Source organism: Megascapheus bottae, chromosome 2 (genome assembly GCF_031878675.1).
Source record: "Megascapheus bottae isolate mThoBot1 chromosome 2, mThoBot2.hap1, whole genome shotgun sequence".
NCBI classification, from domain to species: domain Eukaryota; kingdom Metazoa; phylum Chordata; class Mammalia; order Rodentia; family Geomyidae; genus Megascapheus; species Megascapheus bottae.
In genome coordinates this window covers 92,492,547-92,600,419 of record NC_143510.1, presented here as the reverse complement: position 1 = coordinate 92,600,419, position 107,873 = coordinate 92,492,547, and the positions used below count along the sequence as shown (strand labels likewise).

Below are 107,873 nucleotides of genomic sequence, written 5' to 3'. Positions count from 1 at the left end.
GCTTTAAACAACTTTCAGGAGGCTGGTCTAGCTCCCCTGAGGTCTTTCTGGTCTAGGGCTAGAGTATTCTACTGCCTGTAATCTCTTGTTCCCCCTGGTGCCAGTCTGTGGGACTGCAGCTCCAAAGACTCCAGCCTGGCATCCACACAAGCCAGATCATGGCACCCTCCCTTCTGTTCCTCCGGAGGAGCTGGGAAATGGGTGCTTCCTTCCAGTGCTACAGCTGTGCAGGCAAGGAGTAGGACAGAGGCTCAAAAGGTTCTAGAATCTGCTTGATCCTTCTGGTCCTGTGCTTCATAAATGGTTCTAGAATTCTCACAAAGGTGTTGGAGTCAAGTGCCAGTGGCTTACATGTATCATTTTAGCTACTCTGAAAGCAGAGATTTGAAAATTAGACCCAGCATAAACAAATAATCCAAGAGACACAGCTAATTAGCCATTGTGTAGAAAGCCTTTGTTGGTCTATGTAGAGTACTAGTTGTGAGTAAAATAACAGAAAGAGTACACGGTCCAGAGTTCAAGCCCTTGTGCCACTATACACATACACTACAATACACACAGAGTATTCAGGTTCCATAGGGCCCTTTAAGGAAGAAGGACCGATAGTTCCTAGAGTACTCCTTGCCAAAAAAACTGTGAAGTGCTATGCCTCACGTGACAACATCCAAAAGGCCCACCTGTGTGCAGGTCGCTCTACCCCATGACACAGGAAGTCCAGGGTAGGGGAAGGCAGCCCAGGTGTGGCTAAATGAAATAATCGATCCCGGGATCTTTAGCAGTGGCCATTTCTAGACTACCTTGTGCAGAGCTGTGTTTCAAACATGGACCCTGCTGCAGTGCGATGAGTCTGACCTCACTAATGTGCTTTCTTCTATGCCCTGGGGACCCAAGGCCACCTGTCCTGATGGCTGTGGGGACGGTTAACCAGTTGGCACAGCAGTGTGATGGACAGTGTTGTCATGAGTGTTGATCTTGGCTACTTCAGATGGCTTTCCTCATGACTACCACACCCTAAGCACAGGCCCCTGACACAAGCAGGACTTTTCCCGGATGCCCATCTCCCTGCAAGCACTGCTGGCCTGGCCACTGTCTGGGGTTTTTGTTTGTTTGGTACTAGTATTAGGGCTGGAATTCAGGGCCTGAACACTGCCCTTCAGCTTTTTTGCTCAAGACCAACACACCACCATTTATTGTATGCCTCCATTTCTAGCTTTTTGGTGATCAATTGAAGATAAGAGTCTTATGGACATGTTCCCATCCTTACTTCAAACCATGATCTTCACATCTCAGCCTCCAGAGAAGCTAGGATTATAGGTGTGAGCCATCAGCACCCAGCTTAGCAGTGAATGTTTTTTACACACCTCCTCAGGATCATGCACCTTGAGACAGGTATCTGCCTGTCCTCTGCACCAATTCTGCTAATGCTCAATGCAGCACAACCAGTATGTCTAGTTTTTGTGAAACTCAGCTCCCAGTGTCCCCGCCCCTCACTTGTCCAAGTCCCTAGAGAGTAGAGCTGCAGGGAATTCAGAATCTGCGCCTGAGATGCCATGCTGCCCCCTCTCTCTGGCTCACAATCCACACAACATGGCTGACACCAGAAGAAAAAGGGCAGCTTCAGCTCCTGTCTGAGGCAACAGCCCAGTGTGGCCCAATGCCCAGGATATAATAAAAAAATATCCTGCCTGGTCCTGGGTGCCAGGGCCAGTGAGGGGCAGCGAGGCAGCCATGGGGCTGCTGACAGGGGAAGCGCTGTGGCCTGTGGCCCTGGCCCTGGCCATCTTCCTGCTCCTGCTGGACCTGATGCACCGGCGCCAGCGCTGGGCTGCTCGCTACCCACCAGGCCCTATGCCCCTGCCAGGGCTGGGAAACCTGCTACAGGTGGATTTCCAGAATCTGCCAGATTGCTTCTACAAGGTGAGGAGCTGAAAGTGGGCTAGAACACACAGGAACAGATGGCGGTGAAGCCACAGGCTGAACAAGACTCTCCATGGCCCAGGTAGAACTGGATGCCGGGGACTTTATGCTTCAGGTAGCGAAGGGCCAGGGCATTGGGCAGTGTTCCACCTGGACATCTGGTGAAGAGAGATGCAGTGACCACTTAAATCTGCTGCTATGGGGTCTTGGGTCTCATGCTCCCATCTGTGAATCTGTCCCTTCCGTTGTAGAAGGGGATGTTGTGGGTCTTGGGACAGTCTTGCAACTCTGTCAGGTGGTAGGTAGCTATACAATCACATCTGAATTGATTCCTCTGCCCTACCCCAACACTAAGACAGCAGATCTTAGGCTGGGTATATAGCATATTGGTAAAGTAATTACCTGGCACACAGAGGGCCTGGATTTGATCACCAGCACAGCAAAACTGAGAAAGAAGGAAGTGGGTGAATAAAACTGGGAGGTAAGGGAAGAAAAGACTCCAGACTGGAACTATGCCATGATCAAACCTGAGTCAATGTGCATTGAGCCTGAGTCCTGTAGGCTGGCAATGTCCCCCACTGACCACAGCCCTGTTCCTTTGCCCACAGCTATGGTACTACTTTAGAGATGGTTTAAGCTCTGGCAAGCACAAGGCCTGGCTTCAATTTCTACTACCACAAAAATAAGAAGAAAAACAACTGATAGCTCTTATAACATGGATGAACCTTGAGGACCCACCCTTCAGTGAGATAAACCACTCAAAAAGACCAGTATTTGATGCACTCGTGTGTGATGTCAGATCCATGAAGCTGCATGGAGCATGGGCACTGGTAGCAGTTGGGCAGAGGAGGGAAGAGGGGCTCTTGTCTGAGGGATACAGGCATCAGTGTTCCCAGATCTGAGCTGGGTGGTAGTGATGGTGACACATTGTGAATGCACTTGAGAACACTGAATTTTACACTTGAAGATGAGTAGATGGACTGGGTGCCAGTAGCTCACACCTATAATTCTAGCTATTCAGGGGGCTGAGATCTGAAAAATCTTAATTTAAAGCCAGCCCAGGTAGAAAAGTCCATGCGACTCTTACCTCCAGTTATCCACAAAAAGCTGGAACTGAAGCTGTGGCTCAAGTTGGAAAATGCTAGCCTTGAGCCAGCACCCAGACCCTGATCAAGGCCCATGAGCAGAGGTGGGGGACGGGGGATGGGGAGGTTATATCTGTGAGGATCAGTGCTCAGTGACGACCTGTTGCACATTCGAGCTTACAGATATAAGGCTTAAGCGCTAGCACCAGAACAAAAGAGGAGGAAAGATAGTAAATGTTAGGAAACACTCCCCCCACACACACACGCACACACTATCCTCAAACATGTAGGCACTATTTGGCCAGACTATACAGCAGAACTTTCTTAGCTTAGGGAATCAGGCCTAACTTTCTAGAACAAATGTCTAAGTTCTGATGGGCTATAGAAAGGCCTTCTATAAAGCCTGGCATCATTGTGGTATCCTTCCTGATAGGAGTGGCTCTCTGTACCTGGGGCTTTAACCACACCTGGAGGATTACGCCAGCAGTGTGCAGGAGGGCGGGGGAGGGAACGGGAGGGGAGAGCAGGGACCTTTCAGTATGCCTCCAGAGGAGAGGGGCACAGAGACTGGCTGAGCCTCTCTGGTGAACAACAGCTCCACCTTGTGATGGGATTCCTGAAGGGCTCGTTTTCCTGTCCTTTCCTCTGCATCCACATGACATTGACTAAGGTTTCATGGGAGAGAAAGGGCAACTGAGCAGCAGAACCCCGGGCCTTGCACTCTTGCTCAGCTTTTTTTTTTTTTAATGATCCCTAGGTTGTCAGAGGCTTTCTTCTAGTTAATTGGCTATAAGAGTCTCTCTTATCTGCCTAGGCTGGGTTTGAACTTCAATTCTCAGATGAGAACTACTGCCACTTGACTCCCCAACACTGTGAGAATTCTAGAACCATTTATGAAGCACAGGACCAGAAGGATCAAGCAGGTTCTAGAACCTTGTGAGCCTCTGTCCTACGCCTTGCCTGGCACCACTGGAAGGAAGCACCCATTTCTCAGCAGCTCCGGAGGAACAGAAAGGAGAGTGAGAGCTGTGTGCCATGATCTGGCTTGTGTGGAAACCAGGCTGGAGTCTTTGGAGCTGCAGTCCCACAGGCTGGCACCAAGGGGAACAAGAGATTACAAGCAGCAGAATACTCTAGCCCTAGACCAGAAAGACCTCAGGGGAGCAAGACCAGCCTCCTGGCTAGTCAGTTTTAGACATCAGTGAGCACCTCAGAACATCCACCCATAGGTGGTAGGGAAGGCTCTTGCCCTTGGTTTGTCCTGGACACCTCGTGTTGTCTCCATATCTCAGCCAATGGAACAATGTTGTTGTGACCTGGGGGTACCGCCCTCTCTTTATTGTTTTAAATTTTATTTTATTGTCAGGGTGATATATAGAGGGGTTACAGTTACATTCATAAGATAGCAAGTGCATTACTTCTTGACCATCTTCTATTTAAGACCATCCTTCAATTATTTTTTCATCATTACTGTTGTATTTTTATTTAAAATGCTGGGAACAGAGGCTTACAGTTATATAAGGAAAGACTTTCTTTTTGGACAGTGTTAACCCTGCCCTTAGTCCGTCCCAGTTTTTCCCTATCATTTCCCCACACATCCAAGTTGTGTAGTTGATTTTCTACTTTGTATCCACTGCTGCATTTGTTTACTCTTTGTCCCTCCATTTCTGTGCCTACCCTTACATCCCCAAAGACATACAGACAAATAGGACAAAAAGAAAACAAAAGCAGCAAAAATGTCGTCGTACAAAGGGATTTTTACATGTGTGTGCCAGCCCGAGACTTGAACTCAGAGTCTAGGCATTGTCTCTGAACTTCGGTGCTCAAGGCTAGCATGCTACCACTTGATGTCCAGCTTTAGGGTATTTGATTGGAGGTAGTGTTATGGAGCATCAGATTTCAGCCTCCGGAGTAGCTAGGATTGCAGGTGTGAGCACTGGCACCTGGCCTCTACAAAGGGATTTTAACTTCATAAGTCATGTTATGAGTACAGTGCACCTTGGTCAATATCACCCTGTCCGTCTTTCACCACCATCTCTCCCCATCCCATCCCTACCCTCAAGTTACAGAGTTCAGTTTTTATGCCCTGCACACTGGACTTAATCACTGTCTGCTCACTCTTCCTCTCTATTCATGTGCCTCCCCAGGTGGTTCTTTTCTCCCAAAAACATGTTTCCATTTCTTAGTATTTTATTAGAGTTCATTAGTTGTTCAGAGGACTTTCGCCACTAGAATCCTGCCTTAAGTTTGTCACCCTTTATTTAGCTTATGTGTGTTTATGTATATATATGTATACAACCTTGTATCTGTTACCATATATATTTCTATTTTAGATCTAGCTTCCAAATAAGAGAAAGCTTATTTCACATGATTTTTAAGTCCATCCATTTTCCTATAAAATGACATTATATTATTCTCTCTGAGAGATGAGTAAAATTCTATTGACTATAAGTACATTTTCTTGATCCATTCATCCTTGTAGTGTCTCCTTGAAATTCTTGCAGCTCAGTGTTCAGAAATGTGATTCTGGGGCCCCACAGTTGTTCCTCTATGTTCTGTGTGTGTGTGTGTGTGTGTGTGTGTGTGTGTGTGTGAGAGAGAGAGAGAGAGAGAGAGAGAGAGAGAGAGAGAGAGAGAGAGACAGACAGACAGACAGACAGACAGAGAGACAGAGACAGAGAGACAGACAGAGATAGAAAGACAGACATAGAGACAGAAAGACAGAGACAGAGACAGGCAGAGAAGGGGAGGGAGGGAGGGTTGGAGCAAGTGAGCTGGTCCTAGGTCTGGGCACTATACCTGAGCAAAGGACGCTCAAGGCTAATACTCTACCACAGCACCATTTCCAGGTTCTTCTGTGTATGTGGTACTAAGGAATTGAACCCAGGGCTTCATGCATGCTAGGCAAGCACTTCACCACAAGCCACATTCCCAGAACCCACTTCTGGCTTTTTGGTGGTTAACTAGAGTTAATAGGCTTTCCTCCCAGGATGGGCTTTGAACTGCAAACCTCAAATCTCAGCCTTCTGAATAGCTAGGATTACAGGCGTGAGCTACCTGTGCCTGGATCTCTGCTTTCTTCTTCATGCTTCCTCTACCTGTCCTGACGGCTGTGGGGACGGTTAACCAGTTGGCACAGCAGTGTGACGGAGAGTGCTGAGTCAGGAGTGTTGATCTTGGCTACTTCAGATGGCTTTCCTCATGACTACCACACCCTAAGCACAGGCCCCTGACACAAGCAGGGCCCTGCCTAGATGCCCATCTCCCTTAAAAGCAGCTATCGGCTGTCTGCCCCTTCTACACCTCCACTGCTTCCTTAGAGCCCTTTCTCCCAGTGCCCAGTGCAGCACAACCTGCCAGTATGTCCAGCTGTGTGCAGCCTCAGCTCTTGTCCCCTTCCCCTGTGTGACGGGACGGATAGGACCTATGGGCCAGCTCTGGCCCTGACCTTGCTGACCCTCCCACTCCTCTGCTTGCACAATCAGTGCAAAGGGCAGTCTCAGCTCATTAAAAGGGAACAGACACTCTGGCCAAGTACACAAGGTGTGTGACCGTGTCCTGCCCAGTCCTGGTGGCTGGAGTGGTGTGCCCAGAGGAATCCAGTGGACAGCGAGGCAGCCATGGAGCTTCCAATGGGGTCTGTGGCTGTGGCCGTGGCTGTCTTCCTGCTCCTGGTGGACCTGATGCACCGGCGCCAGTGCTGGGCTGTTCGCTACCCACCAGGCCCTGTGCCCCTGCCAGGACTGGGCAGCCTGCTACAAATTGATTTCCAGAACCTGCCATATTACTTGTACAAGGTGAGGAGCTGGTGGTGGGCAGCAGAGGACATGTAGAAGCCCAGAGACAGAGCTGGGAAGCCACAGGCCACGCAGGGAGCAGAGCCCGGAGAGGTTGACAGGCTTACTGGGAGGGCCACTGCAGGGCCTGATTGCACTCTGGGCTGTTCAGGCCCAGGTGTGGCAGGGCAAAAGCCGGGGGTGGGGGATGAGATGTGGCAGTGGGTTTGGGATGCCATTGCACAGAGCAGAAGCTGTGTACACCCCAAGTGTTTCCTGATTATCAGAGGGAGAGGGGTCACATTTCAGTTGGACATGTTTCAGATAGAAGTTCAGTGACCCCTTGAACCTCATGCTCCCTTGTGAATTTCTTTCTTTGCATAGGGGACACTAAGGGTCGGGGGGCTATTTTATGAATCTGGCCTGTTATGTCTGGACCATCACTGCTGCAGTGATGTTACCATTCCAGCCCAGCAGCATGACACCAGGATTCAGGGTGGAGATGGAGCTTAGTGGCAGAGCACTAGTCTGACATAATGGAACTCTGCGTATAGAAAAAATAATAGAACACATCTTTGTCCATGTCCTGCTCAATCTGAGTCTTTGGCTTGTGTACCAAGCCTGCGTCCTGCAGTCTGGCACAGCCTCCATTGACCAGTGCCCCGATGCTCTGCCCGCAGATGCAGCATCGATTCGGGGATGTGTTCAGCCTGCAACTGGCCTGGAAGCCGGTGGTTGTGATAAATGGGCTGGAAGCTGTGCGTGAGGCTCTAGTGACCCGTGGTGAGGACACTTCAGACCGCCCACCAGTGCCCATCTATGACCACCTGGGCTATGGACCAAGAGCCAAAGGTTAGGAGTGGCGGGACAGGATCAGCCCCCTAGCTGGGCAAGGAGACAGTGACAACGGAAGGACACAGCCTAGTGGGGGCGGGGTGGGAGGAGAAGCATTGTCGAATGATACAAGGAAATGCACCCGAGTAGCCTGGGCAGGAGAGTTTTCACAGGAAAGGCCTGTCTCGGGTGGTAGAAAACATTCTGCCATATAGACAAGTTTCAGTGCACCTGTCCACTCTTCTGCAGGGGTGATCCTGGTACCCTATGAGCAGGCCTGGCGGGAGCAGCGGCGCTTTGCCTTGTCCACCCTGCGGAACTTCGGCCTGGGCAAGAAGTCCCTGGAGCAGTGGGTGACCGAGGAAGCCGGCTGCCTGTGTGCAGCCTTCGCTGACCAAGGTGATCTCAGGCTATAGACACCAGGAGGAAACAAGGTTCACAGGGGATGTGGGGAGAGGATTGCCTCACTGCTTCTCTCTCTCTCTGTCTCTGTCTCTCTTTCTTTTCTATTTTTGCCAGTTCTAGGTCTTGAACTCAGGGACTAGGCACTGTCCTTTAGCACTTTAGCTCAAGGCTAACACTCTGCCAATTGAGCCACAGCACCACTTCCAGCTCTTTCTGTATATGTAGTACCGAGGAATCTGGTCCAAGACTTCATGCATGCTAGGCAAACACTCTACCACTAGGCCACAGTCCCAGCCCAGATTGCCTCATTTCTACCTCTATTCTTCCAGGTCGCCCCTTCAGTCCCACCGCTCTCCTGAAAAAAGCTGTGTGCAACGTAATCTCCTCCCTCATCTTTGCCCGCCGCTTCCAGTATGATGATGCATATCTGGAAAGGATATTGGAGCTGACTGACAGCTCTGTGAAGGAGGACTCTGGATTCATTCCTGAGGTGTAGACTACAGGGCCAGCTCCAGGCAGCTCCCAGGGGAGAATAGTGGCCTGGGGAGAGGGGCTGGAACTGGAGAAACTCTGACAGTAGAAGCAGTAAAGAGTCCTAGGAGCCAGAAGCCCAGAACTGCCATCCTACCTACTCAGAAGGCTGAGATCTGAGGATTGCAGTTCAAAGCCAGCCAGGGCAGGAAAGTATGTGACGTTCTTATTAACCACCAGAAAACAGGAAGTGGCACAGTGGCTCAATGGGTAGAACGACAACCTTGAGCTGAAGAGCTCAGGGACAGTGCCCAGGCCCAGAGTTCAAGCCCCACAACTGACTGAAAAAAAGGAGTCCTAGGGGCAGAGGACTCTGAAGAGAGATGGTGTGCGCCCCCGTCCCCCATGGAGACAGTCCTCTGGCAGCAAGAGCCTCAGGAGGCTGGCACTAGGGAAGGGGAGTGGGTGACCAGAGGGGGCAGACAGGGCCTGTGTCCATCCTGGAGGACACAGGTCTGAGAATGGTCCAGCTGTGCAGTGAACACACCTGGACTCCGCCTCCTGTGCTCTCACAGCTGCTGAACGCGGTCCCCATCCTCCTGCACATCCCAGGACTGCCTGGCAAGATCTTCCCCGCACAGAAGGCCTTCATGGCCCTGCTGGACGAGCTGCTGGACGAGCACAGGAGGACCCGGGACCCGGCCGAGCCTCCCCGAGACCTGACCGACGCCTTCCAGGCTGAGGTGGAGAAGGTGAGGTGTGACCACCCCCACCCCACAGATTGGGGTGCCAGTGGAGGGCATCTGGGGCTTTGTCCTCTGCTGCCCCGGCCCAGACCCTCCTTGCTCTCCCACAGGCCCAGGGGAGCCCGGAGAGCAGCTTCAACAAGGCCAACCTGCGGGTGGTGGTGGCAGACCTGTACACGGCGGGCATGGTGACCACGTCCACCACGCTGTCCTGGGCCCTGCTGCTCATGATCCTGCACCCGGACGTGCAGCGTGAGCCAGCTGGGGCTGCGGGGTGGGGGGGGGGGTAGTGGAGCAGGGACTCGGCCTCTCCTGGACTGGACTGTCAACACAGAGGCGGGGCCTGGCCCAGGCCTGGAGACTGACTGCTGTGGCCCTGCTTGTCCCCGCAGGCCGCGTGCAGGAGGAGATCGATGAGGTGATCGGGCAGGGGCGGCGGCCGGAGATGGAGGACCAGGCCCGCATGCCCTTCACCAACGCAGTGATCCACGAGGTGCAGCGCTTTGCAGACATTATCCCGGTGAATCTGCCCCACATGACATCCCATGACGTGGAAGTGCAGGGTTTCCACATCCCTAAGGTAGGCCCTGCTGTCCACCCCAGATGGCCCTTGCAGCACAAGGATAGGAAGACGCAGATCATCCCTGACAGGACCACGGAGTCTGGGTAGACAAGAAATAACTAGCCGTGGTCGTAGAGAACAGCCACACGCAGGGACGGGGCAGTCTGACTCCCATGAGAAGCTTGTCATTGGTTCTGGGTTGCAGGGCAGGTGAAAGGGTTGCACACATGCCAGGGGAGTGGCCATGTGTGTGGTGTGATGATCACGGTGTCCCCAGCCCCTGTCACCTCACCCCTCCACCAGGGCACCACGCTGCTCACCAACCTGTCCTCGGTGCTGAAGGACGAGCGCGTCTGGGAGCAGCCCTTCCGCTTCCACCCCGCGCACTTCCTGGACGCCCAGGGCCGCTTTGTGAAGCCTGAGGCCTTCATGCCCTTCTCAGCAGGTGCGTGGGGCCCGGCTCCCTGGCCCGTGCTGGGGTCACAGGGTGGCTGCGAGGTGGCCCCAGGCCCCAGCTGACCGATCCCGCTCGCTGTCCCCCACAGGCCGCCGCGCGTGCCTCGGGGAGCCCCTGGCACGCATGGAGCTCTTCCTCTTCTTCACCTGCCTCCTGCAGCGCTTCAGCTTCTCGGTGCCCGCAGGCCAGCCCCGGCCCAGCGACTTCAGGATCTTTACCTTGCCTGTTTCCCCATGCCCCTACCAGCTCTGTGTTGTGCCACGCTAGAAGGAGCACCAAGACCCCAATCTACCCCAAGAGGTGTCACAACGCACAATAAACCAGTGGGGTCCCTGGTCCAGCGTCCCTGCCTGGCCTTTCGGTGGTGATCCTCAGCCACACAGTTTCATGCTTACCCACCCTACCCGGTGCACTTGAGTCTGACACAAACAGGGGGTTTTGCAGCTTGGCTGCCCCGTCTTTCCCATGAAGTCTCACTTTACTTGGGCTTGGTCAAGTGTTTTGCTAATGTTTGATTCCTAGAAGGTTTACATATTTTAGAAACAATAATACATTTAATATACGAAGGAGCTAGCAACGATTAGCCTCCTAACCACACAGATATCATATGTGTATATCAATTTATCACATATACATATTCATGTAGCTTTTGCCTTTTGTAGTAAAAATTTGCCTTTTAAGTAGGTCCCATAGTAGCTGTAGAGAACTGACAAAAAAATATTACAACTTTCTATGTCTTAAAAATTAGAGGTGACAATATCCCCCAAGTCACCCTATCTCCTAGCGACTTAGGCTGAGTACTGAGGATCTTTTTTTTTTTTTGTGGGTCATGGGGCTTGAACTCGGCCTAGGCACTGTCCCCTAGCTGTTCAGCTCAAGGCTACCACCCTACCCTTGAGCCAAGCCCCACTCCCCGTTTTCTAGAAGTTAATTGGAGATGAGCCTCAGGTCCTTTTGTGCCCAGGCTGGCTTTGAACTTTGATCCTCAGATCTCAGTCTCCTGAGTAGCTAGGGTTACAGGCATGACAACCCTCCCACCCCCACAGACTCTTATCTCCAGTTAACTACTAGAAAGCCAGAAGTGGACCTGTGGCTCAAAATAGTAGAGTGCTAGTCTTGAACAACAAAACAAAACAACAAAAAACTCAGGGACTATGCTCGGGCCCTCAGTTCAAGTCCCAAGATCAACAATAAAAAGACTTGGTTTCTTAAATAGTTACAAGCCTGATAAAATCTTTAGAAAACACAAATCTGTCCTCTTAAGGTATTTTCTTGCCAGTGTTACCTAGAGTGGAGCAGTATTCTTAAGAAGTGACGCTGTGGCTCAAGTGGTAGAGAATTAGGTACTAAAGGGTATGAAATTTTGGCCTTAGACATTTCTTTAGGTAACACTTAAATTTTTAACCAACTTAATCATGCATATAAACTTTTCATCAGTTCCATCTTTTCTCTACTTCTGAAGTCCCACTGCAGACTTTTTCTGAGCCTTCTGGAGTTTTGCTTTTTTTTGTTATTGTTTTTGTTTTTGCTTCCATTTCCTTGTCCATTTTGGAACAGTCCCTTAGGGCAAACTTCACAAAATCTTTTTCTCAAGTCAAAAGATTCTTTTATTTCTTCTTTTTCTTTAATTTTGCTAAAGCTTAGAACTTAAACAAAATGGTCTAACAAGTAAGAATTCTCCAAAATGTGTCATCTTATATATGTTGATTAAACATACACATTTAGACATTTTAGTATCCATCAAATCAAATTGTCCAAAAAAATAAATAAATGCTTATAGTAGCCTTTTACTTTTAACAAAGATCCAGGAAGAAATCAATTTCTCTAGATAATAGCGATTAATAAAAATATACCTGTTAATGTACCCATATATTGTAAAAAAAGAGTTAATTCCAAATTATATTTATGATAGAATGAGACAAATATTGATGTTTGTCTTTCAAGTCCCTTCAGTCCTAAATTTGGGAGCTAATTTCTAAATGCCTGCATTTTAGTTCAGCTTTGGATATCTGGTTTTTCTTTTCCTTTTTTTCTTTCCTTTTTTTTTTTTTTTTTTGTTCTTTGTTGGTCCTGGGCTTGAACTAAGTGCCTGGGTGCTATCCCTGAGCTTTCTCACTCAAGGTTAGTGCTCTACCACTTTGAGCCATAGCTCCACTTCTGATTTTCTGGTGTTTAATTGAAGATAATTGTCTAACAGACTTTCCTTCCTGGGTTGGCATCAAACTGGGATCCTCAGATCTCGGCCTACTGAATAGCTAGTATTTGAGGCATGAGTCACTGGTGCCCAACTGTCTGGTTCTTAGAAACAGCAGCAGAAGAAGTAGGGAAGAAAATAAACAGAAAACTGCAGCCACAATTCTAAACACATTCACATATGCACACATAAGCAAAAAAAAAAAAAAAGTTTTTGGTGCCAGTTTCTTGGGCTTAAACTCAGAGCCTCTTATTCTTGCTTGGCTTTTTTAAATCAAGTTCTCTCCCACTTGACCATACCCATCTTCTTGCTTTTTGTCAGTTAATTGGAGGTAAGAGTCTCATAGACTTTTTTGCCTGGGCTAGGTTTAACCTCAATCCTCAGGCCAGGCGCAAGTGACTCACACCTGTAATCTGAGACACTCAGGAGGCTGAGAGCTGAGGATCATGTTTCAAAACCAGCACAGCATGAAAAATCTGAAAAGTTCATGAAATTCTTATCTACAATTATCTACCAGAAAGCCGGAAGTGGCGCTGTGGCTCAAGGAGTAGGGTAGTAGCCTTAGCTGAAGAGCTTAAAGACAGTGCCCAGGCCCAGAGTTCAAACCCCATGACCAACAAAACAAAAAAAAACCTCTCACTCCTCAGATCTCAGCCTCTGAGTAGCTAGGATTACAGGTATGAGCTGCCAATTCCCAGCTCAAAAAAATTTTTTTTAGTCATGCCAAAACATGTCAAGTTTAATGTACAGAAGAAAACTTCTGGAGTTAGATTGAGTGGTCACCAGAACAATGGTCATTTATTTGCAGAAGCAGATCAAATTTTTCCCAAGGCTGTGCCTTTTAGGTCTCATTGGATCAAAGCAAGGACCAAAGCCAGGCAAGTGCACTGAGTCAGACTTCAGAGGGAATGCTGCCACAGTCATCAAGTCAGCCATCACAGAGACTAATCAACACACTCAAGATGATGCACTCACCTACATTCATTCAGAGCAAGCCCCTAGACAGACCATCCTCCTGTCCTTTATCGGAGTAAACTACTCAGCTACAATTTTTCTATGGTAGTCTCGGCATTTTTCACTCTCACGCAAATCACAGCCCTGCTAATTGCTACATTTTAAACTTCACAAATGGCAAAAGTTCAAATGAATCCAAATGCTTAGAACAAGGAAGTCCAAATTTGCCAGTCAGACAGGAACAGAATAGTTCAGATAAAGCAGAAACTGCCTCAGAAGAGCCTCCAGGAAGCCCAAAGTTCATCATTGAGAAGAAACTTAGAAAAGGTCAGATTTAGAGTCCTGTAGATTCCAGATATTTATTTTTCCATCTCACCAAATAATGGCAAGAAGCAGGTCAAAGCAGCCAACATAGAAAGATTAGGGACTTTACCGTGAAAGTACTCCTGTCAGCTCTTGGACCAGTTCCATTTTCTTTCTGTCTGGAACTGGCTAGCTGTAAGTAGCTAATGCCCAGTGGACATATTTCCTCCTGGCTGGCTCACCAAAACTGAAACCAGATTTTCAGGCCTCAGATCCAAACTCAAGGGGTGCCAATAGGTAAGATGCAGCAACTTTCCCCAATATCTCCAACTGACAAGTAAGGGTAAAGGGATGAAAAAGGAGATATAGGCCAGGAGTTTGGCCTAGTAGAGTGATTCCTAGCATGCACAAAGACCTGGGTTCGATTCCTTGAGACCACATACATAGGAAAATTCAGAAGTGGTGCTGTGGCTCAAGTGGTAGAGCTCCACTTTTAGAAATCTCAATTACAGTGCTCAGCCACAGGACTGGCAAAAAAAATTATATATATATATATATATATATGTATATTGCATGGCGCAGGCAGCCATGTAACAGAGACAGTAATGTTCATATTTCTGATTTTGTGAAGAACTCTGTTCTCATCCTTAGTTCCACCATCTGACATTCCCATCAAGTGCAAAAGCTTCTACAACCTGTACCTCAGCCGCTCCAGTGAGTCTGACTTGGAGTTCATTGTGGCAGTCAATTCTACGCCCTGTAGAACAGGTGTTTTCCTTGGTGAAATATCTGTCCAAGGCCTTTGCCCCTTTGGATTGATTTCTTCATTCAGATGAGGAGGTCTTGCTAAGCATTTGCTGGCCTGGCCTTGCACTGCAATCCTCTAAGCCTCTGTCCCCTGAATCACTGGAGTTAGAGGCATAGCTACTTTTACCAGGTCCATTTTTGTTTATGGGAGAAGAGTTCACAACTTTAGCCTGAGCTGGCCTCAAACTCAAGATCCTCCTGAGTAGCTGGAATTACAGGTAATTCCTAACGTGCCTAGCACATTTGGTATTGATTTTGAGATAGGTTATGACTATTCAGACCAGTTTGGCCTCAGGCTTACTTCGTAGCCCAGACTGCCCTCGAACTCAAGATCCTCCTACTTCTACCTTCTGAGTAGCTGTGTGGCTTTACATGTGTGCACCACCAAACCCAGATTCTTCCTCTTCTCCACCTCCTCCTCTTTTTCCTCCTCCTCCCCTCTTCTTCCTCCTCCTCTTCCTCCTATTCTTCCTCCTCCTCTTCCTCCTCCTGCATCTCCTCTTCCTCTTCTTCCTTTTCTTTCTCTTGTGTCTGGAGAAGACAGTTCCCCCTACCATTCTTACCATTTAAAGAAAGAAGGCCCAATGCCACTTGCCAAGCTAAAGAAATTTCACAGCAACTTTTATGGAAACTAGGTGTCCCCAGAAAGATGCTGCTGTGTCTGAAACTGGAATGGCCCCTTGGGAATGTTCCCTAGTGAACATGGGTCCTGTGCTTCACGCATGAGCTTTCCCCCTCCCATACTCAGCGCAAGGTTGCTGCCTTCCCCTGGTCTCTGTCCAGTTCCTCAGGAGCTGATGGCACTGGCCTGTCCTTTCAGGCCTTCCTTCAGGGTTCATCTTCAATGGCCAGCTTGAGTGAACTGAGAAGCTTCCAGAAAAGGAGCAAAGTATATCTCTCTGCGTGGGTGATTTCCCAGAAGGATTACCTGATGGGAGAAGACCTGCTCCGAATGTGACTTTACTAGCCCATCCGTGGGGACCCTGCATAGGAGACAGAGGGAAGTGAGAAAACCCCAGCACTGCCTGTGTCTGTCTGCTTCCCAGGTGCCCGACTCAGGCCATGATGCTCCGCCTCACCACAGACCCACCAACATGGAGCCAATTGGTCGAGGGCCGGGCCCTCTGAAAACAGGAGCCAAACAAATCCCTCCTCCCTTAAGCTACATCTTTCCAAGACTTTGTCACGGCAGTGAAAGCTCTGACAGGTGCCTGGTTGTACCCTGTCTCCATGAAGACCCATTCTTGGTGAGCAGAGCTCACAGAAGTATTTCTGGGGCAGCAAATCCACCCGTGCCATGCTCTAGCTCAACTGGTAGCTCTTTTCCTTTGGTTAATCGCATCCAACCAGAATCAAGGAATTGTATATTTGGCTTGTTTTTTGGTGCTTTCCATTTCCTTAGACGCCAAGTCTGCCAGTGCCTCAAGGATTGGTTCTATTTGTAATCCCAGAGAGGAAGTCACTTCTCCCCGCTGGCCACAGGCATCTCCCCATGAGGGAGCCATCAGGACCCGGAACTCTGCCTATGACCCCTTTATCTCCCTCTGCCCAGACTAGGCTCTCAGCATACTTCAGAGTGATGATGTTATCCTGGCGGCTCACCCCACAAGCCAACCATGTCAGGGGGCCCTAGACCCCCAAGGACCCAGGGACTAGCTAGGGTTGGCAGATCCCAGCGAGCCTCTTCCACCACTGTCAGTTTCCTGTTGTGAGAGGTGCAAATAAACAACCCAGGGGACAGAGTCCTAGAGAGACACAGGGCAGGGTTCCAGCTGTCCTCCTGTCCTCTGGAGCCATGAAGAAAGTTACTAGCTCTCAGTCACCAGCTGTATGTGGGATTCTTGTTTGACCCAGAAGCTGTAGCAGCCCCTAGATATGGACAGAGTGCTTTGGCGTTTGGTGTTGTAGGAAGGAGTCATCTGGACAAACTGATCCTGACGGATTCGAATCCCACCAGGGTTCACACTCCTCAGCGTGGATGAAAACTAAAGGCAAACAAAGGCCCTGTCCAGCACCTCTCTACCAGAGCCCACAGGTCATGGTACCGCTGAGGAAGATCCAGCAGGTACAGAATTTGAACACTCCAGACTTGCCAAATGACCTTTCCCTGACGGGAAAACCCCTGATCTAGAGGCACTGCCATCAGCCCCGTAGAACTCACCTGACCCTGGAGGCCGTCATCTGTTTACTCACATGCTACCCCGAAGAAGCCGAGCAATGAGGGAGGTGATTGGCCAGATTCACACCTGGTGAGACACCCTCTTAGGGCTTAGTTTTTAGTTTATTTCGCAAAGGGCCTCCTGCTTTTTCCAGCTTACCTGGGATTGCAAGCCACCATGCCTGCTGGCTGACTTGTGTTACTTCTCGAAACAGTTGTTAGTTGATTCCTCTCTTCTTAGGGCCTCTCATTATGTGGACACCGCATTCCAATGGCTGAGACAGGAAGACTGAGTCCAAGGCCAGCCTGGGCTACCTAGTAAGACCTGTGTCACAACCAAGAAAAGAAAGAATGCCACACAGAGAAATAAGCAATCAGGGGAAACTGTGTGATGCTATAATCACTGGGCAATGCCTGTAATTCTAGGTATTCAAGAAGCTGACCGGAGAATCACAGATAGAGACATCCCTGGCAGCAAAGTCCATGAAACTCAAATCTCTAATTAACCAGAAACAGGAAGCAGAGCTATGCACCCCCTTGAGCAAAAATCCCAAGGGATAGCACCAGCCATGAGTTTAAAACCCATGACAGATAAAAAGAAGAAAGAAAAAAAATCAGTAACTGGAGAAGTATCTCATACCTGTAATCCATGGTGCCATTAGGTGCAGCAAGGAACTCACAAGCCAAAAGATCGCCATGGCCTCTTAATATTCACATTCTGATTTGTCAGGGTCAGGGAAGAGAAAATCGATGGAGCCCAAACCTCATTGAGGAGAGGCTGTATCCAGGTAGTACCAGCCAGGAGGAGCTAGGGTGCCTGCAGTGCACTGGGACCAAATGTTCATGGATCTGACCATGCACACGCATGTGACTGTGTGTGTGTACCATTCTGGGTATGAAAATGTCGGGTGGTCACAGCTGGTCTGGGGATCTCTGAGCATACAGAACGTTTCTGGGATAAGTATGACGACAGGACCAGGACAGGACAGGAATTCTGGTTTGGAGAAAGTTTGAGGGGCCCAAGTGGGGACCCAAAAATCTCCTTGTGAGCCATTACACAAAAGGAAATGTATTCGGACCAATGAGCAAGGGTTGGACCTTGGGGAACGATTAGAATGGGAAAAGAGCATCAGAGTGGAGCTGCAGGACAAAGCCTGGGCCCTTCCTGCAGACAGGGAGAAAAGCCAAGCAGACCCGACATGGGCACACATGCCCGGACTCTCCCATGAGAACTCAGAGCTCTGCGGGCAGAAGACCATGACCAGGCCCATCCTTTGGGCTCCAGGGGTTGGGGTCCCACGGAAGCTCATCTGTGTGGAAGGAGCCAGCCTCTGGCGGGCATTCCATCCTGGGAGGAGACAGGGACTGATGCAGATGGAGGGAGGGCCTCTCCCTCCCAGCTCCCCATTCCAGTCTCTCAATCAGCCCAGCTCACGACAAGGGAAGGCAGGATCCTCAGGAGCAGACGTGAGAAAGCTGTTTTCTAAGAAGAGGTGAGGGAAGGGAAGGACATGACTGAGGAGACGCTGTGGCACATGACAGGGTCCACTGGGGAGGAGGAGTGGGGACAGACAGCCTGCAGACAGCAGTGTGTGCAGCATGAAGGATGGGTCCCTGCTGGGTCTGCCCTGGTCCCAGTGGCCCTGAGTAGCAGTGGGAGAGCTAAGAGGGACAGAGCTCTGCAGCTGCCCCAGCCCAGGAGCTGCCTTGACCCCGCCTAGTGCCATGGATGTCTGCCAGGGTGGATTCGTGGCAGGAGACAAAGGTCAGCCTCCTTACCTTTCTGAGGGACCTCCCAGGTTGGTTGAGTGCACAGCCCGGTCCTGGGTGTGGGCAGTGGTGCCCAGAGGAGTCCAGTGGGCAGCGAGGCAGCCATGGGGCTGCTGACAGGGGAAGCGCTGTGGCCTGTGGCCCTGGCCCTGGCCATCTTCCTGCTCCTGCTGGACCTGATGCACTGGTGCCAGCGCTGGGCTGCTCGCTACCCACCAGGCCCTGTGCCCCTGCCAGTACTGGGAAACCTGATGTACATGGACTTGCAGAACCTGCCATACTGCTTCTACAAGGTGAGGAGCTGGTGGTGGGCAGCAGAGGACACGTGGAAGCCCAGACACAGAGCTGGGAAGCCACAGGCCACCCAGGGAGCTCAGCCCAGGAGCTGAGAGGCTTCCTGGGAGAGGCAGTGCAGGGCGTGATTGCAGTCTGGGCTGTCGAGACCCCAGTGTGGCAGGCAGAGGCTGGGGTGAGACGCGGCAGTGGGTTTCAGTGCTGGTGCACAAAGCCCAGGTCATGTCCTCTTTTTGTGTTTCCCGATTATCAGAGGGGCTGAGCACTGGGCAGCCTTTCAGGTGGTCATGAGGTAGAGAGAGGCAGTGTCCACTGGAATCTGCTGCTGCTGTGTGATCTTGGGGTCTTCCCTGTGGGGTCACACTCCCTGGGGACGTCTGGGTCTTGTGCACACTGGATGCCTGGAGCTCCTGTGGATACTTTGGGGTTTCTGGGCAGCTCACAGCCAGTGGTCCTTTCCAGGGAGGGTTCCCTGAGCAGAGCCCAGGCCTCCTGCTTACCCTGCTTGATTCACCTGGTAGCCCACGACCTGAGGGTGTTTGAAACGGGGGTGGTGGATGATATGATCGTGGGACTCCCTCTACAGCTGCAGCAGCGCTTCGGGGAGGTGGTCAGTCTCCAGATGGCCTGGAGGCCAGTGATGGTGCTCAACGGACTGGAGGCCGTGCATGAGGCCCTGGTGAAGCACAACGAGGACACCGCTGACCGTCCCCCCATGCCTGTTTATAAATACCTGGGCTTTGGACCCAGATCTCAAGGTAAAAGGCAGCAGGGGGCACAGGAGGCCAAGAGACTGACCTGGGGGACAGTGACCTGAGAACAGGGGGTTTCCAGGAGGACAGATGGGTGGTACACTAGGGAGAGCCAATAGAAGCAGGGAGAAAGTAACAGATCAGTAAAAGGAGTAGACATGGCGCAGGTGCTCTGGGGGAGGTGAGGCAGAGGAATCCAATTCCAGCAGGGCCAGTAGGGGAAGCTGAGGCCACACCCAGGTCACTGAATGAGGACTAGGGTCATGTCAAGCCTATGACAATCCGATTGGTCGCTGAGGCATTGCCTGGATGTTCTCCTCATCACCGATTGGAAGCCTGGCTGTAGTCATGCCACGTCTCCCTCCTCCCCAGGGGTGATCATGGCCCGCTACAGCCAGGCCTGGCGGGAGCAGAGGAGATTCTCTGTGTCCACCCTGCGCAACTTCGGCCTGGGCAAGAAGTCACTGGAGCAGTGGGTGACTGAGGAGGCCGGCTGCCTCTGTGAGGCCTTCGCTGACCACTCCGGTGAGTGATGGCAGGAGGGACGCCAGCTGAAAGGTGGCATGAGGTGGACAAGGATGAGGACAATACTCTGACCTCCTTCCTGCTCCCAGGTCGCCCCTTCAGCCCCAACACTCTCCTGAACAAAGCTGTGTGCAACGTGATCTCCTCCCTCATCTACGCTCGTCGCTTTGACTATGATGATGCCCTCCTGGACAGGATGCTGGAGCTGTTGCAGGACAAAATGAAGGAGGAGTCAAGCATCCTAACTGTGGTGTGGAAGGGGATTCTGCAGGCCCAGCTCCAGCAGCTGGAGCTCCGGGGGGAGGATTTGTGTGCGATGCCATGGGGATATCAGAGAAAGTCAGGCAAGGAGCTGGAGAAACTCAGACAGTGGGCATGAGAGAAGTGACCTAGGGTCAGAAGGCACCAGAGATTGAACATCTGGGCCCCAGTGTCCCAGCTGGAGCTGGAGAACACCAGGACATTGGCACTGGGGAGGGGAGAAGGAAACCAGTGGGCATCGGCAGGGGCTAAGTCCATCCTGGAGGACACAAGGTTTCTGTGCTCTCACAGCTGCTGAACGCGATCCCCATCCTCCTGCACATCCCAGGGCTGCAAGGGAAGTTCTTCCCGGCACAGAAGGCCTTCATGGCCCTGCTGGACGAGCTGCTGGACGAGCACAAGAGGACCCGGGACCCGGCCGAGCCTCCCCGAGACCTGACCGACGCCTTCCTGGCTGAGGTGGAGAAGGTGAGGTGTGACCACTGCCACTCCACAGATTGCAGTGCCAGTGGAGGCCATCTGGGGCCTTGTCCTCTGCTGCCCTGGCCCAGACCCTCCTTGCTCTCCCACAGGCCCAGGGGAGCCCCGAGAGCAGCTTCAACGAGGACAACCTGCGTGTGGTGGTGGCGGATCTGTTCATGGCGGGCATGGTGACCACGTCCACCACGCTGTCCTGGGCCCTTCTGCTCATGATCCTGCACCCGGACATACAGCGTGAGCCAGCTGGGGCTGCGGGGGTCGGGGGGACAGTAGAGCAGGGACTCGGCCTAAGCTGGTCTGGACTGTCAACACAGAGGCAGGGAGATCGGGGCCCGGGCCTGGGGACTGACTGCTCTGCCCGTGCTCATCCACGAAGGTCGCGTGCAGGGGGAGATCAATGAGGTGATCGGGCAGGGGCGGCGGCCGGAGATGGAGGACCAGGCCCGCATGCCCTTCACCAACGCAGTGATCCACGAGGTGCAGCGCTTTGCCGGCATTGTCCCAGTGGGGGTGCCTCACATGACCACTCGGGACATTGAGGTCCGAGGCTTCCTCATCCCCAAGGTAATGCCTTGTCTATCACCCAGTGACCATCCACCACCACCACTTACCAGTGACCATCCACATCCACCACTTACCAGTGACCATCCACACCCACCACCACTTACCAGTGACCATCCACGTCCACCACTTACCAGTGACCATCCACCACCACCACTTACCAGTGACCATCCACGTCCACCACTTACCAGTGACCATCCACCACCACCACTTACCAGTGATCATCAATGTCCACCACCACCACTTACCAGTGACCATCCATGTCCACCACCACTTACCAGTGACCATCCACCACCACCACTTACCAGTGACCATCCACGTCCACCACTTACCAGTGACCATCCATGTCCACCACCACTTACCAGTGACCATCCACCACCACCACTTACCAGTGATCATCCACCACCACCACTTACCAGTGACCATCCATGTCCACCACCACTTACCAGTAATCATCCACGTCCACTACCACTTACCAGTGACCATCCACCACCACCACTTACCAGTGACCATCCACCACCACCACTTACCAGTGATCAACCACATCTACCACCACTTACCAGTGACCATCCACCACCACCACTTACCAGTGACCATCACCACCATCACTCCCCCTGTATTATATGCGTGGGGTGAGGGATGCAGTTGGGAGGCTCATCCCTGTGATCAGTGGCTCCAGAGCTGGGGAGAGGCAGACCTGCTTGGCCAAAGGGAGGGTCACCACACAAGAGGCCGGATCTGTAGGCACCGTTTCACTGTGTGTCGCCTGCTGTGGACACAAGGGCAGCTCCCAGAAGCAGCCAGGACTCAGCATGAGGTGGAAGGACACTTGTTGACCAAAGTATTAGCCATGTATACAGAGTGACCTCCAAGGAGTCCGGTGTGCCCCTCACCTCACCCCTCCACCAGGGCACCACGCTGCTCACCAACCTGTCCTCGGTGCTGAAGGACGAGCGCGTCTGGGAGCAGCCCTTCCGCTTCCACCCCGCGCACTTCCTGGACGCCCAGGGCCGCTTTGTGAAGCCCGAGGCCTTCATGCCCTTCTCAGCAGGTGCGTGGGGCCCGGCTCCCTGGCCCGTGCTGGGGTCACAGGGTGGCTGCAAGGTGGCCCCAGGCCCCAGCTGACCGATCCCGCTCGCTGTCCCCCACAGGCCGCCGCGCGTGCCTCGGGGAGCCCCTGGCACGCATGGAGCTCTTCCTCTTCTTCACCTGCCTCCTGCAGCGCTTCAGCTTCTCGGTGCCCGCAGGCCAGCCCCGGCCCAGCGACTTTGGGGTCTTTGAAGCTATGGTGGTGCCGGCCCCGTACAAGCTGTGTGCTGTGCCCTGCTAGAGAGACCTCCTTGTCTGCACTTGCACCCCAGGGGCAGGCTACACACACATTGGGAAATTGCTGGCTTTACCCAGAATCTACCTTCCAGTGTCCCCAGGACGGGCCCTCCCTACCCACCTCTCACCCCTGGACCCTGTGAAGGATGGCTGTTTGGATCCTCAGCTGACAGCAGCCCCATTTGCCATCACCCACAATCCTCCAGTGACAAATGTCTTCTTACCCAAGTCATTAGCAGAGCAGTTCATAGCTTCCAGGCTTGGGGGAGGTGTCATGGTAGAGGGGGTGGGTAGAGTGCACCCAGAGAGCCCAGTTTCCCCCATCCTCACCACCACATGGCAGAGACCAGCCTCTCAGTTGACACTATCATGTGCAGTTGGTTTTCTTTCTTTCTTTCCTTTCTTGCTTTCTATGTTTTTTCCCTTGTCCTGGGGCTTGAAATCAGGGCCTGGGCACTGTCCTGGGATACTTTTTGCTTAAGGATGGCACTCTACCACTTGAGCCACAGGACCACTTCCAGCTTCTTCTGTGTATGTGTTTCCAGGGAATTGAATCCAGGGCTACTGCATGCTAGGCCAGCTCCTTACAACTAGGCCACGCTCCCGGCCCACATATAGGTATTTTTTTGGGGGGAGGGGCAATACTGGGTTGAACTCCAAGCCTTGAATTGGCTAGGCAGAGCCTCTTCCACTCAAGCTATGCTCCCAGCTCCAACTTCTTGGGGTTCTGTTTTTTCCCCCCAGGGCTTGAGCTCAGGGCCTGAGCACTGTCCTGGAGCTTTCTCAAGGTAGCTCTACTAATGGAGCCACAGCACCATTTCCAGAATTTTCTATGTATGTGGTGCTGAGGAATCAAAGCCAGGTCTTCAGGCACTCTACCACTAGGCCAAATTCCAAGCCCCCAGCCCCATCCAAAGTAGATGCATCAGGAAGGCAGGCAGTGGGCCAGGAGCATAGCCACAGTTAGCTATCAGGAGCCAAAAGCCTCCATGGCAAGGCCTGATGGGAGCCAAGAGGGCGCTCCCTTGCTGAGCCCTTCAGCCACCAGAGACAAGACTGGTGGGCTGCCCTCCTGATTGGGCCCGTCCCCTGTGTGCTGAGAGGATTCCTCTCTGGGCCGGGCAGGAACCAGAGGATGAGCTGGAGGATGCAGGTCAAGGCTCCAGCCTACTCTCCCCTAGTACAGTAGCCTGGATGTTAGAACAGGGAAAGGAGACCGATGGGCTGGGGGACTGGAGAGGGTTTGACCTTGTGCAACAATGTGACCAAGAAGGTGATGGTATGGTTATATAGAGAGAGAGTGAAAGAGAGAAAGAGAGGGAGAGCCTTTGCTTTTTTTCTATCGGGATACTGTGTGACCCTGGGCTTCTGTCTCTCCTTGGATGATGAGAAAATCGCAGCTCTTGTCTTTCTACTCTGATTTCTGATGCTGGGATCCTGGCTTACCTAGATCCTCACTCAGGCAGGTGCAGGGATGGATGAGGTGGGCCCTCATTTAATGACACACAACAGAGAAACAGCCAAGTCCAGGTGGACCGTGGTAAGCCAAATGGGCAAGCAGGCCTGGGAATGAGGAAGCAAGTCCAGCCCATCAAATGGGCCCGCTGGGAGGCAGGCATGAAAGCTGAGCTATCAAGCACTTCCTGCCTGAGAAATCTGCAGTGTGGTCTGGAATAGAGGCAGCCAGGCAATAGGGTCCACAAAAAGAGAGCTGGCCAATCCCCAAAGTCCCCACTGACTCCATCAAAGCCTTTCCCCTACCCCATGTCAGCACAGCACAGCCCTGGCCCCCTCCCCGCCTCCCTGCCCTGGGTCTCTCCTGCACAGCAACCTAATAAACTCTTGCTTTCTCTTCTTCTCCTGGCTTGGGAACACGACTGTGCCAGCCTTTGTGCCTAAACTCTCCACACAATAGCTGCCCTGCTCTTGTCCCTCTCTGTCTCCATTCCACAAAGGCTGATGGGAGCAGCATCTGAGGAACTCCCGAGTCTCCTGTGCCTTTAGGAAATGGGCTGGGCTGGAGACTTGGCCATTCAGAGCAGGAGGCTGAGCTGAGTCTGCAGAGGCCTGCAGCCTTCCCATTAGGATCCTGCATCTCCTCAGGGCCCAAGGACAGGGGCTCTGCAGGTCCCAGCAGTCCTGCCTGCTCCCTGGCCCTGTGTCTGAGGTGTGGGCACTGCAAGGCATTCACCAGCCAGAGCCCAGGGCTGGCAGGCGTGTGCAGGTGGCTGCAGGTCCCACCCAGGCTGCCCCGGGTCCCTGCAAGGTCTGCAAGGGAAAATCTGATATCTGCTCCAGGGTGTTGTTTGGTGTGATGTCTACCCCAGTGCTTGTGTGTGACATGATGTGTGCCTTGGGGCATTGTGTGTTTGTGTGACCTTTGGTTCCATTATCTCCACTCTGGGATGTTGTGTTATTGTGTGATCTTTACCAGAGCGAATTTGGTGGTATTATGATCTCTGCCCTGACATGTCGTGTAGTTGTGTAAACTCCAGTCTGGGGTGTTGGATGGTTGTGAGACTACTGGCCTGGGGATTATACGGTTGTGTGACTTCTGGCCTGGGGTTTATATAGCTGTGTGATCCCCATCCTGGGTCTGGTGTGGTTGTGTGGACCTTCCTTGGCTTGGGTTTAGGGGATGGAGCCCTGTAGGTGTAGACTGAGTGGTGGGTTCAAATCCCCAGTGCACTCTGAGAGGGCAGCCTGGCATAAACAATGGCAATCACTGGCAGGCAGTCCCGTGGCAGCCTTGGGCCTAAGCGGGCCCTGGGCAGCATCTGGAGACTGGGTAGGGCTCAAGTTCCCAGGTTTTGGCACCCCTCTACCCCTCAGGCCTTACCTGCCAGAATGAAGATGTGGGGCTGAGAGCATAGCCTAGTGGTTGAGTGCTCACCTAGCATGCACGAGGCCCTGGGTTCAATTCCTGGGTACCACATACACAGACAAAGCTAGAAATGGCACTGTGGTTCCAGTGGCGCACTGCTAGCCTTGAACAAGAAGTGTCCAAGGACCGTGCCCAGGTCCTGCATGCAAGCCCAGGTCTGGCCACAAAAAAAAAAAAAAGAGAGAGAGAGAGAAAGAAAATGAGCACCAGGTACAGGGACCTGAGGAGGCAGGAGGAGAAGGCGCCATGAGCAGGCAGCCCCGCCACCTGTGGCTCCCAGCAGCGGAAACTGGCTTTTCTCCTCTTCTGGGCCTTGAACCTCCTCCCCTGGTTTTCCAGGTCCAGTGACTGTGGCTGAGCAGATCTCAGGGCCCCGGGGCTTGGGCGGAGCCCTGCTACCTGCCCAGCCTGGAGAGCACAGCTCACCCCAGGCTCCTCCCCACCCTCCTCCTGCAGTGATTTCCATGGGTGGGTCGTGCTGAGAGGACAAGCCCTACAGGAGAGCTGGCGGCCAAACTCTGGCCTTCACTGGACTGGCACAGTCCTCACTTGCTTGTGGATTCACCCTTTTTCCCCACAGCTCCCCACAGCCCTGCCTTCCGGCTCAGTTCTGCTTGTCCTAGCCACAGAGTGGCCCAGCCAGGACAGTGGCTCCCTACTTACACACACACACACACACACACACACACACACACACACACACACACACACACACACACACATACAGAGGCCAGTCCCACCTTGAGGGAGCCCAGCTCACGAGAAGGGAAGGCAGGATCCTCAGGAGCAGACGTGAGAAAGCTGTTTTCTAAGAAGAGGTGAGGGAAGGGAAGGACATGACTGAGGAGACGCTGTGGCACATGACAGGGTCCACTGGGGAGGAAGAGTGGGGACAGACAGCCTGCAGACAGCAGTGTGTGCAGCATGAAGGATGGGTCCCTGCTGGGTCTGCCCTGGTCCCAGTGGCCCTGAGTAGCAGTGGGAGAGCTAAGAGGGACAGAGCTCTGCAGCTGCCCCAGCCCAGGAGCTGCCCTGACCCCACCAGTGCCATGGATGGCTGCCAGGGTGGATTCGTGGCAGGAGACAAAGGTCAGCCTCCTTACCTTTCTGAGGGACCACCCAGGTTGGTTGAGTGCACAGCCCGGTCCTGGGTGTGGGCAGTGGTGCCCAGAGGAGTCCAGTGGGCAGCGAGGCAGCCATGGGGCTGCTGACAGGGGAAGCGCTGTGGCCTGTGGCCCTGGCCCTGGCCACCTTCCTGCTCCTGCTGGACCTGATGCACTGGTGCCAGCGCTGGGCTGCTCGCTACCCACCAGGCCCTGTGCCCCTGCCAGTACTGGGAAACCTGATGTACATGGACTTGCAGAACCTGCCATACTGCTTCTACAAGGTGAGGAGCTGGTGGTGGGCAGCAGAGGACACGTGGAAGCCCAGACATAGAGCTGGGAAGCCACAGGCCACCCAGGGAGCTCAGCTCAGGAGCTGAGAAGCTTCCTGGGACAGGCAGTGCAGGGCGTGATTGCAGTCTGGGCTGTTGAGACCCCAGTATGGCAGGCAGAGGCTGGGGTGAGACGCGGCAGTGGGTTTCAGTGCTGGTGCACAAAGCCCAGGTCATGTCCTCTTCTCGTGTTTCCTGATTATCAGAGGGGCTGAGCACTGGGCAGCCTTTCAGGTGGTCATGAGGTAGAGAGAGGCAGTGTCCACTGGAATCTGCTGCTGCTCTGTGATCTTGGGGTCTTCCCTGTGGGGTCATGTCGGGAGCAAGAGTGGAAACAAACTGTACTTTGATTTGCATCAGATAATTGCTTGATTGTCTTATTGTTTTTTGGCCTTCTCCTGTTCAATTGATCTGAGATTTACCAATGAATGTAACCCTCAACAGCTCCCTGATTAACGATCTGGATGTAACACCTGGGAGGGCCCTGGTCTCGGGAGGGGATAAAAACTTTGTGTTAAGAATAAACGAGGCGGCAGTTTTTGCTTGGGCTGCAGACCTCCTGGACCCGATGTGTTTGTCTCTCTTCTAAATTTTCAAGTCCCTGCCCCTTATTTCAGGAACCCCAATTTGCTGCCGGGAGGCCCCGGCATCTGGCGCCTGAACAGGGACTTTGAAAATCTGGGACGAAGGTGAAGGACCCCTCCCTGTGGTGAGTAACACATCGTAGGACTATTAAGAGAGTATAGTCAGGAGTAATAATTATGGGTCAAGCTAATAGCCATGAGTTATTTCTACCGATCTTAACAGGCCTATTTGAAGCCCACGGAACGTGGGTGGAAGAGGGGGTGCTTCAGAGCTTCCTACAGTTTCTCGAGGAGGCATGCCCGAGGTCTGTAGAGGAGGCATTCCAAAAAGCCTGGCAGCGGATAGGAAAAAGAATTCAAGATTATTATGAGGTATATGGCCCCGAAAAGACCCCAATAGAGGCTACTACTGTATGGAATTTAGTAAGTAAATACATAGATCCTCTACATGAAGATGCTGAATTTAATCTTGAATTAAGGGAACTTTATGAGTTAAAGGACCCTTCTGAAGAACCTGAGGCTGAGCCATATGCCGCAGCCCAAGAGAGTCTAAGTGAGATCTTGCAAACGGAACAACAACCAGTAGATATTGAGTATCAGAATTCAGGTTTGAATACCAAGGAGGAAAGTTATGATGAGTCAATGGAGGGCCGAATGGCTACGATGGAGAAGAAGTTAGAAGAAATCCTACATTTTCTATCGAAAATGGGGACAGAGCAGAGAGCCCCCTCAGAAGTAGGAAAGAAATATGACCCTCAGGCCACTATGGTGTCTGATTCTAAACCTTACCCCTCACACCCACCGCCTCCGGCTGCAGCCTTACGGCCTCAATCCCTTTCTCAACCTTTAGGCAAGCCTAAAGGCCCTAGCAACAAGTCCCTGTTCAGGCGCCAGATGCCGGGGCCTCCCGGCAGCACAAAGACAATTGGGTAAATCTAAGCTTAAAACTTCAAGAAAAATATTAGGTTTGGATGTTTTACAATGTCTCAAAGAATTATTGTGTTGTCTTAAAGAAAAACTGGTAAATATTTTTCTAGATCCTGAAATCTGCATTTTATTGCAGGGCATACAGCTGTTTACATTGTAAACATTGTATCCTGTTCAGCTCAGAGGTGTTAGGGAATTTGGGATTTATTACTTTAAGTTAAAGTTTGGAAACATGTATTAGAGATTTAAATGTAAAATTGTTCATTAACGTCAGAAACTTTGCCTGTCCTTTCTTGCAAACTGACACTAGAAATCTGATGGTAAAATGTGGATAATGTGATTAGTATTTTAAAGGAATGTTTAAAAAAAAAAAAAAAAAAAAAAAAAAAAGGAAGAAAACTAAGTCCAGACTTGGACTTTTGGTGCACTGATGTCTATAGTTCTTGCATTAGGGAAAAACTGTTATTTGAGTTTAAACTGTCGTTGGAGTTTTAGACAGTAATCTAAACTGCATAAGAGCCCCTTTTTTCTAAAAGGCAAGAGGAGTGCCTTGGGCCCTAGGGGGCCTGAGGGCAGGAGCTCTTTGTGCCCTTAAAGGTTTTTCAATTGCAAATAAAGGCTAAGGTGTTAATTGTTTAAGCCAGTATCAGTAAAAGTTATTAAGAACATTGAAAATGGGTTTCTAAACAATATTTGAAAGTGAAGTTGTCTTATATGTTTAAAGAAAGAGAGAAAAGGAAAATCAGGACTACCAAAGTAATTGCTTAATTGCTATTTCAGCTTGCTCTTGTAACTTCCAGCTAGCCCATTGGAGAAGAACAGCAATCCTTATTCAGATGTAACTTTGGCCTTTTTCAGGTTCTAGGTAAGCTCATGCTTAGAGACTATTTCTGTGTCTACCACCTTGTTGCTCTAATTGGAGATACTTGGCCGTTTGTAGGACTCACTGATCTGAAAACTGCAGTTTTGAGCCAACCCCGGGCAGAGCAAAGTCCCTGTGAGATTGTGGTGTCTAATCTGGCAGCAGAGTGCTATTAAGGCAGAGTTGCTTTGGAGCTTGAAGCCGCAGAGTGCTAGCTCTGAGCTGAACAGCTGGGGGACAGCACTCAAGCACCAAGCTCAGGACTCACAGTGGCAGGGTGCTAGCCTTGAGCTGGAGAGCTGAGGGACAGTGCCCAGGCCCTGAGTTCAAGTCCAGCAACTAAGCAAGTGAATTGCCAATGGGACATTTATCCCTGTGTGGGGAAACTCTACTGGGACACGACGCAGAAAGCCTCTGCTTGGATGGCAGAGATGGTGTCAGATCTTAGTCACTTGTGCTTGGCCGATCAAATTAATCAGAGCCGGGAGGTCATAGAATAGTTTGTAAGCATGCCTTACTAATGCCCGTGCCTTTCATAACTGGGCAGGAACTTGTCAATCTTCTGTGATAGTGGATAGTTTAAAGCCCTAATTGAGCAAAATTTTTATTTATTTATTTATTTATTTATTTTTGACACCAGCCACAAATTCAGGAAAAGTTTGTGGATCTGAGACTTGTGTCTCTATTAATCTGTTTAGATCTGACAACTGAAGCATTGTTAAGGTTGCAGAAATTTAGTTCCCCAGACAATCAAGAAAAGGCTTTTGCAAATGGGTGCTATGTAACTACACTATTGTAGCCAAAGATGGTTTGTGCAGTTGTTAAATGTCAAATATGATCTCTAGTTTGGAGTAAATTATTATTCCTGATATCTAATCCTTGCAATCCCTAATAAACAGGCTAGGCTTTTTAAGGTCCCTGGTCAAGCACAGAGACAACGCCCCTGAGTCAGCTTGAAGAAGTCACAGAAGCCGAATCTCCGCCCATCTATCCCCTTTAGATGAAGGGACCAGTCATTTTTGGAAAGTGAGACAGGATAATGAGATATTAGAGACAGTGAAAAGAATAGAAATTGCACTTGTGTTTCTTTTAAAATAAAGACGGGGGATATGTCGGGAGCAAGAGTGGAAACAAACTGTACTTTGATTTGCATCAGATAATTGCTTGATTGTCTTATTGTTTTTTGGCCTTCTCCTGTTCAATTGATCTGAGATTTACCATATGAATGTAACCCTCAACAGCTCCCTGATTAACGATCTGGATGTAACACCTGGGAGGGCCCTGGTCTCGGGAGGGGATAAAAACTTTGTGTTAAGAATAAACGAGGCGGCAGTTTTTGCTTGGGCTGCAGACCTCCTGGACCCGATGTGTTTGTCTCTCTTCTAAATTTTCAAGTCCCTGCCCCTTATTTCAGGAACCCCAATTTGCTGCCGGGAGGCCCCGGCAGGGTCACACTCCCTGGGGACGTCTGTGTCTTGTTCACACTGCATGCCTGGAGCTCCTGTGGATACTTTGGGGTTTCTGGGGAGCTGACAGCCAGTGGTCCTTTCCAGGGAGGGTTCCCTGAGCAGAGCCCAGGCCTCCTGCTTACCCTGCTTAATTCACCTGGGTACCCATGACCTGAGGGTGTTTGAAACGGGGTGGTGGATGATATGATTGTGGGACTCCCTCTACAGCTGCAGCAGCGCTTCGGGGAGGTGGTCAGTCTCCAGATGTTCAGGAATCCAGTGGTGGTGCTCAACGGGCTGGAGGCCGTGCGTGAGGCCCTGGTGAAGCACAACGAGGACACCGCTGACCGTCCACCCATGCCCATCTTAGAACACCTGGGCTTCGGACCCAGATCTCAAGGCAAAGGGCAACACGAGGCCGAGGGACTGACCTGCGGGACAGTGACCTAAGGACAGGGGCCCCCTGGGGGGACAGATGGGCAGTGCACCTAGGAGAGCCAAAAGGGGCCAGGAAAGAGCAGTTCAGGGGAGGCAGTGGGAGTGCCCTGGGTGCACCTGAGTTCAGGGGGAGGCGGGGCAGCAATCTGGTGAGGAGGGCAGGAGGGCGGCCGGGGCCATGCACATGGCTCCCATTGGAGGGATCCATGTATAACCTGTCTTGCAAATTACAGGCAGTAGTGGAGATGGGGCCAGTGTGGAGTCCTCAGGACTGATTGGAGGCAAGGAGGAGGCGGGGTTTGGGTCATGTCTCTGTCACTAATTGCTTCAGGTCCACCTCTTCGCCCCTCCCACAGGTATAGTTATGGCCCGCTACAGCAATGCCTGGAGAGATCAGAGGAGATTCTCTGTGTCCACCTTGAGAAACTTCGGCCTGGGCAAGAAGTCACTGGAGCAGTGGGTGACTGAGGAGGCCGGCTGCCTCTGTGAGGCCTTCGCTGACCACTCTGGTGAGTGATGGCAGGAGGGACGCCAGCTGACAGATGGAATGTGGTGGACAAGGATGAGATTAACTCTCTGACCTCCTTCCTGCTTCCAGGTCGCCCCTTCAGCCCCAACACTCTCCTGAACAAATCAGTGTGCAACGTGATCTCCTCCCTCATCTACGCTCGTCGCTTTGACTATGACGATGCCCTCCTGGACAGGTTGCTGGAGCTGTTGCAGGCCGTTTTGAAGGAAGAATCAACTGCTACCTTCCAAGTGAGAACGCAGGGGAATCTACAGGGCCAGCTCCCTGCAGCTTGAGCTCCAGGGGGAGGATTTGTGCAGGATGCCATGGGGATACATCAGAGAAGGTCAGGCCAAGATCTGGAGGAACTCACACAATGGGCATGAGGACAGGACCAAGGGCCAGGAAGGTCTAGAGAGTGATCCCCTGGGCTGCTCTGTCCCTGGAGCAGAAAGAGCAAGGATGCTGGAACTAGGGAAGGAGAGTGGGGACTAGAAGGGACAGATAGGGCCTGTGTCCATCCTGGAAGACACAGGGTCTGAGAATGGTCCAGCTGTGTAGGGAACACATCTGGACTCTGCCTCCTGTGCTCTCACAGCTGCTGAACGCGGTCCCCATCCTCCTGCACATCCCAGGACTGCCTGGCAAGATCTTCCCCGCATTGAAGGCCTTCATGGCCCTTCTGGACAAGCTGCTGGACGAGCACAGGAGGACCCGGGACCCGGCCGAGCCTTCCCGAGACCTGACCGACGCCTTCCAGGCTGAGGTGGAGAAGGTGAGGTGTGACCACCCCCACCCCACCGATTGGGGTGCCAGTGGAGGGCATCTGGGGCCTTGTCCTCTGCTGCCCAGGCCCAGACCCTCCTTGCTCTCCCACAGGCCCAAGGGAGCCCGGAGAGCAGCTTCAACAAGGCCAACCTGCGGATGGTGTTGGCGGACCTGTTCGCGGCGGGCATGGTGACCTCGTCCACCACGCTGTCCTGGGCCCTGCTGCTCATGATCCTGCACCCCGATGTGCAGCGTGAGCCAGCTGGGGCTGCGGGGGTGGGGCGGGACATTGGAGCAGGGACTCGGCCTAAGCTGGACTGGACTGTCAACACAGAGGTGGGGAGCTCGGGGCCGGGGCTTGGGAACTGACTGCCCTGACCCTGCTCGTCCACGCAGGCCTCGTGCAGGAGGAGATCGATGAGGTGATCGGGCAGGGGCGGCGGCCGGAGATGGAGGACCAGGCCCGCATGCCCTTCACCAACGCAGTGATCCACGAGGTGCAGCGCTTTGCGGACATTGCCCCAGTGGGTGCTCCCCACATGACCACTCGGGACATTGAGGTCCGAGGCTTCCTCATCCCCAAGGTAAAGCCTCGTCCATCACCCAGTGACCATCCACCTCCACCACCACTTAGCCTGTACATGGTGCAGGTACTACAATTTGGGACTCCCATTTTCTAGTCTGGGTGATGTGGGATGCAGGTGGAAAGTTCCTTCTTGTGCTGAGCATCCCTGGAGTCAGGGGAAAGGCAGACCTGCAGGGCCAGAGAGAGGGTCACCATCAGGAGACAAGGCCTGCAGGCCAACGAGCACAGTGTCTCCTCCCACTGGGGCCACAAAGGCGGCACCCTTGAGCTGCCGTGGCCCAGGGGCAGATGGAAGAACGCACGTGGACCAGGGCAGTGGCCACGGATTTCGTGACAGGAGAGGGAGTGGGGGGTCCTGTGCGCCCCTCACCTCACCCCTCCACCAGGGCACCACGCTGCTCACCAACCTGTCCTCGGTGCTGAAGGACGAGCGCGTCTGGGAGCAGCCCTTCCGCTTCCACCCCGCGCACTTCCTGGACGCCCAGGGCCGCTTTGTGAAGCCCGAGGCCTTCATGCCCTTCTCAGCAGGTGCGTGGGGCCCGGCTCCCTGGCCCGTGCTGGGGTCACAGGGTGGCTGCGAGGTGGCCCCAGGCCCCAGCTGACCGATCCCGCTCGCTGTCCCCCACAGGCCGCCGCGTGTGCCTCGGGGAGCCCCTGGCACGCATGGAGCTCTTCCTCTTCTTCACCTGCCTCCTGCAGCGCTTCAGCTTCTCGGTGCCCGCGGGCCAGCCCCGGCCCAGCACCCTTGGGATCTATGAAACTGTGGTGATGCCGGCCCCCTACAAGCTGTGTGCTGTGCCCCGCTAGAGGCGACACTACGGCCCCACTCGCATCCTAGCTGCTGGCTATAACCACAAGGGATTTGGTGGCTGTCACACAAACCCTGCTTGAAACTTCCCCCACCCCTGTCTTTCCTGATCTGACCATGGGGCTCTACTGGAAGCATTGCATGGTGAACTTCAGTGAACAGTAGACTCCTTTGCCCTCGCCCACAACCCTCCAGTGACAAATAAATTCCTGCCCAAGTCATTACCAGAGCAGTCCAGAGGTTCCTGGCTGCAGGAGGAGGTGTCTGTGTTAAGGGTCCGGGGGTGGGGGGCGGGTCGACCCCATTGGGCCCCTTCCCCACAACCTCATGGCTGTAATGATCCTCTCAGCAACACCGTCATGTCTCTTTTCTTTTGGAAAGAAGGAATGGCAGTACTGAGTTTGAACTCCAAGCCTTGAGTTGACTAGGCAGGGCCTCTTCCACTCAAGCTACGTCCCAGCCCCAGCTTCTTACATGAGAATCCAAAGTAGACGGGTCAGGCAGGCAGGCGGTGGGCCAGGAGCAAATAGCCTCCCTGCAAGACCTGATGGACTTTCTTGCCTGCTTACACACACACACAAACACACACACACACACACACACACACACACACACACACACACACACACACAGAGGCCTGTCCCACCTTGAGGACCAGGCCATCAGCTCTGCTGCTCGCTCAGTTCCTTCCCCTCCCCCAATTCCCAGACCCCTCATAATCTTAGGCCCAAGCAGGGGATCCCCATCTTTGCTCACTTGGAAAAGAGAATTAGGGCCCAAATAATAAATATACCATTCTTTTTCCCAGCAGACTCTCAACACCATTCTCAGTCTAGGAAAAAAAAAAAAGACTAGCAGTGGTCACCATATCCTGTACTCCAGTGCCTCCTGCTGGTGTGTCTGGGTGGGGAAGGCCCAGATCCTTCCCCCATGGGGCCCAGCCGGACATGGCTGCCCAGGCCAGCTGTACATCAAATTCGGCAGGAGTTTGGAAATTTCTCTGGGGCTTCTGCCAAGACTTTAAAAAATCCCCACCCTCGAGAATGGCAGTTTCCAAGGCAGACCGGGAAGGTAGTTCCCAAATCAGAGAGATGTGTGGGAAAGAAAGAAAGATAATGGCTGAGGCCTGTTAAAGCTGGAAGACCATGGCCTTAGGTTCAATGGCTAATTATAATGCTAAATAAACTGGTTATAAACTAGTAGCACCTTCAAGTGCATTTTTGGTCTTAGTAGCATTTAAAGAGAACATTGGAGCTAGGCTTAGTGGCTCGGGCTTATAATCCTAGCTACTAAGAAACCTGAATTCTGAAGATTGAGGTTCAAAGCTAGCCCAGGCAAGAAAGTCCATCAGATTCTTATCTCCAATTAACCACCAGAAAGCCAAAAGTGGAGACAGGTTCTAGAGATGGAGTGCTAGCCCTGAACAAAAGATGTTCAGAGACAGTGCCCAGACCCTGAGTCAAGCCCCAAAACTGGCCCTAAGTAATAATAATTAATAATAATAACAACTTCGGGAGTGGTTAGGGAAATGTCATGCCGTTTAGTGATACATTTTTGTCTACTCTCTCATTGTTAGTGTCAAAAGTCCACACCAGATGATGCTATTGCAGGTGTCCCCTGGAAGAGGGGCCCTGTGTGGCCTGCCGGCTCCCCTCTCCCACAGAAACATCCTCAGATTCTGAGGGGAGTCGTCCTCCCTGCCTCTCCCGGGGTTCTGGAACAGCCCACTGCCTTAGGCTGAGAAGGATCCAGAAGCTCTAAGTCCTGGGTCTCCAGGAATCCATGCTGCCATGAAATGGATCAGGGAAATTCATGAGCTCCCAGCAGCAATTTTTGTTTGCCAGTCCTAGGGCTTGAACTCGGGGCTTAAGCACTGTTCTTGAGCTTTCTCAAGGCTAGAACTCTACCACTTGAGCCACAGCATCGATTCCAGCTCTGCTATGTATGTGCTACCTAGGAATCAACCATCGGTCTTTCTACATGCTGGGCAAACACTCTATCACCAGGCCAAACTCTCAGCCAAGCCTCAATTATTTATTTATTTATATCTTTTGGCTACTCTTGGGGCTTGAACTGAGAGTCTGGGCATTGTCCTTGGGCTTCCTCAAGGCCAGTGCTCTACTACATGAGCCATAACGCCACTTTGCCTCTTGACATCTCAACTTCCATCTCCCAGGATCAGGTGAGAGAACATAGGCTGGGCCAGGCCCCATATGGATTTGAAACTCACTGAGGAGAGGCCCCTTCCGGGAAGTCTGAGCCAGGAGAGGCCAGGACTCCCACAGAGCCCTGGGAACTGATGTTGCAATACCTGAGCCATGGACCCGCATCTGACTCTCTAGCCCGTCAAGGAGCATGCGAGTTGTGTGTCACAGTTGGTTTGCAGGGATCTGGCCTCCAGGCAGGTATGAGGGATGTGTGTGATTAGGTATGTGGAGGTCTGACATGGAAAGTGTGCCATGGAAGGTAAGGGAGACAGGAATCCTGGTCCCCTAATAGGGACCCCCAAAACTCCTTGTGAACCATTACACAGAAGGATGAGAGAGGCGGGGGTTGGACCTTGGGGAAGGAATAGACTGGGAAAAGAGCATCAGAGTAGAGCTGCAGTACAAAGCCTGGGGCCTTCCTGCAGACAGGGAGAAAAGCCAAGCAGACCCCGACAAGGACACACATGCCCGGACTCTTCCCAGGAGAACTCAGAGCTCTGTGGGCAGAAGGCCATGACCAGGCCCATCCTTTGGGCTCCAGGGGTTGGGGTCCCACGGAAGCTCATCTGTGTGGAAGGGAGCCAGCCTCAGGCGGGCATTCCATCCTGGGAGGAGACAGGGACTGATGCAGATGGAGGGAGGGCCTCTCCCTCCCAGCTCCCCATTCCAGTCTCTCAATCAGCCCAGCTCACGACAAGGGAAGGCAGGATCCTCAGGAGCAGACGTGAGAAAGCTGTTTTCTAAGAAGAGGTGAGGGAAGGGAAGGACATGACTGAGGAGACGCTGTGGCACATGACAGGGTCCACTGGGGAGGAAGAGTGGGGACAGACAGCCTGCAGACAGCAGTGTGTGCAGCATGAAGGATGGGTCCCTGCTGGGTCTGCCCTGGTCCCAGTGGCCCTGAGTAGCAGTGGGAGAGCTAAGAGGGACAGAGCTCCGCAGCTGCCCCAGCCCAGGAGCTGCCCTGACCCCACCAGTGCCATGGATGGCTGCCAGGGTGGATTCGTGGCAGGAGACAAAGGTCAGCCTCCTTACCTTTCTGAGGGACCTCCCAGGTTGGTTGAGTGCACAGCCCGGTCCTGGGTGTGGGCAGTGGTGCCCAGAGGAGTCCAGTGGGCAGCGAGGCAGCCATGGGGCTGCTGACAGGGGAAGCGCTGTGGCCTGTGGCCCTGGCCCTGGCCATCTTCCTGCTCCTGCTGGACCTGATGCACCGGCGCCAGCGCTGGGCTGCTCGCTACCCACCAGGCCCTGTGCCCCTGCCAGTACTGGGAAACCTGCTGCACATGGATTTCCAGAACCTGCCATACTGCTTCTACAAGGTGAGGAGCTGGTGGTGGGCAGCAGAGGACACGTGGAAGCCCAGACATAGAGCTGGGAAGCCACAGGCCACCCAGGGAGCTCAGCCCAGGAGCTGAGAAGCTTCCTGGGACAGGCAGTGCAGGGCGTGATTGCAGTCTGGGCTGTCGAGACCCCAGTGTGGCAGGCAGAGGCTGGGGTGAGACGCGGCAGTGGGTTTCAGTGCTGGTGCACAAAGCCCAGGTCATGTCCTCTTCTCGTGTTTCCCGATTATCAGAGGGGCTGAGCACTGGGCAGCCTTTCAGGTGGTCATGAGGTAGAGAGAGGCAGTGTCCACTGGAATCTGCTGCTGCTCTGTGATCTTGGGGTCTTCCCTGTGGGGTCACACTCCCTGGGGACGTCTGTGTCTTGTGCACACTGCATGCCTGGAGCTCCTGTGGATACTTTGGGGTTTCTGGGGAGCTGACAGCCAGTGGTCCTTTCCAGGGAGGGTTCCCTGAGCAGAGCCCAGGCCTCCTGCTTACCCTGCTTAATTCACTTGGGTGCCCATGACCTGAGGGTGTTTGAAACGGGGGTGGTGGATGATATGATTGTGGGACTCCCTCTACAGCTGCAGCACCGCTTCGGGGAGGTGGTCAGTCTCCAGATGTTCAGGAATCCAGTGGTGGTGCTCAACGGGCTGGAGGCCGTGCGTGAGGCCCTGGTGAAGCACAACGAGGACACCGCTGACCGTCCACCCATGCCCATCTTAGAACACCTGGGCTTCGGACCCAGATCTCAAGGCAAAGGGCAACAGGAGGCCGAGGGACTGAACTGCGGGACAGTGACCTAAGGACAGGGGCCCCCTGGGGGGACAGATGGGCAGTGCACGTAGGAGAGCCAAAAGGGGCCAGGAAAGAGCAGTTCAGGGGAGGCAGTGGGAGTGCCCTGGGTGCACCTGAGTTCAGCGGGAGGCGGGGCAGCAATCTGGTGAGGAGGGCAGGAGGGGGGCCTGGGCCATGCACATGGCTCCCATTGGAGGGATCCTTGTATAACCTGTCTTGCAAATTACAGGCAGTAGTGGAGATGGGGCCAGTGTGGAGTCCTCAGGACTGATTGGAGGCAAGGAGGAGGCGGGGTTTGGGTCATGTCTCTGTCACTAATTGCTTCAGGTCCACCTCTTCGCCCCTCCCACAGGTATAGTTATGGCCCGCTACAGCAATGCCTGGAGAGATCAGAGGAGATTCTCTGTGTCCACCTTGAGAAACTTCGGCCTGGGCAAGAAGTCACTGGAGCAGTGGGTGACTGAGGAGGCCGGCTGCCTCTGTGAGGCCTTCGCTGACCACTCTGGTGAGTGATGGCAGGAGGGACGCCAGCTGACAGATGGAATGTGGTGGACAAGGATGAGATTAACTCTCTGACCTCCTTCCTGCTTCCAGGTCGCCCCTTCAGCCCCAACACTCTCCTGAACAAATCAGTGTGCAACGTGATCTCCTCCCTCATCTACGCTCGTCGCTTTGACTATGACGATGCCCTCCTGGACAGGTTGCTGGAGCTGTTGCAGGCCGTTTTGAAGGAAGAATCAACTGCTACCTTCCAAGTGAGAACGCAGGGGAATCTACAGGGCCAGCTCCCTGCAGCTTGAGCTCCAGGGGGAGGATTTGTGCAGGATGCCATGGGGATACATCAGAGAAGGTCAGGCCAAGATCTGGAGGAACTCACACAATGGGCATGAGGACAGGACCAAGGGCCAGGAAGGTCTAGAGAGTGATCCCCTGGGCTGCTCTGTCCCTGGAGCAGAAAGAGCAAGGATGCTGGAACTAGGGAAGGAGAGTGGGGACTAGAAGGGACAGATAGGGCCTGTGTCCATCCTGGAAGACACAGGGTCTGAGAATGGTCCAGCTGTGTAGGGAACACATCTGGACTCTGCCTCCTGTGCTCTCACAGCTGCTGAACGTGGTCCCCATCCTCCTGCACATCCCAGGACTGCCTGGCAAGATCTTCCCCGCATTGAAGGCCTTCATGGCCCTTCTGGACGAGCTGCTGGACGAGCACAGGAGGACCCGGGACCCGGCCGAGCCTTCCCGAGACCTGACCGACGCCTTCCAGGCTGAGGTGGAGAAGGTGAGGTGTGACCACCCCCACCCCACCGATTGGGGTGCCAGTGGAGGGCATCTGTGGCCTTGTCCTCTGCTGCCCAGGCCCAGACCCTCCTTGCTCTCCCACAGGCCCAAGGGAGCCCGGAGAGCAGCTTCAACAAGGCCAACCTGCGGATGGTGTTGGCGGACCTGTTCGCGGCGGGCATGGTGACCTCGTCCACCACGCTGTCCTGGGCCCTGCTGCTCATGATCCTGCACCCCGATGTGCAGCGTGAGCCAGCTGGGGCTGCGGGGTGGGGTGGGGGGTAGTGGAGCAGGGACTCGGCCTCTCCTGGACTGGACTGTCAACACAGAGGCGGGGCCTGGCCCAGGCCTGGAGACTGACTGCTGTGGCCCTGCTTGTCCCCGCAGGCCGCGTGCAGGAGGAGATCGATGAGGTGATCGGGCAGGGGCGGCGGCCGGAGATGGAGGACCAGGCCCGCATGCCCTTCACCAACGCAGTGATCCACGAGGTGCAGCGCTTTGCGGACATTGCCCCAGTGGGTGCTCCCCACATGACCACTCGGGACATTGAGGTCCGAGGCTTCCTCATCCCCAAGGTAAAGCCTCGTCCATCACCCAGTGACCATCCACCTCCACCACCACTTAGCCTGTACATGGTGCAGGTACTACAATTTGGGACTCCCATTTTCTAGTCTGGGTGATGTGGGATGCAGGTGGAAAGTTCCTTCTTGTGCTGAGCATCCCTGGAGTCAGGGGAAAGGCAGACCTGCAGGGCCAGAGAGAGGGTCACCATCAGGAGACAAGGCCTGCAGGCCAACGAGCACAGTGTCTCCTCCCACTGGGGCCACAAAGGCGGCACCCTTGAGCTGCCGTGGCCCAGGGGCAGATGGAAGAACGCACGTGGACCAGGGCAGTGGCCACGGATTTCGTGACAGGAGAGGGAGTGGGGGGTCCTGTGCGCCCCTCACCTCACCCCTCCACCAGGGCACCACGCTGCTCACCAACCTGTCCTCGGTGCTGAAGGACGAGCGCGTCTGGGAGCAGCCCTTCCGCTTCCACCCCGCGCACTTCCTGGACGCCCAGGGCCGCTTTGTGAAGCCCGAGGCCTTCATGCCCTTCTCAGCAGGTGCGTGGGGCCCGGCTCCCTGGCCCGTGCTGGGGTCACAGGGTGGCTGCGAGGTGGCCCCAGGCCCCAGCTGACCGATCCCGCTCGCTGTCCCCCACAGGCCGCCGCGTGTGCCTCGGGGAGCCCCTGGCACGCATGGAGCTCTTCCTCTTCTTCACCTGCCTCCTGCAGCGCTTCAGCTTCTCGGTGCCCGCGGGCCAGCCCCGGCCCAGCACCCTTGGGATCTATGAAACTGTGGTGATGCCGGCCCCCTACAAGCTGTGTGCTGTGCCCCGCTAGAGGCGACACTACGGCCCCACTCGCATCCTAGCTGCTGGCTATAACCACAAGGGATTTGGTGGCTGTCACACAAACCCTGCTTGAAACTTCCCCCACCCCTGTCTTTCCTGATCTGACCATGGGGCTCTACTGGAAGCATTGCATGGTGAACTTCAGTGAACAGTAGACTCCTTTGCCCTCGCCCACAACCCTCCAGTGACAAATAAATTCCTGCCCAAGTCATTACCAGAGCAGTCCAGAGGTTCCTGGCTGCAGGAGGAGGTGTCTGTGTTAAGGGTCCGGGGGTGGGGGGCGGGTCGACCCCATTGGGCCCCTTCCCCACAACCTCATGGCTGTAATGATCCTCTCAGCAACACCGTCATGTCTCTTTTCTTTTGGAAAGAAGGAATGGCAGTACTGACTTTGAACTCCAAGCCTTGAGTTGACTAGGCAGGGCCTCTTCCACTCAAGCTACGTCCCAGCCCCAGCTTCTTACATGAGAATCCAAAGTAGACGGGTCAGGCAGGCAGGCGGTGGGCCAGGAGCAAATAGCCTCCCTGCAAGACCTGATGGACTTTCTTGCCTGCTTACACACACACACACACACACACACACACACACACACACACACACACACACACACACACACACACACACAGAGGCCTGTCCCACCTTGAGGACCAGGCCATCAGCTCTGCTGCTCGCTCAGTTCCTTCCCCTCCCCCAATTCCCAGACCCCTCATAATCTTAGGCCCAAGCAGGGGATCCCCATCTTTGCTCACTTGGAAAAGAGAATTAGGGCCCAAATAATAAATATACCATTCTTTTTCCCAGCAGACTCTCAACACCATTCTCAGTCTAGGAAAAAAAAAAAAGACTAGCAGTGGTCACCATATCCTGTACTCCAGTGCCTCCTGCTGGTGTGTCTGGGTGGGGAAGGCCCAGATCCTTCCCCCATGGGGCCCAGCCGGACATGGCTGCCCAGGCCAGCTGTACATCAAATTCGGCAGGAGTTTGGAAATTTCTCTGGGGCTTCTGCCAAGACTTTAAAAAATCCCCACCCTCGAGAATGGCAGTTTCCAAGGCAGACCGGGAAGGTAGTTCCCAAATCAGAGAGATGTGTGGGAAAGAAAGAAAGATAATGGCTGAGGCCTGTTAAAGCTGGAAGACCATGGCCTTAGGTTCAATGGCTAATTATAATGCTAAATAAACTGGTTATAAACTAGTAGCACCTTCAAGTGCATTTTTGGTCTTAGTAGCATTTAAAGAGAACATTGGAGCTAGGCTTAGTGGCTCGGGCTTATAATCCTAGCTACTAAGAAACCTGAATTCTGAAGATTGAGGTTCAAAGCTAGCCCAGGCAAGAAAGTCCATCAGATTCTTATCTCCAATTAACCACCAGAAAGCCAAAAGTGGAGACAGGTTCTAGAGATGGAGTGCTAGCCCTGAACAAAAGATGTTCAGAGACAGTGCACAGACCCTGAGTCAAGCCCCAAAACTGGCCCTAAGTAATAATAATTAATAATAATAACAACTTCGGGAGTGGTTAGGGAAATGTCATGCCGTTTAGTGATACATTTTTGTCTACTCTCTCATTGTTAGTGTCAAAAGTCCACACCAGATGATGCTATTGCAGGTGTCCCCTGGAAGAGGGGCCCTGTGTGGCCTGCCGGCTCCCCTCTCCCACAGAAACATCCTCAGATTCTGAGGGGAGTCGTCCTCCCTGCCTCTCCCGGGGTTCTGGAACAGCCCACTGCCTTAGGCTGAGAAGGATCCAGAAGCTCTAAGTCCTGGGTCTCCAGGAATCCATGCTGCCATGAAATGGATCAGGGAAATTCATGAGCTCCCAGCAGCAATTTTTGTTTGCCAGTCCTAGGGCTTGAACTCGGGGCTTAAGCACTGTTCTTGAGCTTTCTCAAGGCTAGAACTCTACCACTTGAGCCACAGCATCGATTCCAGCTCTGCTATGTATGTGCTACCTAGGAATCAACCATCGGTCTTTCTACATGCTGGGCAAACACTCTATCACCAGGCCAAACTCTCAGCCAAGCCTCAATTATTTATTTATTTATATCTTTTGGCTACTCTTGGGGCTTGAACTGAGAGTCTGGGCATTGTCCTTGGGCTTCCTCAAGGCCAGTGCTCTACTACATGAGCCATAACGCCACTTTGCCTCTTGACATCTCAACTTCCATCTCCCAGGATCAGGTGAGAGAACATAGGCTGGGCCAGGCCCCATATGGATTTGAAACTCACTGAGGAGAGGCCCCTTCCAGGAAGTCTGAGCCAGGAGAGGCCAGGACTCCCACAGAGCCCTGGGAACTGATGTTGCAATACCTGAGCCATGGACCCGCATCTGACTCTCTAGCCCGTCAAGGAGCATGCGAGTTGTGTGTCACAGTTGGTTTGCAGGGATCTGGCCTCCAGGCAGGTATGAGGGATGTGTGTGATTAGGTATGTGGAGGTCTGACATGGAAAGTGTGCCATGGAAGGTAAGGGAGACAGGAATCCTGGTCCCCTAATAGGGACCCCCAAAACTCCTTGTGAACCATTACACAGAAGGATGAGAGAGGCGGGGGTTGGACCTTGGGGAAGGAATAGACTGGGAAAAGAGCATCAGAGTAGAGCTGCAGGACAAAGCCTGGGGCCTTCCTGCAGACAGGGAGAAAAGCCAAGCAGACCCCGACAAGGACACACATGCCCGGACTCTTCCCAGGAGAACTCAGAGCTCTGTGGGCAGAAGGCCATGACCAGGCCCATCCTTTGGGCTCCAGGGGTTGGGGTCCCACGGAAGCTCATCTGTGTGGAAGGGAGCCAGCCTCAGGCGGGCATTCCATCCTGGGAGGAGACAGGGACTGATGCAGATGGAGGGAGGGCCTCTCCCTCCCAGCTCCCCATTCCAGTCTCTCAATCAGCCCAGCTCACGACAAGGGAAGGCAGGATCCTCAGGAGCAGACGTGAGAAAGCTGTTTTCTAAGAAGAGGTGAGGGAAGGGAAGGACATGACTGAGGAGACGCTGTGGCACATGACAGGGTCCACTGGGGAGGAAGAGTGGGGACAGACAGCCTGCAGACAGCAGTGTGTGCAGCATGAAGGATGGGTCCCTGCTGGGTCTGCCCTGGTCCCAGTGGCCCTGAGTAGCAGTGGGAGAGCTAAGAGGGACAGAGCTCCGCAGCTGCCCCAGCCCAGGAGCTGCCCTGACCCCACCAGTGCCATGGATGGCTGCCAGGGTGGATTCGTGGCAGGAGACAAAGGTCAGCCTCCTTACCTTTCTGAGGGACCTCCCAGGTTGGTTGAGTGCACAGCCCGGTCCTGGGTGTGGGCAGTGGTGCCCAGAGGAGTCCAGTGGGCAGCGAGGCAGCCATGGGGCTGCTGACAGGGGAAGCGCTGTGGCCTGTGGCCCTGGCCCTGGCCATCTTCCTGCTCCTGCTGGACCTGATGCACCGGCGCCAGCGCTGGGCTGCTCGCTACCCACCAGGCCCTGTGCCCCTGCCAGTACTGGGAAACCTGCTGCACATGGATTTCCAGAACCTGCCATACTGCTTCTACAAGGTGAGGAGCTGGTGGTGGGCAGCAGAGGACACGTGGAAGCCCAGACATAGAGCTGGGAAGCCACAGGCCACCCAGGGAGCTCAGCCCAGGAGCTGAGAAGCTTCCTGGGACAGGCAGTGCAGGGCGTGATTGCAGTCTGGGCTGTCGAGACCCCAGTGTGGCAGGCAGAGGCTGGGGTGAGACGCGGCAGTGGGTTTCAGTGCTGGTGCACAAAGCCCAGGTCATGTCCTCTTCTCGTGTTTCCCGATTATCAGAGGGGCTGAGCACTGGGCAGCCTTTCAGGTGGTCATGAGGTAGAGAGAGGCAGTGTCCACTGGAATCTGCTGCTGCTCTGTGATCTTGGGGTCTTCCCTGTGGGGTCACACTCCCTGGGGACGTCTGTGTCTTGTGCACACTGCATGCCTGGAGCTCCTGTGGATACTTTGGGGTTTCTGGGGAGCTGACAGCCAGTGGTCCTTTCCAGGGAGGGTTCCCTGAGCAGAGCCCAGGCCTCCTGCTTACCCTGCTTAATTCACTTGGGTGCCCATGACCTGAGGGTGTTTGAAACGGGGGTGGTGGATGATATGATTGTGGGACTCCCTCTACAGCTGCAGCACCGCTTCGGGGAGGTGGTCAGTCTCCAGATGTTCAGGAATCCAGTGGTGGTGCTCAACGGGCTGGAGGCCGTGCGTGAGGCCCTGGTGAAGCACAACGAGGACACCGCTGACCGTCCACCCATGCCCATCTTAGAACACCTGGGCTTCGGACCCAGATCTCAAGGCAAAGGGCAACAGGAGGCCGAGGGACTGAACTGCGGGACAGTGACCTAAGGACAGGGGCCCCCTGGGGGGACAGATGGGCAGTGCACGTAGGAGAGCCAAAAGGGGCCAGGAAAGAGCAGTTCAGGGGAGGCAGTGGGAGTGCCCTGGGTGCACCTGAGTTCAGCGGGAGGCGGGGCAGCAATCTGGTGAGGAGGGCAGGAGGGGGGCCTGGGCCATGCACATGGCTCCCATTGGAGGGATCCTTGTATAACCTGTCTTGCAAATTACAGGCAGTAGTGGAGATGGGGCCAGTGTGGAGTCCTCAGGACTGATTGGAGGCAAGGAGGAGGCGGGGTTTGGGTCATGTCTCTGTCACTAATTGCTTCAGGTCCACCTCTTCGCCCCTCCCACAGGTATAGTTATGGCCCGCTACAGCAATGCCTGGAGAGATCAGAGGAGATTCTCTGTGTCCACCTTGAGAAACTTCGGCCTGGGCAAGAAGTCACTGGAGCAGTGGGTGACTGAGGAGGCCGGCTGCCTCTGTGAGGCCTTCGCTGACCACTCTGGTGAGTGATGGCAGGAGGGACGCCAGCTGACAGATGGAATGTGGTGGACAAGGATGAGATTAACTCTCTGACCTCCTTCCTGCTTCCAGGTCGCCCCTTCAGCCCCAACACTCTCCTGAACAAATCAGTGTGCAACGTGATCTCCTCCCTCATCTACGCTCGTCGCTTTGACTATGACGATGCCCTCCTGGACAGGTTGCTGGAGCTGTTGCAGGCCGTTTTGAAGGAAGAATCAACTGCTACCTTCCAAGTGAGAACGCAGGGGAATCTACAGGGCCAGCTCCCTGTAGCTTGAGCTCCAGGGGGAGGATTTGTGCAGGATGCCATGGGGATACATCAGAGAAGGTCAGGCCAAGATCTGGAGGAACTCACACAATGGGCATGAGGACAGGACCAAGGGCCAGGAAGGTCTAGAGAGTGATCCCCTGGGCTGCTCTGTCCCTGGAGCAGAAAGAGCAAGGATGCTGGAACTAGGGAAGGAGAGTGGGGACTAGAAGGGACAGATAGGGCCTGTGTCCATCCTGGAAGACACAGGGTCTGAGAATGGTCCAGCTGTGTAGGGAACACATCTGGACTCTGCCTCCTGTGCTCTCACAGCTGCTGAACGCGGTCCCCATCCTCCTGCACATCCCAGGACTGCCTGGCAAGATCTTCCCCGCATTGAAGGCCTTCATGGCCCTTCTGGACAAGCTGCTGGACGAGCACAGGAGGACCCGGGACCCGGCCGAGCCTTCCCGAGACCTGACCGACGCCTTCCAGGCTGAGGTGGAGAAGGTGAGGTGTGACCACCCCCACCCCACAGATTGGGGTGCCAGTGGAGGGCATCTGGGGCCTTGTCCTCTGCTGCCCAGGCCCAGACCCTCCTTGCTCTCCCACAGGCCCAAGGGAGCCCGGAGAGCAGCTTCAACAAGGCCAACCTGCGGATGGTGTTGGCGGACCTGTTCGCGGCGGGCATGGTGACCTCGTCCACCACGCTGTCCTGGGCCCTGCTGCTCATGATCCTGCACCCCGATGTGCAGCGTGAGCCAGCTGGGGCTGCGGGGGTGGGGCGGGACATTGGAGCAGGGACTCGGCCTAAGCTGGACTGGACTGTCAACACAGAGGTGGGGAGCTCGGGGCCGGGGCTTGGGAACTGACTGCCCTGACCCTGCTCGTCCACGCAGGCCTCGTGCAGGAGGAGATCGATGAGGTGATCGGGCAGGGGCGGCGGCCGGAGATGGAGGACCAGGCCCGCATGCCCTTCACCAACGCAGTGATCCACGAGGTGCAGCGCTTTGCGGACATTGCCCCAGTGGGTGCTCCCCACATGACCACTCGGGACATTGAGGTCCGAGGCTTCCTCATCCCCAAGGTAAAGCCTCGTCCATCACCCAGTGACCATCCACCTCCACCACCACTTAGCCTGTACATGGTGCAGGTACTACAATTTGGGACTCCCATTTTCTAGTCTGGGTGATGTGGGATGCAGGTGGAAAGTTCCTTCTTGTGCTGAGCATCCCTGGAGTCAGGGGAAAGGCAGACCTGCAGGGCCAGAGAGAGGGTCACCATCAGGAGACAAGGCCTGCAGGCCAACGAGCACAGTGTCTCCTCCCACTGGGGCCACAAAGGCGGCACCCTTGAGCTGCCGTGGCCCAGGGGCAGATGGAAGAACGCACGTGGACCAGGGCAGTGGCCACGGATTTCGTGACAGGAGAGGGAGTGGGGGGTCCTGTGCGCCCCTCACCTCACCCCTCCACCAGGGCACCACGCTGCTCACCAACCTGTCCTCGGTGCTGAAGGACGAGCGCGTCTGGGAGCAGCCCTTCCGCTTCCACCCCGCGCACTTCCTGGACGCCCAGGGCCGCTTTGTGAAGCCCGAGGCCTTCATGCCCTTCTCAGCAGGTGCGTGGGGCCCGGCTCCCTGGCCCGTGCTGGGGTCACAGGGTGGCTGCGAGGTGGCCCCAGGCCCCAGCTGACCGATCCCGCTCGCTGTCCCCCACAGGCCGCCGCGTGTGCCTCGGGGAGCCCCTGGCACGCATGGAGCTCTTCCTCTTCTTCACCTGCCTCCTGCAGCGCTTCAGCTTCTCGGTGCCCGCGGGCCAGCCCCGGCCCAGCACCCTTGGGATCTATGAAACTGTGGTGATGCCGGCCCCCTACAAGCTGTGTGCTGTGCCCCGCTAGAGGCGACACTACGGCCCCACTCGCATCCTAGCTGCTGGCTATAACCACAAGGGATTTGGTGGCTGTCACACAAACCCTGCTTGAAACTTCCCCCACCCCTGTCTTTCCTGATCTGACCATGGGGCTCTACTGGAAGCATTGCATGGTGAACTTCAGTGAACAGTAGACTCCTTTGCCCTCGCCCACAACCCTCCAGTGACAAATAAATTCCTGCCCAAGTCATTACCAGAGCAGTCCAGAGGTTCCTGGCTGCAGGAGGAGGTGTCTGTGTTAAGGGTCCGGGGGTGGGGGGCGGGTCGACCCCATTGGGCCCCTTCCCCACAACCTCATGGCTGTAATGATCCTCTCAGCAACACCGTCATGTCTCTTTTCTTTTGGAAAGAAGGAATGGCAGTACTGAGTTTGAACTCCAAGCCTTGAGTTGACTAGGCAGGGCCTCTTCCACTCAAGCTACGTCCCAGCCCCAGCTTCTTACATGAGAATCCAAAGTAGACGGGTCAGGCAGGCAGGCGGTGGGCCAGGAGCAAATAGCCTCCCTGCAAGACCTGATGGACTTTCTTGCCTGCTTACACACACACACACACACACACACACACACACACACACACACACACACACACACACACACACAGAGGCCTGTCCCACCTTGAGGACCAGGCCATCAGCTCTGCTGCTCGCTCAGTTCCTTCCCCTCCCCCAATTCCCAGACACCTCATAATCTTAGGCCCAAGCAGGGGATCCCCATCTTTGCTCACTTGGAAAAGAGAATTAGGGCCCAAATAATAAATATACCATTCTTTTTCCCAGCAGACTCTCAACACCATTCTCAGTCTAGGAAAAAAAAAAAGACTAGCAGTGGTCACCATATCCTGTACTCCAGCGCCTCCTGCTGGTGTGTCTGGGTGGGGAAGGCCCAGATCCTTCCCCCATGGGGCCCAGCCGGACATGGCTGCCCAGGCCAGCTGTACATCAAATTCGGCAGGAGTTTGGAAATTTCTCTGGGGCTTCTGCCAAGACTTTAAAAAATCCCCACCCTCGAGAATGGCAGTTTCCAAGGCAGACCGGGAAGGTAGTTCCCAAATCAGAGAGATGTGTGGGAAAGAAAGATAATGGCTGAGGCCTGTTAAAGCTGGAAGACCATGGCCTTAGTTTCAATGGCTAATTATAATGCTAAATAAACTGGTTATAAACTAGTAGCACCTTCAAGTGCATTTTTGATCTTAGTAGCATTTAAAGAGAACATTGGAGCTAGGCTTAGTGGCTCGGGCTTATAATCCTAGCTACTAAGAAACCTGAATTCTGAAGATTGAGGTTCAAAGCTAGCCCAGGCAAGAAAGTCCATCAGATTCTTATCTCCAATTAACCACCAGAAAGCCAAAAGTGGAGACAGGTTCTAGAGATGGAGTGCTAGCCCTGAACAAAAGATGTTCAGAGACAGTGCACAGACCCTGAGTCAAGCCCCAAAACTGGCCCTAAGTAATAATAATTAATAATAATAACAACTTCGGGAGTGGTTAGGGAAATGTCATGCCGTTTAGTGATACATTTTTGTCTACTCTCTCATTGTTAGTGTCAAAAGTCCACACCAGATGATGCTATTGCAGGTGTCCCCTGGAAGAGGGGCCCTGTGTGGCCTGCCGGCTCCCCTCTCCCACAGAAACATCCTCAGATTCTGAGGGGAGTCGTCCTCCCTGCCTCTCCCGGGGTTCTGGAACAGCCCACTGCCTTAGGCTGAGAAGGATCCAGAAGCTCTAAGTCCTGGGTCTCCAGGAATCCATGCTGCCATGAAATGGATCAGGGAAATTCATGAGCTCCCAGCAGCAATTTTTGTTTGCCAATCCTAGGGCTTGAACTCGGGGCTTAAGCACTGTTCTTGAGCTTTCTCAAGGCTAGAACTCTACCACTTGAGCCACAGCATCAATTCCAGCTTTGCTATGTATGTGGTACCTAGGAATCAACCACCGGTCTTTCTACATGCTGGCAAACACTCTATCACCAGGCCAAACTCTCAGCCAAGCCTCAATTATTTATTTATTTATATCTTTTGGCTACTCTTGGGGCTTGAACTGAGAGTCTGGGTATTGTCCTTGGGCTTCCTCAAGGCCAGTGCTCTACTACATGAGCCATAACGCCACTTTGCCTCTTGACATCTCAACTTCCATCTCCCAGGATCAGGTGAGAGAACATAGGCTGGGCCAGGCCCCATATGGATTTGAAACTCACTGAGGAGAGGCCCCTTCCAGGAAGTCTGAGCCAGGAGAGGCCAGGACTCCCACAGAGCCCTGGGAACTGATGTTGCAATGCCTGAGCCATGGACCCGCATCTGACTCTGTAGCCATTCAAGGAGCATGCGAGTTGTGTGTCACAGTTGGTTTGCAGGGATCTGGCCTCCAGGCAGGTATGAGGGATGTGTGTGATTAGGTATGTGGAGGTCTGACATGGAAAGTGTGCCATGGAAGGTAAGGGAGACAGGAATCCTGGTCCCCTAATAGGGAACCCCAAAACTCCTTGTGAACCATTACACAGAAGGATGAGAGAGGCAGGGGTTGGACCTTGGGGAAGGAATAGACTGGGAAAAGAGCATCAGAGTAGAGCTGCAGGACAAAGCCTGGGGCCTTCCTGCAGACAGGGAGAAAAGCCAAGCAGACCCCGACAAGGACACACATGCCCGGACTCTTCCCAGGAGAACTCAGAGCTCTGTGGGCAGAAGGCCATGACCAGGCCCATCCTTTGGGCTCCAGGGGTTGGGGTCCCACGGAAGCTCATCTGTGTGGAAGGGAGCCAGCCTCAGGCGGGCATTCCATCCTGGGAGGAGACAGGGACTGATGCAGATGGAGGGAGGGCCTCTCCCTCCCAGCTCCCCATTCCAGTCTCTCAATCAGCCCAGCTCACGACAAGGGAAGGCAGGATCCTCAGGAGCAGACGTGAGAAAGCTGTTTTCTAAGAAGAGGTGAGGGAAGGGAAGGACATGACTGAGGAGACGCTGTGGCACATGACAGGGTCCACTGGGGAGGAAGAGTGGGGACAGACAGCCTGCAGACAGCAGTGTGTGCAGCATGAAGGATGGGTCCCTGCTGGGTCTGCCCTGGTCCCAGTGGCCCTGAGTAGCAGTGGGAGAGCTAAGAGGGACAGAGCTCTGCAGCTGCCCCAGCCCAGGAGCTGCCCTGACCCCACCAGTGCCATGGATGGCTGCCAGGGTGGATTCGTGGCAGGAGACAAAGGTCAGCCTCCTTACCTTTCTGAGGGACCTCCCAGGTTGGTTGAGTGCACAGCCCGGTCCTGGGTGTGGGCAGTGGTGCCCAGAGGAGTCCAGTGGGCAGCGAGGCAGCCATGGGGCTGCTGACAGGGGAAGCGCTGTGGCCTGTGGCCCTGGCCCTGGCCACCTTCCTGCTCCTGCTGGAGCTGATGCACCGGTGCCAGCGCTGGGCTGCTCGCTACCCACCAGGCCCTGTGCCCCTGCCAGTACTGGGTAACCTGCTACATATGGATTTCCAGAACCTGCCATACTGCTTCTACAAGGTGAGGAGCTGGTGGTGGGCAGCAGAGGACACGTGGAAGCCCAGACATAGAGCTGGGAAGCCACAGGCCACCCAGGGAGCTCAGCCCAGGAGCTGAGAGGTTTCCTGGGAGAGGCAGTGCAGGGCGTGATTGCAGTCTGGGCTGTCGAGACCCCAGTATGGCAGGCAGAGGCTGGGGTGAGACGCGGCAGTGGGTTTCAGTGCTGGTGCACAAAGCCCAGGTCATGTCCTCTTCTCGTGTTTCCTGATTATCAGAGGGGCTGAGCACTGGGCAGCCTTTCAGGTGGTCATGAGGTAGAGAGAGGCAGTGTCCACTGGAATCTGCTGCTGCTCTGTGATCTTGGGGTCTTCCCTGTGGGGTCACACTCCCTGGGGACGTCTGTGTCTTGTGCACACTGCATGCCTGGAGCTCCTGTGGATACTTTGGGGTTTCTGGGGAGCTGACAGCCAGTGGTCCTTTCCAGGGAGGGTTCCCTGAGCAGAGCCCAGGCCTCCTGCTTACCCTGCTTAATTCACCTGGGTACCCATGACCTGAGGGTGTTTGAAACGGGGTGGTGGATGATAGGATTGTGGGACTCCCTCTACAGCTGCAGCACCGCTTCGGGGAGGTGGTCAGTCTCCAGATGTTCAGGAATCCAGTGGTGGTGCTCAACGGGCTGGAGGCCGTGCGTGAGGCCCTGGTGAAGCACAACGAGGACACCGCTGACCGTCCACCCATGCCCATCTTAGAACACCTGGGCTTCGGACCCAGATCTCAAGGCAAAGGGCAACACGAGGCCGAGGGACTGAACTGCGGGACAGTGACCTAAGGACAGGGGCCCCCTGGGGGGACAGATGGGCAGTGCACGTAGGAGAGCCAAAAGGGGCCAGGAAAGAGCAGTTCAGGGGAGGCAGTGGGAGTGCCCTGGGTGCACCTGAGTTCAGGGGGAGGCGGGGCAGCAATCTGGTGAGGAGGGCAGGAGGGCGGCCGGGGCCATGCACATGGCTCCCATTGGAGGGATCCTTGTATAACCTGTCTTGCAAATTACAGGCAGTAGTGGAGATGGGGCCAGTGTGGAGTCCTCAGGACTGATTGGAGGCAAGGAGGAGGCGGGGTTTGGGTCATGTCTCTGTCACTAATTGCTTCAGGTCCACCTCTTCGCCCCTCCCACAGGTATAGTTATGGCCCGCTACAGCAATGCCTGGAGAGATCAGAGGAGATTCTCTGTGTCCACCTTGAGAAACTTCGGCCTGGGCAAGAAGTCACTGGAGCAGTGGGTGACTGAGGAGGCCGGCTGCCTCTGTGAGGCCTTCGCTGACCACTCTGGTGAGTGATGGCAGGAGGGACGCCAGCTGACAGATGGAATGTGGTGGACAAGGATGAGATTAACTCTCTGACCTCCTTCCTGCTTCCAGGTCGCCCCTTCAGCCCCAACACTCTCCTGAACAAATCAGTGTGCAACGTGATCTCCTCCCTCATCTACGCTCGTCGCTTTGACTATGACGATGCCCTCCTGGACAGGTTGCTGGAGCTGTTGCAGGCCGTTTTGAAGGAAGAATCAACTGCTACCTTCCAAGTGAGAACGCAGGGGAATCTACAGGGCCAGCTCCCTGCAGCTTGAGCTCCAGGGGGAGGATTTGTGCAGGATGCCATGGGGATACATCAGAGAAGGTCAGGCCAAGATCTGGAGGAACTCACACAATGGGCATGAGGACAGGACCAAGGGCCAGGAAGGTCTAGAGAGTGATCCCCTGGGCTGCTCTGTCCCTGGAGCAGAAAGAGCAAGGATGCTGGAACTAGGGAAGGAGAGTGGGGACTAGAAGGGACAGATAGGGCCTGTGTCCATCCTGGAAGACACAGGGTCTGAGAATGGTCCAGCTGTGTAGGGAACACAACTGGACTCCGCCTCCTGTGCTCTCACAGCTGCTGAACGTGGTCCCCATCCTCCTGCACATCCCAGGACTGCCTGGCAAGATCTTCCCCGCATTGAAGGCCTTCATGGCCCTTCTGGACGAGCTGCTGGACGAGCACAGGAGGACCCGGGACCCGGCCGAGCCTTCCCGAGACCTGACCGACGCCTTCCAGGCTGAGGTGGAGAAGGTGAGGTGTGACCACCCCCACCCCACCGATTGGGGTGCCAGTGGAGGGCATCTGGGGCCTTGTCCTCTGCTGCCCAGGCCCAGACCCTCCTTGCTCTCCCACAGGCCCAAGGGAGCCCGGAGAGCAGCTTCAACAAGGCCAACCTGCGGATGGTGTTGGCGGACCTGTTCGCGGCGGGCATGGTGACCTCGTCCACCACGCTGTCCTGGGCCCTGCTGCTCATGATCCTGCACCCCGATGTGCAGCGTGAGCCAGCTGGGGCTGCGGGGGTGGGGCGGGACATTGGAGCAGGGACTCGGCCTAAGCTGGACTGGACTGTCAACACAGAGGTGGGGAGCTCGGGGCCGGGGCTTGGGAACTGACTGCCCTGACCCTGCTCGTCCACGCAGGCCTCGTGCAGGAGGAGATCGATGAGGTGATCGGGCAGGGGCGGCGGCCGGAGATGGAGGACCAGGCCCGCATGCCCTTCACCAACGCAGTGATCCACGAGGTGCAGCGCTTTGCGGACATTGCCCCAGTGGGTGCTCCCCACATGACCACTCGGGACATTGAGGTCCGAGGCTTCCTCATCCCCAAGGTAAAGCCTCGTCCATCACCCAGTGACCATCCACCTCCACCACCACTTAGCCTGTACATGGTGCAGGTACTACAATTTGGGACTCCCATTTTCTAGTCTGGGTGATGTGGGATGCAGGTGGAAAGTTCCTTCTTGTGCTGAGCATCCCTGGAGTCAGGGGAAAGGCAGACCTGCAGGGCCAGAGAGAGGGTCACCATCAGGAGACAAGGCCTGCAGGCCAACGAGCACAGTGTCTCCTCCCACTGGGGCCACAAAGGCGGCACCCTTGAGCTGCCGTGGCCCAGGGGCAGATGGAAGAACGCACGTGGACCAGGGCAGTGGCCACGGATTTCGTGACAGGAGAGGGAGTGGGGGGTCCTGTGCGCCCCTCACCTCACCCCTCCACCAGGGCACCACGCTGCTCACCAACCTGTCCTCGGTGCTGAAGGACGAGCGCGTCTGGGAGCAGCCCTTCCGCTTCCACCCCGCGCACTTCCTGGACGCCCAGGGCCGCTTTGTGAAGCCCGAGGCCTTCATGCCCTTCTCAGCAGGTGCGTGGGGCTCGGCTCCCTGGCCCGTGCTGGGGTCACAGGGTGGCTGCGAGGTGGCCCCAGGCCCCAGCTGACCGATCCCGCTCGCTGTCCCCCACAGGCCGCCGCGTGTGCCTCGGGGAGCCCCTGGCACGCATGGAGCTCTTCCTCTTCTTCACCTGCCTCCTGCAGCGCTTCAGCTTCTCGGTGCCCGCGGGCCAGCCCCGGCCCAGCACCCTTGGGATCTATGAAACTGTGGTGATGCCGGCCCCCTACAAGCTGTGTGCTGTGCCCCGCTAGAGGCGACACTACGGCCCCACTCGCATCCTAGCTGCTGGCTATAACCACAAGGGATTTGGTGGCTGTCACACAAACCCTGCTTGAAACTTCCCCCACCCCTGTCTTTCCTGATCTGACCATGGGGCTCTACTGGAAGCATTGCATGGTGAACTTCAGTGAACAGTAGACTCCTTTGCCCTCGCCCACAACCCTCCAGTGACAAATAAATTCCTGCCCAAGTCATTACCAGAGCAGTCCAGAGGTTCCTGGCTGCAGGAGGAGGTGTCTGTGTTAAGGGTCCGGGGGTGGGGGGCGGGTCGACCCCATTGGGCCCCTTCCCCACAACCTCATGGCTGTAATGATCCTCTCAGCAACACCGTCATGTCTCTTTTCTTTTGGAAAGAAGGAATGGCAGTACTGGGTTTGAACTCCAAGCCTTGAGTTGACTAGGCAGGGCCTCTTCCACTCAAGCTACGTCCCAGCCCCAGCTTCTTACATGAGAATCCAAAGTAGACGGGTCAGGCAGGCAGGCGGTGGGCCAGGAGCAAAAAGCCTCCCTGCAAGACCTGATGGGCGCCAAGAGGGAACCCCCTGCTGAGCTCTCCAGCCACCAGAGGCAGGACTGTTGGGCTGCCCTCACCCTGGAAGCCTGCGGTGGAGCTTGAAGGACCAGAAGCTGCTGCAGAGTGAGGCGGTGGCCTTCCATAATGCTGGCTTTACAACATCCTTTTTTCAGTGGAAAACCCAGGCATGTAGACACCTTGCTCAGAACCTTAGAGTGGGTTTTAGAAGTGGAAATCATTAGTGAGTGAACAGAAAGCCCCCCTCCACCCTCCCTCAATGCTAGTGGGGTCTGGGAAGGAGGGACGCTGAGCCAGCAGCTGCCTTCTCCCTGGAGGGCCAGCAGCCCTTCCAGACCACTCACAAGACCATTAGAGACTCTAAATGGCAAGAAGAAAGAATGCAGGCATGGAAATAGCTTGTAATTCCACCTCCACATCAAGAGGAAATCTGTAAAGACCAAAAGGGGGGGTGTCCTGAGCCGTGTGAGCAAAATAGTTGGAAAACACATTAGAGATGGGAAAAGCCAGAAGATGCTGCAGCTTCCCCAGTGTAGCCACCACCGCAGGAGGCTGCAGCATCATCCGAATCCACACACAGGGAAGACTCTCCTCGCGTCTAGCCAAGAAGGTGGTGGCTTCAGTGGAAGCAGACCAAGGAAGAAAAGGGATCCTATATTTCTTGTTAGCTCTTGTGGATCAAGGGTCACGATTTCCAAATCTTAGACACTCAAAACACCCAACAAGAAAAAAGAAGAATTTGGGGCCAGGAGTTTGGCCTAGTGGTAGAGTGCTTGCCTCGCATGCACTCAGGTTCGATTCCTCAGTACCCCACATACATAGCAAAAAGCCGGAAGTGGTGCTGAGGCTCAAGTAGTAGAGTGCTAGCCTTGAGCAAGTCCAAGGACAGTGCTCAAGCCCAGAACTGGCAACAAACAAACAAACAAACAAACAAATAAGTACTGAAAATTAAAAAAGAGAAAAGAAGAATTTAAAAGTAGAAGCATGCTGGGCTCCACTGTGGCATGCCTCTAATCTACCTGCTCAGGAGGCTGAGATCTAAGGATCACAGTTCACAGCCAGCCAGGCAGGAAAGTCCGCGAGACTCATCTCCAACAAACCACTCAGGAACATCCAGAAGTCCCCGTGAGGTTTGAAGAAAGGAGACCTCCATGTGCTTGTTCAGGAAGAGAAGAGTTGATTAGCAGAACAAAACCACCGGCCTACACAACGTGGAGGCACAGGGAAGGAGGAACTAATGATGGTGATGTAGTGAGAGGGGGGAAGGAGCTGTGGCTGCAGCTGATGTGGGGGGGACCCCAGGCCCCGGGACCCTCACACAGTCTGAAGGAGGCATGACTGGGCTGGATGCGGACGTGACCTCACAGCCTGGGCCTCCCACTGTCCCAGATGTGTCAGTTACTTCACATGACAGGCGCTGGGCAGGGACTTCCAGAGAGGGCCATGGGTGTCCAGAGGAAGGGGACATTTTTTCCTGAGCAGACTTCACATTTCCGCCTTTTGATGGTCATAAAGGGGCACTGACTCTCCAGCCACTTCCTGCAGGCAACGGGTTGCAACATGAGTGGTGAAAGGTGAGATGCCACCTGGTCAAAGGAAGGTGGCAGCAAGGGTTTTTGGTGGTGAACCCACCTGTGTCTTTGGATGAAATCTGAAGTCTTATGAGGCAGGGGATAGGCAATTAGAAAAACATGAGAGGGCACATAGAAGGCAGAAGGAAGGGCAGCCATCCACTAAGGTGGAAAAGAAAAAACTGAATGACTTGGCTAGTTAGTTCCTGCTGTGTTCCCTGCAATTGATGGATCAGGTTTCTAACTGACTTTTACCAGATGACTGGCTAGGGGAGAGCATCACAGACTGGTTAAGGAGAACCAGTCAGAAGCTGGGGCTGCATTGGAGTGGTTAAGGGACCAGTGGGAGGCCTGAATCTTTGCCTGTAACTGGATTATTGATATCTGGATTATAATGTCTGAATATATGCATGGGAGACCCACACACGTACCAAGGCAAACTGTCTTGAGTCTAAGGCTCACTATAAATTCCTTTCCAGTTAGAAGAAACACAGGTATAAATATTAGATAGGCATGCTTATTAACTACTTTGTTTTGACCTCTTACCCAGGTTAATTTTGAAAGGGCGAGCGCAAAATGACTCCATTTATGATCTGACTCCATTCCATCTTCTCTGTACTTTTTCCAGCTGCTCTCAGATGGTCCCTTGGTGGATGCGCAGGGAATGAGGCCTCATGTGGCATTTTTCATTCTTGCTAGGATGGCATGTCTCACGTTGGAGGGGAAGGTGACTAACAAATTAATGAGTTTTTGCCATGAGACCCTTTTCTAGCTCCAACTGAAGCAGCAAGGAGATCAATAGAAAGTTTCTAGGCAGGGCTTACCTAGAACTAGTTAAGAAAAGAAGTCGTCATTGAGCAATAAATACTTGTAAAAGTTGTTTGCCCCTCTGTGGGTCTGACTAAACACCACAGAGGGTCAAATCTGTAATGATAAAACTCAATAGTCGTGATGAGAGTTTTGAAACAGCAACTGATTATGCAACCTAGTTAATGTTTATCGGAATATAGATAATTCTTTAGGATACGAATTAAGATTGAAACCATTTCCAGTTCTGTATCCAAGGCTGCTTACACACTTGGGAAGCTGACTTTCCAAGTGTGTTCACACCCAAATCTTAAGAGCATCTTTGTTGCTTGAGTTTTAAACTGCCCACTTTTTCTTTAGGCCTGCAGCACCAGTTAAGTCTTGGTTACCTTAGAAATACACAGAGTTTGAGTTTAAAACTGCCCAGTTTTTCTTTTGGCCAGTGGAGCTAGCTAAGACTTGATTTCCGGAAAACTTGTAAACACATTTTGGTAAAGAGACACATAGCTAAACATTGACCTCTGAACAGTTGCTAGAAGACTTAGGTGTCTCATGAAAATTCATCATGTGGCCAAGATGGCAAATTTCTGGGAAAGTCACAATGATAAGAAAACTTGGGGGAGCTTTATTAAGTAAGCAAACAGACAAGCAGACAAAGGGACTAACAGACAAACGGAAAGGAAGGAGCACACTCTGAGTATGGGTACTCTCGAGGAGAGACAGCCAGTTTTAGCTAACAGAATTCAAGTCTAGGTAGGACATCTTGCTTTCAAGAGGGAATCTAGAGGTGGGAGTCCTCTCAGCCTGAGTCTCACTCTCAAGGACACAAACCAAAGGGCTGTTGGCTGGAATGGATACAATCCAATGGCGAATAATCTCTGGTTAACAGGTTGTCAAAGAGAGACAGCGACAGAAACAGATTAAACTGTTACAAGACAAGGAAAGTTGCCTTTCTAGGTAGACCAGATGGCTGAGAGGCACAGAAGTGAAAGTCAAGAGAGGGAGTTTGCTTACAGAAACAAAGAGGACAAGCAAGGAGAGCAAAGAAAGCTTGAAGGTATATCCTCTGACCATTCACTACTGCGTTGGCAGAAAGTGCTTCAATAAAAATAAGGTCCTTTGGCTTTATGAATTTGTTTGGTGAGGACCTAGGAGTCCAATAAGAACATAGAAGGGGTACGCAGGATGCAGAGGAGGTCTGCAAGGATATGGTGGGGGGGAGGTGTCTGTAAGGACATAGAGCCCATTTCTTAATTCAGACATCTCCAAGATGAGAAGCAACTGGCCAAAAGGTGTTGGGGATCCCATAGGCATGGTACTATGTCAAAAAAGACAGACAGACAGACAGACAGACAGACAGACAGACAGACAGACAGAGGGCTTTTAGACAGAAGTCATTCACCAGATGTAGAGAGGGGCTTGTGTGGTAGATGCATAGCCCACAGTGGTAAAAGCGAGAAGTCCAAGGTGGGGCTCTTTTGGCTATCAGCAGTTTGGGCCCAAGGAAAGGTGGTCAGGAGGCAGAATGACCCTTGGAGAGAGAAGAGAAAGGGAACCAGGGACTGAATCTATCCACTCCCAGGTTCAGGGCCATCTGTAAGGCTGGCCAAAAGGAGAGTTTATTGGTGGGAGAGCAGACTGCCGCCCTGGATGAGATGGAGGCATGCAGTGGTGACTTCTGATAGGGAGAAGGGTTATTCAGGGAGAGGGCGGGAAGATGGTGTGGCCACAGCAGATGCACAAGTGACCTCAGCTAGAGGACCTCCGGCCTCCCGCTGCCCCAGGAACACCGGGTACCAAGGTTACAGGTGCTGGTCAGGGCCCTCGAGGGAGGGCCACACGGGTATGGAGGGAAAACAAACAGGAAGAAGCCGTTTTCCTTGGTGGACCTAACACTGGCGCTGTGGCTCAAGTGGTAGAGCACTGGCTTTGAACACAGAGAAGCTTAGGGGCCACACACAGGCCCTGATTTTGAGCACCAGGACCAGCAAAAACAAAAACAAAAAAAATTAAGTAAACAATTACTTGACTAACAGACTTCGGTCCACCATTTTCTCTCCACAGCCCCCTCTGGATCAGTCATCTTGGTTTGGTTTGGTTGGTTTTCTTGCCAGTCCTAGGGCTTGAACTCGGGGCCTGAGCACTGTCCTTGGGCTTTCTCAAGGATAGAGTTCTACCACTTGAGCCACAACACCACTTCTGGCTTTTGGTTTGTATGTGGTAACGAGGAATTGAACCCAGGGCTTCGTGCATGCTAAGCGAGTGCTCTACCACTAGGCCAAACTCCCGGCCTCTCATTTTATTTTTGAAAAGTCTTTTGCCATTTTGGCCCTTCTTCTCTGACTTTGCTTTCTTAAGTAGCCCTGCCGTTCTGTGTGTGTGTGTGTGTGTGTGTGTGTGTGTGTGTGTGTGTGTGTAAATATATAGCTGGGTGCCAATGGCTCACACCTGTAATCCTAGCTACTCAGGAGGCTGAGATCTGAGGATCCCAGTTCAAAGCCAGCCCAGCCAGGGCACTAAAATCCATGAGATTCTTATCTCCAATTAGCCACCAGGAAACTGAAGTGGCCCTGTGGCTCAGGGGGTAGAGCAGTAGCCTTGAGCTGAAGAGCTCAGGGACAGCACCTATGATGGACCAAAAAAGAAAAGAAAATATTAAACTGTTTTGTAAATGTTTGTTACTTCTTGCAGGTCTCTTTTCACTGGGCCACGCTTCCCACCTCCTATATAGGAAACGAGAATTGTGTTGCCCTTTCTGCCTCTCAGCCCCAGACAACTGACTTGGCTTAATTCACGGCAGATCTGAAGCACTGTTAGAGCCAGTGCGTGCAGAGGAGACTGCTTTACGGGTCCTGATGGCCTCGGAGTCTTTAACCATAGGGTCCAGTCTTGCATTTGGCCCCAGCCTCGCGATTCTACTGCTGTCTCACTTGATGACCTTAGAAGAACCTTTTTCCATGCTCCACAGAGAACAGGGCTGTCACCCGACCTGTGTGTCTGCAGAAGAACTTGCTTGCATGGCACAGCTCAGCTCATTCTCCTCTGGGGCTGATTTTCTTTTGTCAGAAACCTGGAATCATTTACTCTCTGAGGTTCTAGATTCAGAGCTTCTAACCCACCAAAAGCTTGGCTAACCTCTAGCTTCTTCTCTGCCATCCTCTTGCTCCTTCTTCCACCCCTTGAAGTCTTACAAGCCAGTGACAGTTCGTATGTGCTCAGCCAATGGACTGAAAAGAACTTCTGGGTTTACCTACCAGTTTGTCTGGTTTGACTAAGATGCTGAGGCCTTTGTGCCTTCAGGGCAGTCCAGTGGGGCAGAGCAAGCCATGAGCTGACCATTGCCACAGCGTCCGACAGTGGTGCTCACGTGTCTGGCAAGCGCTGTGTGGCTGGGGAGGCTAACTACGACTTTTTGGACATGATCTCTTTCCCCTTCTTTTTTTTTTTAAAGTAAATACATGGATTGAAATTAAATAATTCAGCCCCTGCCTTCAAAATGAAAAGGGCTTTTTTAGCCGGGTGCTGGTGGCTCACATCTATAATTTTAGCTACTCGGAGGCTGAGATCTGAGGATCGTGGCTCTAAGCCTGCCACAGCATGAAAGTTCGTGAGACTCTTCTCACCAATCAACCACCAGAAAGCTGGAAGGGATGGATCAGGTGGTAGAGCATAGCCTTGAGCTGAAGAGATTAGGGTAGCACCCAGGCCCAGAGTTCGAGCCCCAGGACTGGACGAAAAAAAAAAAAGTAAAGGAATTTTTTAAGCAAAACCAATAACCTCTCCACCCACCTCCCCCAAACCATCCATCAAGTCTCAGGTTAGTGAATGCTTTAGAATGCTCTGAGAAGGGAATCTAAGGTAAGCAAAGAGGACGTCCATGCTGGGTTGGACCTTTGGCTTTGGTTTTCCTGCTTCCTCTCAATACTCCTTTACTCATCCCCTGAGAGTGCTTTCAGAGTGCTGAAAATTAGGTGATTTAAGAAGGCGACTCAGGGTTCCAAGTTGTGAGGAAATGGAGGTAGGAGCAGAAGATCTGAGATTCCGGCTTTGTTACCAAGGACAGAAGGCTGAAAAGTAAATGTTTAAATCCAAAAAATTAAAAAATAAATATCTGAATAGGCGCTCCCAAAAGTACCACCCGGGGCTCTCCAGTGTTGCTAGACAGCAAAGAAACCCCTTTGTTTTGTTTTGTTTTGTTTTGTTTGTTTGTTTTGCCAGTCCTGGGCTTGAGCTCAGGGCCTGAGCACTGTCCTTGGACTTTCTCAAAGCTAGAGCTCTACCACTTGAGCCTCAGCACCACTTCCGGCTTTTTTCTATATATGTGGTACCGAGGAATCGAACCCGGGTCTTCATGCATGCTAGGCAAGCACTTTAACCACTAGGCCAAACTCCCAGCCCATGAGACCCCTTTTTCTCACAAGCACAGGACAGGCAGCAGAGCCTCTGTGCCTCTGCCCTGGTGCACAGGGCATTGCAGGCCCGGTCCCTTCCCTCCTGACTCCGTCTCCTCATCTGTGGAGTGGCCATGCTGGGTTGTTGGGGGCTTTAGCACCTATGCCTGCTCCCCAATGTGTCCCCCCATCTCCCTCAGCCTCACCTGCTTCCCAATATGTTGCCCTTGCCCCCCAGCCTCTGACTTAGGAGATTCTGGCCCAGGTGTAGGACCTGGGCTCTGCCAGCCCCAACAGGTCACTACTTCCCCATTCACCTGTGAAGGCAGAAGCACAATCCAACCACTCAGCAGGGGCACGGGGACAAGAGCTGTTCCCCTATGCTTGGGAAAATTGTGGAGATCAGAGATTTTGGCAGAAGGATGCCAAAACTAAGACAAGATGCCCACACTAAGATTTGAAGTTCAAAGTTCACTGCAGCAGATACCTCAAAACCCTGGACACCACAGACAAGAAGGCCAAGAAGCTGAAGGGGCTAAAACAAACCACTGAGTAGCAGTGGGAGACCTAAGAGGAACAGAGCTCTGCAGCTGCCCCAGCCCAGGAGCTGCCCTGACCCCACCAGCGCCATGGATGTCTGCCAGGGTGGATTCCTGGCAGGAGACAAAGGTCAGCCTCCTTACCTTTCTGAGGGACCTCCCAGGTTGGTTGAGTGCACAGCCCGGTCCTGGGTGTGGGCAGTGGTGCCCAGAGGAGTCCAGTGCGCAGCGAGGCAGCCATGGGGCTGCTGACAGGGGAAGCGCTGTGGCCTGTGGCCCTGGCCCTGGCCATCTTCCTGCTCCTGCTGGACCTGATGCACCGGCGCCAGCGCTGGGCTGCTCGCTACCCACCAGGCCCTGTGCCCCTGCCAGTACTGGGAAACCTGCTGCACATGGACTTGCAGAACCTGCCATACTGCTTCTACAAGGTGAGGAGCTGGTGGTGGGCAGCAGAGGACACGTGGAAGCCCAGACACAGAGCTGGGAACCCACAGGCCACCCAGGGAGCTCAGCCCAGGAGCTGAGAGGCTTCCTGGGAGAGGCAGTGCAGGGCGTGATTGCAGTCTGGGCTGTCGAGACCCCAGTGTGGCAGGCAGAGGCTGGGGTGAGACGCGGCAGTGGGTTTCAGTGCTGGTGCACAAAGCCCAGGTCATGTCCTCTTCTCGTGTTTCCCGATTATCAGAGGGGCTGAGCACTGGGCAGCCTTTCAGGTGGTCATGAGGTAGAGAGAGGCAGTGTCCACTGGAATCTGCTGCTGCTCTGTGATCTTGGGGTCTTCCCTGTGGGGTCACACTCCCTGGGGACGTCTGTGTCTTGTGCACACTGCATGCCTGGAGCTCCTGTGGATACTTTGGGGTTTCTGGGGAGCTGACAGCCAGTGGTCCTTTCCAGGGAGGGTTCCCTGAGCAGAGCCCAGGCCTCCTGCTTACCCTGCTTAATTCACCTGGGTACCCATGACCTGAGGGTGTTTGAAACGGGGTGGTGGATGATAGGATTGTGGGACTCCCTCTACAGCTGCAGCACCGCTTCGGGGAGGTGGTCAGTCTCCAGATGTTCAGGAATCCAGTGGTGGTGCTCAACGGGCTGGAGGCCGTGCGTGAGGCCCTGGTGAAGCACAACGAGGACACCGCTGACCGTCCACCCATGCCCATCTTTGAACACCTGGGCTTCGGACCCAGATCTCAAGGCAAAGGGCAACACGAGGCCGAGGGACTGACCTGCGGGACAGTGACCTGAGGACAGGGGCCTCCTGGGGGGACAGATGGGCAGTGCATCTGGGAGAGCCAAAAGGGGCCAGGAAAGAGCAGTTCAGGGGAGGCAGTGGGAATGCCCTGGGTGCACCTGAGTTCAGGGGGAGGCGGGGCAGCAATCTGGTTGGAGGAGGGCAGGAGGGGGGCCTGGGCCATGCACATGGCTCCCATTGGAGGGATCCTTGTGTAACCTGTCTTGCAAATTACAGGCAGAGGTGGAGATGGGGCCAGTGTGGAGTCCTCAGGACTGATTGGAGGCAAGGAGGAGGCGGGGTTTGGGTCATGTCTCTGTCACTAATTGCTTCAGGTCCACCTCTTCGCCCCTCCCACAGGTATAGTTATGGCCCGCTACAGCAATGCCTGGAGAGATCAGAGGAGATTCTCTGTGTCCACCTTGAGAAACTTCGGCATGGGCAAGAAGTCACTGGAGCAGTGGGTGACTGAGGAGGCCGGCTGCCTCTGTGAGGCCTTCGCTGACCACTCCGGTGAGTGATGGCAGGAGGGACGCCAGGTGAAAGGTGGAATGTGGTGGACAGGGATGAGATTAACTCTCTGACCTCCTTCCTGCTCCCAGGTCATCCCTTTAGCCCCAACAGTCTCCTGAAAAAAGCTGTGTGCAACGTGATCTCCTCCGTCATCTACGCTCGTCGCTTTGACTATGACGATGCCCTCCTGGACAGGTTGCTGGAGCTGTTGCAGGCCGTTTTGAAGGAAGAATCAACTGCTACCTTCCAAGTGAGAACGCAGGGGAATCTACAGGGCCAGCTCCCTGCAGCGGGAGTTCCAGGGGGAGGATTTGTGCAGGATGCCATGCGGATACATCAGAGAAGGTCAGGCCAAGATCTGGAGGAACTCACACAATGGGCATGAGGACAGGACCAAGGGCCAGGAAGGTCTAGAGAGTGATCCCCTGGGCTGCTCTGTCCCTGGAGCAGAAAGAGCAAGGATGCTGGAACTAGGGAAGGAGAGTGGGGACTAGAAGGGACAGATAGGGCCTGTGTCCATCCTGGAAGACACAGGGTCTGAGAATGGTCCAGCTGTGCAGGGAACACACCTGGACTCCGCCTCCTGTGCTCTCACAGCTGCTGAACGCGGTCCCCATCCTCCTGCACATCCCAGGACTGCCTGGCAAGATCTTCCCCGCACAGAAGGCCTTCATGGCCCTTCTGGACGAGCTGCTGGACGAGCACAGGAGGACCCGGGACCCGGCCGAGCCTCCCCGAGACCTGACCGACGCCTTCCAGGCTGAGGTGGAGAAGGTGAGGTGTGACCACCCCCACCCCACCGATTGGGGTGCCAGTGGAGGGCATCTGGGGCCTTGTCCTCTGCTGCCCAGGCCCAGACCCTCCTTGCTCTCCCACAGGCCCAAGGGAGCCCGGAGAGCAGCTTCAACGAGGACAACCTGCGTGTGGTGGTGGCGGACCTGTTCATGGCGGGCATGGTGACCACGTCCACCACGCTGTCCTGGGCCCTGCTGCTCATGATCCTGCACCCGGACGTGCAGCGTGAGCCAGCTGGGGCTGCGGGGGGGGGGCAATGGAGTGGGGACTCGACCTCCCCTGGACTGGACTATCAACACAGAGGGGGGGAGGTCGGGGCCCGGGCCTGGGGACTGACAGCTCTGGACCTGCTCCTCCCCGCAGGACGGGTGCAGGAGGAGATCGATGAGGTGATCGGGCAGGGGCGGCGGCCTGAGATGGAGGACCAGGCCCGCATGCCCTTCACCAGCGCGGTGATCCACGAGGTGCAGCGCTTTGCGGACATTATCCCAATGGGTGCTCCCCACATGACGACCCATGACATTGAGATCCACAGATTCCTCATCCCCAAGGTAAAGCCTCATCCATCACCCAGTGACCATCCACGTCCACCACCACTTACCAGTGACCACCCACCTTCACCACTTACTAGTGACCACCCACCACCACCACTAACCAGTGACCATCTACCACCACCACTTACCAGTGACCATCCACGTCCACCACCACTTACCAGTGACCATCCACCACCACCACTTACCAGTGACCATCCACCACCACCACTAACTAGTGACCATCCACCACCACCACTTACCAGTGACCATCCATGTCCTCCACCACTTACCAGTGACCATCCACGTCCACCACCACTTACCAGTGACCATCCACCACCACCACTTACCAGTGACCATCCACCACCACCACTAACTAGTGACCATCCACCACCACCACTTACCAGTGACCATCCATGTCCTCCACCACTTACCAGTGACCATCCACGTCCACCACCACTTACCAGTGACCATCCACCACCACCACTTACCAGTGACCATCCACCACCACCACTAACTAGTGACCATCCACCATCACCACTTACCAGTGACCATCCACCACCACCACTTACCAGTGACCATCCACATCCACCACTTACCAGTGACCATCCAAGTCCATCACCACTTACCAGTGACCATCCACATCCACCACCACTTACCAGTGACCATCCACCACCACCACCACTTACCAGTGACCATCCACCACCACCACCACTTACCAGTGACCATCCACATCCACCATTTACCAGTGACCATCCACCACCACCACTTACCAGTGACCATCCACATCCACCACCACTTACCAGTGACCATCCACCACCACCATTTAACAGTGACCATCCAAGTCCATCACCACTTACCAGTGACCATCCACCACCACCACTTACCAGTGACCATCCACGTCCATCACCACTTACCAGTGACCATCCACGTCCACCACCACTTACCAGTGACCATCCACCACCACCACTCTGTGAACATCCACCACCACCATTTACCAGTGATCATCCACCACCACCACTTACCAGTGACCATCCACCACCACCACTTACCAGTGACCATCCACGTCCACCACCACTTACCAGTGACCATCCACCACCACCACTTACCAGTGACCATCCATGTCCACCACCACTTACCAATGACCATCCACGTCCACCACCACTTACCAGTGACCATCCACGTCCACCACCACTTACCAGTGACCACCCACCACCACCACTAACCAGTGACCATCCATGTCCACCACCACTAACCAGTGACCATCCACCATCACCACTTACCAGTGACCATCCATGTCCACCACCACTTACCAGTGACCATCCACGTCCACCACCACTTACCAGTGACCATCCACCACCACCACTAACTAGTGACCATCCACCACCACCACTAACCAGTGACCATCCACCACCACCACTTACCAGTGACCATCCACCATCACCACTTACCAGTGACCATCCACGTCCACCACCACTTACCAGTGACCATCCACCACCACCACTTACCAGTGACCATCCACCACCACCACTTACCAGTGACCATCCACCATCACCACTTACCAGTGACCATCCACGTCCACCACCACTTACCAGTGACCATCCACCATCACCACTTACCAGTGACCATCCACGTCCACCACCACTTACCAGTGACCATCCACCACCACCACTTACCAGTGACCATCCACATCCACCACCACTTACCAGTGACCATCCACATCCACCACCACTTACCAGTGACCATCCACCACCACCACTTACCAGTGACCATCCACATCCACCACTTACCAGTGACCATCCACGTCCACCACCATTGACCAGTGACCATCCACCACCACCACTTACCAGTGACCATCCACCACCACCACTAACCAGTGACCATTCACATCCACCACTTACCAGTGACCATCCACGTCCACCACCACTTACCAGTGACCATCCACCACCACCACTAACTAGTGACCATCCACCACCACCACTTACCAGTGACCATCCACCACCACCACTTACCAGTGACCATCCACCACCACCACTTACCAGTGACCATCCACGTCCACCACCACTTACCAGTGACCATCCACGTCCACCACCACTTACCAGTGACCATCCACGTCCACCACCACTTACCAGTGACCATCCACGTCCACCACCACTTACCAGTGACCATCCACCACCACCACTTACCAGTGACCATCCACCACCACCACTTACCAGTGACCATCCATGTCCACCACCACTTACCAGTGACCATCCATGTCCACCACCACTTACCAGTGACCATCCACCACCACCACTTACCAGTGACCATCCACGTCCACCACCACTTACCAGTGACCATCCACCATCACCACTTACCAGTGACCATCCACGTCCACCACCACTTACCAGTGACCATCCACCACCACCACTTACCAGTGACCATCCATGTCCACCACCACTTACCAGTGACCATCCATGTCCACCACCACTTACCAGTGACCATCCACCACCACCACTTACCAGTGACCATCCACATCCACCACTTACCAGTGACCATCCACGTCCACCACCATTTACCAGTGACCATCCACCACCACCACCATTTACCAGTGACCATCCACGTCCACCACCACTTACCAGTGACCATCCACGTCCACCACCACTTACCAGTGACCATCCACCACCACCACTAACCAGTGACCATCCACCACCACCACTTACCAGTGACCATCCACCACCACCACTTACCAGTGACCATCCATGTCCACCACCACTTACCAGTGACCATCCACCACCACCACTAACCAGTGACCATCCACATCCACCACCACTTACCAGTGACCATCCACGTCCACCACCACTTACCAGTGACCATCCACCACCACCACTTACCAGTGACCATCCACCACCACCACTAACCAGTGACCATCCACCACCACCACTTACCAGTGACCATCCATGTCCACCACCACTTACCAGTGACCATCCACATCCACCACTTACCAGTGACCATCCACGTTCACCACCACTTACCAGTGACCATCCATGTCCTCCACCACTTACCAGTGACCATCCACTACCACCACTTACCAGTGACCATCCACCACCACCACTTACCAGTGACCATCCACCACCATCACTTACCAGTGACCATCCACCACCACCACTTACCAGTGACCATCCACGTCCACCACCACTTCCCAGTGACCATCCACGTCCACCACCACTTACCAGTGACCATCCACGTCCACCACCACTTACCAGTAATCATCCACGTCCACTACCACTTACCAGTGACCATCCACCACCACCATTTAGCCTATACTTGGTGCAAGTAATACAATTTGGGACTCCCATTTGATAATACCCAGGGTGATGCAGACAGGTGCTCAGTACCTCTGGAACTATGGAAAGTCAGATTGACCTTCAGGGCCAGTGGGAGGGTCAGCACAAATGAGATGGGCCTGGGGGTGCACCATGTCAAGGTGTCCCCTTCTGCTGTGGCAAAAATGGCGGTGCTCTGGAGCTGCCGTGGCCCAGTGACACATGAAAGAACGCACGTGAACCAGGGCAGTGGCCACGGATTTCGTGACAGGTGAGGGAGTGGGGGGTCCTGTGCGCCCCTCACCTCACCCCTCCACCAGGGCACCACGCTGCTCACCAACCTGTCCTCGGTGCTGAAGGACGAGCGCGTCTGGGAGCAGCCCTTCCGCTTCCACCCCGCGCACTTCCTGGACGCCCAGGGCCGCTTTGTGAAGCCCGAGGCCTTCATGCCCTTCTCAGCAGGTGCGTGGGGCTCGGCTCCCTGGCCCGTGCTGGGGTCACAGGGTGGCTGCGAGGTGGCCCCAGGCCCCAGCTGACCGATCCCGCTCGCTGTCCCCCACAGGCCGCCACGCGTGCCTCGGGGAGCCCCTGGCACGCATGGAGCTCTTCCTCTTCTTCACCTGCCTCCTGCAGCGCTTCAGCTTCTCGGTGCCCGCGGGCCAGCCCCGGCCCAGCACCCTTGGGGTCTTTGAAGCTTTGGTGATGCCGGCCCCCTACAAGCTGTGTGCTGTGCCCTGCTAGAGGGACCTCCACGTCTGCTCTCCCACCCAGCGGCAGGCTACACACACATTGGGCAATTGCTGGCTTTACCCAGAATTCACCTTCCAGTGTCCCCAGGACGGGCCCTCCCTACCCACCTCTCACCCCTGGACCCTGTGAAGGATGGCTGTTTGGATCCTCAGCTGACAGCAGCCCCGTAGCTACATGCCAACTCTCAGGTCATGAGCAGCACGGTCCATGGTCCATAGGTTCTGGCCTCGGGATGGGGGTGGCGGGGTGTCAGGGCCATGGGTGAAGGGGGTGAGGAGAGTGCCTCTGGAGACCTCATTTCACCCCATCACCACCACTGTACAGCCCCTGCGTCTCAGACAACACTATCACATCTGCTTCCTTTTGGGGGGAAGGAAGGGCTGCACTGGGTTTGAACTCTAAGCCTTGAATTGGCTAGGCAGGGCCTCTTCCACTCAAGCTATGTCCCAGCCCCAACTTCTTACATGAGAATCCAAAGTAGATATGTCAGGCAGCCAGGCGGTGGGCCAGGAGCCAAAACCCTCCCTGGCAAGGCCTGATGGGAGCCAAGAGGGAGCCCCCTGCTGAGCCCTCCAGCCACCAGAGACAAGACTGGTGGGCTGCCCTCACCCAGCAGGCAAGCCCATGTTTGGTCCCCTGTGTGCTGAGAAGATTCCTCTCTGGCCAGGCTGGGGCTGGAGGCTGGAGGGGTCAAGGCTCCATGCCTACTCTCAAGTACAATGGCCCAGAAGTTGTCCAGGGGCAGAAAATGGAGACCAGTAGGCTGGGGGCCCTAGAAAGGCCTTGACCCAGTACTGTGATGAGGACACAGCTAGTGATGGTGTGGCCAAGAATGAAAAAGAAAGGGAGAGCACCCCTATGTTTTCTCTGTCGTGATACGGGGTGAACCTCAGCATCTGTTTCCCCGTCTATGTAGACAAAATCACAGCAGATTCCCACCAGCTCCTGTTGTTCTGCTCTGATTTCTGAGGCTGTGAGTCTGGCTGACCCAGATACCCAATCAGGGCAAGTCTAGGGATGGATGAGGCGGGCCCTCATTTAATGACACACAACAGAGAAACAGCTAAGTCCAGGTGGACTGTGGTAAGCCAAATGGGCAAGCAGGCCTGGGAATGAGGAAGCAAGTCCAGCCCATCAAATGGGCCCGCTGGGAGGCAGGCATGAAAGCTGAGCTATCAAGCACTTCCTGCCTGAGAAATCTGCAGTGTGGTCTGGAATAGAGGCAGCCAGGCAATAGGGTCCACAAAAAGAGAGCTGGCCAATCCCCAAAGTCCCCACTGACTCCATCAAAGCCTTTCCCCTACCCCATGTCAGCACAGCACAGCCCTGGCCCCCTCCCCGCCTCCCTGCCCTGGGTCTCTCCTGCACAGCAACCTAATAAACTCTTGCTTTCTCTTCTTCTCCCGGCTTGGGAACACGACTGTGCCAGCCTTTGTGCCTAAACTCTCCACACAACAGCTGCCCTGCTCTTGTCCCTCTCTGTCTCCATTCCACAAAGGCTGATGGGAGCAGCATCTGAGGAACTCCCGAGTCTCCTGTGCCTTTAGGAAATGGGCTGGGCTGGAGACTTGGCCATTCAGAGCAGGAGGCTGAGCTGAGTCTGCAGAGGCCTGCAGCCTTCCCATTAGGATCCTGCATCTCCTCAGGGCCCAAGGACAGGGGCTCTGCAGGTCCCAGCAGTCCTGCCTGCTCCCTGGCCCTGTGTCTGAGGTGTGGGCACTGCAGGGCATTCACCAGCCAGAGCCCAGGGCTGGCAGGCGTGTGCAGGTGGCTGCAGGTCCCACCCAGGTCTCCTTAGGCCCCTGAAAGGAGGCGCTGGGCTGTGGAAGCAGCAACTAGAGGATTTATTGCATCCTTTGTCATTCACGGTTCTTCATCTTGGGGTTGTCAGAGGCTGGGAACCAACTCAGCCAGAATTTTCTCCAAAGCGTGGCTCCCCAGCTCCCAGACCTCTCCTCCTTCAGTATCTTCTCGTCAGAATCTTCTAAGACACACAAAACAGTTGGCCCGTGTATCCCCTATGCAGAGTAACCCCCCCCCACACACACACATGCCAGGAGCCACTGTGAGAATGGTTGCTAGGCAACTAGCTTGGGGATGTGGCCTCCGTTCGGACAAGCCAAGGGGGAGTGAGCCAAGGCAGGCTCCCCAGGAAGGCCCTGGAACTGGGCTAGGTTTTCTCCCCCTCCTCCCCAGGTCAAGAAGGTTTGCTGGGTCTGGACTGTGCATTGATGCTGTAGGTAAGATGTGGAGAACGGTGTCCTGCTACAACACGGTCGGATATCCATCTTACCAGGTGGATATACCGCAACTTCCTCCTTGGTTTTCTTTTCCTGGGGCGGAAGAAGGGGAGCACAGTGGTGGGATTCCATTCTATACAGAGGAGGAAACTAGGCCTTGCTCCACTAGCCTTCATGAGCCCCACTCGCTCTTCTCCCTGCTCTCCAAAGAACTTCTTACTCTACTGAGATGGTGGCATGGTCTGGTGGCCTGAGGGTGATCCAGCTTCCCCTGTGCCGCCCCCCCCCCACTTCTTATCCCACTGCCTCCCCATCCTGCAGGGCCCCTGGCTGCTGGAGGATCCACGCTGGGGACGGTCGCTGAGACTGCCACCTTTTCCTCCTCCCTTCCCGGGAACCTCACCTGCCCTTCCTCCTGAGCTGAAGCACCTGTTTCCTCTTGCAGGGCAGTATCATTTTGTCCTCCTGCTTCCTTGTGGGTTGGGGGCCGTGGGGAAGCCTGAAGAGGGGCAGACAGGGGGCAGCAAGGCCCTCAGAGCCTCAGAGTTCCTCCCGTCCACACACTTGGGCCATTGCAGACCTTTGCTGTGCTTCCCTGTTTAGCTGGGCTGTGGCACAGTTTCCCCAAGCGCCATTTGCCATGGCCGCGGGGACTCCCAGAGTCCCTCCCAGGAAAAATCTCCAGCCTGGTCTTCCAGGGGCCTGGCTTACCCTGAAGACTTGCTTCTTCTCACTCGAGTTTTTGCCTCTGCAGGAGAGAAGAAGTGACACACGGTGTGGAGTCGCTGGGACGCTTGTCTCCCAGATGCAGCCACCCCACACCCTCTCCTGCCCACACCACCTGAGCAGACGCCGGGTAGCACTTGTCCAGCCCCCACACTGGCCTCACCGTCTCCCCCACCAGCTGCAGAACAAGGAGAGACAGAAGTTGCGCTCAGATTTCCTGCCCCTGCCCTCCCCTGCCCTCCCCTGCAGTCCCAGATGATGGACAGGCATCACGAAAATAGCCTTAAAAGGGAGCTCTACTGGGGCCGGGAGTTTGGCCTAGTGGTAGAGTGCTTGCCTAGCATGCATGAAGAGCCAGGTTTGATTTCTCAGCACCACATGCATAGAAAAAAGCCAGGAATGGTGCTGAGGCTCAAGTGGTAGAGCTCTAGCCTTGAGAAAGTCAAAGGACAGTGCTCAGGCCCTAAGCTCAAGCCCAGGATTGGTCAAAAAAAAAAAGAGAAAATAGGCGCTTAATTGAAATGTTTTGGTTTTGGTGTTTAATAGTTTCAGGGGGCAAATTCTCTATGACTTAAGCCATTCCTAGCTCTTTTTCAAGGCTAGCGGGCTAAGAGTTTAAGGCACAACTCCAGGTTATCAAGTGATTAATTGGAGATTTTTTTTTTTTTTTTTTTTTTGCCAGTCCTGGGCTTGGGCTCAGGGCCTGAGCACTGTCCTTGGACTTTCTCAAGGCTAGAGCTCTACCACTTGAGCCTCAGCACCACTTTCGGCTTTTTTCTATGTATATGGTACCGAGGAATCGAACCTGGGCCTCCGTGCATGCTAGGCAAGCACTCTACCACTAGGCCAAACTCTCGGCCCCTTGGAGATATGTTTTATAGCGTTTCTGCCGTGGGTGCCTTTGAACTCTGATCCTCAGAGCTCAGCTTCCTGAGTAGGATTACAGTCTTCAGAAAGATAAAAACATTCGTGAAACAAGAAGAGGATCTAAAACACTGTTCAAACTACTACCACTAAATCCTTGAAAAGGAAAAATCTAATCATGGGAATGGAAAGTGACCCCCCCAGAAGAGAGTGGAAGGAATGCTTTCCAGAAGATAAGTGATGAGGGCATCTCATCACTACCTCATGGATGCTTCTTAGTGAGTGGTCTGGTGGCAGGTGGCAGGTGGGAATGCAGTATAGAAAATAAGGTCCGTGGGAGTCCACTGGGGTTGCTGGGAGTTTACTGAACCACAGCCTCCCGTGACAGCTGGGACTCCTGTGCTGGAAAGTTCCCTAGGCCAATGGAGGAGGCAAAGGGGACACCAGGGGTGCAGCTAGCAGAAGCAAAGGAAGGAAAGCCCACAATGCCATTTGAACAATTAAAAACAAAGTGTACATGGAAGAAAGCAGGAACCCAGAAAACCTTCCTACCACAAAAGTATAAATGTGTGGGGGGGGGATATGTGGAGACAACCAAGCCCCTCTTAGCACTCAACAAATGAGGAAGCAGGGCAGGGAGTCATGCATTAGGGAACAAATTGCTTGCTGCCACTACTGGGATTTGCTCACCCACCAGACACGTGGCCTTACAAGACTGTCACAGCAGCCTCCTTTCTGCCGCACTGCTCTCTCCTGTCACTGTGTACGGGGAGTGTGTTTCACATGTATTGTGTACATTTACCCAAACTCATAGGCTGTACAACAAAAGAATGAATTTTACTCTGTGAAATACAGACTTGAATTGAAAAGAAACGAACAGACGGAGCCCCACCGCGTGTTGGAGGAAGCTGGAAGGACACCGTGAAGCTGGGTGCTGGTACTCACTGTAACCCTGGCCACTCGGGAGGCTGATAGCTGAGGCTAGAGGTACAAAGCCAGCGCAGGCAGGAAAGTCAGTGAAACTCCTGTCCAATGAATCCCAGAAAAACGCAGAAGTGACGCACTGGCTCAGGGGACAGTGAGCTAGCCTCGAGCAAGCAGCTCGGGATGCTGCACCTAAACTCTTTTATTCAAGGCTAGCATTCTACCACGTTGAGCCGCAGCCCCACTCCCAGCTATCTAATGATTAACTAGAGAATTTGGTGGTTTCTGCCTGGGCTAGCCTCAGACTATGATCCTCAGGTCGCAGCCTCCTCAGTTGCTAGGAGAACAGGTGTGAGCCCCCAGTGCCAGGCCAAATAACTTGGTTTCTTGGTCAGTTATGGGGCTTGAATTCATGGCCTGGTGCTGTCCCTGAGCTGTTTTGCTCAAGGCTACCACTTTGAACCACAGTGCTACTTCCAGTTTCTGAGGAGTTAATTGGAAATGAGAGTCTCACTGGGACTTTTCTGCCTGGGCTGGCTTCAAGCTGCAATCCTCAGATCTCAACTTCTTGAGCAGCAAAGATAATAGGTGTAAACTACAGTGCCTGGCTAGAAGTTATTATTATTTTTTTTTCTGGTTAGGGGGCTTGAACTCTGGCCCTGGGCGCTGTCCCTGAGCTCTTCAGCTCAAGGCTACCACCCTGCCCTTGAGCCACAGCCCCACTTCCTCTTTTCTAGTGGTTCATTGGAGATAAGAATCTCATGGACTTCAGTGGCTGGACTTTGAATCACGATCATTAGATGTCAGCCTCCTGAATAGCTAGGATTACAGGCATGAGCCACCGAGCCAGCTGGCTAGAACTTCTTAGAAATTTGGTTTTTAAAAAGAAGGTCGGGGCCCGGGAGTTTGGCCTAGCGGTTAAAGTGCTTGCCTAGCATGCACAAGGACCCGGGTTCGATTCCTCAGTATCCCACATACACAACCAAGCCGGAAGTGGCAGAGACGAGACACAACCAAGCCGGAAGTGCCAGAGACGAGACTGCAACAAGCGACAGGGAGCGAAAGCAAGCAAGCGGAGCCCAACCGAGTGGTGGCCAGAGCGAGCGGGGCCGGAGCGAGCGGGGCCAGAAAGAGAAGGGGGCCAAAAAAAAAAAAAAAAAAAAAAAAGAAGGTCAAGGGGGCCAGGAGTTTGGCCTAGTGGTAGAGTGCTTGCCTAGCATCCACGAAGACCCGGGTTTGATTCCTCGGTACCACATACACAGCAAAAGGCTGGAAGTGGTGCTGAGGCTCAAGTGGTAGAGCTCTGGCCTTGAGAAAGTTCAAGGACAATGCTCAGACCCTGAGCCCAAGCCCAGGACTGGCAAAAAAAAAAAAAGATCAAGGACTGTGCCCAGGCCTGGGGTGGGGGCAGTAAATCTCCAACTCTCCCAATCTCCCAGTACAGAAATTCATTGGAATGGAAGATTATGGGGAAAATAATCCAGTATAGGAAATTTGTCCCTCTTAAATTTGGAGTCATCATCAAAGGCCACAAGAAAGGTGGGAAGATGGAAAGATTCCTATCCAGGTTATAGAAATCGAGAGGGAGGAAATATGGGGCACAAGGAAATAAAGTCTAAGTTGAACTTAGTGAACTCCGAGGCATTTCTAAGTGAGAGCGTTCTTTATAATGTCTGAATAGGCGCTCCCAATACCACCCCAGGGCTCTCCAGTGTTGCTAGACAGCAAATGAGACCCCATTTTCTTACAAGCACAGGACCGGCAGCAGAGCCTCTGGGTCTCTGCCCTGGCACACAGGGCGCTGCAGGCCTGGTCCCTTCCCTCTGACCCCATCTCCTCATCTGTGGAGTGGCCGTGCTGGGTTGTTGGGGGCTTTAGCACCTGCTCCCCAAAATGTCACCCCGTGCCTCCCAACCTCCAATTGTGCTCTGAATTAGGAGCTTCTGGCACATGTGTGGGACCTGGGCTCTGCCAGCCCCAACGGATCACTACTTCCCCATTCCCCTGTGAACACACAGGCACAATCCAACCACTCAGCAGGTGCACGGGGACAGGAGCCAGCTGTGCCTGTATGTTTGGTCTGGGCCGCTGCCATAGACAGCGAGCCCATGCTGGGAGTGGGGGTGGGCAGGAACCATGACAAGGCCAGGGAGGGAGCAGCTCTGCTCAGACACCAGAGAAACGTGATTCTACCACAGCTTCACTTTCACACTTCTTCTTGGTATATGCATAGGTGGTTGGAGATGATTGATGGATAGACAGACAGACAGACAGACAGATAGATAGTAGCGTAATTCTTACTCAAGTGAAGTTGGCCCATCCTCCAGGCCCTAGCTGCCAAGAACTCTACCTGTGCTGATTTCTCAGCAGTCCCGTAGTCAGGCACCATCTTCTCCACAGATTTCTGGAAATAGTAGTATCCTGCTCCTGCAGGTTGAGGAGAAAGACTGGAATGGGATGGCATTTTTTCCTTGTTCAGTAATGGGAGTATGGACCTGAAGCTCTCAACTTTGAGCCATGGCCTCTAGTCCTGTGCTTTCCAGTGTCAGTATTTACAATACACAAGAAATTACAGCCGTTTTACCCCCCTTGAACCTTGTAAAACAGATATTGCTAGTTATCTATTAGCATACACCTATAATCTCAGTACTCAGGGGCTGTGGGAGGAAGAGTGCAAATTTGAGTCCAGCCTGGGCTGCACTGTGAGAATCTGACTCCAAATCTAGTCAAAGGCAGGTGCTGGTGGCTCGTGCCTGCAATCCTAGTTATTCAGGAGACTTGGATCTGATGATTATGATCTGAGGTCACCCCAGGCAGCAAAGTCCATGAGACTCTCTTTTTTTAGTCAGGGGCTTGAACTCAGGACCTGGGCACTGTCCTTGAGCTTTCTCAAGATTAGCACTCCACCAGTTGAGCCACAACACCACTCCCAGCTTTTTCTATGTATGTGGTACCAAGGGATCTAACCTGGATCTTCATACATGCTAGACAAGCACTAGGCTAGCATACATGAAGACCCACGTTAGATCCCTTGATACCATATACATAGAAAAAACTGGCAGCAGTGCTGCAACTCAAATGGCAGAGAAATGGCATTGAGAAAGCCCTAGGACAGCACTCAAGCCTTGAGTTCAAGCCCCAGGACTGGCAAAAAAAAAAAAAAGAAAGAAACATAATTCTTCTAAAGGTATGCAAGCAAATATTTCTGTCCTAGGGTGTTGTGTGGCTGTGTGATCTCTGTCCTCATGTGTTGTCTTGTTGTGTGTCCTCTGCCCTGGAGTGTTGTGTGGTTGTGTGAACTCTAAGGCATTAGTGGTTATGTGTTGTTTTGTGACCTCTGCCCTGGGGTATTATGTGGTGGTGTTACCTCTGCCCTGAGGTTGTGGGATCTCCATCCTGGGTATTGTGTGGTTGTGCGATCCCCATCCTAAGGCATTAGCAGCTGCACGATCTCTAGGGCATTACTGGTTGTGTAGGCTTTGCTTGATTTGTGTTTTAGGGATACAGCAGTGTCGACTTTAGACTGAAAGGTGGATTCAAATCCCCAGGTCCCTCTGAGAGGGAAGAAAGGACCTGTGGCCACCTGGGCTTTGAGCAATGGCAGCCAGGCCTGTGGCATTCACTCCTATGGCAGGCTTTGGACAGTGGGATCCCAGGCGAGCTGGAGACTGGTTAAGGGCTCAGGTGCCCAGGCCCTGCCATCCCCTTCGCATCTCTCTGCCCTTACCTGCAAGAATAAAGATGTGCACCAGGTACAAGGACCTGTGGAGGCAGGAGGAGAAGGCGCCATGAGCAGGCGGCCACACCACCTGTGGCTCTCAGCAGCGAAAACTGGCTTTTCTCCTCTTCTGGGCCTTGAACCTCCTCCCCTGGTTTTCCAGGTCCAGTGACTGTGGCTGAGCAGATCTCAGGGCCCCGGGGCTTGGGCGGAGCCCTGCTACCTGCCCAGCCTGGAGAGCACAGCTCACCCCAGGCTCCTCCCCACCCTCCTCCTGCAGTGATTTCCATGGGTGGGTCATGCTGAGAGGACAAGCCCTACAGGAGAGCTGGCGGCCAAACTCTGGCCTTCACTGGACTGGCACAGTCCTCACTTGCTTGTGGATTCGCCCTTTCTCCCCACAGCTCCCCACAGCCCTGCCTTCCTGCTCAGTCCTGCTTGTCCTAGCCACAGAGTGGCCCAGCCAGGACAGTGGCTCCCTGCTTACACACACACACACACACACACACACACACACACACACACACACACACACACAGAGGCCTGTCCCACCTTGAGGACTCTGCTGCTCACACAGTTCCTTCCCCTCCCCCAATTCCCAGACACCTCATAATCTTAGGCCCAAGCAGGGGATCCCCATCTTTGCCCGCTAGGGGCACAGGGTTGGGGTCCAAATAATAAAAGTTACCTCTCTCTCTGGCAGCAGAATCCCAACACCATTTTCAGTCTAGGAAGACAAAAGGGGCAGTGGTCACCATGTCCTGAAAGCCTGGACTCCAGCGCCTCCTGCTGGTGTGTCTGGGTGGGGAAGGCCCAGAACCTTCCCCATGGGGCCCAGCGGGGCATGGCTGGCCAGTCCAGCTGTACATCAAACTCAGTAGGAGTTTGGAAAATTCTCTGCAGCTTCTCCCAAGATTTCAGTCCCCACTAGCCCCAATAAACCCTGTTTCCATGGCAGAGACAGGAAGGTAATCCCCAAAGAATGGTGGAAGGTACATGGGAAGAAAAAAAGAAGGCTCAGGGCTGTCAACAGTTGGCAGAAAATGTCCTTAGGTTAAGTGGCTAATTAAAATAGTAAATAGTAAGTAATACATATACATAGTAAATAAAAACTATCAACACTTTCAAGCATGTTTCAGGTTTAAGCACCATTTTAAAATGTCTTTGGAGATGAGCACATTGGTTCATGCCTAGAATCCTAGCTAGGCTGAATTCTAAGGATTGAGATTCAAAGCCAGTCCAGGCAAGAGAGTCTTTGAGGCTCTTCTCTCCAATTTACCACCAGCAGCTTACCAGACTCACCAACCTCGATTCTGTCTAGCGCTGTGCAGAGAATCCTTTGACCATGTCAGTGTCCACGCAGCTGTCAGGCTCCACAACCACGTCTGAGAAGCGTATTGGAGCCAGGCTCATGTAGGGGTTAGGCAGACAGGCCCTCCCATTTCAGGGATAGTGGCATCTGAGTGTGACATCATGTCTCAGGGGCTTTATGACAGGGAAGCCTCTCCATCCTTGGCCAGGGTGGCCTGGCAATTGCCTCAAGGTTGCGTTACATTTCACCACTCAGGACAGCCCCTTTATTCATTAATCCTTTCACTGAACTCAGCACCATGGATGCTGACTGAGCAGCACCAAGGGGCTAAACTCTGTAGAAACACAAAAGAATTAAAAACAGTATTGTCATGTAATACAAGAATCAGGAGTTAGAGATCAGAACTGTAGTTCAAGGCCAACCCAGCTAAAGCGAGTGACACCCCCCCCCCCCAATCTCAACAAATAAGCTAGGCATTGTGGCTCATGTCTATAACCCCAGCTATGAGAGAAGCATATTTCAAAAGATCTTCCAGACTCTAAAATATAAGACCAAAAAAGGTGAGAGGTTTGCCTCAAGTGATAACCTGCCTGTGCAAAAATCAATCAATCAATCAACACGGTCTAAGAACTTGTAAATAGCTGAGGATGTGGCTTCGTGGTGGGGTGCCTACCTAGCATGCACGAAGCCGTGGGTTCGATTCCTCAGGACTGCATACATGGAAAAGGCCAGAAGTGTGCTGAAGCTCCAGTCGAATGCTAGCCTTGAGCAAAAAGCTCAGGGACAGTGCTCAGGCCCGGAGTTCAAGCCGCAGGGCTGGCAAAACAAAACAAAATCAAAACCAACCTTGTAAATGATCATTCAACCAATGAGTCTGCGGGAAGGAAATGGCTGGACTCCAGGGTTCACAGCAGGCGGGGATCTGAGGAGCCTGGTTCAGGGACATCCTTGAGCCGCTCATCGACAATCAACCAGCGAAAGCCAGGCTGAAGGCGCGGCTCGGGTGGTGAAGGGCCGATCATGGTCTAGAAAGCAAGGGAGCAAGCGTGAGACCCGGAGCTCGCGCCGATGCACCCAGCTACTCAGGAGGCTGAGGGCGGGAAAGGAGGAGCGAGGCGCGACGGGTGGACGCGGGGGGGAGAAGGTCCACAACCTGAAGCAAATGCCCAGGCCCAGCGCCGGTCCGCGCGGCGGGTCAGCCCGCGGGGCCGGAGCGGCGGAGGACGGCCGCCCACCCGGGAGCGACGGTGCCCCCCCCCCCCCCCCCGCTCACTGCGGAGCATGCGCAGCCCGCGGGTCGCCCACGAGACCCAAGTGTCCAGCCAATGGGAGAGCTCGGTGTTGTACTCCCGCCCACCCATGACGCGAAGGGCGTGACCTTTCGTTTCGGCCAATGAGACAAGGCGCGCGCACGTCGGGGTGGGGGGCGCAGGAGGGAGTCGGGTTCTTTTTTAAAGCAAGATGGCGGCGCGCGGCCTCCGGCAGGCCGCCGCCGCGGCCGTCGGCTCCTCGGTGAAGCCCGTCTTCAGTCGGGACTTGAACGAGGCCAAACGGAGGGTGCGCGAGCTGTACCGCGCCTGGTACCGGGAGGTGCCGAACGCCGGTGAGGGGCAGCGGCAGACACGGGGCCGGAGGCGGCTGTCCACGGCCCAACGGCCGAGCGGAGGGCGCCGGGCGGGGTCCCGGGCGGGGTCCCGGGCGGGGTCCCGGGCGGGGTCGCTCGGTGACGCGGGTGGGTGGCGAGGCGGACGGCCGCGCCCGGCAGCCCCGAGCCGTTTCCAGACGCCGGCCCGGCCGCCGAGCGGAGCCGGGGAGGGCGCGGACGCGCCAAGGTCGTCCTCGAGTCCGCGGAGCCGGGGCTCCCGGCTGCGGGCCTGCCGCGGGCCCCGCTTGGCCTGTGCCTCGCCTTTTGTTTCTCTTTTTTCCTCTTTTTTGGTGGGTCATGGGGTTGAACTCGGCCTGGCGCTGTCCCCAGCTCTCCAGCTCAAGGCTGCCGCCCTACCCTGGCCAAGCCCCACTTCCCGTTTTCTAGGGGTTCACTGGAGATAAGAGTCTCGGGTCCTTCTGTGCCCGGGCTGGCTTTGAACCTCGAGCCTCAGATCTCAGCCTCCTGAGCAGCCGGGATCACAGGCGTGAGCCCCCCCTCCCCGCGTGCTTTTAAATTGTGCCCCAGTGCCGACTAGGACTGGAAACTCAACCCAACTGTGTAGAGCAGTGCGACTGGAAGGATGGCTGGTGAAGCATTTTCCTAGCGAGAGACCCTGAGCCCCAGCCCCAGTGTCCCCAGATGTTAGGGACTGTGTATGTCAGCGCTTCCACTTGATCATCATGGCTGGGATGTGTGCCTGAGGACACTTAGCTCTTTCCTGCCTGTGCGAGACAGCGGAACCTTCATAGTCCTCCAGACTCTTGCCTGTTGGGAACAGGCAAGCTGAGGAATCCGTGCCTGTTTCCTCATCTGTAAAATGGGCACATAATAGTCTTTGTAAAGTTACTGTATTTCATAGATACTGCACCCCAAATGACAAGGGCCTGGCATTTAGCTAACACTCGTTAATATTGGCTGTGTTGTATTGCTGTTATTAGTGCTTACAAGACTGACTTACAGGAGGCTCCCTGAAGAACCCAGTTCTTGGATGTATGTGAACTGTGCTACACGCAGTACCTGCCCTCCTCCTCTCCTTTTCCCTCCAGTGCTGGGGCTTGAATTCAGGACCTGGGCGCTGTCCCTGAGCTTCTTTTGCTCACAGCTAGCTTTCTACCACTTGACCCACATCTCTACTTCCTGCTTTTTCTGATAGAGCCATCTTCCCAGCCCCTCCTCCCCCCTTTGAAACAGTCATGCAGTCCTCTGCCTCCTGAGTGCTAGGGTTACAGTCTTATGCCACCACAATGACTCTCACACTGACCTTCTGAGAGACAGTTAATGATCAGAACTGAGTCCTATCTGGTGCTAAGAAAGTGGGAACTATGGAAGAAGCAGTGTTGAGCTGTGCAGGGGCTAGCAGGTAACAGATGTGAGGGGTGGAAACAGGAAGTGGGAGAGATTCATAGGCAAGACCCCAATGCTGGAGAAAAAAGAAAGTAGCTGGGCACAGTTACCTGGCTTCCCATCTATTCAGGAGGCTGACGAGGAGTATCCTGAGGTCTAGGCTGAGCAACTTGGCTGTATCCCATCTCAGAAAGTAAATAATGTTAACATTTTAAAAGCCTTAGTCAATGCTAGAAATGGATGTAAATGTTTTGTGTTAATCTCATGCAGTTTCCAAAGTAGCTCTGACACTTAGGTGTGTTTGTTTTCATTTCATCAATAAACTAAAGAAAATGACTTCTGTAACTTGTGAACAGGGATGGGAAGCAAAGGAAGGGGTAACACTGTACAAAAAGAGAAATGTGGGGCCAGGAGTTTGGCCTAGTGGTAGAGCGCTTGCCTAGCATGCACGAAGACCCGGGTTCGATTCTTCAGTACCACATACATAGAAAAAAGCTGGAAGTGGTGCTGAGGTTCAAGTGGTAGAACTCTAGCCTTGAGAAAATCCAAGGACAGTGCTCAGGCCCTGAGCTCAAGCCCAAGACTGGCAAAAAAAAAAAAAAAAAAGAGAAATGTGCTCATTACCAGACTTATGAACTGATATCTCTCATCTTAATACCAATAATATACTAAAAACAAGAACAAAACAATAGACTGATACATTGTTAACTTACACCAGACATAGATGATGGGACTGGGATTTGAACCCAGGTTGTTCAGACTATGCCGTCTTGGTATCTTTCAAATATAATGATCTGGCCAGTCACTGGTGGCTTATATCTGTAATCCTAGCTACTCAGGAGGCTGTGATCTTTATGGTTTGAAGCCAGCCTGGGATGAAAAATCTGTGAGACTTATTGCCAATAAACTACTCAGAAAAAGCCAGAAGTGTTGCTGTGGCTCAAGTAGTAGAGTGCTAGCCTTGAGCAAAAGGAGCTTAGGGACAGTGTTCAGGTCCTGAGTTCAAGCTCAGGATCAGCATAAAAATATATTTATACATATACATTAACATGTTTATATACATTAAATGGTCTCTTTCCTCAAACAAGATGCAAACTCGTTGAGCTTCCTCTAACACTTCACATCTTCAGGCACAGGGCTTAGGGTCGGGCTGTTGGTGTGTGGAACAAATAGACAACCTGTCTATGTTAATGGATATTTGTTGTCTTAGGTTTCTAAAAACATGCTTAAACCATGTAATTTATTACTCATGTGTTCTCTTTAGTGCAGTTATTCCAGCTAGACATCAGTGTGAAACAGGGGCGGAGTAAAGTCCGCGAGATGTTTATGAAGAATGCTCACGTCACAGACCCCAGAGTGGTCGATCTTCTGGTCATTAAGGTAACTGACCCTCCTTGACCACCTGGTCCCTGGTTTTTCAATCTTCCCAAGTAACTTCAGAGAAGTAGTTGGCGTCAGGAGTGTTGCCTAGTGTGCATGAAGCCCTGGGATCCATTCCTCAGTACCACATACACAGAAAAAGCTGGAAGTGGTGCTGTGGCTCAAATGGTAGAGTGCTAGCTTTGAGAAAGTTCAAAGACAGTGCCCAGGCCCTGAGTTCAAACCCCAGGGCTGGGGCTGGAGGCGGGGGAGGGATGGAGGGGTGATATTTGGGGGGGAAAAGCAAGAATAAGAATATTAATAACCCTTGGGCTGGGACTTTGACCTAGTGGTAGAGTGCCTGCCTAGCATGCACAAAGACCTGGGCTCGATTCCTTGGTACCACATACATAGCAAAAAGCTGGAAGTGGTGCTGAGGCTCAAGTGGTAGAGCTCTAGCCTTGAGAAAGTCCAAGGACAGTGCTCAGACTGTAAGCTTAAGCCCAAGACTGGCAAAAACAGAAACAAAACAAGAAAAGCCAAAAGTGGTGCTGTGGCTCAAGTGGTAGACCACTAGCCTTGAGAAAAGCCCAAGGACAGTGCTCAGGCCCTGAGCTCAATCCCCAGGACTAGCAAAAAAAAAAATGAAAGAGGGTGGGGCAAAGGAGCTAAATAGAGACTTACCAGAAGAAGTGAAAATGGCAAGTAATCATGTGAGGAAATGCTCCATCCCTCATCATAAAGGAAGTGCAAATCAAAACAAAGATTCCTCAAAAATACAAATGACAAATGCTAGTGGGGATGTGGAGAAAAAGAACTCTGTTGCACTGGTGGTGAAAATGTCACCTAGTATAACCATTATGGAAGGCAACTTGAAGATTCCTCAACAAACTAACCATAAGCTGCCCTATGATTCAGCCATACGACTCTGGGCATTTATCTGAACAGTTACAAGTCAGATAAAGTTAAGACACATGTACATCCATGTTCATTGCTGCACTCGTCACCACAGCCCAGATGCTCTACAATGGATGACTGGATCAAAGTGTGCATTATACTCATCAAGAAGAATGTTATTTGCAGGGAAATGGGTGGATCTGGATGGAAAAATTTTAAGTTAGGTTCATAAAGACAAAGGGCTCTCATGTGGAAGTTAGATATAAATTACAAGCATGAACACAAACACAGGACCATATGCATATATACACAAGTTGACTATGGTATATGCAGAGGAGGATTCCAATGGCATAACTCCTCCAGACAACTGACTTACTAGTTCAACAAAGTGAATACCAGGGAATAAATATGAATGGGGGAAAGGTGGATGAATATTGAAGAAATGAGCAGGAAGCTGGTGGCTCGCCTATAATCTTAGCTTCTCAGGAAGCTGAGATCTGAAGGTCTGGATTCAAAGCCAACCAGGCAGGAAAGTCCAAGAAACGCTTATCTCTATCAGCCAAAAGCCAGAAATGAGATGGGGCTGAAGTAGTAGAACACTAACCTTCAGCAAAGAGAAGCTCAAGATAGTGCCCAAGCCCTGAGAATTCAAGACCCGTGACTAGCACAAAAGGAGAAGAAAAAGGAACCCCGAATAAAGAAAGAAAAGTGGGCAAACAGTCATAATATTTTGTGTGTGGGTAGGGTTAAGGTAGAAAGAGTGCTGGAAGGGGTGACATTTATCATGAATTGCACTCATAAAGACAGGTTGAAGTGAAACTTCTTTGTACAACTACTTAAAGGAAGTTTAAAAGGAATCTGTGTCAGGGGCTGGGAATGTGGCTTAGTGGTAGAGTGCTTGCCTAAGCCCTGGGTTTGGTTATAAGTCTGTACCAGGCAGAAGAGTCCTGAGTGTGTTTTGTACCCCTTTGACCTGTCCCCTCTCTGTGACAGGGCAAGATGGAACTGCAGGAAACGATTAACGTGTGGAAACAGCGCACACATGTTATGCGGTTCTTCCATGAAACAGAAGCACCACAGCCAAAGGATTTCCTGTCCAAGTTCTATGTTGGCCACGACCCGTGACTCAGTGGAAAGATGCATGTGGATATTTAATTGTCTGAGAGTACAAATAAACTCATTATTTGATTGTCAGTACAGGAGAGAGCTCCTCTGGCAAACCATTTCTCTGCGGTCTCTCACTTTTTGCCTGAAAAAGTGAGATCTTGGCATATATACCAATTCTTTTTTATTTCTTGAAATGTATATTGGTTTTTTGGTTTTGTTTTGGTTTTTTTTTTCCAGTCCTGGGGCTTGAACTCAGGGCCTGGGCACTGTCCTTGGACACTTTTGCTCAAGGGTAGTGCTCTGCCACTTGAGCTACAGCACCGCTTCCAGCTTTTTCTGAGTATGTGGTACTAGGGAATCGAACCTAAGGGCTTCGTGCATGCTAGGCAAACACTACCACTAGGCTACGCGCCTGGCCCCCTACATTTGTGGGTTTTTTTTTTTTTTTTTGGTTGGTTTTGCAGGGAAGGGAGGACTAGGGTTTGAATTCAGGGACCTATTGCTTGTTCCTTAGCTTCCACGTAAGACTGGTATTATACCACTTGAGCCACAGCTCTGGTTCTGGCTTTTTAGTGGTGGATTAGAGATAGACTCATGGATTTTCTTTCCTAGGCTGGCCTTCAGCTATGATCCCCACACCTCAGCATCCCAAGCAGCTAGGATTATGGGCTAGACTGGCCTATATCGTTATGTATCATTAAACAGGAAGGAATAAGACCATCAGTTCAAACACTGTCACACTAAACGTCAGAGTGTATTGTTTCTGTTGTTTAGACAGAGTATCAGTGTAGGTGGCCTTGAACATAACAGTACTACTGCCTGTACCCTTCCAAGTGGTGGGATTACCAACATGCACTATCCCACCCTATGCACTACTCACAGTGGGAGCTTGGTGTCCAGGCACAGGAGAGCTGACAAGAGGGGCTGTTTCAATCAGTACTGCTTCTGCTAACAAAGGGAATGTTCCCTGAGTTCTGATTAAAATGGATGCTCAGAATCCTAGCCCCTCCACTTGGAACAAACACCTGTCCATCAAGTGAAGCTGACTTCCTACTCTAGGCAGGCTTCCAAGGCGCAGCTGTCCCGTGCATGGGCAGCAGAGACAAACTGCAGCAACTAGAGCCTGCTCAGATTGAGGAGCCACAGCCAGCTTTGAATCACACACAGCTGATGTTTATTATATGACTCATAATCCGACTGGGGTTTTGGTAGTGTGCTGTGGACAGTGTATCTCAGGAGAACTCTCCAGAGCCTCAGGAAGCAGGGCTGAGCTCTTTCCCAAACCCATAGTTGAGAGGGAAGGAGGGGGAGCTGAGACCATCACTATTTCTTCAGCAGTGCTTTCTCCTTTCTCTATTTTCTCCATGCCCTGTAAGAAAAGAAAGCAGCCATGAACTGGGCAACAGTACTTTGTCTGCATCCCAAAAGGATTTCACTGATTGGTTCTGCCAAACATGGAGAAGCAATGCTGAGTACCCTTCTCCGTACACTGAGCAGGCACACACCACGGTCAGGCACAGGGAGACAGACAAAAGGCACTTTCTCTGCCAGCAAAAAACTCAATCTGGTAGAATTGGTGTGATTGTGCACATTTAGGAATATAAGTGCTATAAACTTACAATCCTAACTACATAGAAGGATGAAACCTGAGGATCACAGTGCAATGCCAGCTGGGACAGACAAACCTAAGAGACTTATCTCCAGTTAGCTAGCCAAAGGCCAGATCTGGAGGTGTAGCTTAAGTAGTAGTGCGCTATCCATGGGTAAAAAAGCTAATCAATGGAAACAAACCATTAAGGAGCAGGGAAGCCTGAGCTCAAGTCCCAGTACTAACACAGAAGTAACAAGAGCAAAAAAAAAAAAGGGTTGAAGATGTGGCTCAAGTGGAAGAGTGCTTGTGTCGTGAGTGGAAAGCTCTGAATCCTGGGCCAGGTGCATGGCCTAGTGGTAAGAGTGCCCACCTAGCATGCATGAAGCTCTAGGTTCAATTCCGTGGTACCACATACACAAAGCCAGAAGTGGCACTGTGGCTCAAGTGGCAGAGTGCTAGCCTCCAGCAAAAAGTATCCAAGGACAGTACCCGGGCCCTGAGTTCAAACCTCAGGACTGGCTAAAAATAAAAAGCTGTAAGTCCACAAATACCTGTGTCTAAAAGAAAAAACTTACCAGGGAATCTGTAAATTAGTTGTTATTCTCATGTAACATAAGGAAAGTCCAAACATGACCACCACTTGGGTTGATCCCGTGAATCTTCTGCCCTTTATGTCCAAATGTTGCTATTAGGAGGTCCGCCTCTCTTGATCAGATGTGCCATCCCACTTCCTACGCCCGGCCAGTTGGGAGAAGAGTCTTACCTGTTAGTCATCATCATCATCATCCTCTGGGACAAAAATGTCATGTTCCTCAAGTAGAGCAGCAAAGTTCTTGCTTATGAGGGTTCCAACATACAGAAAGGGGATCACAATGGAGAACACACGAAGAAGACCAAAGGACATCTGCAGAAAGGTAGAATGGTGGCTGTGAGCTCTGGAGCCCACTCCGGCAGGGCCATGGACGTCCTGGCCTGCTCAGGGCATTTCCTCCAGTGGACCCCAAGAGCCATGGCAAGCCACTTGATTTTAAAATCCTTGGAAAAATTCAGAACAAGACAATTTGTTGTGGCCATCAAAATGGATGTGGTAAAGAAAGGCACTGCAGTCATCTAAAATGTCGCAGGTGAAACCTACAATCGGCAAAGCATTCAGGAGACTATAGTTGGCTCTACCAGAAGATACCTAAGTAAAACTGAATTACCAAAAAATATAGGGAAGGGATATTCTCTACAGTTCTTGAATAGGATCCCTACTGATTGAGAAATGTGATTTAAACTTTAGAGAGAGGTATGTTGAAATGTGGGCATGCCTTTATACTAAAGTGGACCGTTGAAATGTCAGTAAATCCTCATTCCCATTTCCTCTCATGCTTTCCTGGTGTTTTGTGCCTTTTTATAAGGCAAACTGCATCTCCTTATTGTGAATTCAGCATAGCTGAATTAGATTAGCTTTTTTTTTTAAAATCTACCATAGTAGCCCTGCAGTCAGAAAGCACGTCCATTTGAGATAAGCAAATATTCCCATTTTCCCTAGACACTAAGGTCCTGAGAAGTGACAGCAATCAGTAGAAGTAGAGGAAATAGTAGGTCTTGGTCAGGGTCGTCCAGCGGGAAACCTAACTCAGCTAGCCTGGTTTCACCACCCAGGCAAAAACAACAACAAAAAAGCTGTAATTCCTTGCACACTTCCCAGGATTGTGAGTCACACAGACCAAAGGCTAAATCTGGTTTATCATTTGTTTATTTTTTGGTCGTGAGGCCTGAACTCTGCTTGGGCGCTGTCCCTGAGCTCTTCAGCTCAAGGCGGTGCTCTACCACTTGAGCCACTCCCGGGTTCCTGGAGGTTTAATTGGAGATCAGAGTCCTACAGACCTTTGTGCCAGGGCTGCTTTGATCGCAGCCTCCTGAGCAGCTGCGGTGACAGCCTAAATCTCCTGTCCTACTTTCCCTTGACTTCCAAACGCTTTTCACAACTCATTGTTTCCATCTCACCAACTGTACTAGACGCAAAGCGAACGCATGTCTTCGCATGCATTCGAAGAGAAGGGAGCCCCACACCCATCACGACAAACTAGGGCAAAACACAATTCCTGCCCTTCCACGGCCTCGACGCCCCTTCTCCCACCTGCCGAGATTACAACCAATAGAGCCAAAAGGTTTCCTTGGCCCGCCTCCCTGTCTGAGCCGAGCCTACGATCGGTCTGTGCTCCTGTCGATCAGCATCGGCCACACGTACTCCGCACGCTGATTGGCTTCGACCCTTTCGCCCCGCCCCCAAGCCGACACTCACTTTCACAGGCTTGGGCAAAATGGCGCCGCTGCGGGTGGCGATGACTGACCTAGCCGGTACCAGCTTCGGACCCGATGTGCCTGGTACGACGGAGACGTCACCGCCATCCTTCCAGCTCCGCCCGCTCCGGAGGACCCCGGACCGGACAGAAGCCAAAGCCAGCCAGCGAGCCGTCCCGGACGCCATCTCCCAGCTCCGCCCCCTGTCCCCGCACCCGCACACCCTCCGTCGCGCCTCCCCAAGCCTCGCGAGAGGCTCGCCGGCGTCCACGAGGAGCCCGCCCCGCACTTGCGCAGTGCTTCCCCGCCCGGGCGGTGACGTCACGAGCGCCCCGCTGACGCCCACCCCTGGCGGGCGGGGCCTCGGTTCCGGAGTTCGGTGACTCCGAGTCCCACACCCACCTCCTGTGCGGGCGGTAGAAAGGGGCGTCAGGAGCCAAAACGAGGAAGAGTGGAAAAAATACTTTACTTAGTGTTTAAGTCCATGAAAAAGCACCAAGGTCTGGCCCGGCACCGAGAGTCGGCGGCCCGCAGGGCCTCCTCCTCCGGACCGGGCCTGGGGGCCAGGCAGGGGCCAGGCAGGCGTCTGTGCCTCAGCTGGCCCAGACTCGCTACGCAGGGACGCTACAGGGAGGCAATTTTGTGTTTGGGAAGGGGTGTCTCTGACCAGACCCTGCACCTCCCAACCCTCCCTCGACACTACACTCCTAAGGGGGATGGGTGGTCTGGGGTCCGGATCTGCAGACCCAGGATTTGTACCTTCCAGAGCCGAAAACAAGCCATCTGCACGAGGCTTCTTGGCAGGTCAGCTCTGGACAAGCAAGATTGTGACAGAGATCCTTCCCAGGCGGTTTCACGCAAAGTGTCAGGAGCAGGAACATTTTTGTATGGGAATCTAGCCAGAAGATAACACAGAGTGCCATGGCTGCGAGACAGGGCACAGGAAGGGCTTCTATTGACTTGGAAAAGCTACCAAGCCCACCGAGGGCATGGGTGGAGAGAGCAGCCAAGAAGAGCCCTACACACACACACACACACACACACACACACACACACACACACACACAAACAATCCTATCTATTGGGCAGCGGTGGCCCTCTCCACCAAAAGGCCCTACAAATTCAAAAAGGCCCTCTCACAAATTCAAGTTCCCTGACAATGTCAGACGTTCAAGCTTAGTTGCCAGACAGCTTCTGGGATTTAAATGCACACAGCTCTCCTGTGTTAGAAATTATGGTTGTAGAATCTCATGTGTAGGCCAAAGGTGGGGCAGGCCCATTTCCTTCATTTTAGAAAGACCCCAAGTAAGGGGCAATCTAGGACAGAGCCCAGAGACTTCAGGCTGCTGTGGGTGCTAAGTAAGTCACCTCCTCTGCAGGCATATGGAAAAGAGGAAATCTTGATCCCTTCAGGCATAAGGAAGGATCTGGAGTTTAGAGAAGGCCTCAAAAGCAACCTCAGAAATAAGTAGACTTTTAACTCCCAAAGAAAACTCAGCTGGGGAGCTAGTGGTTTATGCCTGTAATCCTAGCACCCAGGAAGCTGAGATCTGAGGATGGAGGTTCAAAGCCAGCTGGAGCAGAAAGTCTGTGAGACTCTTATCTCCAATTAAACCAAAAAGTAGAGCTGTTGCTGAAGTGGTACAGCAGCAGTCTTGTAGGGAAAAGCCAAGTAAGAGCTTGAAGCCCAAAGTTCAAGCTTTAGTACCAGTATGAAGAAAAAAGAAAGATGGGCTCCGGTGTCCTAACCAGCAGGACAGGGCCACAACTTGAAAAGTCCAGGTTCAGGGCCTGTCCTGTTGCTCATGTTCTGCCTGATTACCCTGCACCCTCTGCTGCCACCTCTGTCTCAGCTCCACAATCTCCTGGCCATACCAGCTGTGCAGAGTAGAGAAGCAGGAGGTCTCTGGAGACACGGGGCTCTGCCCTCTGCTTAGGAGGAAGCTGGCAGGGCCCTGCAACTCCCACTCTGCCAAATCCCGTCTTGCTGGCCGGTTGCCCACTTCTTCCAGGAAGCACCCAGGGTTGCAGTCCCTGGGGGGAAAATGGCCATTCTCCCGGGCTGGAAAGCAGCGATCAGGAGCCGGTGGCTTTCGGTGAGTGGCAATGACCTTCCAGGGTGTAGAGCGATGCAAGGCTAGGCTCTGGCGGGCATCCTGAAGCTGGCTCTCCAACTCTCGTACCACTAGACGCATGTAGCCAAAGCTGGCCCGGGACAAAGCCTTCACCCAGGCCTCCTGGGCTGCCTGCCCATCTGCTGCCAGCAGGTGTGGGCGCACTCCAGGGGCATCAAAGCGGATGGCAAAGGCAAACTCCTCAGGCACAGGAACCTCAGCCAACTCCACTGTGCAACCCTCCAGCACCACCAGGCTGAGTGGAGCCCGGCCCTCAGGACTCTCGAAGGAGAACAGCAAGTTGCCCTTGAGAACAAACCAGCATCGTCGGCCAGTGCCACTGGGAGTGGGTGAGGTTCCCGGACCCCCCCACGTGCGCAGGAAGCCAGTGTGGTCCGCTGGGGCATCGCTGAGTGCGTAGTGTGCCACACTCCTCTTGTTCAGCTTCATGATCTCACCAGAACTGCAAAATGGAGAAAAGTGGGGGCAGGTTAGAGAGAGAGGCAGCCGCTGGCAGGGAAGGGGCTGGCTCTGGAAGGACCTGGGCTGCCAGGCGGCTCCTCCTGGCTTGCTGTGACACACCCTGAAAAGGGATAGTTTCCACTGCCATTTCTCTAAAGGGATGCTGTCAGATCCATGCAGAAGTCTGGACATTTGAGACTCAGAGGGCAGGAATAGGGCCAGGAGTTTGGCCTAGTGGTAGAGTGCTTGCCTAGCATGCACGAAGACCTGGGTTCGATTCCTCGGTACCACATACATAGAAAAAAGCCAGAAGTGGTGCTGAGGCTCAAGTGGTAGAGTGCTAGCCTTGAGAAAGTCCAAGGACAGTGCTCAGGCCCTGAGCCCAAGCCCAGGACTGGCAAAAAAAAAAAAAAAAAAAGACAGGAATAATGATTAGCAGAAGAAAAGGTGGGGGCCAGTGATTATTCCTGGAACCCTAGATAGTTAGGAGGCTGAGACCTGAAGATGGAGGTTCAAAACCAGCCTCGGGGGCAGGAGCACGGCCTAGTGGTAGAGTGTTTGTCTAGCATGCACACCGATTCCTCAGCACCACATATACCAAAAGAGCCCGAAGTGGTGCTGTGGCTCAAGTGGTAGAACACTAGCCTTGAAAAAGCTCAAGGACAGTGCCCAGTCCCTGAGTTCAAGCCCTGGAACTGGAGGGGGGGAAAATGCATCTGTGGCTCAAATGGTAGCACACTAGCCTGGAGCTAAAGAGCTCAGGGACCGTGCCCAGGCCCCGAATTCAAGTCTCAGGATGGCAGATGTGCGTTGCACATGAACACAAGCCAAGAAGCGCATCTGACGGGGTGAAAGGCCAGCTGGAAGCGCCCGGGGCAGACAAGCGCGTGGCACCATCTAGGGTTCAGATGCCACGCGAGAGGCCGGGATCACCGCTGCTGACCGCCGGCGCCCAAGGGCCATCCGTGGGCTTCGTCCAAGTCCTCCTCTGGGGGCCAAGACCAGCTCCGCATGACCAGGGAGCGGCCCCGGGGAGCCTCGGCTACAAGGCCCTCAGCAGTCAGGAGAAGGGCGGCGCCCCGCGAGCCTACAGAGCCGGCCCGGGCGCGGGAGGTTCCTGCCCCGCCCCTGGGCCCAGGGACCCCTCGGCGGCCCCAGGAGCCCCCGCCCCGGCCCACGGTCTCCCCTCCCCGGACCCCGCTCCCTCCCGGGCCGGGCTGGGGCCGCGCCGTGGCGTTCCCTGAGGACCCGCTCCACTGACCAGCACGCCCGCGTCCGCGCCCTGCCCGGGCCCCTCCACCGCGTCTGGGGCTGCACCGGCCTGGTCGCCCGCGTCCCCCCAGAGCCCGCAGCTCCCCGAGGGAGGCCGGGGGGCGTCGGCGAGCCCGCCCGACAGAACAAAGCCCGGCCCGGGCGCGGCTACACACGCGGGGAGGAGACGGCGACCGGTCGGCAGCTGGGCAGCGAGCCCCCGGGGCGGGCGCAGGCCGGGCGCTGCCCGAGGACGCCCGGGGCCCGCGGTCCCCGGCCCGCGCGGCGCTTCCCGCCACGTCCCCGCGGCCACGCCCTCCCGGCTCCCCGCCGCCCGCCCGGCCCGCCCGCGCCTCCCCGGGCTCCCCGTCGCCCGCCCGGCCCGCCCGCTCAGCCCGCCCGGCCCGCCCGCTCAGCCCGCCCGCGCCTCCCCCGGCTCCCGGCCGCCCGCCCAGCCCGCCCAGCCCCCCGCCCGCCCGGGCTCACCTCCCGCCGTCCGCCCCGGACCCCGCGCCACCGCCCGGGCCGCAAGCGAGGCCGGCGGGAGCTGGGAGGAGACCTCGCCCGGGCGGGCGGCTCGAGTTCCCGCCCGGCCCCTCCCCGCCCGGCGCTCACCCGGCCCCGGGATCCACCCCACCAGCCGGGGAAACTGAGGCTGGGGGCTGCGTGGACCTGCCTGAGCCTCTGGACGAGTGCGTGGCAGGGCGGCCTCGAGCCGGGGCCTCGGCCCGGGGCTCCCCCGCCCCTCCGCTCCCCTCTCCAGGCCCGGCCCTCTTTCCCCGCTCCGGGCTCCGCGGCGGAGCTCCCGTGCTGGCCCAGCCCCGCCTGCTGTCTCACCGGGCCGGGGTCGCGGACCTCGGCCTCGGCTGGCCACCCGCTTCCGCTCGCGCCTCTCCAGCTGGCCCGCAGCTCCCTGCGGCCCCGGGCCCTGCCTGGAGGCGGCCGCCCGCAGGACCCACAAAGTCCGGTCCCAGAGGCCCCTGGACACCGGTGGGCCCGGCCGCTGAGCGTGGACGACTTGTGGCTTGTCACCTCATCGCCTTTGCAGTTCCTGCCACCCTGACGGGCCTCACTCCCACCTCTGCCCCAGCTGGGACCCCGGCTTCCTGCCCGCCCCCAGCTGCCAGACCTCCCCCCAGGTTTATTATAACGCTGACAGTCACAGCCCTACAGCCCACCGGTATTTTGGTTTGGTTTTTCTGTGTAAGAGACTCTTACTTGGCTTTTCTGCTCAAAGCTGGCTCTCTACCACTTGATCCACACCTCCACTTTCAGCTTTTTGGGGGTTAATGAGAGATAAGAATCTCACGGATTTGCCTACTCCAGCTGGCTTCAAACCTCCAAATTCACATACCAGCCTCTGAATAGCTAGAATAACAGGTGGGAGCCACCAGTGCTTGGCAAGCTTTATTGTGTCTCCTTCACTAAATGTAGTTAGTTAATAATATAAACTAGTAAATGCGATAGAAGGTAGTGATTATGCAGGTAAAAAGAACAATGCAAGAGAGGCTGATTGCTGTGTGGTTGGGAGATGTCAACTTTAATAGAATGGGCAAAGTGGACCTCATGGAGAAGGGACTGTTTGGCAAATACTTAAAAGTGATACTTTAGTCAGCTAAACCTAGATCTAGACGGTTCCAGGCAAAGGGAATAGCTAGTGTGAAGGCTCTGAGAGGCCTGTTGTTTCAGGAACCACAGGGAAGCCCGCAGGCTGGGAGTGGGGAAACGGTGGCCGCTTCCTAAATCTGAGAGCTGTAACTCCAGAGCAAGGGAGGGGTTTGCGAGAGGAGTAATCTGAACGGGGCTTTCAAGGATTCCTTGGCTACAGAGGAAAGAATAAATGCAAAAAGACAGATCAGTGAAGTAACTGCTGTAACAGTCCAGGTGACCAGGGGACGAGGTCTTGAGAGCAGTGAGAGGCAGCCTGAGTCCTGCAAATGTTAAAGGTAGAGAGGGATTCTGGGTGCTGGTGGTTCACCCCTGTGGATCTTAGCCACTTACACGGCTTCATACTTCTAAGCTAGCCAGGGTAGGAGAATCGGTGAGCTCTCATCTTCAAGGGGGACTTGGGACTTGTGGAGACACTGGAGGATGAGAAAAATGCGAGGGAGTGGCGTTACCTGGGAGGCTGCAGGGCGGAAGCTTGATTTGGGGCCAGGTTTTGTGGGTTTTTTGGGTGGGGCGTTTTGAGATCTAGCGGCTATCCAAGCGAAGGTGTGTCTGGCACTTAGATGCTCAATGACCACCTGGAGATGAGGGATCCTTGGGGCGTCAGATGGGGAAGGCAGTCCCCATCTGTTTGCTTTCACCCATTCATCCTGCCAGCAGTGCGTGTCCACGTCCAGCATCACGTTCCAGGGCATTGCCTCTTCTATCTCCTCCTGCTCCATTTGCTCTTCCGCCACAACGCGGGCCACCTCCAGCGCGCGCCGCGGCCTGGGCCGAGCTCCAGCGTGGGGGCGGGGCGTGCTGGCCCCGCCCCGGTGGGTGGGGCGTCGCGTTGCTAGGGGAATTCTGATAGGTTGTGCCGGAACTCCGGAGGCCCCGCCCCCGTGAAACGCGATAGGAGAATCAGAAGACTGGAACCGGGGAGGCTCGCGGTGGCGGAAGGGGCTGCGGGGGGCCGGACGGCGGGCTGAGCCGGGGGACGGTGAGTGCGGCGGACGGTATGCGCAGCCGGACTCCGGGCGCTGGGCTTGCTGCCCTGTGGGCCGAGGGCGAGAACCCGGATCCGGACGGAAGCCGGGGATCCTCCCCGAGCCGCCGCGGGCTGCGGGCTGCGGGCTGCCGGCTCCGGCCTGGCACCCGCCGGCCTTGGGCGCTGGGGTGGAGGTCCGCCGGGCCAGACAGCCCGTGCCGTGTTCCCGGAGGGCGAACCTAGTCCCCGGGAAGCGATGCGTGGGGGTGCGGGACTGAGTGGGATCCGTACCGAGGTGCAGGGCAGCGGGGACGGCGGGGTGGCAGCGGGGACGGCGGGGACGCCGCGGCCCTCGTCCTCCTAACGGCTTCTACCTTCCAGACGCCAACCCAGAACGCTGGTCGGATCCACGCAGTTTGGAGAAGTGGTGAGACGCCTGCTCCACAGCAATGCTGCTGAGGACAGGTATCTACTGCGAGGAGGAGGAAGTGCAGCCCTCTGGTGTCTGCCCTTCTCTCCTGATCTCTTTTATTCTGGGAATTGGCCTAGGAAAGGCACCCAGGAATCCCATGTTTCACTGCCCTGGGCATCCCCTCTGCCCAGCGGCACAGGCCCTGTCTTAGGTGCTGAGCGCAGCCCCATAAAGTGGGGACAGAAACAGAAGCCCAAATGGGGAAAAAGCAAGCAGTTAGACACAAGCCCCCTCCTCCCCGGGAGCCACTTAGGCCTTGAGGAGGCTTGAGGCTCTGAGATGGAGAGCAAAGAGCCCCAAGATCTAGGAGTGTATTTACTGTTCAGGGGGCAGAGGAAGGGAAGCGAATTAGGGGTATAGGAAAAGCTTGAATCCAGATGTTCGTTTTTCTAACTCCTACTTTTGTTGTGGCAGCAGCAAGTGGGGCTTGGAACTCATTGCTTTGCCCCAGGCACCAGCCCCTGACCCCATCCAGTCAGTCCTTGCAGGAAACATCTGGTTCCCCTAGTGTGCAGACACCCTTTGCAGGGCTGTGGGTGAGATGAGGGGCAGGGCTGTGGGAAGCACTCACAGCCCCCGCTCTACCCCAGGGCTCTTGCTGGCCCTGATGGCCCAAGTGCTGATGCTGGAGAATGGCCTCCTGCGGACTCCACCCATGGGCTGGCTGGCCTGGGAACGCTTCCGATGCAACATTGACTGTGATGAGGACCCCAATAACTGCATTAGGTAAGGGGTACACACACCGACAGACACAGCCTTGCCCAGACTGGCCTTAGGGAGTGGAGGAGGATCAGCTAGCAGAGGAGGGCAAGGTCTAAGACTCTTAGCCTCGTGATCTCCTCGAGGCCTCTGTGGGGCAGGGACCTTGCAGGAAACCTGGCCCCTGAGATCATCAATGGGAGATAACTGCTTTTGGCTCCTGGCACCATCCTCAGGGTCATTCACATTTGATACCTGGCGTGGTCCTCAGCGCTGGCAGGGGTATACAATTTACACTAGGATTCATACCCAGCGTCGAGGGGTGGGCAGGGGCGAAGGCCATACTGAGCTGCTCTATTCCCCTGCCTCTTGTAGTGAGAAGCTCTTCATGGAGATGGCTGACAGGCTGGCTCAGGATGGATGGCGGGACCTGGGCTACGTGTACCTGAACATTGATGACTGCTGGATTGGTGGGCGCGACGTCCAAGGCTTCCTGGTGCCTGATTCCAAGCGCTTCCCCCATGGCATTGGCTTCCTGGCTGACTATGTGAGTTCTACCCTAGCCCCTGGCCTGAGGACCATGCTGCCCCTTTCCCTTCAGTCTTGGGATTTACTTATGCCATCCCTGCTTAAGAACTGTGTGATGGCGGAAAGTGACAATGAACACTTTTGGCCCGTGGAGGTTTGAGAGAAGGTTTTAGCCTGAGACTCGAGGAAAATCCCTGGGAGACTCAACTGGTTCCTGAGCTGATGCAGAGAGAGGGCCCTTTGAGGCAGAAACAAAGTCCTTGAGTCCAGAGACAGCTAGAGGGGATGGGATGTGTGCTGGAGGGAGGTGGGCTAGGACCTCTCCTTTGGCCAGTGGGAGCTGCTGAAGAGTTTAGTGTTTAGGCTGGTATGGAAGCTTGAACTCAGCCCTCATGGCTCCTGCAGCCTACCTGCTTGGTGCTGTACCGCTGGAAACATACTTCGAGCCCAGCTCTTGCTGGTTATTTTGAAGATGGAGTCTGATGGATGTTTCTGCCTGGGGGTTGGCCTTGCTTGATCTTCCTGATTTCAGCCTTCTCAGTAGCTAGAATTGTAGACATGAGCTACCAGTGCTTGGCACAAACCAAAGGATTTTTGTGTTGTTTTTTGGTTGGGTCTCTGTGTGTATATGTGTGTGTGTGCGTGCAGGTTATAGGGCTTGAACTCAGGGCCAGGGCGCTGTTCTAAGCTTCATTGTGCTTAAGGCTAGCACTGTACCACTTGAGCCACAGTGCCACTTCCAGTTTTTGAGTGGTTAATTGGAGATAAGAGTCTCACAGGGACTTTTTTCTGCCCAGGCTGGTATTGAACCCTGATCTTTAGATCTTGGCCTCCTCAGTAGCTAGGATTACAGGTGTGAGCCACTGATGCCCGGCAGAGCCCAAGTTTTATTGGGCCCTGATCAGACATGTCTGGGAGGAGGCGTCCCACTTGACTGCCATATCCTCAACCCCCACAGGCTCATTCCCTGGGCCTAAAGCTGGGCATCTATGCAGACATTGGCAACCTTACCTGCATGGGCTACCCTGGCACCACACTAGACAAGATAGAGCAGGATGCTCAAACCTTCGCTGACTGGAAGGTCGACATGCTGAAGCTGGATGGCTGCTTCTCCACCTCCCAGGAACGGGCCCAGGGTGAGTTTCACAGCTCGCGTGGGTCCCTGGATAGAGCTGCAGGGGCCATGGGAGCTTGGTTTGTCTATGTAGCCTCCAGCCGTGGCTGTCTCAACTCCTCTCACCCAGGGGCTGGAGAGTGGAGCTCCCCGGCTTCACAAAGACAGGGTGACACCACACCCGCCTCCTTGAGGCCTGGTTGAGGCATGGGGTACAGGAGGACCACTTCTTCTTTGGGGCCCAGTTTACACATATTGGTGGGAAAAGGTCCCAGACTGTGTCTCCTGTACTTGCTCAGTCCTCAAATTGGGCTTTCTCCAGGGTATCCCAAGATGGCTGCCGCCCTGAATGCCACAGGCCGCCCCATTGCCTTCTCCTGCAGCTGGCCAGCCTACGAAGGGGGCCTCCCCCCCAGGGTAAGCCATTCTGTGCACCTGCCTGCCAGGGCTCCCTACGCTTGGGCCTCCTTGCCCCCCATGTGCCAGGCCTCAGGGAGGCAGCCACCAGAGCCAGGGAGCTCACTCGTAGCTAGCTAGAGACAGGGCTGTGGCACCCTAAAGGGAGCTTCTGCTGCCCAGGGTCTCTGAGGTGGCCTGTTGGGTGGATGTTGTGGGCACAAGCACAAGCACACACACATACACACACACACACACACACATACACACACACATCCCACTGTGTGGTCGTACCAGATAGATGAGGAGGTAAGGCTGGAGCAGCCAGGTGGTACCACAGAAGGAAGTGTGACATCTCACTAGGTGACCCTCCAGACCTCGGGGACATGGGGCGGCAGATGGAATGCGTGCTGAGGAGATGGGGGACTGTGCATGCAGGGCTATGTGGGCACCAGTCCATGACAAGCAAAAGCCCAGACAGCCCCGTAATGGGCCCTCCTCCCCAAGGCTCCTGGTACACACAGACTCGGGTCCATCTCTGCTCCCTGCCCCAGCCCGAGTGGCTTCCGGGCAGCAGGATGAGTGCTGTGGCCTCTGTCTTCTCCCGCATCCAGGTCAATTACCAACTTCTAATGGACACCTGCAACTTCTGGCGCAACTATGATGACATCCAGGACTCCTGGAGGAGCGTGCTTTCCATCGTGGACTGGTTTGTGAGCCATCAGAACATTCTGCAGCCAGTGGCTGGACCCGGACACTGGAATGACCCTGACATGGTACCAGCTTGAAAGGGGGCTGGCTGTCCCTAATTCACTGTCTGCCAACCCCATGCCCTGCTATCCTCTGCTCCACCACCTCCCCACCCCCAAAGGCTTTAGGTCTTCTGGGACCTGCCAGACACCTTTGAAGCTATGTAAGCTTCTTTGCACCCACCCTTCTTTTGCCTAAGAATATTCAGGAAAAGGATCTGGGTACGCCCATTGTTAACTGCCTTCCAGGCCATTCTTGTGTCTCAAAGACTGGGAGCCCCGGAAGCTGGACACAGGAAGCTGTGTCGGCAGGCTGCACACCTCAGCAGTTCTGGGATGTCTGGCCCTTCTCAATACCCCTCTGTCATCTGTCTCCTAGTACCTTGCACCTGTGTCAGGTGAAGTCCACCTACTCCTGCCCAGCCTCCAGGCACAAGAGCCCTCAGTTCTGCTTCCAGTCTTATCTTAATCCCACCTAGTGACTTCCCCCCCCTTTATTTGCAATGTTTCTCTTTATTATTATTTGTGCCAGGACTGGGGTTTGAACTCAAGGCCTGGGTACTGTCCCTTAGCTTTTTCACTCAAGGCTGGAACTCTACCATTTGAACTATACCTCTACCTGTGGCTTTTGGCCTTTCCTTCCCAAGCTAGCTTTGAATCTCACCTCTCAGATTTCGGCCTCCTGAATAGCTAGGATTCCAGGTCTGAGCCACCGCATGTAGCAGTTCCTCAGTGTTGCTGCTGTTTAATGCTTCTGCCGCCTTGAAATTCCATGTTGTTTATCGCTGGTTCTGGGGCTTGAACTGAAGGCCCTGGTGTTCTCCCTCAGCTTTTTTGCTCTAGGTTCCAGCACTTGAGCCACAGGTCCACTCCCAGCTTTCTGCTGGGTAAGTCAAGACAGGATTCTCTTGGACTTGTCCTGCCCAACTGGCTTTGAACCACAATCCTCAGATCTGTCTTTTGAGTAACTAGAGTTATAGGTATGAGCCCATAGGCACCAGCTGGCCCTGTGCTCTCGAGGGGAAAAAAATCCTGATTCTCAGATGAGAACTTGCTCACTCCAAGGCCACATGGTAGTGGCAGCCAGGCCCACAGGTACCCTCGTTCCCAGTTCTTTGGCCCTGTTTGGCTGTGATCCTGGTGTCGACGCTTGCTTTCTTCTCCTACAGCTGCTCATTGGAAACTTTGGCCTCAGCTTTGAGCAAGCACAAGCCCAGATGGCTCTGTGGACCATCCTGGCGGCCCCCCTCTTCATGTCCACTGACCTCCGGACCATCTCCCCTCAGAACATAGACATTCTTCAGAATCCACTCATGATCAAAATCAACCAGGACCCTTTAGGCATCCAGGGGCGCAGGATTGTGAAGGTACAGGAGCCTGAGCTCCCCTGACAGCAAAGCTGCTGATGTGGAAGACCTGGGAGGGGTGGGGGGGCCTAAAGGCCCTCTAAGTTCCTTCCTGACTAAACAAACTTATTAAAGGCTCTGCTAGCCTTTCGTACCTGCAGAGAGCAGGGACAGAGTAGGACAGCACACGGAATCAGGGAGGAGATGCACCATACAAGTGCAGGGCGGAAACAGGAGGCACAGGCTTCTGTGCACAGCTGGTGGCCTGTGGAGAGTGAGAAGACTTCTCTCCCAAGTTTAATGAACTACCTTAGCTGAATACTCTTACTATACTTCTGCTGCTACTACTGAGCACCTACTGGGCATTCTAAATACATTTTCTTTTTTGTCTTGGTTGGTTGTGGGGCTTGAACTCAGGGCCTGGTACCTTCCTGAGTTCTTCAGCTCAAGGCTGCTGCTCTACCATTTGAGCCACAGTGCCACTTCCAGTGTTCTGGTGGTGAACTGGCTCATACCTATAATCCTAGCTACTCAGGAGACTGAGATCTCAGGATCACAGTTTGAAACCAGCACAGGCAGGAAAGCCTCTGAGACTCTTTCAATTAGCCACCAGAAAACCAGAGTGATGCTATGGTTCAAAATGGTAGAGCACTAACTAGTCTTCAGAGTAAAAGCTCAGGGACAGCACCCAGGCCTTGAGTTCAAGCTCTACAACCAACCAGAAAAAAAGGCTGCAGAACTAGAGAGGCACCTGGAGCTCTAGGGATTGAAGCCCTAGACAGCTAGCCCATGCCAAAGAGGAAGATGGGGGAGGGCCTGGGCCTTCTGGAGTATGGCTCAGCCTCAAGGCCCGCTCAGTTTTGTTCTCACTGGGCAAGGGCTTCCATCAGACAGCATTCACATGGGATGCTCTTGCTACTTCAGCCCTTCTCTCCTCCTGTGTGAGCCTCGGCCTGGGCCTCATGCAGCATTTGTCTCTGCCTCCTCCAGTGGGCCTGATGGAGTATGTGTCACCAAGCACCTGCCGAGTCAGAGAAGATAGATTTCTATGAGTGCTAAAAGGCTGTGTAACCGAGCTGTGGGCTACCTGAGCTGGGCCAGGGCTCAGGGGAGGGTCTGGCAGATGACTCAAGGTAATCAACTTTCCTGCTTAGGAGAAATCAGACATCGAAGTGTACAAGCGGCCCCTTTCCCAACAAGCTACTGCCTTGGTCTTCTTCAGCCGCAGGACAGACATGCCATACCACTACCACTCCTCCCTTGCACGGTTCAACTATCCTGGCTCCAGGCTGTATGAGGTGAGTGCCCAGCCTTCCTGCCTGTTTTCTCTGGAAGGATGTTGGTCTGCAGTGTTTTTGCTCGTATGTAGGCACCTCTTCCAGGTGCCTGTGGTGGCCCATTCTCTGCACCAGCAATTTCCAACAGTGCAGATGGGCCTACTGTGTATACAGGAACCTCCTCCACCTCTCAGGCTGGTCCTCACTCACGGGTCCGCCTTTGTGGCTATGGTGCTCATAGGTGTCCACTGCTGCCTGTGCTTGGACATCTATCAGCTTTGCTGGTGGAAGAGACTTCTGCCGGGCATTCGAGAAGCCCAGCACGGACAGGAAGTCCAAGTGCAGGCTCCACTGGCCTGAGGGAGGTCTCTGTTCTAGCTCTCTTATGCTCACCCACCATGTCTCCACTGCAGGCCCAGAATGTATTCACAGGGGACACCATCAGTGGCCTCCAGAATGACACCAACTTCACAGTGATCATCAACCCTTCGGGGGTAGTGATGTGGTACCTGTATCCCACCAAGAACCTGGAGATATCCAAGCTGATGTCCCAGGAGTGAAGCGCTGAGACAAATGCAGGCTGTGGCTGTGGCGGCCCCACTGAGCCTGGACCATGGCGCGCTGGCATGCAGAGAGCGAGTGGGCAGGGTTCTCTCTCCTCCCTGGGCCCACTCCAGATCTGACTTCATCATAGCCTAAGTGCAACTCAGGGTCAGCTTCCAGGTCCCGCCCAAGTGTGGATCCTCTTGGAAACTTTGCTTGGGGCCTTGTTGGCCCCTCCGGGTCTCCACAGCTCTGCAGATGTTGCTGCACTCCCTGGCCAGCCTGAGCCCCCATGGGTGGAAGGCACTGATGCCCACCAGACTCCAGCCTCTGATCTTGTTGATGGCTCTGAAATCAGGATTTGGAATTTTTCTAATTAGGCGTCGATCTCCGAGCCCTCGCTGGGAACGCTCGTGAATTGTGTGGTTAACTTTCCTGCCTGGAGAAGGCCTTGCAGGCTGAAGCCTCCTGGGAGTGGGGTCAGAAAGGAGGCGCTGCTCCCTTTGATTACCAATAAAGCTGTTCTTCAGTCAAACCGTTGTAATGCAGGCCTTGGGCTGTGGGCTTCTAAGGTCAGGCCCCTTGTGGGGTACTACCCACAACGCTCATCCCACTTTATATGAATCATACATTTCCAGAATGGTCTTTTCTAATTTTTGCTTTTGTTTAGTCTGAGACCAGGACATGAACTCAGTATCTGATCCTTTCACCCATTGGCTGGCACTCTACCTCCAACCCTTTCCAGAATGGCCTTTAGATATGAGTTCTGCTAACACAGGCAGAGTGGCAGTGTCTCCAGGTCCTCCGGTTTGTGCTGTGGCCAGCAGTACCTCCTGATCCAGCAGTACCTGCTGGCCCAGCACCTCACCTGCTATCTTGTCTCTCATTGTCTCCATTCCCAGCCTGGCTACATACGAAGTTCAGATTCTCCAGCTGTGTCCACAAGTCTGGGGATTCTTTCTGTCCTGAAATCTGTTTCTTACTCCTCCTAAGGAAAGAAGGAGTACCAGGGAGAGCGGCTTCCCCAGGGCTCCTGCTCGCAAGCCCTCCTGTACTCCATTAGTTCAGAACACATATCTTCCTGGCGACTCCCTTCTGTACTTGGAAAGCTGGTAGCAAAGCAGGTTCACAAGGTCCTATTTATGCCTTGGTGTGGGACACCCCGTGCTGTAGGCCCTGTACTCTCATGCTCTATGGGATCTTTTTTGTTGTTTGGGGGTAGGGTGGGTCCCTAGGACTTGAATTTAGGGCACTGACCCTGAGCTTTTTTTTGCTCATGGCTAGCATTCTACCACAGCTCCATTCCCCAGCTTTTTGGGGTAGTTAATTGGAGATAGTGTCTAAGGGACTTTCATGCCCTGGCTGGCTTTGAACCCTGATCCTCAGATCTCAGCCTCCTGAGTAGCTAGGATTACATGTGTAAGCAAGCCATTGGCACCTGGCTGGGAGCTCATCTTGATAAGATTGTGAAAAATGTTATGTTGTCTCAGGATTGTGAGGTCCTTGTGTCCAGACTAGGGTGAAACTAACGTAGAAGTGCATTTTCCACTTTCATTCAAGATGACTGGAACTTTGCTGATTAAGTCACCCCCACATCTGATTGGTATGTTAGCGTCACTAGTGAAAACTCCATTATTCATGGATGTCTGAGGCTGACACACTCAGGAGGACAGAGCCTAACCATTCCAGGGCAGTTACTGTGGGCGCAGCTGCAGTCTGGAGTCTTGGTCACAGCGTTGTTCACACTATACAGAGTGGCAGCAGGTGGAGAGGCCTCTCTCTAGCACCAAGAAAGAAGCTGGAGATGAGATGCAGTGGAGTCCCAGGGTTAGGAGACAGGCTAAGCTGTACTTGACCAATTCCTTTCTCTCAGGAAAGAGACATACTGAATGGAAGTAAGTGGTTGAAAACTCCCACACTTGATGGAAAAGCTATTTTGCAATGTTCAAGAAGTTCAACAAAATCTGAGTAGGATAAACACAGAGATAAACCTGTAGGCTCATTGTAATAATCACACTCAAGGGAGCCTCAACAAGATCTTCAACCGACTACTCATCAGAAACTATGGAAGCTAAGAGGCAATGGGGTTGGCATATCCAAAGTGCTAAAGAAAAGTACTGTCTGAAGAATTCCATATTGGGCCAACTATCCAGGTATGAAAGAAATACAGATATTCCGGATAAAAACTGAGGTCATCTGTAACTGATCTACTGTTCATGTATCCAAATGAAATGAGATTAGGATGTTGAAAAGACATCAGCATTCAGTGTTATATCGGCCAAGAAATAGAAATAACCCAACATCCTGCAAGGAGAGTTAACCAACACTATTGGTCAACTTGATCAACTGAACATCTAGAACATTCCACCACCACAGAACACATCTTCTCAAGTGTAAGTGGACTAATAATAATATGACATGATTGTAAAAGACAGACAGGGGGACCAGTAGATGAAGAGAAGAGATAAGGAGATGGCAATGGTGGGTGCAAATATAGAAGTCCATCAAATATGTATGAAAAGGAAAGGGTGATATTGTCCAAAAGAATTATACTCTAGCCAGCCAGGCACTGGTGGTTCATGCTTGTAATCCTAGCTACTCAGGAGGCTGAGACCTGAGGATCACAAAGCCAGCCCAGACAGAAAAGTCCCATGAGACTCCAATCCCAATTAACCACTCATAAACCAGAAATGGAGCTGTGGCTCAAGGTGGTAGAAGGCTAGCCTTGAATAAAAGAGGTCAAGGACAGTACCTAGGCGTGAGTTCAATCCCTCAACCAAAAACAATAAAAAAGTGTACTCTTTACCTGATGTATGAAACTGTAACTCCTCTGTATATCACCTTCATAATAACAAAGAATAAGAACAATCCTGCGCCCCCCAAAATAATGAAGACATATGTCTACATAAGGAACTGTACGTAGTCTTCATGGTGCATTATTTTTTTTCAATTTTTTTATTTTTTATTGTGATTAATAGAAGGGTTACATTATATTCACCAGATAGAAGGTGCATAACTTCACAAACATTGATACCCTTTCTTATGACATGGTCCCATTTGGCTCCCACCCTCCCCCCGTCATAGTGCATTATTTTTATGTGTAGATTTGAACTCAAGACCTGGGCACACTCCCTTAGCTTTTATGCTGAAGGTTCGCACTGTGCTATCTGAGCCACAAATCCACTTCTGGCTTTTCACTGGTACTTCTTGGACTGCCTTCAAACCACGACCCTCAGACCTTCACCTCTGAAGTAGCTGCGATTGCAGGCATGAGCTAGTAATTCTAGTATAATATTGAGTATTGGTGGGAAGAATTTATATCCTTTAGGAGAAATAATTTCAACTTTTTCCCATTTAATGTAATATCAGCTATAAGTTTATGTTATCTAGCCTTTATTAAGTTCAGGGACATTATTTCTGTTCCTACCTTATTTACAGCATTTATTATAAAAGAATGTTGAGGGGCCGGGAGTTTGGCCTAGTGGTAGAGTGCTTGCCTAGCATGCACAAAGACCCGGGTTTGATTCCTCCATACCACATATATTGAAAAAAGCTGGAAGTGGTGCTGAGGCTCAAGTGGTAGAGTGCTAAGCCTTGAGAAAGTCCAAGGACAGTGCTCAGGCCCTGAGCCCAAGCCCAGGACTGGCAAAAAAAATAAAAATTAAAAAAAAAAAAAAAAGAATGTTGAATTTTTTTTTTTTTTTTTTTTTTTTTTGCAGTCCTGGAGCACTGCCCGGAGCTTCTTTTGCTCAAGACTAGCTCTCTACCATTGGAGCCACAGCATGTACTTCAGCTTTGTCTGTGTGTGTGGTACTGAGGAATCAAACCCAGGGCTTCATGCATGTGAGGCAAGCACTCTACCACTAGGCCACACAACTGGCCTCAGGATGTTGAATTTTTGTCAAAGGCTTTCTTTAGAGCGGGTGCTGGTGGCTCACGCCTATAATCCTAGCTACACAGGAAGCTGAGATCTGAGAATTGCAATTTGAAGCCAGACTAGGCATGAAAGTCTGTGAGACTCTTATCTCCAATTAACCTGCTGAAAAACCAAAAAGACTTTCTTTGAATCAACTTCAGTTCTTAGTCCTATTGAGGTTGATGTGATGTATTTCATCTATTGACATGTATATTGAACCATCCTTGCCTACTTAGGATAAAACCAACTTGATTGTGGTATATGAATTTTTTTTTTTTTTTTTTGCCAGTCCTGGGCTTGAGCTCAGAGCCTGAGAACTGTCCTTGGACTTTCTCAAGGCTTAGCACTCTACCACCAGCGCCCAGCTGACAGATTATTTATAGAAAAAGCTAAGGGCTGGGAGCGTGGCCTAGTGATAGAGTGCTTGCCTAGCATGCATGAAAGCCCTGGGTTCAATTCCTCGGGACCACAAACACAGAAAAAGCTGAAAGTGGTGCTGTGGCTCAAGTG

General features: G+C 53.7%; 11 protein-coding genes and 2 long non-coding RNA genes across 16 annotated transcripts; 9 read left to right on the top strand and 4 right to left on the bottom strand.

Annotated features, from left to right (window-relative positions):
- Positions 1-6,519: 6,519 nt before the first annotated feature.
- On the top strand, positions 6,520-10,589 carry LOC150067643 (cytochrome P450 2D17-like). The gene is made up of 9 exons (XM_090328838.1): positions 6,520-6,799; positions 7,459-7,630; positions 7,862-8,011; positions 8,347-8,507; positions 9,064-9,240; positions 9,345-9,486; positions 9,627-9,814; positions 10,100-10,241; positions 10,342-10,589. The coding sequence occupies exons 1-9, from the start codon at positions 6,623-6,625 to the stop codon at positions 10,518-10,520; spliced, it is 1,488 nt and encodes a 495-aa protein (XP_090184964.1). The 5' UTR covers positions 6,520-6,622; the 3' UTR covers positions 10,521-10,589.
- Positions 10,590-18,415: 7,826 nt separating this feature from the next.
- On the top strand, positions 18,416-23,863 carry LOC150067642 (cytochrome P450 2D17-like). The gene is made up of 9 exons (XM_090328839.1): positions 18,416-18,732; positions 19,320-19,491; positions 19,858-20,010; positions 20,100-20,260; positions 20,563-20,739; positions 20,844-20,985; positions 21,128-21,315; positions 22,222-22,363; positions 22,464-23,863. The coding sequence occupies exons 1-9, from the start codon at positions 18,544-18,546 to the stop codon at positions 22,640-22,642; spliced, it is 1,503 nt and encodes a 500-aa protein (XP_090184965.1). The 5' UTR covers positions 18,416-18,543; the 3' UTR covers positions 22,643-23,863.
- Positions 23,864-26,720: 2,857 nt separating this feature from the next.
- On the top strand, positions 26,721-34,110 carry LOC150067641 (cytochrome P450 2D17-like). Its single transcript, XM_090354118.1, has 9 exons — positions 26,721-26,909; positions 31,007-31,178; positions 31,573-31,725; positions 31,815-31,975; positions 32,323-32,499; positions 32,604-32,745; positions 32,889-33,076; positions 33,465-33,606; positions 33,707-34,110. Exons 1-9 carry the CDS (start codon positions 26,721-26,723, stop codon positions 33,883-33,885), a joined length of 1,503 nt encoding a protein of 500 aa, XP_090210244.1. The 3' UTR covers positions 33,886-34,110.
- A 3,022-nt stretch (positions 34,111-37,132) lies between these two features.
- LOC150067640 (cytochrome P450 2D17-like) lies at positions 37,133-41,100 on the top strand. The gene is made up of 9 exons (XM_090328837.1): positions 37,133-37,412; positions 38,000-38,171; positions 38,566-38,718; positions 38,808-38,968; positions 39,316-39,492; positions 39,597-39,760; positions 39,847-40,066; positions 40,455-40,596; positions 40,697-41,100. The coding sequence occupies exons 1-9, from the start codon at positions 37,224-37,226 to the stop codon at positions 40,873-40,875; spliced, it is 1,557 nt and encodes a 518-aa protein (XP_090184963.1). The 5' UTR covers positions 37,133-37,223; the 3' UTR covers positions 40,876-41,100.
- A 3,029-nt stretch (positions 41,101-44,129) lies between these two features.
- LOC150067639 (cytochrome P450 2D17-like) lies at positions 44,130-48,097 on the top strand. Its single transcript, XM_090328836.1, has 9 exons — positions 44,130-44,406; positions 44,994-45,165; positions 45,560-45,712; positions 45,802-45,962; positions 46,310-46,486; positions 46,591-46,732; positions 46,876-47,063; positions 47,452-47,593; positions 47,694-48,097. The coding sequence occupies exons 1-9, from the start codon at positions 44,218-44,220 to the stop codon at positions 47,870-47,872; spliced, it is 1,503 nt and encodes a 500-aa protein (XP_090184962.1). The 5' UTR covers positions 44,130-44,217; the 3' UTR covers positions 47,873-48,097.
- Positions 48,098-51,202: 3,105 nt separating this feature from the next.
- Positions 51,203-55,081, top strand: LOC150067638 (cytochrome P450 2D17-like). The gene is made up of 9 exons (XM_090354104.1): positions 51,203-51,391; positions 51,978-52,149; positions 52,544-52,696; positions 52,786-52,946; positions 53,294-53,470; positions 53,575-53,716; positions 53,860-54,047; positions 54,436-54,577; positions 54,678-55,081. Exons 1-9 carry the CDS (start codon positions 51,203-51,205, stop codon positions 54,854-54,856), a joined length of 1,503 nt encoding a protein of 500 aa, XP_090210230.1. The 3' UTR covers positions 54,857-55,081.
- A 7,805-nt stretch (positions 55,082-62,886) lies between these two features.
- Positions 62,887-70,042, top strand: LOC150067637 (cytochrome P450 2D17-like). Its single transcript, XM_090328835.1, has 9 exons — positions 62,887-63,152; positions 63,739-63,910; positions 64,307-64,459; positions 64,549-64,709; positions 65,057-65,233; positions 65,338-65,479; positions 65,618-65,805; positions 69,410-69,551; positions 69,652-70,042. Exons 1-9 carry the CDS (start codon positions 62,964-62,966, stop codon positions 69,828-69,830), a joined length of 1,503 nt encoding a protein of 500 aa, XP_090184961.1. The 5' UTR covers positions 62,887-62,963; the 3' UTR covers positions 69,831-70,042.
- A 1,620-nt stretch (positions 70,043-71,662) lies between these two features.
- LOC150067636 (uncharacterized) lies at positions 71,663-72,841 on the bottom strand. The gene is made up of 3 exons (XR_016539668.1): positions 72,791-72,841; positions 72,483-72,578; positions 71,663-72,172 (listed from the first exon to the last, which is right to left on the bottom strand). It is a non-coding gene; the product is annotated as an uncharacterized LOC150067636 (long non-coding RNA).
- Positions 72,842-76,902: 4,061 nt separating this feature from the next.
- Positions 76,903-80,644, bottom strand: LOC150067635 (uncharacterized). Of its 2 annotated transcripts, none has more exons than XR_016539665.1 (5): positions 80,470-80,644; positions 79,605-79,957; positions 79,000-79,038; positions 78,321-78,355; positions 76,903-77,020 (listed from the first exon to the last, which is right to left on the bottom strand). It is a non-coding gene; the product is annotated as an uncharacterized LOC150067635 (long non-coding RNA). The 2 variants fall into 2 exon arrangements; XR_016539667.1 differs by having other exon boundaries at positions 79,614-79,957.
- A 407-nt stretch (positions 80,645-81,051) lies between these two features.
- Positions 81,052-86,070, top strand: Ndufa6 (NADH:ubiquinone oxidoreductase subunit A6). Its single transcript, XM_090328834.1, has 3 exons — positions 81,052-81,226; positions 83,880-83,995; positions 85,865-86,070. Exons 1-3 carry the CDS (start codon positions 81,085-81,087, stop codon positions 85,994-85,996), a joined length of 390 nt encoding a protein of 129 aa, XP_090184960.1. The 5' UTR covers positions 81,052-81,084; the 3' UTR covers positions 85,997-86,070.
- Positions 86,071-87,129: 1,059 nt separating this feature from the next.
- Smdt1 (single-pass membrane protein with aspartate rich tail 1) lies at positions 87,130-90,108 on the bottom strand. The gene is made up of 3 exons (XM_090328833.1): positions 89,860-90,108; positions 88,333-88,473; positions 87,130-87,347 (listed from the first exon to the last, which is right to left on the bottom strand). The coding sequence occupies exons 1-2, from the start codon at positions 90,043-90,045 to the stop codon at positions 88,336-88,338; spliced, it is 324 nt and encodes a 107-aa protein (XP_090184959.1). The 5' UTR covers positions 90,046-90,108; the 3' UTR covers positions 87,130-87,347; positions 88,333-88,335.
- Positions 90,109-90,954: 846 nt separating this feature from the next.
- Positions 90,955-94,469, bottom strand: Pheta2 (PH domain containing endocytic trafficking adaptor 2). 2 transcript variants are annotated; one of them, XM_090358221.1, is made up of 2 exons: positions 94,301-94,469; positions 90,955-92,435 (listed from the first exon to the last, which is right to left on the bottom strand). In XM_090358221.1, exon 2 carries the CDS (start codon positions 92,420-92,422, stop codon positions 91,643-91,645), a length of 780 nt encoding a protein of 259 aa, XP_090214347.1. In that variant the 5' UTR covers positions 92,423-92,435; positions 94,301-94,469; the 3' UTR covers positions 90,955-91,642. The 2 variants fall into 2 exon arrangements, with proteins under 2 accessions (XP_090214347.1, XP_090214337.1); XM_090358211.1 differs by lacking the exon at positions 94,301-94,469 and adding an exon at positions 93,696-93,790.
- A 1,788-nt stretch (positions 94,470-96,257) lies between these two features.
- Positions 96,258-103,982, top strand: Naga (alpha-N-acetylgalactosaminidase). Of its 2 annotated transcripts, none has more exons than XM_090328830.1 (10): positions 96,258-96,335; positions 96,705-96,788; positions 97,386-97,521; positions 97,870-98,041; positions 98,981-99,158; positions 99,459-99,553; positions 100,147-100,308; positions 101,451-101,648; positions 102,782-102,925; positions 103,318-103,982. In XM_090328830.1, the coding sequence occupies exons 2-10, from the start codon at positions 96,773-96,775 to the stop codon at positions 103,462-103,464; spliced, it is 1,248 nt and encodes a 415-aa protein (XP_090184956.1). In that variant the 5' UTR covers positions 96,258-96,335; positions 96,705-96,772; the 3' UTR covers positions 103,465-103,982. The 2 variants fall into 2 exon arrangements, with proteins under 2 accessions (XP_090184956.1, XP_090184957.1); XM_090328831.1 differs by lacking the exon at positions 96,258-96,335 and adding an exon at positions 96,600-96,618.
- Positions 103,983-107,873: the final 3,891 nt, after the last annotated feature.

Coding starts and splice junctions, on each gene's coding strand:
- LOC150067637 (XM_090328835.1), top strand. CDS start 62,964: ATGGGGCTGCTGACAGGGGAAGCGCTGTGGCCTGTGGCCCTGGCCCTG. Junction 65,234..65,337: donor TCCAGGCTGAGGTGGAGAAG/GTGAGGTGTGAC, acceptor GCTCTCCCACAG/GCCCAAGGGAGCCCGGAGAG. Junction 65,806..69,409: donor ACAGATTCCTCATCCCCAAG/GTAAAGCCTCAT, acceptor CCCCTCCACCAG/GGCACCACGCTGCTCACCAA.
- LOC150067641 (XM_090354118.1), top strand. CDS start 26,721: ATGGGGCTGCTGACAGGGGAAGCGCTGTGGCCTGTGGCCCTGGCCCTG. Junction 26,910..31,006: donor TGCCATACTGCTTCTACAAG/GTGAGGAGCTGG, acceptor CTCCCTCTACAG/CTGCAGCAGCGCTTCGGGGA. Junction 31,726..31,814: donor GGCCTTCGCTGACCACTCTG/GTGAGTGATGGC, acceptor TCCTGCTTCCAG/GTCGCCCCTTCAGCCCCAAC.
- Smdt1 (XM_090328833.1), bottom strand. CDS start 90,045: ATGGCGTCCGGGACGGCTCGCTGGCTGGCTTTGGCTTCTGTCCGGTCC. Junction 88,474..89,859: donor TTTTGCCCAAGCCTGTGAAA/GTGAGTGTCGGC, acceptor ACCTTTCTGCAG/ATGTCCTTTGGTCTTCTTCG.
- LOC150067640 (XM_090328837.1), top strand. CDS start 37,224: ATGGGGCTGCTGACAGGGGAAGCGCTGTGGCCTGTGGCCCTGGCCCTG. Junction 38,172..38,565: donor CTTCGGACCCAGATCTCAAG/GCAAAGGGCAAC, acceptor CCCCTCCCACAG/GTATAGTTATGGCCCGCTAC. Junction 40,067..40,454: donor GAGGCTTCCTCATCCCCAAG/GTAAAGCCTCGT, acceptor CCCCTCCACCAG/GGCACCACGCTGCTCACCAA.
- Ndufa6 (XM_090328834.1), top strand. CDS start 81,085: ATGGCGGCGCGCGGCCTCCGGCAGGCCGCCGCCGCGGCCGTCGGCTCC. Junction 81,227..83,879: donor CCGGGAGGTGCCGAACGCCG/GTGAGGGGCAGC, acceptor TGTTCTCTTTAG/TGCAGTTATTCCAGCTAGAC. Junction 83,996..85,864: donor TCGATCTTCTGGTCATTAAG/GTAACTGACCCT, acceptor TCTCTGTGACAG/GGCAAGATGGAACTGCAGGA.
- LOC150067643 (XM_090328838.1), top strand. CDS start 6,623: ATGGAGCTTCCAATGGGGTCTGTGGCTGTGGCCGTGGCTGTCTTCCTG. Junction 8,012..8,346: donor TGCAGCCTTCGCTGACCAAG/GTGATCTCAGGC, acceptor CTATTCTTCCAG/GTCGCCCCTTCAGTCCCACC. Junction 9,815..10,099: donor AGGGTTTCCACATCCCTAAG/GTAGGCCCTGCT, acceptor CCCCTCCACCAG/GGCACCACGCTGCTCACCAA.
- LOC150067642 (XM_090328839.1), top strand. CDS start 18,544: ATGGGGCTGCTGACAGGGGAAGCGCTGTGGCCTGTGGCCCTGGCCCTG. Junction 18,733..19,319: donor TGCCATACTGCTTCTACAAG/GTGAGGAGCTGG, acceptor CTCCCTCTACAG/CTGCAGCAGCGCTTCGGGGA. Junction 21,316..22,221: donor GAGGCTTCCTCATCCCCAAG/GTAATGCCTTGT, acceptor CCCCTCCACCAG/GGCACCACGCTGCTCACCAA.
- Naga (XM_090328830.1), top strand. Junction 98,042..98,980: donor TTGGCTTCCTGGCTGACTAT/GTGAGTTCTACC, acceptor CAACCCCCACAG/GCTCATTCCCTGGGCCTAAA. Junction 100,309..101,450: donor ACTGGAATGACCCTGACATG/GTACCAGCTTGA, acceptor CTTCTCCTACAG/CTGCTCATTGGAAACTTTGG.
- LOC150067639 (XM_090328836.1), top strand. CDS start 44,218: ATGGGGCTGCTGACAGGGGAAGCGCTGTGGCCTGTGGCCCTGGCCCTG. Junction 44,407..44,993: donor TGCCATACTGCTTCTACAAG/GTGAGGAGCTGG, acceptor CTCCCTCTACAG/CTGCAGCACCGCTTCGGGGA. Junction 46,487..46,590: donor TCCAGGCTGAGGTGGAGAAG/GTGAGGTGTGAC, acceptor GCTCTCCCACAG/GCCCAAGGGAGCCCGGAGAG.
- LOC150067638 (XM_090354104.1), top strand. CDS start 51,203: ATGGGGCTGCTGACAGGGGAAGCGCTGTGGCCTGTGGCCCTGGCCCTG. Junction 51,392..51,977: donor TGCCATACTGCTTCTACAAG/GTGAGGAGCTGG, acceptor CTCCCTCTACAG/CTGCAGCACCGCTTCGGGGA. Junction 52,697..52,785: donor GGCCTTCGCTGACCACTCTG/GTGAGTGATGGC, acceptor TCCTGCTTCCAG/GTCGCCCCTTCAGCCCCAAC.
- Pheta2 (XM_090358221.1), bottom strand. CDS start 92,422: ATGAAGCTGAACAAGAGGAGTGTGGCACACTACGCACTCAGCGATGCC.